Source organism: Nyctereutes procyonoides, unplaced genomic scaffold (genome assembly GCF_905146905.1).
Source record: "Nyctereutes procyonoides isolate TBG_1078 unplaced genomic scaffold, NYPRO_anot_genome, whole genome shotgun sequence".
NCBI lineage: Eukaryota > Metazoa > Chordata > Mammalia > Carnivora > Canidae > Nyctereutes > Nyctereutes procyonoides.
The window spans coordinates 80052499-80167568 of record NW_026575146.1 but is presented as its reverse complement, the minus strand read 5'-3'; the positions used below and the strand labels follow the sequence as shown (position 1 = coordinate 80167568).

At 53.7% G+C, this 115070-nt stretch overlaps 4 protein-coding genes across 10 annotated transcripts; 3 read left to right on the top strand and 1 right to left on the bottom strand.

Moving 5' to 3' along the window:
* Nucleotides 1–13673: 13673 nt before the first annotated feature.
* ACP7 (acid phosphatase 7, tartrate resistant (putative)) lies at nucleotides 13674–31048 on the top strand. Of its 2 annotated transcripts, none has more exons than XM_055310304.1 (13): nucleotides 13674–13764; nucleotides 14498–14779; nucleotides 21171–21371; nucleotides 21683–21865; nucleotides 22765–22888; nucleotides 23126–23188; nucleotides 23278–23392; nucleotides 23490–23597; nucleotides 23695–23752; nucleotides 23844–23911; nucleotides 24019–24090; nucleotides 27005–27142; nucleotides 28653–31048. In XM_055310304.1, the coding sequence occupies exons 2-13, from the start codon at nucleotides 14668–14670 to the stop codon at nucleotides 28716–28718; spliced, it is 1308 nt and encodes a 435-aa protein (XP_055166279.1). In that variant the 5' UTR covers nucleotides 13674–13764; nucleotides 14498–14667; the 3' UTR covers nucleotides 28719–31048. The 2 variants fall into 2 exon arrangements, with proteins under 2 accessions (XP_055166279.1, XP_055166280.1); XM_055310305.1 differs by lacking the exon at nucleotides 13674–13764 and adding an exon at nucleotides 13811–13831.
* A 7674-nt stretch (nucleotides 31049–38722) lies between these two features.
* Nucleotides 38723–81829, top strand: PAK4 (p21 (RAC1) activated kinase 4). 6 transcript variants are annotated; one of them, XM_055309775.1, is made up of 11 exons: nucleotides 38727–38869; nucleotides 44767–45058; nucleotides 71195–71268; nucleotides 72538–72796; nucleotides 75529–75987; nucleotides 76183–76620; nucleotides 77899–78032; nucleotides 78255–78381; nucleotides 79397–79522; nucleotides 80260–80394; nucleotides 80830–81829. In XM_055309775.1, exons 4-11 carry the CDS (start codon nucleotides 72593–72595, stop codon nucleotides 80983–80985), a joined length of 1779 nt encoding a protein of 592 aa, XP_055165750.1. In that variant the 5' UTR covers nucleotides 38727–38869; nucleotides 44767–45058; nucleotides 71195–71268; nucleotides 72538–72592; the 3' UTR covers nucleotides 80986–81829. The 6 variants fall into 6 exon arrangements, with proteins under 6 accessions (XP_055165749.1, XP_055165750.1, XP_055165753.1 ...); XM_055309774.1 differs by lacking the exon at nucleotides 44767–45058 and having other exon boundaries at nucleotides 38723–38869; XM_055309778.1 differs by lacking the exons at nucleotides 38727–38869; nucleotides 44767–45058 and adding an exon at nucleotides 61357–61432.
* A 15293-nt stretch (nucleotides 81830–97122) lies between these two features.
* On the top strand, nucleotides 97123–100546 carry NCCRP1 (NCCRP1, F-box associated domain containing). Its single transcript, XM_055310463.1, has 6 exons — nucleotides 97123–97455; nucleotides 98109–98171; nucleotides 98257–98308; nucleotides 98920–99015; nucleotides 99593–99731; nucleotides 99866–100546. Exons 1-6 carry the CDS (start codon nucleotides 97149–97151, stop codon nucleotides 100004–100006), a joined length of 798 nt encoding a protein of 265 aa, XP_055166438.1. The 5' UTR covers nucleotides 97123–97148; the 3' UTR covers nucleotides 100007–100546.
* An 82-nt stretch (nucleotides 100547–100628) lies between these two features.
* SYCN (syncollin) lies at nucleotides 100629–102949 on the bottom strand. The gene is made up of 2 exons (XM_055312077.1): nucleotides 102336–102949; nucleotides 100629–101542 (listed from the first exon to the last, which is right to left on the bottom strand). The coding sequence occupies exons 1-2, from the start codon at nucleotides 102728–102730 to the stop codon at nucleotides 101533–101535; spliced, it is 405 nt and encodes a 134-aa protein (XP_055168052.1). The 5' UTR covers nucleotides 102731–102949; the 3' UTR covers nucleotides 100629–101532.
* Between the last annotated feature and the right edge of the window lie 12121 nt (nucleotides 102950–115070).

The window sequence follows — 115070 nt, the reverse complement described above, 5'->3', positions numbered from 1 at the left end:
TGTCTCTCATGAATAAATAAATACATACAATCTTAATAAAATAATAAAATAAAATAAAATAAAATAAAATAAAATAAAATAAAGGAAGAATGGGGATCCAAGACACAAGGGCCCCTCACAGGAGAGAAGTGAGGGGAACCCTAAGGAAGATAGAAGCCCCAGCATGGCAGCTGGGTATCAAGGTTAGAGGTCAACCAGCAGGTCCAAGCAGGACCATGTGACTCAAGGGACACTCATGTTGAGGACTGTCATCCTCAACATGCCAGCTGCCACTATACTGTTTTGTTTTATTTTGCTTTTTAACCTGAGGAGTAAATGGCTGGTAGACATGAGCCACATTCTTGTCTGTATTTGACTTGTCTTGGCCATGACCCAGGCCTTGCTCTCCCTCCAGTGGCTGCTGGATCCCCCCAAGGGGCTCATTTCTCCCCCAGTAAATGTGCTGCTTGGCTCTCACTCATGAGAGCTGTGGAAGGCTGGGGGTTTTCTCAAAAGTGGAAAATGCAGGGCTGACCACATTCCTGCTGGCTGTGCGGGACGCATCCCACATGCCAGCCCTGACAGTTAAGTTCATTTATGGTTAGCCTTGTGCTTTCTAGCATTCATTCAGGCCCTCCTCCACAGAACTCTCCAGAAGGGGTTTGTGTAGAATCTCAAGGAAGCTGACACCAGATTGTGACCTGGATATGGTCCAGCTCATCCTCTTCCAAGGACTTCCACTCAAGAGTGGCTGGTCTGCTCTTTCTTTCCACAGGTGGATGGCTCTTTCTCTTCACCCTTTTTTCACCCCTGCAAAAAGTTTTCTTGTATCTACTTGGGCCAGAGCTACACACTGGCTGCAGGGGGAAGCTCAGGCATGAGCCCTGGCACCAGAGGGATGGATGCCAGACGGGCCCCTCAAAGGCCCCTGGGCTCCTGAGTTTCCTAGTCAAGTTGCCTTCTCATCATTTTTTTTAAAAACTCAACCATAATAGTGGATAAATAGATATTATTAAATACTAGGATCCCAGTTACCATGAGAAAGGTGTTTGTGCTATGACAAGAAAAACCCAGAGTTTGTAGTCTAGCTGATAATACTGTACTGACGTAAATTTCTTAGTTTTTCTTTTTTCGTACCACGGTTTTATAAGATGCTAACATTAGAGGAAACTGGGCAAGAGGCATACTGGAGCACTTTGTACTACTCTTGCAACTTTTCTGTCAATCTAAAATGATTCTAAAATAAAAAGTCTAAAAAGAAATGTCACAAGGTACCTGGTTGGCTCAGGCCCACAGAGCATGAGACTCTTGATCTTGGGGTTGTGAGTTCAAGCCCCACGTTGGTGCTAGAGCTTACTTTAAGAAAAATAAATGGGGGGATCCCTGGGTGGTGCAGCGGTTTAGCGCCTGCCTTTGGCCCAGGGCGCGATCCTGGAGACCCAGGATCGAATCCCACATCGGGCTCCCGGTGCATGGAGCCTGTTTCTCCCTCTGCCTGTGTCTCTGCCTCTCTCTCTCTCTGTGACTATCATAAATAAATAAATAAATAAATAAATAAATAAATAAATAGATAGATAGATAGATAGAAAAAGAAACGGATAAATAAATTTAAAAAGTAAAAAGAAATGTCAACCATCATGATGTTGGAGGAATCTTGCATAGGTGATAAACTATAATAAAGAAAAGAAAAGGAAAAATTAACACAGAGGCCATGGTAATGTTTACAGGGGACTTGGGTGCTAAGGCAATGAAAATTATCTGGTTCCTTACCCAGGTAATGGGTTTGCAGGCTTTTTTCTTTCTTTCTTTCTTTTTTTAAAGATTTTATTTATTTATTTGACAGAGAGAGAGCACAAGCAGGAGGAGTGGCAGGTGGAGGGAGAGGGAGAAGCAGGCTCCCTGCTGAGCAAGGAGCCTGATGCAGAGCTCGATCCCAGGTCCCCGGGGGTCACGACCCAAGCCCAAGGCAGACGCTCAACCGACTGAGCCACCCAGGCACTCCAAGATTTTATTTATTTGAGAGATCGAGAGAGAGAATGGGAGCACAAGTAGGGGTGTAGGGGCAGCAGGAGAGGGAAAAGCAGACTCCCTGTGACTCAATCCGAGGAACCCAGGATCACGATCTGAGCTGAAGGCAGACGTTAGCCAGCTGAGCTTTCCAGGAACCCTGAGTTTACAGGCTTTTAAACTGTTATTCTTGGGGATCCCTGGGTGGCTCAGCGGTTTAGCACCTGCCTTTGGCCCAGGGCACGATCCTGGAGTCCCGGGATCGAGTCCCGCATCGGGCTCCCGGCACGGAGCCTGCTTCTCCCTCTGCCTGTGTCTCTGCCTCTCTCTCTCTCTCTATGTCTATCATGAATGAATGAATGAATGAATGAATGAATAAATAAATCTTAAAAAAACCCTGTTATTCTTTAAGCTGTGCATAAGGGTTTTATACTCTGTGCTATGTTGTATGAAACAAAATACAACGTTTAGGGAGCGTCCCACACAGTGCTGAGGAGTAATCTACTACCACCAATGACTCTCCCAGCCCGAGTGAACACACATCATAGGTGTTCAGTTCTGTGTTCTCAGGGAAAATGCCCCCCTCCCAAAACAAGACCAACCCCCTACAGGCTATTCTACTCAATAAGCATGTGTTTCACCATTTTGTTAGTTCCCTCTCACTGCACAACCACCTTTCTCGTGGTAACCATGCTCCGACATGTCATACTATCTATTTTTAAGATGTCGTGGATCCCAAATGCAAGCTAACCATGTTCAGCGGTGTTTTGTCATCGTTCTCGGATTTCAACCTCAACTTCTAAATCACTGTTCAGCAATCGACTCTGATGTTTCAGGAAAAACAGGACGTCTGTGTGCTGGCTTGCCCAGAGGCAGGAACTTTATGCTTGGCTTTCCTCATCTGTGAAGTGGGTATAATAAAATCCCTATCTCTCAGCCTTCTTAGGATGCGTAAAGCACGTCGAATGACGGCCTAGCACTCACTAAGTATGGAAATGTTATTTTTTTTTTTTTTAAAAGACATATAAAGAATTTTTTAAAAAGCAATTTTAGGGGCACCTGGGTGGCTCAGCCGGTTAGGTGTCAGTCAGCCTCAGCTCAGGTCATGATCCCAGGGTCTTGGGATAGAGCCCCGCATTGAGCTCCCTGCTTCTCCCTCTCCACCTCTTGTACCCTCTGGTGCACGTTCTCTCTCTCTCTCTCTCTCATAAATAAATAAATAAATAAATAAATAAATAAATAAATAAATAAATAAAATATATTTACAAAAAGGTAATTTTATATGACATCTTTTTAAAACTCTTACATATTGATTTTAAAGTCAATCCTCTCCTACCCCTCCTTACATGACTCCAGTGGAAAATGTAGCCAAACAATGGTACAATAAATAGTTGGGCAGATAAATGTGATGAGAGTTCACATTTGTTGAGGGTTTACTCTGTCCCAGGCCCCAACTCTGGATCTAATGGAACCATCCCTCCTACCCCGTGATTGGACAGTGTTGGGTGATGCTGATGAACTCGAGGCCTGAAATCCAGTGTGTGATGGCTGATGTCTCCGGGCACAGGGATGAAATGAAGATGATGGAGCCTGATGGTGAAGGCCGCAGGGACAGGAGGCCCTGGAAATGAATCTCAGCTCTTCTGCTTACTAATGGGGTGATCTCAGGTAAGTGAGTTCACTTCTCTGGGCCTCAGTTTCCATTCTAGAATGTGAAGATAATAAGGAGGGGTGTGGACTCGACACGATCACGCTCATGACACCTGACACATAGTGAGCACCGAACTGGCTCAGGCCATGATTATAAGGATGAAGCCTCAGGTAGGCGGGAGACTGAGTGTTCAGGAGGGTTGCCCTGGGCCTGTCACAGGAAGCTTCCATCTCCAAGAGGGCGAGTCACCCTTCCTTCCTACCATAATTTGAGGCAGAGTGGCATCTCCCAGGAGGTGAGCTGTGCCCTGATCACACCCCTCACCTCCGCTGGCTCATAGGTCCCCTGACACATGACATCATAGGCAGAATGAAATAATGGAGCACAGAGGTTGGGATGAAAGGAAATTGTCTCTGCTTATCTCTTCCTCCCAATTTCAAATTCTTGGACCTAGCACTTTTGGATTCCTCTTTTTTTTTTTTAAGATTTTATTTATTTATTCATGAGAGACGCAGAGACATAGGCAGAGGGAGAAGCAGCCTCCACACAAGGATCCTAATGTGGGACTTGATCTCAGGACCCTGGGATCACACCCTGAACCAAAGGCAGATGCTCAACCACTGAGCCACCCAGGTGTCCCTTTTGGGTTCCTCTTGAAGCAGTCAGGTCCCAGGGGATGGGCAACGGTCATGGTTACCCACCGTGAGGAAGTAAAGAGTGGGCTCGTGCTCCCAATAGTGATTGGGATTCATGTATGCAATCGTTTATCAAATCTTTATTGTACACCTACCATGTGCCAGACAGACCAAGTCCTTGCCTTCTTGAAGCTGATGGTCTCGTGGGAAAGTTAGACAATAGACGTAACACAGAGGTAAATATTCTAGTCTGATGCAAGGTGATGAGTGCTGTGTGAAAACACTGGGCAGGGTGTACCCTGGGCAGGGTCGGCAAACTGCCACCTGCAGATCAGATCTAGCCCGTCACTTTTTGCACAGTTCCCAAGCTAGGAATGCTTTTTACTTCTTTTAATGGTTGCAAAAAGGAAATCGACAGATTTTTTGTGGCCCATAAAATTTGCATGAGATTCACGTCAGTGTCCATAAATAAAGTTTTATTAGAACACTGGCACGCTCATCGGGTTGCATATTGTTGATGGCTGTTTTTGTGTTATAGCCACAGAGCTGAGTTGCTGTGCCAGAGACCATGTGGTCTGCAAAGCCTAAACTATTTACTACCTTGCTCTTTACAGAAACAGTTCGCGGATCCCCGGCTTCGGGGCTTGGGAATGGTACGTGAAGGTGGATTGTTATTTTATGTTAGAAAGTCAAGGGGAGGGACGCCTGGGTGGCTCAGAGGTTGAGGGTCTGCATTTGGCTCAGGGCGTGATCCTGGTGTCCCAGGATCACGTCCCACATCGGGCTCCCTGCATGGATCCTGCTTCTCCCTCTGCCTGTGTCTCAGCCTCTCTCTGTGTGTCTCTCATGAATAAATAAATAAAATCTTAAAAAAAAAAAAAAGGAAAGAAAGTCAAGGAGAGCCTCACTGACAGAGGGACATTTGGTCAAAGCCTGAAGGAAAGAGGGAGGGAGGTACGCCGGCATCAAGGAAGAGTGTTTCGGGGAGAGGGAACAGCCAGTGCAAAGACCCTGAGGTAAGCGTGTGTCTGGTGTGTTCAAGGAACAACGCAGAAGCCCCTGTGTCTGGAATAGAGTGAGCAAGGGGGTGATGGTGAGAGAGGAGGACAGAATGGTGACGAGGCAGATCGTGTGGGGTGGCCCACAGGAGGGCTCCGGCAGGGGAGGGATGTTAACAAGCTCCCCCTGGTTGCACGTGGGGAAGACTGTGGGGTCAGGTTGGGCGCAGGGAGACCAGGGAGGGGGCTGCTGAGACAGTCCGGGAAGGGAACAATGGACAGATGCTGGGGAAGGGAGAGAAGTGGGCAGATGAATTCGAGGGTGGAGGTGACAGTATTTCTCAATAGATAATACCCTAATCGGGGAAAGTCTCTCCTAACAGTGTCCACATCCTAGGCCTTCCAATCAGACACAGCAGGGTTTTACTTCTAACTTGATGTACCCGCTGTGTGGTCTTAGGTAAGTGGCTCGATCTCACTAAGCCTCAGTTTCTCCATCTGTTAATGGGGTTAATAATCGGGGTGCAGTATCAATGAGATCATTCACCTAAAGCATTCGTAATAGTGGGACACCTGGGTGACTCAGTGGTTGAGCATCTGCCTATAGCTCAGGTCGTGATCCCAGGGTCCTGGGATCGAGTCCCACATTGGGCTCCCCGCGGGGAGCCTGCTTCTCCCTCTGCCTGTGTCTCTGCCTCTCTCTGTGTGTATCTCATGAATAAATAAATAAAATCTTAAAAAAAATAATAAAGCATTCATAACGATGCCTGGCCCATGAGGAGGGCTCTGTGCAAGGCAGCTAAGATAATGAGGAGCATTCCCCAGGAGGGACCTCCAGATCTGTCTGCCCAGGTCACTGTCCCTGAGCTCTGTCCTATCTTCTCAGGAGGAATCTGCCCAGTTACTGCTGACCTCTGCTGGATCCCATACTCCTGCCCTGCTCTCACCTCGCCAAGTCAATGACCCAAAGGCCACACAGTGAGACGCTAAGCCCTGCTGAGCCTCGGTTTCCTTAGCAGTAAAATGGGCCTCCTAAAGTCTGCATTACAGATGGTGAGGGCCATGAAACAAAGCATTCCATATACATGGTGCCTGGCCCACACCAAGTGCTCAGGAAACAATCGCTGCTCTGTTTCTCCAACCACCATCACCCACAACAGCTGCAGGGATCTCTTCAAATATTTCCCCCAACACTTTATTATGAAAAATTTCAAACACACAGGAGAATGGCAAGAAGCTTACACCAGTTTCCACCGCCCAGACTCTACCATTAACATTTTACTGTTCTTGCTTCATCACACATCTATGGCTTCTTCTGTCCAGCTATCAGCCCATCTTATTTTCTTAGGATGAATTTCTAAATCCAAAAATATTCTGTTAAGATCTTTGAGGACTCAGTTGGCACCAAGCACCGTTTTCATCATCGTTCTTAGTTCATTATTTGCACTCACTCAGTTCTCACAGCAAACCCTCCTAAAACATGTCAGGTATGCGGTAGAGTGTGTTATCCCCATTTTACAGATGACGAATTTGAGGTATGGAGAGGCAAATGCTACTAAATGCTGGGACTGGGTTTGAACCCAGACTATCTGGCTCCAGAGCCCTGACTTTTATTCATTCGTGACGTCTTGCTTCTCCTCAGTATGGGTGAAATATGCTACCCACTGGAATATCATGCAGCCAGTATAAAAGAATGTTTAGGAGAGTCCAGTAAAAATCATATAGGACTATGGCATAGTCATGATTCAACCCAGATCCAGTAGCGAAGAAAAAAATGCTCCAAGGAGGGGCATCCACTGTCACCAGTGGTAGCTTAGGGGTAAATGGACACTGAGTGATTAAATAAAATCGTTTGTTACTCATTGTTACTACTATTAATTGAGCTCTTTCTTTGCACCCCACCCTGTATTAAAGGCTTTACATGCTGTATCTTTCCGAGCACTTGTGAGGCAGGCACTGCTATACCCATTTTAGAGATTAGGAGCTGAGACTCTGAAGGGCAGGACTTGCCAAGGTTACTCGGTCAATAAGCGGCAGAACCAGGGTTCAAATCCAGGTTTACCAGTTCCCAGAGCTGGGAAACCTTTCTGGATCTCTCTAATTTCTTAGTTTTCAGTAATAAGATGATTTACTTCCATAATGGAAAAGTACTCTTCTAAAAGAAGTCTCCTTAAAAAAGTTAACTCATAAAAAAAAATAAAATAAAAATAAAAAAAGTTAACTCATTTATCCTTATTTTATTAGCCACCTGTACTATTTTAATAAAAATTTTTAAGATTTATTTATTTATTCATGAGAGACACAGACTGAGAGAGAGAGGCAGAGACATAAGCAGAGGGAGAAGCAGGCTCCTCAATGGGAGCCTGATGTGGGACTCGATCCCGGATCCCGGGATCACGACCTGAGCCAAAGGCAGGCGCCCAACTGCTGAGCCACCCAGGTGTCCCCTGTTTTAATAAAACTAAAAGCCCTACCTCACCCCACACACAAAAATCAGTTCCTGATAGGCCACCAACCTGAATGGAATGCAAGATGATAACATTTTTGGAAAACAGCATAAGAGAATATTACATGTCTTGGAGCTATGGAAATAGCTAGTTTCTTAAATAAGACATAAAAATAGCTATTCATAGGAAAAGATCAAGGAATTGAGCTGCACCAAAGTGAAGACCTTCTGTTTATTAAAATATGCCATTAAGGGAATGAAAAGGCAAGCTATATAGTAGGAGATCTTCAAAATACAACCAACTAACCAATGGCTTGTGTCCTGAGTATATAAAGAACAAATCCATTTAAAAATGGACAACCAGGGCACCAGAGCGGCTCAGTTGGTTAATCGACCAACTCTTGATTTCGGCTCAGATCATGATCTCAGGGTTGTAAGATCGAGCCCTGTATTGGGCTCCACGCTCGAGTGGGGAGAGGGAGACTGCTTGAGATTCTCTCTCTCCCTCTGCCCCTCTCCCTGTTTGCATGCACCTGTGAGCTCCCTCCCTCTCAAAAAAAAAAAAAAAAAAGACCATTTGAAAAAAAAAAGGACAATCCAATAGATAATTGGGCAAGATGGGGTGCCTGGGTGGCTCAGTCAGTTGAGTGTCAGATTTATGATCTCTGCTCAAGTCATGATCCCAGGGTTGTGAGATCGAGCCCCACATAGGGTTCTGTGCTCAGTGGGGAGTCTGCTTGAGATTCTCTCTCTTTCTGCCCCTCCTCCTGTTCACACACACGCACCCACGTGCACTCTCTCTCTCTAAAATAAATCTTTAAAAAAAGAAAAAAGAAAATTGGGCAAGACACTTGAACAAGCACATCATCATAAAGGATATTCAAAAGGCCAATATGCAAACAAGAAGATGTTCAATGCAAATGCAAATTAAAATGCAAATGCAAATCAAAACTACAATGAGCTACCACTAAACGTCCACCAGAATAGCTCAAAACAAAATGCCTGACAACGCCAAGTGTTGATGAGGATGCAGAATAATGGAAATTCTCCAACATAGAGGGAGAAGAAGACATTACAACCACTTTGGAAAACTCTTTGGTCGTAGCTACCAAAAATAAACATATATGTCCTATGATCCAGCCATTCTATTCCTGGGTTCTTATCCAAGGGAAATGTGTAATAAGTTGACCCTTGAACAATTCAGGGTTTAGGGCACTGACCGACCCCCCCCCACCCCATGCAGTCAAAACTCTGAGTATAACTTTTGACTCTCCCAAAAGGTAACTATGAATAGTCTACTCTTGACTAAAAGTCCTAGAAATAACAAATAGTCAATTCACACATATTTTGTATGTAAGATGAACTAGATTCTGTATTCCTATGATAAAGCAAGCGAGAGAAACAAAATGTGATTAAGCAAATCACCAGGAAGAGAAAATAGAGTTACAATGCTGTACTGTAAAAAGTCTACATATAAGTGGACCCGTGCAGTTCAAACCTGTGTTGTTCAAGGGTCAACTGTATATGTCCCTTGAACATATATATGTTGTGAACATACTAGAACAAAATGTGCACTATATGTAGCACATATGTATATAGCAATACTATTTGCCAGAGCAAAACATGGAAACAACTTAATTTCCATCCATAGTCGGTATATAAACATATAAAGGTATTGTGGTGTCTTCACACAATGGAATACGACTCTACAGTGAGAAGGCATGGATTGCGCTCATACACCCAACCTGGGTGAGTTTCACAATCATAATGTTGAGTGAAAGAAGCCAACACAAGAGTTCTTTTTTTTTTCCAACACAAGAGTTCTTACTGTATAATATTATTCACATCATGGGGAAAATAGGCACAATGAAACTGTCTACAAGAAGGCATACTTAGGCAGTATAAATTAGGTAAAAGTCACTATGGTGGGTACCTTCACGTGGAGAGAGAAAGTAGTCCCTGGGCAGGGGTGGGAAGGAGCTCATGGAAAGCTGGTAGGATTTGTTTCTTCATCTGGATGGTGGTTACACAGGTATGTTCCCTTTGTCATAATTCATTAAGTGGACTATTTATGTTTCAGATATTTTCTGTACGTATGTCATATTTCACAATAAAGAAGGTTCAAATAATTTAAAAATGATTTGGAAAAGTGACTTCATCACACCCTTATCTTACAACCGAGCGGCTCAGGTGTCTAAGGCATAATAATAATTGGATGGGATGCTCACGGCACTTGTTTTGCACTAGACACTGTTTTAAGTTGCTGATATCTGTTACCTTATTTAATCTTTTTTAAAAATATTTTATTCATTTATTCCTGATAGACACACACACATATGCACACACAGAGAGCCAGAGACACAGGCAGAGGGAGAAGCAGGCTCCATGCCGGGAGCCCGATGCGGGACTCGATCCCGGGACTCCAGGATCACACCCTGGGCCAAAGGCAGGCGCTAAACCGCTGAGTCACCCAGGGATCCTCCTATTTAATCTTTTTTTTTTATAAGATTTTTATTTATTTATTAGAGAAAGTGTGTGTGAGAGAGAGCATGAGGAGGCAGGAGGGGTAGAGGGAGAGGGAGAAGCAGACTCCCCACTGAGCACAGAGCCTGACTCAGGACTTGATCCCAGGACCCTGGGATCATGACCTGAGCTGAAGGCAGACACTTAACCGACTGAGCCACCCAGGCCCTCTACTTTATTCCATCTTCACAACGACACTATGAGATTGTTACTGTTATTACTGACATTTAACAGAAGGGGAAACTGAGGAACTGTGGTGTTCAGTAACTGCTTAAGTTAGTCAATGCTCGAGCTAGATCTAATCTCAGGCCATCGGGCCCCAGAGCAGATGCTCTGTTCACTACCATAAGGTTCTCCACCCTGAGGAGAAGAAATAAGAGGAGTGGAAGGATATTTCTCAAAACACAAAGCTGTCTGGAAAGAGGAACTGGAAATAGTTCACCGGAGGTCCTGAGAGTAGGAGAGGGCTGAGGTCTGAGCAGGAGTCGGGGAGGGGCCGCACGAGGGCTGTGAGTCCTCGTCCACCACATCAAGGACCAACAGGTGCAAATGCAGTGAGACTTTTCATGGGAGCTGAGGGGTGGGATTCAGGGGCACATGCATCTGGATGAGAAAGCCAACGACGTCCTTGCTTTTCTTGCCCTTTTCTTTGCCCTCGGCAGTCCTCAGAATGTGGTCGGTCTGAGAATCCCCAAGACCTTTTTTAGGGTGTTAATGAGGTCAAACTATTTGCGTTATCATACTAAGACGTGTTTGTCTTTTTCACTCTCCAAAGGTGGCCTGACCCGTGGTGACGTCATTGATAGGCTGGCTAATGGAATGTACGCACGTAGATTCGTGTGTTTTAAAAACTTCTCACTTTAATTTTCTTTCCTTTTAAGATTTTGTTTATTCATTCATGAAAAACAGAGACAGAGACATAGGCAGAGAGAGACGCAGGCTCCCTGCGGAGAGTCCAATGTGGGATTTGATCCTGGGACCCCAGGATCCCGCCCTGAGCCAAAGGCAGATGCAACCACTGAGCCACCCAGGCGTCCCTCATTTTAATTTTCTCACATGATAAATATCAATAGATAGAACCCATTACATAAAACCTCTTTGGGATCGTCCAATATTTTTAAGAGGGTACCATTTAAGAACGGGCTGCTGGGACGGAAATGTACCATGTCCTTCTGTCCTATTTGCAGACTTGCAGCTCTGCCACAGGAAGAAATCAGGGGCCCCCGGGGGGCTCAGTCAGTTAGGCATCTGACTCTTGATTTCAGCTCAGGTCATGATCTCAGGTTCATGAGATCGAGTGTTGCTTCAGATTCCACCCGTGGAGCCTGCTTAAGATTTTCTTTCCCCCTCTCTGCCCCTCCTCTGCCCTCCCCTCCCCATACCTCCCACAGGAGCGCAGCCTCCCTCTCTCTCACAAAAAGAAAGAAATCCAAGATGTTTTCACATCCCACTGCAGTCACTTCAGCCCTCTCAAGCATCTTCTTTACACCCACTGAAGCTTCTGAGTTACCATCTTTTTTTTTCAACCTGAGCTAGATTTCAAAGTTTCATGCATTGAGAAAGAAGCACATATCTTACCGCATCACATACTAGTTTTAAAAATATTTTTTGGGGGGCGCCTGTCAGAGGAGCGTGTGATCCTTGATCTCAGAGTCATGAGTTCGAGCCCCATGTTGGGTGTAGAAAGTACGTTTGAAAAAAAAAAGATTTTATTTATTTATTCACGAGAGACAGAGAGAGGCACGGAGACATAAGTAGAGGGAGAAGCAGGCGGGGAGCCCGAGCGGGACTCAATCCCAGGACCCCGAGATCACGCCCTGAGCCAAAGGCAGACCCTCAACCACTGAGCCACCCAGGCGCCCCGGGTGTAGAGAGTACTTAAAAAAATAAACTTAAAAAATTTCTATATCCATAATTCAGTGGCATTGGTTTCTTTCATGCCGCTGTGAGTTTATTTCATGCCTGTAAAAACATGATTCTGAGAAGGGCTTCAGCAGCGCTCCCTAAGTGTCTCTGGCACAGAAAAAGGTTAAGAGCCTCAGCTCTGGAAGAAAAACAAAACTGAGGGCGAGCTACAATGGGTAGGAGTGGGAGTGGGTTCTTGAGGGTATTTGAGTACGGCTGAAGGAGCTGCTTATTATTACATTTTAAGCTGTCACAGAGACTCTAGAGGGTGGGGAAAAATCCAAACAGCAGGCCCATCCTGAACCCTTCCCAGGCTCAGAGTCAGGCTCGGAAATCTGCGTACTCAACCAGCCGAACTGCTATACTTTGAATTACTAAAAGCCAAGTGGTCAGGTCATTTTATCTGCCGACAGGAAGGGAGAATAATGAAAAGCCTGCACACATCCCCCCCCCAACTTTTCCTGCTGCTGGGGGAGCCCCTGAACATATTTTGTGGCAAGCCACTCTCAGCCTTCAAACAGCTCACCAAGGTGTACAGGAAAATTCTCACTGGCTCCCACCTAGACCCCAGGGCAATTTCTGGAGTTCATGCATTAATAATAATTAAAAAAAGAGGGATCCCTGGGTGGCGCAGCGGTTTGGCGCCTGCCTTTGGCCCAGGGCGCGATCTGGAGACTCCGGATCGAATCCCACGTCGGGCTCCCGGTGCATGGAGCCTGCTTCTCCCTCTGCCTATGTCTCTGCCTCTCTCTCTCTCTCTGTGTGTGTGTGACTATCATAAAATAAATAAAAATTAAAAAAAAAAAAAAGAAAAGAAAAAAAAAAAAGCTGATTCTCATCCAGCCCTTACTCTGGGCCAGGCCGCATTCTCAGCATGAAATTTCATGCCTCATCTGGTTTAATCCTCGCAACAGCCCATAGGGTATGTACTCTTACTACCTTCGTTTTACAGGTGAGGAAGGCCAGGCTCAGCGAGGTTAAGTACCTCGCCTAGGGCGCCCAGCTCAGAAGCAGCAGAAACCAGCCTTTTCGTGGATTTTGATGTCGCCTGTTTAGTGTGCCCCCGAGGGGACTGGGGGTTCTCTGGGGAGAAGCCGAGGGCCAAGCTTGGGGAAGGAGGCAGGAGGAAGGAATTTCGAGGACGGTGAGCGGGCGGGAAGGGATAGGGGAATCCCCTGGGTAGCAGGCCCCACTGCCGACACACCTGGGGACCTCGGGATCTGGCAGGGCAGGGGGTGGGGACCAGTGTCCGTGCCCTGGGGACTCCCGCAGTCGCGGGGTGGGGCGGCTGGGGGACGAGCGCAGCCTTACCTGTCCCGGCGCTCCTCCGGTGGTCAGCCTGGAGGTGGCGGCTGCGGCATACCAAGCCTTTCTGGGTCCCCCTTCCCACGCCCCACCCCGGGGGGGTGGGCGGGTGGGCGTGGGGCGCCCAGGACCGGCCGGACCTGTGCGACCCGGGGCCCCGGTTGTCTGGGAGCCTGTCACTTGGGGAAGGCCGGCTCTTCCGGGGCTGGGACAGCTGTGGGCGGCTGGATGCCTCGGTGCCTGCGAACTCATAAATACCGCCGCCGCCCTGGTGGCGGGAGACGCGCGTGCGGGCGGCCGGCGGGCGCCCCGAGGGTGAGCCGGGCCCGGGAGGGAGTCCCCCTGCCGCTGACGGGCCTGACCCGGGCTGGGCCCCCAGCAGGTCCTGCGGGAGCTGGGGAGCAAACTGGAGCCGGCCAGAAGGGCTGGGGAGAAGGGGACTGGGTAGCAGGTGCAGGGCTGGGGGGCTGGGGGGTTGGGGGGGGAGGTTGGGGTCACCAAGGCAGGATGGGATGCCAGGCAGGCGGCAGAGGGCAAGCTCCCGCTCCAGGTAGGATGGAATTCCGGAGGCACCTGGGGATGGAGTGGAGGATTGAGGTCACTAAGACCAAACACCAAGCCTGGAGGCCAAAATGCAGGGTGTTGAGGTCTGAGAGCCCAGGGCGCCGCTAGGGATGGAGCGACAGGTCCGAGGAGCTGGGGTTGCTGAGAGGAGGCTGGAATGCTGGGGAGGGGGTTGCCAAGGGCAACTTTCTACGCTGAGCCCCCACCCCTCCCCCAAACCTCTCACTGATCAGGGGTGAGCTGCGGTTAGGACCCCTGGGTTCCAGTCCGGCTCCATCACACCCTAGCCGTGCACTGAATCACTGTTGCTCATTTGCCTCCTGGGTGATCCGTGATCCGGTGATCCGGCGGTGGTGATCACGGTGGCCGCCACGCGGAGGAATGCTGGGAGGCTCCCAGGAGTTAATGTATGCAAAGTGCTTAGCACACAGCGAGTCTCAGAACACTTGGGGCTTGGTGGTGATCGGATTTTTTTTCTCTCTAGCATCCGGATAACCATCCCCTTGAAGACCTCACCATCCTGCCTGCCTCCCCCGACATTGCCTGATCTCCCACCCTGCGTCTTCCCAGCCCCTTGGTGCTGTTCCTGACGGAATCTGATCTACTGCGGACCCCTCCCCTTCTCCGTCTGCCCTCCCCCACTGTCCCCTCACCATGCGCCCCCTCTGTCCCTGCCGGTCCTGCTGCTGTCTGCTCCTGTTTCTCTCCCTGGGAGTCCAGGGGGCCCCAGAGGCGGCCCCTGAGCAAGTCCACCTGTCCTACCCAGGTAAGTTCTGTGGCCACTTCTGGGAGTTTCCCAGGGAGGCCCAGGGGGTTTGGGGGCTCAAGTATCCCCTTGTGGATTGCTGTGGGAGCCTGGGCTGGGCTGGTCTTCCTGGACTTCGGTTGTGTGCCTCTGTTGAGCGGGGGTCCCCAGCAGCGGTGCAGCTGGCTGTGTGGGAAATGATTCCGGCGTCCAGCCTCTCATAAGCGTCCTCCAATGGGACAACTGGTGTGGTCGTTGTGTCACTGCTCCTTGTGTCCCCCCAAAGCTGCCTCCTGGTCCTTGATCTAGTGAATCACAGGGCCCTGTGGTGGTCAGGCCTTGGACTCTGGACCCTCTGGACCCAAACCCCCTCTGGGGGTTTCAATCCCCGCTTTGCAACTCACCTGCTGTGTGACCGTAGGCGAGTGACTTAACCTCTCTGGCCTCAGCTTCCTCATCGGGACAGTGGGAAAATATTAGTGTGACCTCATAGTGGGGAGTAAATGAGATATAACCCGTGAAGTGGCAAAATGGGGTGTAGCCATGGTTCTCACACGTTTTTGTCACAGGGCCCCTTCGCGTGGCTAAAAACGATTGCGAACCTTCAAGAGCGTTAGTTTATGTGAGTTATACCTATAATATTTGCCGTGTTAGAACCCGAAACTGAGGCACTTAAACATTTTTAAGTCGTTTAAAATGAACAGTAATAAAGCCATTCTGTGTTAAGGTAAATGGCATTTTTTCATGAAAAATAACGACTGTACCAAAGGGAACAAATTTAATGAGAAGCGTGGCATTGGTTTACATCTTTTTAAGTCTCTTTAATGTCTGGCTTAATAGGAGACACCCGGGTCCCCCCCACATCTGCTTCTGCTGCTGTTGCTTTGGATGATGCATATGAAGGAAATGTGGTCTCACAAGACTTGGGGTTGAAACACAGAGGAGAATTTTAAAAGGAATTGCAAATAATTGTGCCTATTCCTTTTCGATACCGCACCGAAGCTGAAGGCACAGCCCTTTCTTTCTGTCTGGCTTTTGAATAATTTCAGCTTGCTATTTTCAAATAATGTTAGATTTATGGAAGAGGTGCAAAGTTAGTGCAGGGTTTCCGTATGCTCCTCACTCAGCTTCCCCTAATGCCAACGTCTTATGTGCCCATGGTCAAAGCTAACAAAGGAACCTTGGCGTTATATCACTAACTGAACTCTGGCCTTTGTTCGGGTTTCACCAATTTTTCCACTAATGTCTTTATCTAATCCAGGATCTGATCCACCACCCCACACTGCATCTTGCTGCTGTGTCTCTAGTCTCTTTCGCTCCTCAGTCTTTCCTGGTTTTTTGGGTTTTGGGTTTTGGGGTTTTTTTTGTGCGTGTGTGTGTGTCCTTGACACTCGTGAGGAAGATCGTTTCTTTTAAAGATTTAATTTATTTGAGAGAGAGAGAAAGAAAAACTAGGGAGGGACATCGGGAGAAGCAAGCTCCCTACAGCTCAGGGAGCCTCACTTAAGACTCGATCCCAGGACCCTGGGATCATGACCTGAGCTGAAATCAAGAGTCGGACGCTCAACCAACCGAGCCACCCAGGTGCCCCAGGAAGATCGTTTCGTAAAGCTTAGCTGCCCTGTAGAATCTGAAACCACTCAAATGAACTGGCTTTGACGCTCATTGACCAACTGACCTTGGACAAGGCACTTTGCCTGGAGGCCTCTGTAAAATGGAAGGACAGAAACCCATCTCGTGGTGCTGCTGTGAAAACCAGTGAGATGACAGCTGTCCCCTGTCTGGCCGTCACAGTAACAATAGCAAATAAGCTCTTACTAAATGCCTCAGAGGGATAACTCACTTAGCCTCACACTGGATCTTAAGCTGCCGGTCCTAGAGTTACTCCCATTTTACAGAAGAGTAAACTGAGGTTGATAGAGATAGAAGAGTCTGACACCTGGGTCACACAGTCTGGGATTTGGACCCCTGCTGGCCGGCTCAGCAACCCAGGATATTTGTCTTAAAACTTCAACTTTTACTAATTTTAGATTTCACAGAAAATTTACAAAAATATTACAGAGTTCCCATATCTCCCTTACCCGGTTTCTGCTACTCTTACATAATTTTGGTATGTGTTTGTTTATTTTAAATTATTATTATTATTTTTAGAGAGACATAATGTGTATGTGCGTGCAGGGGAGGGGAGGAGCAGAGGGAGAGAGAGAGAGAGAGAGAGAGAGAGAGAGAGAGAATCTTAAGCAGGCTCCATGCCCAGCCTAGAGCTGACGTGGGGCTTGATCTCACAACCCTGAGATGATGATCTGAGCCAAAATCAAGAGTTGGATGCTCGGCAGCCCTAGTGGCTCAGTGGTTTAGCTCCGCCTTCAGCCCAGGGTGTGATCCTGGAGACCCAGGATCGAGTCCCGGGTCAGGCTCCTTGCATGGAGCCTGCTTCTCCCTCTGCCTGTGTCTCTGCCCCTCTCTGTGTGTGTCTCTCATGAATAAAAAAAAAAAAAAGAGTTGGATGCTTAACTAGCTGAGCCACCCAGGTGCCACAATATGTTTATTAAAACCAGGAAGTTGGGTGCCTGAGTGGGTCAGTCAGTTAAGTTTATGCCTTTGGCTCAGGTCAGGATCTCAGTGTCTTTGGATTGAGCCTTGAGTCCAGCTCCCTGCTCAGTGGGGAGTCTGCATCTCACCCTGCCCCTCCCCCAACTCATTTTCTCTCTCTCTCTCTCTCTCTCAAATAAATAAATAAAATCTTAAAAAAAACACAGGAAGTCATTAACATTGGTATAATATACTATTAACTAAACTCTAGAATCCGCTGGAATGTCAGCAGTTTTTCCGCTTGCTTATTTCATTATTTAGCATTTGGCTGCCCTTCTTAGTCACCTCCAACCTGCCAGTTGCTGTCTTTCCTTACCTCTCATGATCTGACATTTTTTCAGTACTGAGCAGTTATTTTGTAGGGTAGCCCTCATTTGGGGTCTGTCGGGTATTTTCTCCTGATTGGAATGAAGTTACGTGCTTTGCTGGCAAGACTATCAGAGCTGCGGATGTTGTGTCCTGCCTGGTGCCTGGTATCCGAGCGCACGATGCTGACGCAGCTTATTGCTGTTACTGGTGGTGTTGACCTTCACTGCGTGGTTACAGTGGGGCCTGCTGGGTTTCTCCACCATAGGATTTTTCTTCTTCCTTTTGCGGTTAATAAATACCTTGGGGGGAGGGCTGCTGGGGTGGCTCAGTCAGTTAAGCATCCAACTCTTGGTTTCAGCTCAGGCCATGATCTCGGGGTCATGAGATTGAGCCCTGCGTGAGGCTCCAAGTTTAGTGTGGAGCCTGCTTAAGATTCTCTCTCCCTCTCCCTCTGCCCCTCCCACTCATGCCTCTCTCTCTCTCTCAAATAAATAAATAAATCATAAAAAATAAATATAAATAAATAAATAAATAAATTGAGGGAGGCTCCTTAAGACCATGCAAATTATGTTTCTCTTAAAACTTTAACCCATTGATTTTAGCATCCGTCTAAAGATCCATCCAAGGTGGATCTTGCCTGAAATAATTATTAGCGTGGTGTTTGCCTAATTATGATTTTGTGACTTTCTAATTCCTCCTCTCCATCTAATGGAAATTTTACTCTAAGGAAAGCTATCGCTTCCCGCCTCCATCCATCCATCCATCCATCCATCCATTTATTTATTTATGTATTTCAGAATAGACTTACAAATATCTATTTTGATATAGGTTAAATCATTATCATTATTTATTTTGTGGTTCAAGTTGTCCCAGATTTGGTCTTTTGGAATTCCTTCGGATCGGCTTCCGAGTTCTTTCCACAAACCCCCATCATTTCTTGAGCACTCCCCCACTTTCTGGCACCACATGTCACTCCAGGCTTATTTCGCATATTTCCTTCCCCAATCGTTGGAATCAACTGCTTCTCCGAGGAGCCCGGGTTTCTTTCGTCACAGAACAGGTATCTAGAAACTAAGATCTGAGCACTAGGTGTGCTCGTGGCTACTGAGGTATCACAGCTTCCAGGCCCTTCACAAACAAACCTAGGCAACGTGTGTGTGTATTACACAGACACATCTCAATTTCCATTTCTATCTGTACATATATAATCGCACTTACCGTGAGATCATACTGACACCTGTGATTCTAGTCCGACATCACGGGCTTATTCTAGCCCTCTTCTTTCCTTATTTATTTATTTATTTATCTCTTATTAGCCTTCTTTCTCCAGCATTTTGAAACTTATCTCCCACTTTTACAGTATACTTAGGTATTTGTTCAACGCGAGTAGAGGCATAAAGCAGTCTCAGAATTGTTTGCCTGGGTCCCTGTGAGAACACTTACTAGGTGACAAGTATGTGCAGTCCTTTTCCTCTGTAGTTTTTTTTAAAGTTTTTTTTAATTTTTTTAATTTTTTTTATTACCGAGGTATAAGTTAACATCCAATGTTACGTTAGTTTCAGGTGTACAACAGAGCGACTCGACAATTCTATTCAGTACTGGATCTGTCACCATGCAACGTTAGCATGGTATGCTTGACTATATTCCGTAGGCTGTCCTTTTTTCCATCTCTATGACTTATTATATGACTGGAAATTTGTACCTTTTTTGCTATAGTTTTATAGTGTCCAGTCGAGACCTAGTCCGTGGTTAACCCCTCTTCAGTGTGGTTGTTCTATTTACTTTTTAAATATAGTGACATTGGGACACGTGGGTGGCTCAGTGGTTGAGAGTCTGCCTTTGGCTCAGGTCATGATCCCGGGGTCCTGCGATCGATTCTCGCATCAGGCTCCCCATGGGGAGTCTGCTTCTCCCTCTGCCTGTGTCTCTGCCTCTCTCTCTGTGTCTCTCATGAATAAATAAATAAAATCTTAAAAGTAAATAAATATAGTGACCGCCATTGGTTAGAGTTTACATTCCACACTGGCTTCTCCCTTCATCCCAGGTGGTTGTAATCGTTAGTGTGATTTTAGGGGTGCATGAAGGAAATATGAAATGTGACTATAATTCTAAGAATCAGAATTACACACAAAAAAGATCATGTTTTCCCTTCTGGTCTTTTTCTGCTCCGTTCCTGTCTCCCTTTTCTACCCGTTCTCATCCACCCCATGTAAGTAACCCATGTCTTTCCTTTCTCCTGACTCCTTCCTGTATTTCTTTCATGCAGATGAGTAGGTACCTGGGTGCTCTTCCATGAAGAACATATGACCATAGACAAGTCTTGTGTGTTTTGCTTTTTTAATTTCACTGGACGTCCCAGATGTCATTCCACAGCACTTCCTAGAATGTGTCCTCTTTCTTTGGATAGCTCCCCTGTGCTCCACTGTCTGGATGTTACGTAGTCTATTGGGGTCCCTCTCTTGTGGATGGGCATTTTGATTGTTTCTGATATGCTGTGATTACAAACAGCAATGAACAATCCTGTGCCCACGCATTCTCCTGTTGCCGGAATAAGAACACGTGCTCTTGACATCAGACCATACCGTGTGGCAGGTTTAAAACCTTGAGTTGGGGGCGCCTGGGTGCCTTGGTTGGTTGAGCATCTGCCTTCAGCTCGTGTCATGATCTCAGGGTCCTGGGATGGAGCCCACATCGGGGCTCCCTGCTCAGTGGGGAACCTGCCCCTTCCTCCCACTTATGCTCTCCTGCTCTTTCTCTCTCAAATAAATAAAGTCTTATAAAAACAAACCTTGATTTGGTTGCTGGCATTTAAGAATTTTGAGCTATCACTGAAAAGTTTGGATCTATCTATCTATCTCTATCTATGTGTCTATGTTCCTGGAATATAAAAACCCATGTAATAGTGACTTCCTATAGAAGTAGACAGATTTAGGGGCACTGAGCCTGCTTCCTGCAAGACCGCTATCACGGGATTGGTGATGGTGGCCCCTTTAAGATAGGGAGGGGTGGACAGTTTGCTGCACACCCCAGAGCTCTCTGCTGCCTTACTCTTTCCAGCTGGCCTTTGTTCCTGTTTATATTACCTAGTAGGGTTCTCAACATCTGGGTTTATAACCCCTAAGTGGTATCATGTCTGTAAAATGTTTGGCACACCGGCTGCACGAGTAAATCAAGATATTAAGAATCATATCCACTCACCCATGGAATCCTAACCACACCGTTCCAAGTGCTTCTCTTGTATTTATTCCCCTAAGCCTCATCAAAACCCTTAGATACTATCATTATTCCACTTTACAGAGTTGGAAACTGAGGCTCAGAGAGGCGAAGTGACTTGTACAGGGAAGCTCAGCTTGCAGATGGCAAAGCTGAGGTCTAATGCGGGGAGCTCCGGAACCCGTGTCCCTAACCACTAACTTGTCCCTGAGCTGTTGGAGAGAGTCTGTGTCTGTATGTCCTTCCCTGCTCTGGCTCAGGCCTCACTGCCCGCCCTGGCTCTGTTCCTTTCTTGCAGGTGAGCCTGGCTCCATGACTGTCACCTGGACCACGTGGGTCCCCACGCGCTCCGAAGTGCAGTTCGGACTGCAGTTGACAGGCCCCCTGCCGCTCCGGGCTCAGGGCACCTTCAGCCCCTTCGTGGATGGGGGCGTCCTGCGGAGGAAGTTCTACATCCATCGAGTCACGCTGCGGGGGCTGCTGCCCGGGGTCCAGTACGGTGAGAGGGACCCCAGACCCAGGTGTTGAGGGGATGCAGGAAGAGGAGTGGGGTGTCAGCGGGAAGCCACCGCGGGCAGGGGGCTCAGGCCGGGCTGGGAACGGCTCTGCTCATCTGGAGCCTCTTGCATGAGACTCCGGGATGGAAATGGGAGGTGCTGGGGTCTGGGGTGTGGTGGACCGAAGAGCATGGGTCAGAACCCCTCAATCCTCACTTCCTCTCCCCACCAAGTGAAGATGGATTGTGGGGGCTGTGCAGAGGAGGCAGCCTGGGGGGCGCCTAGCTGACTGTGACCTCTCCCTTGCCCTCAGTTTACCGCTGTGGCAGTTCTCAGGGCTGGAGCCGTCGGTTCCGCTTTAGAGCCCTGAAGAACGGTCCCCACTGGAGCCCCCGTCTGGCTGTGTTTGGGGACCTGGGGGCCGACAACCCGAAGGCCTTACCCCGGCTGCGCAGGGACACCCAGCAGGGCATGTACGATGCTGTTCTCCATGTGGGTGAGGCATCGGCATGGGTGCACCCGGAGGTGGGGAGTGGGGCTTGGGGGGGAGGAGGCGATCCCGGGGCTCTCTAGGGCACTGTGCTGGGGTAAGTGTGGTTCTAAAGGGGACAGGTGACGAGGCCAGCCCTGGACGTGGTGTCTGTGGTTAACCAGACTGCCCAGGTTCAAATCCCAGCTCCAGCACGTAGAGCCGTGTGCCTTGGTTTTGTCCTCTGTGTTATTATGATGAGAGCTAAGGCTGTTCCAGAAATCACGGGACTGTCGTGATGACTACATAGGTGACATTGGCTGGCATGCTGTAAGTGCCACGTGCTCCTTGTCATTATCATTGCTGCTGTGGCTTCAGGGGAAAAGGACACACATGGGAGATGGAGATTGGGGCTGATTGGGTTCACAGCCACAGACTCTGGAAGCGACTCCCAGGGCCTGATTCCTGGATCTTTACTAACCAGCCATGTGATCTTGCATGAGCACTTAACCCTTCTGGGCCTCAGTTTCTCCATCTGAAGTGGAGCGATAATACCATCCACCTCACAGGGTGTTTTGAAGATTCAGGTGATCAAGTATGTAAAGCATTTGGAACTGTGCCTGGTACAAAACCAGTACCAGATCGTGTCAGCGCTGTCCTGGGAGGGGACAAGAGGGCGGGCAGAGATGGGGGCCAGTGTGATAGGAGCACAGGAGACCAGCGAGGTCTTGTAGGGTGCGGGGGAGGGAGGGTCTCAGGGGCCAGAGGTTCAGGAAACAGCTCCAAGTGCACATGTGGGTGGGTGTGAGGTAGGTATCAGAGAACCAGGATGGCTTGGGGCCAGGAGGTTGCACAGCTGAGCAACCAGGGCGAAGGGAGGGCCAGGTCTGGGTCCTCACTCTCTCCTCGGTCCCCCTGCCCCCCAGGAGACTTTGCCTATAACATGGATCAGGACAACGCTCGTGTTGGGGACAAGTTCATGCGGCTCATCGAACCTGTGGCCGCCAGCCTGCCATACATGACGTGCCCTGGGAATCACGAAGAACGCTAGTGAGGGCCCGGGGCTTCGGGGTGGGTGAGGGTCTGATGGATGCAAACAGACATGCCTCCCTTACTTAGCATCTTACCTTAGTATCTCACGCTGCAGCAGCGCCTTAGTGGTAACAAGAGGAGAGGAGAGGAGATGAGGGCTGGGCTGGGCGCCAGACCTGAACTGACAGTGGGGAGATAGGGGTGGGCTCTGGGACCCCAGACCCTCTCCCCACCCTTTTACTTCCTTTTATCCAGCAATTTCTCTAACTACAAGGCCCGCTTCACCATGCCAGGGAACACTGAAGGCCTGTGGTACAGGTAATCTGGGGGACTGGGGTTGGGGGGACTGGAGGGTGGGAGATGCCGAGGAGACCCCACCTCTGAATCATGCCTTTTGACTCCTCCAGCTGGGATCTGGGCCCTGCGCACATCATCTCCTTCTCCACCGAGGTATACTTCTTCCTCCACTACGGCCGCCACCTGGTAGAGAGACAGTTCCACTGGCTGGAGAGCGACCTCCAGGTAACCTGGGGGGAGGTCCCCCATCATCCCTTGACCAGCCTCCACCCTCTCCCCCCTCCCCCCACCCCTGCCCCTCACTCTGGGCCCTTCTCTCTAGAAAGCCAATAAGAACCGGGCAGCGCGGCCGTGGATCATTACCATGGGCCACCGGCCCATGTACTGTTCCAATGCTGACCTGGATGACTGTACGTGGCATGAAAGCAAGGTGAGGACCCCTCCCTGGGTCGGGGTGCTGAAAGCCAGGCGGGGGGCCGGCCTGCACCACCATTCACACCATTCACCTCCTTGCTCACCCTGTCCAGGTTCGCAAAGGCCTCCGTGGCAAGTTCTACGGCTTGGAGGATCTTTTCTACAAATACGGTGAGTGACCCGGGGGACTCCTGGCCCCAGGCCCCAGCCCCTTCCATCTCTCCAGGACCAAACGCCTTGACCCCAACTTGTTCTGTCTCAGGGGTCGACCTGCAGCTGTGGGCTCATGAGCACTCATACGAACGGCTGTGGCCCATTTACAACTACCAGGTGAGGCTCAGGAGGTCCGAGGGCCCCTCAGCTGGTGTAGGTGGATCCCTGGATCCCCCAAGTGTGGCCTGGTGTGACATGTGCCTCCCCCTTCTTCCCTTCTCCAGGTATTTAACGGCAGCCGAGAGACGCCCTACACCAACCCTCGAGGCCCTGTCCACATCATCACCGGGTCTGCTGTGAGCAGCATGGGGAAGGGTGCCTTTGGCTTCTTGCCTCTTCATTTTTACTGCCTCTAATACCAGCCCACGTGCCATGTGTTCCTATAGCTGCTGTCACCACCTCTCAACCTTAGAGCTTAGGTAGCCCTAGTAGCAGGGCCATTGTACAGATGTGGAAACAGAGGCTCAGGCAGTCAAATACTTGTTCAGTCCCAGGCTCACCAAGTGGCAGGGGTTAGGGGCGTGCCCAGGTGTACAGGATGGATCCAAAGACAGAGAGCTTCTTATTATCACTGCAACCTGAACTCCAGACCCGAGTCACCTTCCACCAAACTTCTCACTGACGACCGCTTTCTGTTCCCGGATCCCACACTCAGTTTAGTTCTTGTGTCTTCCGAGTCTTTCCTTGTCTTTCATCCTTCACATTTGGAAGACTCCTGGCCAGTTGTTTTGCAGAATGCCCCTTGGTCTGGGCTTGTCTGTCCTTTTGCTGAGATTCGGGTTATGCATTTTGCACAAGACAGTCACAGAAGTGATGTTGTGTTCTCCTCGGTGCATTGGGTGGGGGGTTCCTCCCATCCATGTGTCTCATTCCTGGAGGTGTTTCCCTGAATCGCCTGGTTAAGGAGGTGTCTGCTGGGTTCCTCCGCTGTAAAGTTGTATTTCCCTTTCGAATTAGTAAGTATCTTCAGGGAGATACTTTCCGGCCATGCAAATCTCCCGTCTCTCCTCAAACTTTCACCTACTGATTTTGGAATCCCCCAATGGGTCTTGCCAGCAACAATGATTACTGTGGTGTTCTAATGGGGAGTTGCTATTTCCCTCATTCCTCCTAGATTTATTCATTAGAATCCTCTCATGAGGAAGAGTCCCTTCCGTCCCATTTCTGTAGTTTGTTAGTGATTTATACCAGTGTGGACTCATGGGTGATTATTTTATCCTGGGGGTGATTATCTGATACTATTTATGCCACTGCTCACCTTGCCCCCGTTTGGGCCACTGGAACCTCCTGAGGTCAGGTCCTGTGTTTCTTTGTGTGGCCCTGTCATTTCGTGAGCACTTCCTTATTTTTTGGCCCAAGAGGGTGCTCCAACATCATCTTGTGTTTTCCCACCCTTCCCCTCTCCACCTTGGAGTCACTTGTTTCTGCAGGGAGAGAGAGCTTATTTTTTAATATGGTTCTTAAAGACTAGTAGGATCAAAGTAAGAAGCACTTGTGATAAAAATTCAAACAGTACAGAGGGGCAGGAGGTGAACCCCAGGCATTCACACCCCCTTCTTCATCCCTACTCTGGTGCTCTGTCTCTTGGATGGCATTTTAGAATGTTCTCTGCATGCACAATTGAGTAATTGTCTTGATAGAGATGTGTTACTATATTACCCACTTTTTAAAAACAACTTGGATCATGCTTCATGCCCTAGGGGTTCTCAACTTTGGTGCACATCATATGGGGAAGTTTTAAAACTGCAGCATCTGGGCCCCATTCCAGAACAAACACCGGAATCTCTGAGAACGGGGCCCTGGCATTGGCCCAGTGCAAAGCCACCACCTGGAGCAGGAAATAGAATGTTATCAGCACCAGATGGCTCCTCATACCCCTAGGTGATCGCTATTCTGAACGTTAATCAGCATAGATTAGTTTTTTCTTCAATTTTAAATTTTGAAATTATTTCAGACTTACAGAAAAGTTGCAAAAATACAAATAGTCTCAATATACCCTTTACCAATATTTCCCAAACGGGAACATCTAACCACATCTGTTTTTTTGTTTTTGTTTTTGTTTTCTTTTGAGAGAGAGAGGGCATGAGCAGGTGCTTGTGAGCAGGGAGGGGAGGGTCAGCGGGAGAGAGAATCCCAGGCAGGCTCCACGTCCAGCACGGAGTCGGACACAGGGCTCAATCCCATGACCCTGAAATCAAGACCTGCGCTGAAATCAGGAGTCTTAGGGCACCTAGTGGCTCAGTCAGTTAAGCATCTACCATCGGCTCAGGTCATGATCCTGGGGCCGGGGGATCAAGTCCCACATCCAGCTCCCCGCTCAGTGGGGAGCCTACTTCTCCATCTCCCTCTGCCGCTCCCCCTGCTTGTGCTCCCTCTCTATCAAATAAATAAATACAATTTAAAAGAAAAGTCATATGCTCAACCAACTGAGCCACCAGGCACCCCAACCACATCTGTTTTAATCTCTATTTGGTCTTATTTTATTTGTCGTAGCGATTATTATATTATTAATATTTTATAATGTTATATATAATTAATGATTATTAATATACTCTTTGTCCTGGAGAGATCATTTGGGACTATGCCAATACCTGGCTATTCCTCAAACTTTCACCATTAGTTTTACCATCGATTGATGATTCTTGCTTCCATTCATTATTATAATGATGGCTGCAGAATGGTGATTTCCTAAGGTCCCTCATGCTCTCTGCTCATGTCGCCTGGCATTCTGCTACACGGATGAACACCCGTCCTCCCCCAGGCACCGGTGACTTATAAAAAGCTTCCTTGGAGGGTCTACTGTGCCCCCACTGTTGAGACCTCTAGGTTTTGTCTCTGCTTCAAATTGTGTTTTCTCTTTTATTATGCATCTCGGCCACCTTTCCGTAACACCCTGCTTTGTGATGGCTATGCTAGAATTTAACTGACCGCCACTGATGGGCATTTGGGCACCTGCCAGCTCAGGGCTTTTACAGAAAATGCTGCAGTGGGCAGTGTTTTACAGCCGTGCACTTTTCTAAAAGTCAAAGACCCGGGGGTGCAAGAAGCCTGGCTGGGTGAAAACCCTCAGTCCTGAGCATTAGTGAGGTCAAGTCTTAGCAGACTTTGTCTTCCTTGGGGGCATCAGGGTCCCGGCCTGGGAGGTTGTTTCTGCTCCTTGCGGGGCCTTCACCCACCCCAGCCCTGGGTCTAAAGGCTTCTGTCTGGCAGGGCTGTGAGGAGCGGCTCACCCCCTTCTCCCTCTTCCCGCGGCCCTGGAGCGCCGTGCGGGTGAAAGAGTACGGGTACACGCGGCTACACATCCTCAACGGGACCCACGTCCACATCCAGCAGGTGTCGGATGACCAGGTCAGTGAGCCGTGGCCCAGTCACCTGCCTGAGTAACCAGGCCCAGCATGTTCTGGAGTCGGGTGGTTAAAAACATGGATTCCAGAGCTCGCAATCCTGGGTTCAAATCCTGCCTCCACTTCTTGCCAGCTGGCTGACCTCGAGCCACTTATTTCAACTATCTGAGCCACGGCTCTCCCATCTGTTAAAGGGGATGACAATATTTATATGAAGTGCTTAGAACAATCTCCAAAGTATGGTAAATTCCATAGGTGTCTATGAACCTGAAGCAGTGGGTGGTGGGAGCAGGTGAGAGGGAAACCAATATGTTGTGTGTGTAGCAGAAGCAGCTTTCAATGGACCCAAATCTTCATGGTTTACCTTTCATTATTTTTGCCATCGTGATTTTATTTTATTTTTGAAAGATTTATTTATTGGGATGCCTGAGTGGCTCAGCGGTTGAGCATCTGTCTTTGGCTCAGGGCATGATCCTGGGGTCCCGGGATTGAGTCCCGCATCGGGCTCCCCGCAGGGAGCCTGCTTCTCCCTCTGCCTGTGTCTCAGCCTCTCTGTGCCTCTCATGAGTAAAATAAGTAAAATCTTTAACAAAAAAGTTTTAAAAATTAAATTAAAATAAAGATTTATTTATTTATTTGAGAAGGGTGGGTGGAAGGACAGAGGGAGACAGAGAATCTCAAGCAGACTCTGAGCTGAACATGGAGCCCGATGCAGGGCTCGATCTTACACCCCTGAGATCACGACCTGAGCAGAAACCAAGAGTCGGACGCTTAACCGTCTGTGCCACCAGCACCCCTGCCATTGTAATTTTCAAATAGTAATAATTATGATTTCTTGAGCACCTGTTGTATATCAGATGCTGGCCTAGACGCTTTACATCTAGTAGCATTTTAATCACCACAGCAATCCCTTGGGATAGTTTTTCTTTCCATTTTGCAGGTGAGAGAACTGAGGCTCAGAGAGGGGAAGTAATTTTCCAAGGGTCACACAGCTGGAGGGTGGCAGAGCTGGGCTCTATCTCCAAAGACCACATTCTCTTTATTATAAATAACTACCCTTTATTGAACGGTGCACGTACCGGGGGTAGGCTTTAGGCTTACGTGTCGATCACATTCCGTTCTCCCCTGTGTATAGAATAAGGAAGTGAGGCTCAGGGTTGGGTAACATTCTTAGGGCCATGTAGAGAGCTGTTGCACTGGGATGTAAGTGAGGCTTGTCTGACTGTGGGGTTTGTGCTCATAACAGACTACACCTTACCCAGTCCTTGCCCAGGATCCCCTTTTAAAAAGCCCTCTACAAATAATCTCATTTAATTCCCACAACATCTATGAGGTAGGTACTGTTACTGTCATCTCCACTTTTCAGATGAGGGAAACTGAGGCTCAGAGAGGCCTAGCAATTCTTCCAAGGTCACACAGCCCATTCAAGGCAGGGCTGGGTGTGAATCCAGGTCCTTGGCCCCGGAGTCTGGACTTTGAGCTCTCACTACCTCCTTTGTTTTTGTCCCTTGCAGGATGGGAAGATTGTGGACGATGTCTGGGTGGTGAGACCCCTGCTTGGCCGGATGATGTACCTCTAGGTACAGGGGCAGCTCTCATCAGGAACCCCGGGCCTCGCTGCTTTGGCTGGACACTGCCCAGGCCCAGGTGGAGAGTCAGGGAAGGCCTTGACTCCCAGCCCTCCTGAGGGCCCATGTGGGGTGGCTGCAGCCCGGAGGCAGCCGGGGCGGCTCTCCCCTCCTGGAGAGGTGGGGGTACCCCCTGGCTGTGATGGGAGGGCAGGTATGCAGGCACAGAGCAAAGCAGGGCAGGTGTGGGGCGGCACAGCCCTGCTCTCCTGCATAGCACTGGCAGGGCGGGGCGCCCACGGGGCCTCGGGAATAAAGAGGCTTAGAGCTGTGCCTCCGTGGACTCTGCACTTCTGGGGGTGGCCCCCGGGCCGTCTCCTCTCCTGCCTGCAGGGGCGAAGGGCATCTCCTGCCCTAAGTCAGCAAGTGGGCACGGCTGTCATGACCCCAGTCTCCGGCAGGTGGCGTCGGGGGCCTTTCTCCTCCTAGACCCGCAGTCCGTGCTCCTGCCGCCCAAGGAGTGCTCACAGTGTCGCCCTGTGCCTCAGTTTCCCAGCCCAGCACCAATTTATCCTGGAGGGGAGAAATGTTAACACTCCTGCCTCCAAGCTGGGGGTGCCTGCCAGGCTTAGGATCTCACAGACCTGCTGTTTCCCTCTCCCTTTCCCTTCCTTTTCTCCCCCCTCTCTTGACCCCCTCCCTTGCATGGGTTCAACCACTATTTATTGGGCATCTACCACGTGCCAGGCCCTGGTCTCAGTCCTGGGAGACAGCTATGAACAAGCCAGAGATCTCTGCCTTCGCAGAGCTGATATTCTAACCAGGGGGTCAGATCGCCAGCACAATAAAAAAGAAAAATATATAAAGCAGGGTAAATATTGGTAAGCACTCTGAAAAAGCAAGGAAGGAAGGGGCATGAGGGGGGACGGTTGCAGTTTTTGCAAGGATAACCAGGGAGGCCTCACTGGGAGGATGATGTTTGATCTGAAGGAGTCTGAGGGAGAAGCGATAGGGGCAGAGTGTGTTCCAGGCAGGGAGCAGCTGGTGCAAAGGCCCTGAGACAGAAACACGCCCGCCCTGCCAGGGTGATAGTGTGGAGGCCTGTGAAGCCCGGGCCAAGTGAGTGCGGGAGATGGGGACAGGGAGGTGAGTGGGAAAGATCATGTGGGGCCTTACAGGGCCCAGGGGGACTTTGTCCTTTATCCACAGAAGGGCTCCGAGCTGGCACATCTGAGTGCAGGAGTCCTAGGCCGAGCTGGACGCGGGCCCCAGGGCTGAGGGCTTCCCCGGGCAGCGGGTGGGCTCCCAGTTCTGCAAGCCGACCTCACATTATTGCTGCATGAGCTGCACAGGCTCAGCTTCCTCACATGGACAACCCCCGCCACCCCTCACTGTGCCCAAGACACGCCAGCTTCCTGCGGTTTCTTGAATTGCACAGAGCTCTTTCTCACCCTGGGCATGCCCTCTCCCTGGCTCATCCTGGGCTGGCATCTTCTCAGCCCGAGGCCTCAGCCTCCCCTGACAGCCCCAGCGAAGAGAGCTGCGATCACCTGCTTTACTTCATTTCTGGCTCTCAGCTGCCTGGAATCCTCTTACTGATTTAGGCTTGTTCTGGGTCAGTCTGGCCCCCTGGGGCCTAGAGTCTGTGGGGGTGGAGACCAGGGCCATCTTGTTCATTTGTGGGTCTATCACCTCCCCCACCCACCCCTCCCAGATCCTCTTCTCAGGCTGAGTGGTGCCCACCCGGGGCCAGCAGTGTCTGGGGAGCAGGGGGTGTCTGTCTCCCCCACTGGCTGTCAGTCCCCAGAGAGTGGGGCCCAGAGCTCACCCCAGCACAGCCCAGCGCAAGAGAGGTGCTTCATAAACATTAATGGTGCCACATGCCAGGCTCTGGCCGGACACTGCCAGGGACACGCCGGGGACAGTGATGAATCGGCCCCAGCCAGGCCCTGTAGGAGTTCATGGGCGAGCAGAGAAACGCGGTTACCCAACTCGGGTGACACGCAATGAGGGAACGCCACGGAGGGATGCGCCCAGCCTGCGAGGTCGCCAGCTGCAGAGTCACGCATTGCACGCTGCAGCCAAAGCCTGAGCTGGCGCCCGTGTGGGCCTGGCCGCGTCCATCCCAGGCCAGAGGGGTTGGTGGGGGGAGGAGGCTGTGACCATGAGAGCAAAGGCCTGACACTGGGGCTAGACAGAAACTGGGTTTGGATCTCGGCTCTGCGACTTCCCGTGGGATGTGGAGTCACCAGCCCGCTCTGAATGTCAGTTTCATCATCTGTCACAAAAGAATGATCGTACTTTATGGGATCACCTTGGCATTAAATGAGCCCGAAAGCCTTGATGTTGTCCATGACTCTTCTTTTTCTCATGTCCCGCATTTAATTAGCCAGCCAATTCTGTTGACTTGGTCCTTAAAGTGCATCTAGAGGGACACCTGGGTGGCTCAGCAGTTGAATGTCTGCCTTTGGCTCAGGGTGTGATCCCAGGGGTCCTGGGATCGAGTTCTGCATCAGGGTCCCCAAAGGGGGTCTGCTTCTCCCTCTGCCTATGTCTCTGCCTCTCTCTCTCTCTGTCTCTCATGAATAAATACATAAATAAAAGCTTAAAAAAAATAAGTAAAGTCCATCTAGAATCTGTCCCCTTCTCCCACCCTGGTCCTATCCACCTGTCCCTTGCCTCCTACCTGGTCTCCCCTCTTCTCCCATCCCTAGCCCCCATAGTCTGCTCTCCACTTGCAGCCGAAGGGACCCGTAGGTACCTGTGTCAGGTCATGTCCTTCCTCTGCCTGAGCCCTCCTGTGGCTGCATCTCACTTGGGATAAAAGCCAGAGTCTTCCCTGTGGCCCAAGCCACACGATCTGCCCCCATCACCTCTCTGTCCTCACCTCCCACTACTTGTCCCTGCCCACTCTGCTCCAGCCATGCTGGCCTCAACTGTATCAGATGACCCTCCTCTGTCTGCACTGGCTGTTCCCTCTGCCTGGGACACTGCCCCTGGGCACCCCCATGGCTCTCTCCCTCCCTTCCTTCAAGTCTGTGGTGAGGCCTCTCCCCTGACCACCTTGCTTAAATTAAAATAGCATCCCACCGCCTACCTCCCATCACCTTTCCATTCCAATCACTTCCACATTGTGGCCTACTATGGAGATATATCTTTATTTTTTAAAGATTTTATTTATGTATTTGAGAGAGGGCACAAGCAGGGGGAGGGAGAAGCAGGCTCCCCGCCCAGCAGGGAGCCCCACACGGGGCTCAGTCTCAGGACCCTGGGATTACGACCCCAGCTGAAGGGCAAACACTTAACCAACTGAACCACCCAGGTGCCCCTGGAGATAATATCTTTAATGATTTATTCTTTAGCTCCTCCACCAGAAAGTGAGCTCTTGGGGCGCGGGGGTTTCTGAGATTTCTCCCAGTTCTGTTTATCCCTGTGATTCTAGTACCCAAAACATAGTAGTTGCTCAATAAAAACTGGTTGAGTGAATGAGGAGAGGCAGGAGAAACCCAGATAAAATGTTTAAAGCAGCACTGGCATCGAAGGAGCAGGTGATCAATAGCAGGAATGACGGTAATTTGGGTGAATCAGATAAAGGCCCAGCCCTTGGGGCTCCCACTGCTGGGCATGCAGGAGACAGGCATGTCTCGGTGATTGCAACACCCATGATGTGTGACAAGCACAGGAAGTGACAGGTTGCAGGAGTGAAGACCCAGCAGCATCTGGGAGGCAAAGCCGAGCAAGGTGTTTTGTTTTGTTTTTAAGATTTTATTTATTTATTTATTTATTCATGAGAGACACAGAAAGAGAGAGACAGACACAGAGACACAGGCAAGCCCCATGCAGGGAGCCAGATGTGGGACTCGATCCCAGGACTCCAGGATCACACCCTGGGCTGAAGGCAGGAGCCAAACCGCTGAGCCACCCAGAGATTCCCACCCCCCCAACCTGAGCAAGGCTTTTGGAGGCTACACAAGATGCCTGCCTAGCAGGCTGGGAGTGACTGCTCCCGGGAGGGGCAACAGGGTCCCAGGGACAGTCTGTGAGGTGCCTTGGGGTCTATGGAGAGACAAGAGGGGAGGAGCTGTGGGTCTCAGGATTTATTCATTAACAAATATTTATTTACTGAAGTCTTTCATTGCTCACATTGGCCAGAAATAGGTTTTTTGTTGTTGATTACAGTTAAGAACCAGGGAAGAACAATGCACCCACCGTGATCCAGTTGGAGATACTGTGGTGGCTGAGATGATATTTTGGCCCTTGTGAGGCTTACATTCTACTGGGGGAAGTAGAGAAGAAACTGTGAAGACAAAAATACTATTGCCTGAGAATTCTTGATGGTGATCAGCACTGTGGAGAAAATACAGCGAGGATTAGAGCATGGGAAGGCAAAGGGTGATGTCAGTATGGTGCCCAGGAAAGGCCTCTCTGAGGAGGTGACGTTGAAGCCAAAGGACAGGGAGCTGGTCAAAGCAAAGACCTATATGAAGGATCCAGGTAGAGAGATCAGCAGGTGCAAAGGCCCTGAGGCAGGACCAAGGGTGTGTGTGTTTGAGAAACAGCCATGAGGCCAGGGTGACTGGTGTGGAGTGAGTAGAGTTGCCAGATAAAATACAGGATGCCCTAAATTTGAATTTCAGAAATAGACATAAATGTTTAGTCTATATATTTAGTCCCAAATATTGTGTGGGGACACCCTTATACTAAAAAAAAATGACTTGAGGTTTATCTGAAATCCAAAACTAGCTGGGCATCCTGTAATTTTATTGGCTAAATTTTCATTGTAACCATAGGAATGAGCAAGAAAGGATGTGGAGGAGAAGAGGCCATAGAAAGGACAAAAAGTTCCTCTAGGCATCCCCGCACACATGCCTGAGGAGACAGGACATTCTTTGCATTCTTTGGGGACCTCTGTTACTTGGTGTCCCTACTCCCTGGGCGAAGGTCCTTCCTCTCAGCCCTCTACCCCATCCTCCGTCCAGATCTTTGCTGCTGCTTTCCAGAAAAAAAAAAAAAAAAAAAAGATAACATCGTTATTTTATTTCAGGGGAGAAAGTAACACATTCATTATTAAAAAAAAAAATCAGGGGCACCTGGCTGACTCAGTTGGTGGAGCATGCAACCCTTGATCTCAGGGTCATGGGTGGCCCCATGCTGGGTGTAGAGATTACTTAAAAATAAATTCTCTTTAAAAAAAAAGAAATTCAGGGGTGCCTGTGGGGGGGCAGTCACTTAAGTGTCTGGGTCTTGGTTTCACCTCAGGTCATGATCTCAGAGTTGTGAGATCGAGCCAAACACGGGCTCTGCGCTGAGCGTGGAGCCTGCTTAAGATTCTCTCTCCCTCTCCTGCCCTTCCCTCTGATCAAGCTCACTCTTTCTCTAAAATAAATAAATAAATAAATAAATAAATAAATAAATAAATAAGTCTTTTTTAGAATGAGGTAGTAGTTGTAAAGTGCTTAGCACAGGACCTGCTACAGAGAAAATCTTCAGTAAATGTTTGCAGTTGTCATTATCAACATGCTTGGCACACAGATGGCATTCAATGAATATATTTATTGAATGAATCTGAGCAGTCTTTTTTTTCTTTTCTTAAAAAAGATTTTTTTTTATTTGAGAGAGAGCAGGGGGAGGGGCAGAGGCAAAGGAGAGAGAATCTCAAGCAGACTCCCCGCTGAGCGATGAGCCCAATGCAGGGCTTGATCTCAAGATCTTGAGATCATGACTTGAGCTGCAACCGAGAGTCAAATGCTCAACTGGCCGAGCCACCCAGGCGCCCTGAATTTGAGCAGTCTTCAAGAGCATCAGCTTTGAAGTCAGACCTCCCGGTTAAAATTCCGGTAAAGCTGCTTACACGTGGGGGGACTTTGTTCCACTTCCCACTTCCTCCCATGCCTCAGTTTCCTCTTCTGTGAAATAGGGATCCCATCTTACAAAGAAGTGGAAAGGATTAGATAAGTTCACGTAGCCAAAGTGTTTAGAGAGACTCTGGTAGAGCAAGCAGTGAAAAAAAATCGGAAGCAATCTAAATATGCAACAATAGGGAAATCGTGAAGTATGGTATGATACATCAATAATTAAAAAAAATTATTTTTCAAAAATCTTACTAGAATACCACTAACGATGAATACAGTTGATCCTTGAACAGCGTGGGGGTTCAGGGTGCCCATGCCCGCACAGTCAAAAACCCAAGTAATAACTTGACTCCCCCTAAACTTAACTACTAATAGCCTTGTGTGACCAGAAGTCTAACCAATAACATAGTCAATTAATGCATATTTTGTATGTTATATGTATCATATGCTATATTCTTACAATAAAGTAAGCTGGAGAAAAGAAAATGTTATTAAGAAAACCATGGAGAAGAGAAAATACATTTATAGTGCTGTACTGAATTTACTGAAAAAATCTCCTTATTAGGAAACTGATGCAGGTCAAACCTGTGTTGTTCAAGGGTCACCTATACATTCACATGCACACCTTTGTCTCTCTTTTTTTCCTTCAGGAACAATTCTTAGGGACGCCTGGGTGGCTCAGTCAGTTAAGTGGTTAAACGTCAAACTTTAGTTCAGGTCATGATCTCAGGGTCCTGGGATCAAGCCCTGCATCAGGCTCTGAGCTCAGTGGGGAGTCTGCTTCTCCTTTCTCTGCACCATCCCTGCTCCTGCTTTCTCTCTCTCTCAAATAAATAAATAAAAATCTTAAAAAAAATTCCTAGAAGTGGAATCAATGGATATTACCAAAAATCTGCCCCAGATTGTAGATCGTAGTCCTATATATGGGGTATGAGAGTGGCTATTATCCTGTATTCTCATCAGCACTGATTATAATATTAAAAAATGTTTTTCTGGTGCACCTACATGGAGCAGTTAAGCCTCCAATTCTTGGTTTTGGTTCAGGTTGTGATCTCAGGGTCATGAGATCAAGCCCTGCACTGGGCTCAGGGAGACATTCTCTCTCTCCCTCTGCTCCTCCCACTCATGCTCTCTCTCTTTCTTTCCCAAATAAGTAAGTAAATCTTTAAAAATATTTTTTCCAGAGAGACCAAAAAAAATAAAAAGCATCTGTTTAATATCTCTTTCATTAATTTCTTATTTGCCAGTTTCATTTTTTCTTATCCACTGTCTGTACTTGAAATTTCTGTTCATGTCCTTTGCCTGTTTTTCTGTTGTATGTTCACTTTTCTTATTGATTTATAAATGCTCTTTACAGGGATCCCTGGGTGGCGCAGCGGTTTAGCGCCTGCCTTTGGCCCAGGGTGCGATCCTGGAGACCCGGGATGGAATCCCACATCGGGCTCCCGGTGCATGGAGCCTGCTTCTCCCTCTGCCTGTGTCTCTGCCTCTCTCTCTCTCTCTCTCTCAATCTCTGTGTGTGTGTGACTATCCTAAATAAATAAAAATTAAAAAAATAAAAAATATAAATGCTCTTTACATATGAAGGACACAAAGTATTGCCTGCCACCTCTATACTGCTGCTTATCTTTTCCCTTGATGTACTGAAATTCATTATTTTTATGAGACCAAATCCTCCTCATCTGTTTCCATCTATTGGGAGTCGCCACCTCACCACCTCTTCCAGGAGGCTCTTTTGGAGCTGATTTTCTCTCTCAGAGCCCTGAAGTAGGAGGGCCTAATTACCCATCCTTAGGAAACCCCTGGAGCAGATCTTGCTGGGCTTGTTCAGGTCTGATCTCCGACAGAGATTCCCCAATTAAGTTCCAAGGGGGCTTCCCCAAACGTGGCTTCTAGAGCCTAATGCCATGCAATTTGAGGCAAAGGCTGCACCTGGCCTTCCTCCCCCATCACTGGGGCCGGGATAAAGTGTTGCCATCTCAGCTACAAGACTTGATTTTTTAAAAAACGGACACTCTGTGCAGCATACAGATTTCAAAAGAGCACAAAAACAAGAACATTTAATGCTGGCGAGGATACTTCAAAGCGCATGTTCCCTCTGAACGCTGGTGGGAGTGTGAGTTGGATCCTTGCAGCGCAATTTGGCAATGCGTGTTCGGGCCGCGGGGAGGCAGCAGAGGGAGGTTAGCAAGAGCCTTGCCCCGGAGTCAAAACTGGGGATGAGCCCTGGCTCTGCCCCACTAGCTTGTGCGACTTTGAGCAAATAAAGTTACTTTTCTAAGCTTCAGCTTCCTCTGCCGAGCCGGAATAACCATAGCCCCTGTTGTTAAGATTACACGGCTTAGCTCCATGCATGGGAACTGTTACTATTATTAAATCGTAAAGTTGTACATTTCCTTTGACCCAGGGGTTCCATTTGTGGTAATCTATTCAAAGGAAATAATTAGAGATGTGCATAAATATTTAACTGCTAGAACTCGGGCGGGGGGAGTATCATTTATGATAGCAAAATATTTATCACAGCTTAGATGTTCAACAAGAAAGGGTGGTTAAACAAATTAGAGTTCATTGATAGGATGGCATCTATGCAGCCATTAAAACTAATGTTCTTGAAGAAAATGATGTGGAAAGATACTGGTGATATTTCTAATCTTGTTTTTGGAAACACAAAATCCCTTATAAATGTGTGTCTCTGATTCTGTTAAAAACAAAAAGGGTAGGTACATGTACAGAAAAAAATGACTCATCCTGCCATCATTCATTCATTGCCTCCCCCAGACATTAATTAAATGGCTACTATGGGCTAGACACTGCGCTGGGGCGGGGCAGTGGGGGGGGATGCACTTAGCCTTTAAGAGTATCTCGGAGGGGGTGGAATTAGGCCTCACCCAAGCATCCATTCAACAAATGTTTACTGAGCATCTACAGGCCCATGGTGCACTGGGCACTGGGCATGCACAGTAAACAAATCAGACAAAAATCCATGCTCTCGTGGAGCTGACATTTCAGTAGAGGAAACAACCCAAATAACTACAATTAGCTAATTATCTAGTTTGTTAGAAGGCGATTGGAGCAGGAAAATAAGAAAAAGCAGGTGAGGGGAAGGGCTTAGCATGCGAGAGGGATGTTTGCTGCTTTAGTTAGGGTAGGAAGGAATCACCCTGATAAGGAGATATTTGAGTAAAACCCTGAGAGAAGTAAGGGAGGGAGCCCTGAGGATACCTGGGGAAAGAGTCTCTTCCGGACAGGAGGAGCAGCCCATGCAAAGACCCCGAGGAAGGGGAATGCCCGGTATCTTTTCTGAAAGAGCAACGTAGCTGGGGCCCAGTGAGTGAAAGCATAGGATAGGATGTCTGGGTTTAGCTTATGGATTTTGTTGTTGTTGTTGTTTGTTTTCTCGTATTTTCCTTTTTTTTTTTTTTTTGGATGAATTATTTTTTTAAAAGCTTACAGAAAAGATTAAGATCAAACAGTGTCTTGGTTCCAGTTCAAGTTCCTGGACGCGGATCGTCGTTCAAAACTCATTATCTACTTCCTGTAATCCTGAGGCAGCTAGTTCACCCTTGTGAGCCTGTTTCTGTCCCTGTAAGGCGGGTATTAATACTAGGACAGGGCTGGGACGCCTGGGTGGCCCAGGGCTTGAGCATCTGCTTTGGCTCAGGTCGTGATCCCTCTCCGGCTCCCTGCAGGGAGCCTTCTTCTCCCTTTGCCTATGCGTCCCCCTCTGTGTGTGTGTCTCTTATGAAGAAATAAAGTCTTAAAAAAAAAATAATACAACAGGGGTTTGGTGAGCATTTAGTGAGACAATGCAAGGGGCTTTTGGCCGGGTGTCTGGAACAGAAGTGCTTAGTAACTGTTTCTGGCCATTAGTACCCATTACTGCCTTCCACCCGCTTACTCGGTTTTTTGGTGTAAGGTGCGACTGCTGCACGCGGATGGTCATTTCCCCTTTAAGAACCTGATTGGGCGGGGAGCCAGCTTCCCCGCACCCTTTCCAAATTTTCCAATCTCCGCTCGGCATTTTCTGCCCGAAGGGCTCCGATTGGACAATCTGCACCAATCAGAGGCTGGAGCGGGCTCTGCCGGCGGCCCAGCTCCGCCCCTGGACGGGCCCTGCCCCCTGCCCGGTCAGCCCCGTTGCTATGGGGACTGGTGGGCGGCGAGGGGGGAAAGCCCCGGATGTTCGTTGGGGATTTAACATGGCGGCGGCAGTGGCCGCGGTGGCGGCGGCGCAAGAGAGCTGAGGGCGGTGTGAGGGTTCGGGATTCCGAGTCGAGCTGCTAGGCCGCGAGCAACTGCAGCGCCGAGCCGGTAGGATCAGCGGTCTGGCCTGGAGATTGGGGTGGGCCGGGCCATGGCGGTGGGGGAGCGTTTACGCAAGTAGGGGGCGGGGCCGCGGGGGTCAAAGTTCACTCGGAGAGGGAAGGGTCGCGTCGGAGAGGTCGGGGGTCAGCGCCGCCGGGGAGGGTGGTGTAGAAGAGGTCAGAGGTCAGACTGGCGAAGGGGGCGTGGCGAAGGGGACCACGAAGTTCGAAATTTGAAGTGGGGCCCTTTGGAGGGGGTCGGGGCGAGGGTCACAAAATGGGGGTCAAAACGAGTCATTTGAAGGGGGGGGCGCCCTTACCAGAGTCGGAGATCACAGCCCCCGGGGCGGCGGGTTGCGGGTTTGCGGCAGCAACCGGCCGAGCAGATGCCCGAGACTGAGGTTGGGGGGCCACCTTTTTAAGGGCTCAAATGTGGGGCGTGGCCAGAGGGGGCAAAGGTCAGAGTGTGACAGATGATGGACCTGAGGGTCAACAGTTAAAACCCCAGTGGGATCCATTGCTGGGGAGGACGGGAGGGATGTCCCAGAGCCATCAAAGTGCTTCCTGGCCGGGTAAAGGGGAGCCCGCCCCCACAAATAACGAAAAGAAGAGCAAGCCCTCGTGAATTACTATGTGCCCGGTCACTGGGACGCTTTACCGTACTTAACCCTCTCCGCAGCCTTATAGGGTTGGCGCTGTTGTTAAGAGCCCACGCGATCTGCCCAGGATCATCTAATGAAGAAGTTGCGGGCCCGGGATTCAGACCGGAGTTCTGGGGTCGAGTCGTCGTACCGGGTTCTACTGCTGGGCTCTACTGCTTCTCGGCCAATCGTAACTTTGGCTAATATTTAATGAGGCCTAACGCCGTGCTCGCGGCTCTTGATTCCTTATACCACAAGCTTGTGAGGTGGGTCCTGGATAGACCCACTTTACAGACAGGAAAACTGAGGCTCGGGTACCTTCTGCTGAGTAACAGGAGGCGGGTTCCAAGCTGGGTCTGACGGATTCCAGAGCTCCTGCCCCTGGGTTGTTACACTGTAGATTGTTAAAGGACGTTCCTGTCCTGGAAGTAGGGGGCTGGGCAGGGCTGAGCCACTCCCCGGACTGGAATGGATTGTCTCTGGGCTCCTTGGGAGGGTGTGATCTGGGAAGAAAAGTTCTCATGGACCTACGGGGGTGGGGGTGTTTGTGGGTGGCCCTGAGTCCAAGGGAGTCTGATGGGCTTCTGGCTGGGGAGGATGTCCCTGAAGGGAACCCAGTACAAGGCCGAGTGTTCTCTGTACTTAAAACCCCAAGCTCTCATGGTGGTCCCAGATGGCTCCCACGCCATTTCCTTCTGCTCTCCGGGTCCCTTGTCAAGGTCCAACCCCACTGGCCTCTTTGCTTTCTTCAACTCTATAGGCACATGCCACCCTCCAAGTCTTTGACGTTCCTCTTCCCTCTGCCCAGAATCCTTTCCCCGCCCGCCCCCCACTCGCAGTCACCCACTTGCAGCCCTACCAGCACCACTTGGCCCTCACTGTCCCTCACACACCCTTTATCTCACTCTCTTGTTTTCTCCCCAGGGCTTTGCTCTGTTCTTACCTTGTTTGTCAGGGCACCATGTGTTGTCCGCCTCCCCCCCTCCCTCCCCAAAGAACGTGGGGCCCACGCAGCAGGAATTTCTCCTTGCTGTTCCTTCCCTGAATCCCCGCCTGAAGCAGCCTGGCCAGCAGAGGATGCTTGGTGGCTGGCTGGTGGTTGGATGTCGGACACTGTGCTGGGTGCTGAGACGGCAGCAGCGGGCGAGACACAGAACCCCGGGCCTCCGAGGGCTCTCGGTGTCCCTTGGTGGGAGCAGACTGGAACCAGACCCCCAGCCAGTGATAGGGGGCTACATCTGGACGCCCAGGGTGCCTGGTCCCCAGGGGTCGGGGGGCAGTGGAGCAGGGGCTGCTGAGCAGCTGCCCTGTATCTGGAGCGTAAGTACCGAGGACTGGTTCAGGGAGCAGCTGCTAGAGCGGGACGCCTGCTGCACACACAGCTCCGTCACTCAGGCTTTGTGGCCGTGGGCAACCTGCTTAACTTTCTGGGCCTCAGTTTCTTCCTCTGGAAAATGGAAATGATAACGGCCACGTCACAGGATGGCCACGAGGGCACAGAGTGTGAAGCGCGTGGCCCCGGGCCTGGCACCTGCTACGCGCCATGTTGGCATTAGTCCTGCTGCTGCCACCACCTGGGGAGGACCTCAGAAATGAGGGAGGGCCCCACCCCACCTGCCTCCTGGCTCTCTCAAGCAGCTGCCCTGCACCCCCTCCAGCTCTAGCAGGGTCACCGGGTGGGCACACTGCCAGGCAGTCCTGCGAGGCTGGCCCAACCTCATGCCCTCGTGGTTCCAGCTTGCTCAGCATCCCAGGCTTGGCTGCACAGATAAGGACAGCTAGGGTTTTGGCATCGGAGACCCGAATTCAGGTCCCTGCCCTGTCACCAGCCATGGGACCTGAGGCAGGTGATTTCTTATTTGCCGGTTTTGTTCCTCATGATACATTTTAGATCGGGGAGGGGAAAAGTAAAGCTTTCAACATAACAGAGCATCCACGCCTCCAGCATCGGGCCTGGGACCAAACTCACAGCCTGGATGTCCCCCTCCCTCCCCGGCCTCCCCACCTGCATTATCCCTGCACTGGATTTGGTGTCTAGCGTCTCTCTGCAGGTCTTCCTACCGTTCCTACCCTTGAATGTGTTCGCAGATGGTAGAGCAACAGCTCTCAACCCTGGCTGCACGCTGCAGTCACCTGGAGAGCTTTCAAAACTGTCGTGGCCCAGGCCAGCCATGGAGACTCCGACTTGGATTCACTTGGTCTGGGGTGGGGCGGGTGTCAGTATGTGGTCCTCATGGCCAACCAGGGTTGACCACCACTGTTCTCCAGTTTTACGGATGATGTAAGTGGCATCCCGGTAAACAGCCTGCCCTTTCTGCTCCACATCAGAGTTTGCATTTCTCTCCGTGAGGATGTGTATAGTTGTAGGATTCCTTGTTCCTGCTGCAAGTGTCTCTTTTCATGATTGTGCCACATAGGAGTTACTTGTTCACCTTTTGGGGGACACTTGGGTGGTTTCCCATTGGGAGAGTGACAATGCTGCATTGAACAGTCTAGAATGCATTTCCTTGTATATACCTGTGGCCAGAGTCTTTTGGGCATGTGGCTCACAGTGGAAATCCTGGACCTTCCAAATTGTTCTCCTAACCAATTGTACCAGTCCGCTTTCCAACAGGGCTCAGGGGTTCCCTTCACTCCACGTCCTGCTTTGTGGCAAGTTTGTGGCCCTGAGATGGTGGGTTTATGGCCCCCCGGGCTGACTGAGAATAGCTGGGGAGATGGTTCACGTGGTGGGCTTAGCTGGGGCCTGACACCCACCAAGCCTCCACATCCAGGCTTTTGCCCTATTTAGGACCTCCAGGACAATGACCACAACTTTGACCCTTCAATGCCTCTCCTTGGGAGGCATCTCTCAGGGCTGCTAGTGGGAAAGGAAGCTGTACTGACTTGAGGGAGGAAGGAGGCAAAGTGTGGAAAGGGATGGGCAGAGGCTTGTTACACTCTTTCTGAGTGTGAGCACTGGTCCCCCTGGCAGCCAACACAGCCCTAGCCCCACCTGCCTGGATTTTAGTATACAAAGGAAGACAGACCCATCCCCAGACAATGACAGCCCAGAGTGTCAGACCTGGGATAGGGAAGCACAAGCAGAAGCATCAAGGCTAGGATACAGGAGGCACAGGGACTGCAGGACTCTAAAAGAGCCTCCTGACCCAGCCCGGGGGATGGAGACATCTGACCGATGAGAAAGAATGAGCCAGGCCTAAGAAAGGAGGTGGAAAGAATAGAGTGGGTAGTGGGTACAGGAAGTGCAAAGGTCCTGAGGTGCAAATGAGCTTGGGATGGTCAAGTACCATCAAGGAGGCCCATGTGGCAGAGTAGGCAGTGAGGTCAGGAAGGTGGGGAAGACGTGGCAGATAGACCAGAGGCTGGCAGGCTGAGGTAAGGAGTGTGGATTTCATTTTGTGTGTAATGGGGAGTTACTGGGAGGCTTTAAACAACATCTAGTTTCCATTTTATAAAGATTACTCATGTTGCCATGCGGGGAGCGGATCGTGGGGTGCAACAGCAGGGAGACCCACGGGGAGGCTGCTGTAATGGTCCAAGCAGCAGATGAGGGTGGATAGGATGAGGGGGGCAGCGATGGAGGAGGGATCTGTGTGCTGCCAAGATTGTGAGGACTTTACCCATATATATTTTTAAAGATTTTCTTATTTTTATTTGAGAGAGAGAAAGAGCAAGAGCATGCACACAGGCATGCACAGGGGTGAGGGGCAGAGGGAGAGAGAATCTTGAGCAAGCTCCACGCCCAGTGTAGAGCCCAATGCAGGGTTCAAGTCTCACAACCCTGATATCCTGACCTGAGCCGAAATCGAGAGTGGTACGCCTAGCCGACTGCACCATGCAGGTGCCTCTACTTTACCCAGATTCACCCATTTGATCTCCACAACAGCCTACAAGGTAGGTATGTTACTATCCCCACTTCAGAGATGAGAAAACTGAGACCCACAGAGGTACGTGGCATGCCGAAGGTTACCCAGCAGGCAGGTGGCAGAGGTAGGACTTGAACTCCAGGCCTGCAGACTCTAGAGTCACTGCTTGTGGTGGCTGCCCTCCAGTGATTTGGAAGTGGTTTGGGTGAGACAAGACCACTTCCTGTCCATTTGGTTCTTACCCAGGCTCCTCTTTGGATGGAAGCTCCTTGGAGGTCTGTCAAACCCGGGTTGTTTCTGGGCCCTGGGTCCCTACCTCCCTCAGGGGCCCCCTCAACTCTTATCCACTGCCTCACCCCTCCTTGTCTTGCTGGCTCACAGTGAACCAGACTTCCTGGCCAGACGCCGGTCGGGGTGTCCCCAGCAGCTGTTTATCCCATCACCCGAGCCAGGCGGCCACAGATGCTGCCAGCAGGAAGCAGCCTCCTTCCAAGTCACGGCCAGGGAAATGGGACCCTTCCCGCCCCCGCCACCCTTCCGGGGCTGGGGCTTGTTTTCTGCCAGGTGCCTGGGCCCACAGGAAGGTGTCGGGGGTGGGGGAGCAAGGAGGGCCAGGAGCTTTCCCAGGTCCCAGGGGATCCGGCTACGGCAGATGCAGCCGAAGCCACCACTCCCTGCAGCCTGTCTCCTGGGGCCCTCGGGCCCTGCCCTGCCTTTCCCCAGGTGCTGCCGCCAACCCCCGGGGGCCAGTGGCCACTTCCCTGCCGAGGCCACACAGTCCGGTTCGCACATGTCCCTGACCCCCTAGCTGGGGCCTCTAGGACAGAGCCGGAGCCTCCATGGGCCTCCCATCCCTCACCTGTTAAGTGGGCCGTTGGGAGGATTGTGGATCATACCGTAAAGAGCTTCCCAAGTCTCCTGGCACACAGTAAGCTTGTGGTAACAATTTAATAATTCAACAATTTTAACAATTTCCGTTTCCCTGTGCCCCGTCCCACCGGCTGCTCCCAGCCCCTGGTGATCGGCGCTCCCGGCGCGGCCCGCCGGCCCTGGCTCTGCCCAGCAGCCCGGCCGGGACACGTTATTAGCCGCAGTTCTCTTCCCCAGCGCTCGCATTTGGAGAAGGCGCGTTGTTGTGCCGTGCACACGCATTGCCCGGTCCCCTAAATAATAGTGGAGAAAGCGCGCCCGGCACAGACAGGTATCCGGTGGCAGGGACATCCCGGTCCCAGCGCGGCAGCCAGTCCCCTTCCCAGAGAGCCATTGTTGATGGCGGCTCCTCTGTCTCAAGATATTTGTCCTTGCACGTGCTCTGCCCCCTTTGTCTCTACCCAGATGGAGCCGACTTCCCAGGTTTGCGTTCTGCCCTCACCCCGGCCCTTTTCGCTCCGCAGGCGTGTGCGAGGGCCTGGAGCGTCTCCTGGTGCTGTCCGTGACTGCGTAGCCTCCCGGACGCGCGCGTGTTCCCGCCGACGGCTCCGGTGGCCGGCCTGGCCCTCCCCGAGCAGGGCTGCACACCCGTGCGGGCACAGCCCGGGGTGCGCCTCTGGGGGAGGGCTCCGGGGCCTGAGATGTGCAGGCCCGCCCCAGAGCGTGCGCCCGCCTACAGCCCAGCCCCAGCGTCTGCCGGCACCGGCTGGCCACCTGCTTGGGGCCTTAGTGGACGCTTTGACCTTTGCCGGTCAGGTAAGGTGCCAGATGGCCCTCGTGGTGGTTCGGATCTTAATGTGAGTGAAGTGGAGCCTCTTTGTGTTTGTTGAAAGCCATCTGGGCTTCCTTTCCCGGGAGCTGTTGTCTCTACGTGGTATTTTTACTTTCCCTGAGAAGGGGAAACTGAGGCACAGGCTGGCAACCCCTCAGCAGAGCAGTGGCAGATCCAGGACTGGAACCCAGGCCTACATGGCTCCGACCTGGAGTTCTTAACTTGTGTGGTAACAGTGGAGGTGGAAGGCACGGGCTTTGCAGCCGGCTGTCCTGCTACTAGCTGGGGGGTGTGATCCCCGACGAGTCACTTAACTGCTCTGTGCTCTGGTGTCCCAGTCTACAAAATGGAGAGGATAATGGTACGTCTTCAAAGGGGGGTTTTGAGCCTGTAAATGCATAATCGTCAGGCAAAATGCATAGTGAGTGCTCAAAGGCTGTTAGCTGCTAGTGGTAACAGTCCTAGCCTTCCTCTGTATCATTACTGTTAACAGGCCTCATCCCGAGCGCTTCCAGTGAGCTAACTCATTGGACCCTCCCAGCACCCCAACATGTAGGCCTTGCTATTATTCCCCTTTCACAGGGGAGGAGATTGAGAACCTGGGAGGCGTGCCTGGGGTCACTGCCCAGTGGGCTCCTAACCACTGTGCTGCACTCCCTCTGCCACCCCCGGAGCTAAGCCTGAGGGATTAGAGGGCTTTCCCTCCCTGCCCCCCCCCCCCCCCCCCGCATTGGGTCTTCCTTCCTAGTTGGCTGCAGCAGAGCTTTGGAGGGGAGCACCCAGACAGGTGGGGGCCCCGGGCAGGGTCCCCAGATAGCTCGTTCCCTCCCAGGCCCTCCCCGCTTCCACCCCTAGGTGCCAGGCCCAGCCCTGGAAACTCCTGATAAAGCAGCATTGTGCTGCTTGGTGGGTGCGGGCTGGCTTCCCCCGGCTGGTTTCAGCCACTCCCAGGCCAGGGGAAGGAAGGGAAGGGGAGGGAGGGGAGGGAGGGGAGGGAGGGGGGGAGGGGAGGGGGGAAGCGCCTGCTATCCTGGGCCTCTTCCCGCCCTCCTCCCTCTCCCCTCCTGCTCTCCCACCCTCTCCCCTCCACGGTCAGGGTGAGCAATGGGGAGAAAGTAGGACATGGCCCAAAGGCAGGGCTCTTCAGCTTACCTCCCTCAGGTGAGGACCCCCCAGGCAGTGCGCCTCCTCTCTCCCAGGGGACCCCTCCTCTGCTGCTCACAGGGGCCTCGGCAGCCCGTCCTCCCTTCCCCCAGACCTTCCACGGCAGCCTGGCCCTGATTACTGGGCTCTGAGATGCCGTGTTGTGTATACCTAGTTAGGTACATTTATGATTCTACTACTTTTAAAGCTTTAATAATCGCGAAGCATAATGTGCCTCCGGAAATGTGCCTAACAAGTGCAGATGTCAGCTTAGTGTAATTACGAGATGAACAAACACCTCGCCACACCCGGGGGGAGACCCAGCGCTGCACGCTAGGAACCCGCTGTCGCCCTCTTGGTCACGACCCCAGGAGTGATCACTCCCCTGACCTTGGGGGTCCCCGTGTCCCTGCTTTTGCAGAGTCCCTGCCAGGCGTGCATCCCTGAATTTACAGAATGCCACCTTGCCCGCTTTTGAACGTCACAGAAATGGAATCCTCCCGGCCCGTCTTGTTTGCGGCTGCCTTCTTTATCCCGAGTCTGTGGGGTCCGGCCACGCGGTCGAGCGTGTCAGTAGCGTCCACCCTGGCTGCTGTGCGCTATTCTATTGTGAGGACACACCAGAGCCGAGCTCTCTGCCTCCGGGCCTGCAGGGGTGAATGTCCTCATTGAACACGCCGCCTGGGCCATGCGTGCACGCAGCTCTCCGGGGAGGCTAGTCAGGGCACCTGGCTTGGGTCGGAGGGTAGGGTTGTGCACCAGTGCGCACCACACGTCAGGTGTGTCAGACTTCTTCATTGACCTTGGAACGTTTTATATACTGTCCCGCCGCAGAAGTAACCTGCGCTTGTCCGTCGTGTTATTTCTTCATTCCCGTGTTCCTGTCCATGCCCGCTCTTTCCTGTCCTACCAGTAGGAGCCAGTGCTTATTCCCTAATAAGTGCTCTGCTGGGGCCACGGGAACCAGAGGTGAGCACAGCAGGGGCCCTCAGTGAGCTCCGCCTTGCAGGAGACAGACCTTGGTCCCAGATCCACATGCAGGCAGGTGAAATAAGCTGGACTCCCAGGCCCCCATCTCTCCCTGCCACACACACACACACACACACACACACACACACACACACACACACTGTGACCCTGTCTCATTAGTGGGCACCCCATCCATCTTCTCGACTGGGCCAGGAGTCCGGTGGCATCCTGACTCCGCTCATCCTTTTCCTTCACATCCAGGATGGCAGGAACGCCACTTGGTCTACCTGCAGAGCAGAACCTGGCACCTTTCATTCTTCCTCTGTGGCAGCCGCCACTTGAGCCACCCCCGTCCCCCCCCTTTCCCCATTGCTCCCACCGTCTGTCCTCACATGAAGCCAGAGGGGGTCAGGGTCAGGGTCGGATCATGTCCCTGCCCTGCTGGGGACCCTCCTGTGGCTTCATCTCCCTCTGGGGGGTGGGGAGAGGGCAGTCATGAGATCCTGGCCCCGTTTTCCTGCCAGCTTCCCCTCCTCTCCTGCCACGCTGCTCCTGGAACATTCCAGGCTGGGTCCTGCCTCAGGGCCTTTGGTTCATGCTGCCTGTCTGCAACCTGTCACTCTCTCCTCCTACCTTCCCGGGCCTGATTCTCTTTGTAGCGCTCCTCGTCGCTGCTTACATTACATTACAATTTGTGCATCTTTTGCTTTTTGTCCTCCTTGCCCCTCATAACTTGGCTTCCTGGGTTGGGAGGGGGGTTGTGGCAGGGGACCCTTCCTGTGTCCCTTGCTGTAACCTCAGCTTGATACGTGATGTGTGTGCCATGGTTGCTCAGTAATTGCTGGTGGAGGGGGAAGGAGTGAATGAGCCGTGATAAGCTGTAAGTGGTGCTGCCCGAGAGCAGAGCGTGGCGGGGGATCTACCCTGAGTGCGGAGCGAATGCCACTGGAAGGGTGAGCAGGAATCGACTGAGGGAGGGAACGGCAGGGCAGAGGGCAGGGGTCTCTGAGGAGCTGAAGGGCAGCTAACATCACTGTCGGCTCTGCCTCCGGTCTGGATTTGAGTGCAGACAGCCACTCGGGCCTCTCCACCTCTCCGTTGTTCTTCCCTAGAATTGAGGCCACTCGCGTGTTCTAGGGCATCTCTGAAGTTCGGCTCCTAACATACTTAGGCCAGTGCCTGGTGTATAAATATGAATGTGGTCGTTGGCCTTTTCCTCCTACATATGCTCTTGAGCGCCTGGCCCTTTGTGATTCCCCAGGGACACAGTGGTTGGTGGATAAACAGATCCAGTTGCTACCCATTTGGCATCTGTCTCTTGGACTCAGCCTTCTGGGGCATCCCCGCTCGGAGGCACGGGAAGGCCTGAAATGACCTTGGGTCCGGGGAGTGCTTATTCCTTAGGCTGACTCGTAGGGGAAACTAATTGAAGGTTTGCCCGGTGCCCCAAGGGTAGCACTCCCTGTGTGTGCCCAGGCCTTCCTGGGATCCCATGTCACAGGTGGGGAGGGTAAGGGTGGCACCGGGGGTGATGCCAGCCCATCCTGCAAGCTGGTGCTGAGATACCAGGTCTAGTGGTATCTCCTCTGGGTGCGGATTTGCATCTCCCTGGAGCGGTTTTTCACCTGTTCCCGGAACAGCCGGGGCTCCTCCCTTGGGAAGAGCTCATTTAAGTCACTTGCCTACTTCCCGTTGGGCTGTCTGCAGTCTTATTTGTTACTTCTTTGAGTTAAATCCTAGGTTCTGGATGAGAGCCTTTGTTTCTAAGGTGCTATAACGCTCCCTGCCTGCTGCTCATCTTTGCACTTCCATTGTGGTGTCTTTTGGTAAACGGAAGCGCTTAATTTTAATCTAGTCAAATGCATCACTTTATAGTTCTGCTTCTCACCTTTCTTTGCTCTGGAATATTGTGTGTGTGTGTGTGTGTGTGTGTGTGTGTGTGGTGTGAGGTAGGCATCCAGTTTCCTATTTTTCACCTGGATCCCCAATCACCCAAGTATCGTTTATTAGGAACAGACTGACTTTTCCCCACGGCCACCATTACCCTAAGTCATGTGTCTGTATAAGTGGGTGTGTTGCTGGATGCCCTGTCCTTTTCTCGTGACCTTTTGGCCTATTCCTGCATCACTGCCACCCTGGCCCTGGCCGTATCTCTCTAGTTGATCAGAAGATTTGATCACAGGGAGAGCAAGCGCTCCTACTTGTTCTTCTCAAGAGTGTCTGAGCCATCCTAGGCTTTCTGAATTCTACTTAAATATTAGACAAGCATCTCGTCACACACACAGACCTGACATTGGGTCTCCCAGTGCATGAACGTGGTCTGTCTCTCCATTTATTTGTTTTCTCTAAGGTCTCTCAGGAGAGCACCACACTTTTCCAGCACAGTCCTTGCCCACTCCTTGTTAAATCTATTCTGAGGCACTTTGTGGTGTGGCCTGGGGAGTCTGGGCTTCTTCCCCTGAGAGGCATCTTGCACCCTAGGTTTGGTCTTTGCTGGGTGAGGCTCACTTTAGGGGCAGGAGCCCACCTCACACACACCACCCCTAACCCTGCTTCCTTCCTGGCGTCACTCCTGGTCCCTGGCAGAGGGTGGGCAGGGTGCCCGGAGAGGAGGTTGTAATTTCCCTGAATGATTTCAAGGGCTAATTAAAGGTTTTTCTTGACTAATCAGCTTACGGTTTAATTATCGGGGAACAGGCTCAGGGCTGCGGGAAGCAACTCTGGTGGGGTCTCCTCACAGCATGGCAGGAAGGAACTAGGGCCCAACCCTACCCCGTGGAGGTGGCAGGACCTGGGGATCCCCCAGCACTCTGCAGTGGGGCAGCAGGTGTGGCTGAGGTCAGTGCAGGGGGGCCCTTCTCTGCTTAAATTCCTTCCATGTCCCCCACTGGCTGGGGAGAGGGCCCAAACCTGATCCCTCCCCTGGTGGACCAGGCCCTGCCCCCTTCAGCTTGCACTTTAGCCTTGCTGACCTCTGGTAAGTGCTCTCCTGTCATGTATTCTTTGTGCCTTGACCTAAAGGTCACCTCCTCTGGGAAGTGGTCTCAGGTCTCACACACACACACACACACACACACGCACACACGCCCACCAGAGCAGGTGATAAGCTCTGTGGGCTCCTTGTTGGCTGTCAGGGCCACTCACCCCACCACTGATAAGTGCTTCGTGAAGGGGACCCCTGGCCCGGGCCTTGTGGTCCAGCACGTGAGCTGGAGGGGACCCAGGAGGAGAAGGCTGGGAGTAGGGATGCAGGGCGGAGGACCTAGAGCTAGCTGCTGCCTCCCCAGGGGAGGCTTTTGCCTGGACCAGACACACGATATGGGCTCCTGGGAGTTTGTGGAAGGGGAGGGGACGGGGAGATGGCTGTGCCAGGCCTGACTTCATTCCTTGCATTCCTCAGCAGGCCCCAGACTCCCTGTGGCCCAAGGTGGGGGAGGACGGGCAGGCAGGGGGCAGGGGGCTTCTTGGGCGCTGCCCCTGCTGCTCCCCTGTATGGTGGAGGGGGCAACCACACAGGGGCCCAAGCCTAGACCATTTGAATCCCAGTCTCTGGCTGTGGGGCCTGAGCATCAATTGGGGGAGGGGGTGTTGTTTTTAAGCTGCCTGTGTGACTTGCTAGGATGAGAGCCACTGGCCTCCAGAAGTGATAGCAAATGTGTTCACTTTTGCAACGTTTGGGGCACTTTTCTAGGCCTCTGACATGGCATGATTGAGCCACGTCACCCCCACAAGTAAGTTGTCAGAAAATAGGACTGTTTTCCCGCATTTTGGCCAAGGCAGCTGAGGCCCAGGGGCTTCCTTGCGGGAGGTGCAGCCTCTGCGCCTTCCTGTCTTCTGGGCCTGGGTCCTCCAGGTTCCTGGTGGGCGGCCTTCTCTGTCTCCCTCCAATCCTCTTTCTCTCCATGTCTCTGCCTTTTGTGTCTCTCCCTTTCCCTGCCCGCAATTTCTGCTTCCCTTCTCCTGGGTCGAAGCTTCCCTGGCTTCCCCCGTTAGCCAGGACCCTGCCAAAGCCATAGAGGGAGATGGTTTCCCACAGGCCCAGGGCAGGATGGGAAGGAGGCCGAGGTCACCTTGCCAGCCTCCCTCACTTCTGTGGGCACCTGGAGTGGGGGTGGGGGGGCACGTGTTCCCCTGACACTCACGGGTACTGGGGCCAGCTTTGCAACCTCAAGGAGGGACTGTCTAGGCAGGTGGACCCTGACGTGACAGATCCTGTGGCCCAGGATCCTCCCGTGGGCCCAGAAGTCTGCTGGCATCATCTGTGGCCGGTTACCATTTTCAGGCTCCTGTGGGGTGACCAAAGGTTTGATTTCAGCAAAGGCTCATGCGAAGATGTGAATATTACAGCGCAGGAGCGTTTACTTTTCAATGGGAACGAGGGGGAAGGAGTCCAGGGCTCCTGTGTGTCCCCACTCACCGGGGCTCACCAGCCACCTCTCCCGCACCCACTCGGGGCAAGGGCTCCCCATTGGGCCCTCGGCTCTGGCTTTCTTCCTTTGTCACCTCGGGCCGGGCCCGGAGCCCCAGATCTCTCGGCGTTTGTTCCCACATCTGGAGCAGGAGGAGACAGATTCCTGCTGCCTCCCTGGGGAGCTGGGAGGAACGAGTGAGTCAGTGGCGTGTGTGACGCTCAGCACAGCGCTGCCATCGTTATGTCATTATGGCCCCTTTGGCTGTGGTCACTGTTAACAGTTATTAGAGGCAGGACATGTGTTTGGATTTAGTAACAAAGATTCACCTGGTGAGCTATCCATAATTTTTCGCTGTTATCATTAGGTCACATTTCCTTTTGCAAAATGTTTAAAACCTTCATATAATGGAAGTGTTCACTCATGCTTGGAAGAATGGCCTCGTGCCTTCCCCACGTCCCTGTCCCTATTCCCGTCACTGTCCCCGGTGTCCCACAATTACCAATGAAGACCAGGCTTTTTCATCTATAACCCAGGCCCCACCTCCCTGATTTTTTCAAAGCAATTCCCATAGATCATATGCTTTAACCATACATTTTTCAGATTTTTCTCCTGTAAGAGATTAAAGAGCTTTAAAAAACAAACCCCACAATACTGTTGTCACAGAAAAAAAAAAAAAAGAGCTGGTGATTCCTTAAGATTTTCACATTTCCCCAATTGTCTTATCATCCTTTTTCAATTTGTTTGTTTGATTTGGAATCTAGACAAGGTCTGTGCTTTGCTTGTGGTTGACAGGTCCCTTGAGCCTTCTGTAGTTTGTAGGATTTCTCGCATCGACGCTTTTGTGTGCTTGCTATTTGCGTTGTGTATCTGCCAAAGACCTTAGTCCTTTGTCCCCGAGAATTTTACCAGTCTGGATCCAGCCGAATCCTGGTGTCATTTGACATGTTCCTCTGTCCCCTTTGTTTCCTGTCAATTGGGACTTAGGTCTGGGGGCTTGATTATATTCAGGTTCTGTTTCTTTCACAGCTGGTGCTATACGTATAAACATCAGGTCAACATTAGTGTCTGGGTCACTTTTTTTTCTTTTTTTTTCTGGGTCACTTTTAAAATAAATTTAGGGGGTTCCTGGCTGGCTCAGTCGGTGGAGCGTGCTGACTCTGGATCTTGGGGTTGTGAGTTCAAGCCCCATGTCGGGTGTGGAGATTACTGAAAAAAGATAAATAAAATGTAAATTAAGATAAAATAAAATAAATTCCATTAAATTAAAAAAAATGAGTAGATGAAATAAAAAATTTCTCTTTTTTTAGGAGCCGTGCATTAGCTTCCGGCTCCCACCAACTGCCTGTCATCAGAATGTTCGGCTTTGGGCTCCTGCTTTGCTCGGATCCTAGGCCCCCAGCCGAGGGCCATCCCTGGCCTCCAGCCCCACCCTTGACTCTGTCACCCTCGGCTGGCCCCGTGGTTATCTTTAGGCACAGAGCCGCCCTCCTGCCCTGGCTCGGCCCTTAGCCAGCGGGCCCACCCCGGGGAGCTTTCCCGTCCTCCACCCGCTCCTCCTCTGGAACACGATGGGGATACACCTCCCTCGGGGGCTGTGGTCAGGACTCAGGCAGACGGAGACCGTTCAGAAAAGGGCGTGACGCCTGGTGCATGCTCTGCGAGCCGCTGTCCCTCTGCATTTAGCGTGGGCCTCTTGGCCCTCAGCTCCACCACTTTTCCCTCCCAGCCACGCTGGCCTCCTTGCACACTGTGGCATGTGTCAGGCCGGCTTTGGTCCTTGGGCGTCTGTGGTGGCCACTCCCTCTGCTCTGAATGCTCTTCCCTGGGTTGCCACGTGGCCACCTCACTGCCCTGTGTTCTAGCTCGGATGCCACACACACACACACACACACACACACCTCCCGGCAGACCTTCCCGACTGCGCTCCTTGCCCTCTCCCTCTCATTGTCTTCTCTGCCCCCCTGGAATGTCAGCTCTGGGAAGGAGGGGACATTTATTTACTGCTGTGTCCCCAGTACCTAAAACTGTGCTGGGCACACACTGCGTGCATAATGCAGGTATTGGGCGCATGAACGAATGAGAGACTGAACATGGTTAAGTGCGTGGACTTGGGCCTGGGTCAGATCTACCTTGGACTCCTGGCTCTGACGCACACTGTGTGACCTGGGGCCAGCACCTCCCTTCTCTGAGCCTTACTTTCCTCCTCTGAGACGTGGGCGTGTTGACAGCACCCTGCTCACTGCCTTGTTTTGCACTAGCAGGGTGCCCGAATATGCCACTTTGTGCTGGCCTTGCCGCCATCTCATGTGTCCAGCAGCCGGCACAGATGAGCCAGCCAGGAGCTGCCCCTGCCATGGGGACACTTTAAACCTTCAATCTTAAGTACTCCTTTCACTCTGTAGGACTGGCTGCTGGTGCCCCAGGGCAGGTCAGGGCAGGGACACTGCGGATGGGTGTGTTCCCAAGGCCAGAAAGGCTCACTGAAGAGTGGGATCCCCGCAGGACACGAGAGTGCCCGGGATGTGGAGAGACCCGGTGTTGTGGCCGCCTCTGGGGGCTCCAGGGCTGGCTGCTCGCAGGCCTCTGTTTCCCTTGCAGGAAACAGGCCAAGAGCTGCACGGGGCCAAGGAGGACCGCTGTTCTGATTACGGTAGCAGTTTACAACTTTGGGGTGTGCATGTGTGCATGTTTGTGTCTGTGTAGAAATAGGGCTTGAGAGAGATTGAGAGAGAGAAAAGGTCCGTGTGCGTAGAGACGAAGCTCCCAGCTGCCAGAGCTGCTGCCCCTGCTGTTCACCGCATGGGAGTGTGGAATAGGACCAAGTGGAGCAGTGCGTAACTCCCGTACAGTGTAATGAATAATTGTAATCAAAAGCATACGCCCTCCAGTCACCTCCCAGATCAAGAAGACTGGCATCACCAGCGCCCCAAAAGCCCCCTGTTCTACGTGCTCTTCCAGCTTTGTCAAAGAAATTCAACCTCCCTTGTCTTCCTTTTCATTGTTGCCTCTATTTTTGTGAATCGGTGGAGATACCAGCTGCCCCCAAGGGGACAGAGTCACCTAGTCACCTGATGCCCCCCAACCCCCGAAGGCACTCTGCCCAGCAGAGAGAGAAGACACTCTCGGTGCCCATCTGCAGGTGTGCGCGCCTCCCTGTGGTCCCTTCCACGTCTCCCACGTTGCTCTGCAGCTTTTGAAACCGGGTACAATGGTACCAGACTGCCAGCGCTTGGCTGCTCCTTGCTCTCCACATTTTGCTCCTGGGGTTTCTTCAGGTGGATAAACTCAGTCCTGTGCCCATAGGAAGGTTCCCCGGCGGGGGTCAGAAACACCCCCTGCCAGTAGCCAGATGGAAGCATCAGGAGGGCACTCTGGGAGCTTGAGACCACTGCCTCCAGTGACAGTGGGCATCTTCTGTCCATGGAGGGTACTACTGGCTTCCCTGGGCACCAACTGGGGTTCAGTTATGGGCCCTTGACGTGTACGGGGTCTTCCCTGAGCACCTAAGGGATAAGGGGGCCTCTGGGATCATCCTGGGTCTGCCTGTCCCTGCACATGGGAATGGATTGGGGGCCAGGGGCCAGATGATGTCTTCTCTGGTTGCCCCCTGTACCCCTTTGCTTCCCCTGTTAGCCAGGCTCATCCAGCCTTTTCCAGAGAGTCCTCTGGGGTGAACGGTACTAGCAAAGGCTGTGGATGCGGAGGCCCGTGTCTGCTCCCCAGGCTCTGTCACCTACTAGCTGGGGGACCTTGGGCTTCTGTCAGCCTCAGTTTCCTTGTGTGTAAAATGGGATTGTATTGGTTATTTCATCCACGTAAAGCACTCAAAAAGAGAGTGGCCCGTAGAAACCAAGTAATGAGCGCTAGCTGTCGGTATTACTGTCACTGTTGCCATTCACTCATTCATTTTGTAGGTGCTCACTGTGTTCCTCTTCTCTGTGCTGGCTGAGGCCCAGGAAGGACTGGTGACTGGTCAGCCCATGGTGTTCCCTCATTGAACTTGTGGTCTAGTGATGGAGATAGACACAGTACCAATCGGTGACAGTCCAGAGTGACCTCGAGGGGGAGCACAGACCAGTGTCACGGCTGTGGTGGAGGAAGCCCAGAAGACTGGGCCTACGAAATCAGGGAAGCTTTCCTGGAAAAGGAGACAGCTGAGCTGAGGACTGAAAGAGAGCAAGAGTTAGCGTGCGGGAGGGTGTTCAGGGAAAACAAATAGCATGTTCAGAGGCTCAAAGGTGGGAAAGGGTCTGGCATTTTTCATCATTTATTAATATTTTAAATTAAACTTTGTATTTCAAGAAAATTGTAGATTCACTGGCAGTTGTCAGAAATAACAGAGAAAGCCCCTGCTCACCCAGCGGTAACATCTTGCAAAACTCTGGTTGGTAGGAGACCACAACTAGGATAGCGACATTGATACAGTCAAGATACAGAACATTCCATCACAAGGATCCTTCCTGATGCCTTTTTATAGCCATATGCCCTCCCTGGCACGTCCCCAACTTCCAGCAACCACTCGTCTATCCATTCCCCGTTTTTATAACCCTACATTTCAAGAATGTAACGTATTATGGAACAGTTTTCACAACCATAATGTAAAGAACTGTAACAACAAGGAGAATTTAAAATATAAAAGCAGGGGATCCCTGGGTGGCTCAGTGGTTTGGTGCCTGCCTTTGGCCCAGGGCGTGATCCTGGAGACCCAGGATCGAATCCCACGTCGGGCTCCCGGTGCATGGAGCCTGCTTCTCCCTCTGCCTGTGTCTCTGCCTCTCTCTCCCTCTCTCTGTGTATCTCATGAATAAATAAATAAAATCTTTTTAAAAATAAAATATAAAAGCAAAAAAGTTGAACACTTCAGAAAGAATGTTATGTAAGTGGAATCATACCATAGGTAATGTTGTGGTTGGCTCTTTTTCACTCAGCTTCCTTCTCTGGAGAGTCATCCAGGTCGTTCCCCATATCAATAGCTCATTCCTTTTTCTTGCTGAGTAGTATTCCATGGTTTGGACTTAACACAGTTTAACCATTCACCAGTTGAGGGACACCTGGGCTGTTTCCATGTGGGGGGCTATGACAAATAAAGTTGCCATAAACAATTAGGTACAGGTTTTTGTGTGAACATAACTTATTTCTCTGAGATGAATACCCAGAAGTGCAATTGCTGGGCAGTATGGGCAGCTGCATGTGTAAAGAAATTGCCAAACCGTTTCAGCTATACCATTTTACATTCCCCCAAGCAGCGTGCAAATGAACCAGTTTCTCTGCATCTTCACCAGCATTTAGTGTTGCTATTTTTTTTTTTTTAATTTTGAGCTGTTCTACTAGGCAGGTAATGATAACTCATTGTGGCTTTAATTTGCCTGTCTCTCATGGCCGAAGGGGCCCATCTGCCATCTGTGCATCATCTCTGGTGAAATGTCTCCTCATGCCTTCTGCTCATTTTCTACCTGTTTTTTTTTGGGGGGGGGTATTGTTGAATTTTGAAGATTCCTTCTCTCTCCTCGATACTAGTCCTTTGTCAGATAGGTTTGCAAATATTGTCTCCTAATCCATAGCTGTTTTGTTTTTCTTCCTCCTCTCGTGGACTTTTGCAGAGCAAAAGTTTTTAATTTTGATGAGATCTACTTTATTAATTTTTCCTTTTATGGCTCTTTTGGTATCAAGTCTAACAACTCTGTGCGAGGCCTTAGATCCTGAGGGTTGGTTTGGCTAATTGGCATCTGAAGGTTTTTTAGTTTTACATATGAGTCTGTGATCCAATATTAAGTTCACGTTGGTGCAAAGCATGCGGTTTAAGATCAAAGTCCAGTTTTGGGGCATGTGGCTATCCAGCAGTTCCAGCACCTGTTTGTGGAAAATGCTCTTTTTTCCATCCAGTTGCTTATACTTTTTCGCCAGAAAATAAGGTACCACCATGAGATACCACTTTGCACCTATGAAGATGGCTATTTCCAAAACAAGGGAAAATCACAGGTATCGATGGAGTCCTCATGCATCGGGGGTGGAAACGTAGCATGGTGCAGCCGCTGTGGAAAGCAGTGTGGTGTTGTTCAAATGGTTATATATAGAACTGCCGAGTCACCTAGCAGTCCTCCTCCTAGGTAAATATCCAAAAGAATTGAAAGCAGAGACTTGGGGAGATACTTGTACCTCCGCGGTGGTGATGGCATCATTCACACTAGCTAAAAGGTGGAAGGAGCCCAAGTGTCTATCAACAGGTGAGTGGATATACGAGATGTGTTAGATACAGACAGCAGGGCATTATTCAGCTATAAAAATGAATGAGCTCTTGAAAAACGCTACAAGTGGATGGACCTTGAAAACGTTACACTTAGTCAAATAAGCCAGACAGAGGAGAAACATTGTAAGCTCCCACTTATGTGAGATACCTGGAATAGGTATATAAACTCAGAGACAGGAGAATAGGGGTTACCAGGGGCTGGGAGGCAGGAGGGAATGGGGAGCCGTCATTCAGTAGCTGCAGGGTTTTTGTTGGGGATGATGAAGTCCTGGGTGTAGACAGCGATGTTCACGACACTGCAAAACTATATTTAGTGCCACTGAATTATGTGCTTTACAAACGGTCAAAATGATAAATATTGTGTATATTTCACCGCAAAGAAGAAAAATCGGTGTTTTAAAACCCAGTGTGTATATTTGTGGGGGTCTGTCCGTGGGCTCTCTCTTCTGCTCACTGACCCGCGTGTTTATCCACACTGTCTGATTGCTGTAGCTGTGTAGGTGGGACTTCACATGGCAGGGGGGAGTGACGCCTCCACTTTCTTCTGTTCCCGAACAGAGCTATTCTAGGGTCTGGGGCCTGTCATTTTGGGAGATCCTCTCAGGCTCCCCCTTGTGGAAGGTGGCACTGTGGTTTACCCAGTTTCAGGGTCACCCCGGCACCTGCCTTGTCCTCAGCCCCCATATCTGACTCACCAACAAGTGTTACTTTTTCTTGGCAGACATAGCTGCGGTCTGTCCCCCTCTCTCAGTGGCCCGCCCTCCTGGCTGCCTTCATCAGCTGCCGGGAGCAGTGCTGCATCTTGTCACTTGTCCCCACACCCACTCAAGCCACCTCGATCTCATCCTCTGCAGACAGGGCAGCCAGCGTTCTAGCTCCCAAGTGCAGGCCTGTCCCTAACACCTCGGCTCCCCTGGCTCGCCCCGGCCTGGCTCCTGCCCCTCCCTGGCCCGGCTCCACCACACTCTCATCCCTGCAGCCAGCCCTTCTCTGCCGGAATTTCACATTTCATTTGTGCGATTGTGACTAGAGTCCCCACGAGGCAGGGACCATGCTACACCCCAGCCTCAGCTCTGGTGGCACATGGTGGACGTGCATTGGATTTCTGTTGACAGGATCTCTGAGGGAGGAGGAGGAGGTTGCGTGCCCTTGGCACCCATGACCGGTGGCAGGGAAGGTGAGGAAATGAGCCCAGAGAGGCGGGAAGAGCCTGGGGGTCCCTGGGGAGGAGGTAGCTTTAGCTCTGTGGGCCCTGATAGGGTTGCAGCAGGAGAGGGGCGTAAATTGGATTTTACAAAGGTCTCCCTGGCCCCCGTGGGAAAATAAGCAAAGGCTTTCTGGCCACACTTAGCAGGCAAGGAATTCTGATGGCTTTTATAACGATGAAAGGATGTGCATCCTAAGAAAATGCAAATGAAAAGAAGGCTCAGAGGAGCCAGGCTCCACCTGTCTGACTCCCCAGGAGCTTGACAACAGCCTGGGCCCGGAGGCTCTGGGGACTGGGGGGATGGGGAGATGGGGCGGGGGTGGGGGGTGGGGAGCGGGCAGCTTGGCAGTCATGATCCTGGCCCCGCAAGCCCACTTCTGGGCATGTGGCCCACAGCCGTGCTGGCACACCTGTGAAGTGACATCTGCACACGGGTATCACTGGCGCACCATTTGTAAGAGCAAGAGGCTGGCAAGCACCTATCTGGCCCCGTGGGGACTGGCTCCAGGCATAGCCACCCTTCCACGCCTCTGCTGAAGCAGCACGGCAGCGCTTTGCAGAGATCTAGGCTTGGAAAATCACTAAGACGCAGATATTTTTTTCTTTGCCTTTAACATCACAATTTTACATTGTTAGCACACACCCCGAAAAGTGCATAAGGCGTGAATGTGTAGCATAACCAGTTACTAGAAAGAGAAAACCCACATAGCCGCCCCCCAGATGAAGAAGCAGGTGGTGCCGCCCCCCCCCAGGAGCCCCCCTCAGGCCCTCACTGCCTTGTGCCTTCTCTTTGGCTTCTGCCCCCCTGGGCGCAGCCCTAAACAGCACGTTTCATCTTGTCTAGCTTTGAGCTTTTCCTAAACAAAGTCATAAGATAGTGCTTCGTCATTTTTGGCGGTCACTCACATGTAGGTGTGGGTCATTTATTCTCACTGTCGAGTACTGTTCCGTGGAGCCAGGAGATCCCAGGTCATCATCCGTCTCCCGCGGACCAGCACTTGGGTTGTTTGCAGTCTCCCTAGCTGGCTCAGACTGTGCTGCGCACACTTCCCCACGCGTGTCCCTGAGGCCAGCAGGCTGGGTTTTGCTACTCTGCTCGGGTACATACCCGGGAGAGCACTTTGTAGGAAGAGCATTTGCTAGGTCCCCAGAGTGTGTCTTCCCCTGGACTGTTTGCTGCCAGGCTCCTCTGGCGCCAAGAGTGCGGGGGAGCCAAGGAATGTTTTGGGGAAAAGCAGGGTCAGAATAGTGTGCGTGCTGTGCTGCCATTTATGTTTTTTTACAAAAGGTGTGCAAGCATGTGTGTGCATACGCGCCCACGCACATGCCTGTGTCAGCTCTCTCGGAAAGGAAAAAAAGGAAACTCTAGCAGAGGTTGCTTCCAGGGCTGAGCTGGGGCCGCCAGGAGGGCGCTGGCCTGTCACTGTTTACCCTGTGGTGCCATTGGCTTTGGAACCATGTGTTCAGATCATCAAGAGACAGACAGAAAAGGAAGGGGAGAATTGAAGCCCAGATGTGGCCGAGTGTCAATAGTTGAGAATCCGAGTGATGAACTTTGCATGGGTTTATTGGTTTAGTTTCCATTTGGGGGTAGTTTACAAAGTTTTATAACAGTCTGTTCCCGGTGTGAGATGATCCTGGAGGATCCTCTCTCTGCTCCTGAGGCCTGTGCCCAGGAGCACCCCTTGTTTCCACTGCGACTTCTGGGGGAAGGGTGCTCCCTCCCTCCATTCCCTTTCCTCCCCCACCCCTCCCCTTGGGACCTGGTTTCCCCGGGCTGACCAAAACTGCCCAATCCTGACTGCCTCCCCAGTGGGAGCCCAAACCTGCCTGTCTGGTTTGGGAAGGTCTGGGGGCCCACCCACTTGGCTTCTCTCTGGGTGGCTGCCTGACAGGTGCTCCACCCCAGGGAGGAGGGAGTGGCCTGGGTTCCAGGACTTCTGGGGTCCCCCAGGCCCAGTCTAGGCCAGACTGGGAGCCCCCGGCTTGGTGGGCAGGTGGTAGACAGGAAGAGGGGAGATGGGATTTCCAGGACCTTGGAGCTGGTGCGGTCCTCCAGGTCCCAGTGATAAAGTCCTCAGGGAACTGGCTACAGTGGGAGTAGTCCCAGTAGAGGTGCCAGAGCGGGGGAGTGGGAAGGACACAGGCGTCTCTGTCCACCTGCCTGCCTGGGCCACTAGCTCACTGTTCTCACGGGCTCACTGTCGACTGGGCACCTGTCCTAGGTCACCTGCAAGAACCTAGTCCCTGCCACTCACAGGACACCCCCGCCCCCAGCCCGTTGGGGAGCAGTCCTACTCAAATATCAGCCCCTCGGAGCTGGGAGTTTTGTCAAGTTGGTTAACTGCTGAATTGTCAGGACCTCCAACAGGCCTGCCTGGTAGGTGCTGGGAGCTCAGGAAATGTGTGAACGAATGGGGGAGACAGACATGTCAGAGATGGGGTGGCCTGGAGGGGTCAGCCCTGGGATGGAGTCTACAGGAGGTAACCAGACCCAGCCTGGTGTCAGGGAGGGCTTCCTGGAGGAGAGGGTGCCTGGGGCAGGGCCCGAAGGGTGAATAGTGTTAACCCAGGCAGCCTATCCCCCCGGCCCCCCAAGTCCCCTGACATGTCACACTGGGAGCTCTGACCTGGGCTAGTGAGGGCTTTGCTGGGGAAGTAAGATCTGGAGGGGGAGAGAGGTATGAGGCAGAGGTGGGGCAGGGTGCACACACCCCTTCTGGTTTCCCCCTGTCTGAGCATCTTTTTCCTCTGTCTGGAATGGAGGTTCTGAGCAAGCTAGCCTCATGCTCTGAGCAGCTGGTCAAGAGCACAGATGCCTTCCTGGGAAGCCTGGTGCCCGCCCGCCCCTCCCCCCTCACTGGGTGCCTTGAGCAAGCCTCTCAACCTCTCTGGGCCTCAGTTTCCTCCACTGTGAAATAAGCCTGAGAGCCAGAATTCTTGCTGGAATCACGGGGTGGGGGGCAGATACAGCAAACCCGGAATGTCCAGCCACCCTTCCACATCAGAGAGCCCCCCCACCCCATCCCTGTCCCTCTTTCCAGCCCCCCAGCCCAGGCTTTCATTTCAAACCTGCCAGCCACTCTCAGGTCCTCAGCCCCATGCTGAGGAGCCACCGCTTCGCTGGCTCCTGGTGCCAAGCCTGGCACGGGGGTGTGCTAGTGAGGGGCTGACCCTGCCGAAGCAGGGGCTGGGGCTTGGGTCCCCCTGCTCCTGGGTCCCTGCCTGGCCCTTCCCTCTGCCAGGGCAGTTGTGGCCCTGTGGCCCAGGCTTTCCAGGCTCGGCCCCTCCTTCCCTCTTTTCCTCCCTCCCAACCTCCGCCCTCCGCCCTCCATGGACTGGAGCCACAGCCGAACACAACTCCTGCCAGGGCAGGGCCTCAGCACCACCCACTGCCAGGGAGGCCGGGGTGCAGAGCCAGCCAGCTCTCCTCCGTGGCGCCTGCATCGAGGGCTCCGGGGAGCCCCTCGATCCCCATCCTCTGCTCTGCCGGCTGGAAGCCTGTCAGTCTGCTGCCCTATCCCACGGAGGGTGGCCCAGGACAAGGAAGGAGGATGGTGCAGGTGAGCCGAGCCTGGCCTCAGGCAGGTGGGGAGAAAGGGGGAGGACTGCACGGGGCGTGGGAGGGCAGCCCTCCCACCTGGACAGCAAGCCGCCCGAGCCAGTGGAAGCACGTGCTCGAGGGACCACACCTTTCTTGGGGCCAGAAGCGAGGTCGCCGTGTTTCCGTGTGCTTAGAGGCAGGTGTCTCCCTGCTGGGGCTAGCCACGTGTCTCCGCACAGGTCCCTGAGCGCCTCTGCCTCCATGGGAGCTCATTCCTGGGATCTGGTTTGCCAGGGGGTGGTTCTGAGGGCTGTGCCTCACCAGCCACCCTGGATGAGCCTGGAGCTGGCTGTGGTGTGCCTGTGTCTGTGGTGGGGTCTCATTTCCTAACTGTGTGTGGATCTAGGGTTGTGTGGCCCTTGTGGTCTGTGTCTTGGGGAGTGTACTTGGGTGTGTGGGGCGTCCCTTCTAGGTAAGTCTGGCAGCTAGGGAGCATCTGGGGTTGTGCCTGTGTTTCGAGGCGATGGGTGGTCTGTACTATGTATATTGTCAATGTGTGTTGTGGGTCTCTTTCGGGAGTCCCTGCACCTCTAGGGGCGGGGGAGGCGTCCACACGGCTTCTTGGGGGACCCAGCTGTGGACTGTGCGATTGTTCTGGCCTTTCCATCCTGAGTTCCTCCGAGCCAGGCCCCTCCTGATGACTGCTTCCCCCACATTCTCCCACGGATGCCACAAAGCTCAGGCATGCTCCACTGGGGCCTGTATCCCAAAGGCAGGAACTAAGGCTCAGGGTGGGATGTCCTTTCCTTGCCAAGGCTCCTGTGTGGCTGCTGTTACCGGGTGCCGTGGGGCAGCTTCATATGTTTCAGTATCTAGGGCTCATGTGTGCATGTGCTGTGTGTGTGTGTGTGTGTGTGTGTGTGTGTGTGTGTGTAGCAGGGAGTTGCATGGCAGGGCAGGGCTGGAGGGAGGGGTGGGGTGTCCTGGGAGGGCTCTGGAGCCTCTTTCCTGCCTGTTCCCCCCTCCCTCCTTCCTGTCCTGCCTCGGGGGGAAGAATGAATGAAGTCTAATCTGATTTTCCTAGTCCCTGGGGGCTCGCCCACACTCTCAGGTTTGTTGTGGCATCCATCCCCACCCTGGGTACCTCTAGGGGTACGAAGGAAGCCAACAGTATCCTTTTGTCTGGGCCTTGTGGGGCCTGGCCTGGTGGGAGGGGGCACCTGAGTGTGGGCCTGCCCCAGGAGCCGCCTGACCTCCCTGGGGGCTCGAAGCCCTTGGCTGGGCCCAGGAAATACCTTCTCTTCATTCAGCCCCACTCCCTGAACTGTGCCCCTTCCGGGTTGGGCAGGGCTGGAGGCATAGGGTGGCTGAGAGGGCCCCCGGCACCACCCTCTCGGGAGGCTCCCAGTGCAGCGGGGGAAGCAGACCTGTCCTCAGACAGTGCAGCCCGTTCTGCTCCCAGATCCGGGCCCTGGAGAAAGTAAGGCGGTGAGACAGTAAGGCTGGCGCCCCTGCTCTGGCCAGGAGAGGACTATGCCCCGCATCCCTTTCGTTTACTCTTTCCTTCCCCTGTGCATTCAGCAGCAGCAGCACTGGCAGTGGTAATGCCAGCGGGGTAACCTGTAGCGAGGACCCACTTGGTGGCAGGCAGGGTCCTAAATGCTTTTCATCTGCCATCTCATTCGATCGTCCAGACAGTCCTGGGAGATAGGGGCTATCGTCACCCTCAGTTGTTGACTCACTTGCTCAGGGCCACACAGCTTAGGAGTGGTGGGCCTGGTAACTTAGCCTGGGGAGCCTGCTCCTAACCACCACCTGCCTCCCGAGTCCTTGCTCTCGCACGGTCTGTGCAAAGGCCCAGTGGTGGGGAGATGGCGCTGCATCTGGCTGGGACATGGAGAGAGTAGGGCTGCTGCTCGTGCCCCAGACTGCCAATGCCAGCTGCTTCCCAAGGCCAGGGTGGCCCCTGGATCTGTGTCACCCTATGGGATTCTAACCGTTATGGGGACCAGTGAATTTCTGGTGGCATCTCTCACTGTGTGACTTGCTTCTTGCCTGTAGCCAAAATGGGCTGCCACTTCCTCACATCTCCAGCCGAGGTCGTGTGGCCAGGGTGGGCCTCCCCGTGGTGGGGTGGGCCCAGGGATAGGATCACAGTGGGGCACCTTTTGTGGCACTTGGAACATATGCCAGCTTATTAACAAAAAGCCAGGTTTGGTCTCTAAAGACTCAGACCAGTTCCTGCTCGGGCACGAAGGTCAGATTTGCAGGCTGTGTGGGACAGGCACTGGGGACTCCTGGCCACCCTCTGCCTGTTCCTCCTCGGGGTCTAGACCCATCACTTGGCAATGGCATCATTCATTTGTTCCATGAATATTTGCTGAGTGCCTGCTGCTCTAGATGCCAAGGACACAGCAAGGATGAGACGAAGGCCTTTGCTCTCAGGGAGCCCCTGTTGGGGGCCGGGAGGGAGGAGGGGACCAAAGGTCTGCATGTGCATCATGTCAGATGGTAGTAAATGCCACGGGGAAGTAAAAGCAGGAGTGCAGATGTTGTCAGGGATCAAGAAGGACCTCTCTAGTGAGGTTTTATTTGCACAGAGACTCAAATATCAGGAAAGGGCAAACCATGCAGCTCTGTGCAGAGGGAATAGTAGGTGCAAAGGCCCTGAGGCTGGAACAAGGTTGAAGCATCCAAGACTAAATAAATAGGAGGCCAATGTAGTTGCAGTGAAGAAGGGATGAGGTCCCGAGGTTGGCGGAGTCCATCTGGGCAGGGCCTTAGTAGGTCACAGTGGGAAACTTCAAGTGGGAAGCCCTGGGAGAGCTGTTTGTTTATTAACATTGCTCCTGGGTCCTTCCTAACCAAGGCAGCCTTTCTGATCTTGGTTCTGGTCGTAAGCAGTAGAGTTGTCTCTGCCCTTGTTCTTGTCCCACAAGCGTCCAGGGTCCTGCGTCTAGAGCAGAGGCCTTCTCTGTGGGTCAGGGCAGCACCTTGTGGTTGCTGGGCAGCCCTGGGCAGTGACTTCCCCTGTCTGGGCCGCAGTTTTCTGGTTTGGGAAACAGGAAGGAAGAGAACTACCCCCCCTTGCCCACTCACCCAAGTACCTTGGGGAGGGCTCAGCCTGGCCTGATCTGCATGCCTGGCACGGACCAGGGCCCGAGTCAGCACCAAAGCCTGTGCCTGTCCCCCCATCCGCTCAGGTGTGGAGAAGGAGCGGCCCGCTCTAGGTGCTGGGCTCCTGGCTGCGCCGAGCCCCTGCTTAGTGGGAAACAATGGGCACACTCATCACTGTAACGTGTTAGGGGATGCACAGGGCCAGGAGAGGGCAGAGGAACAGGCCAGCGGCTGAGGACGCGGTGATGGGCAAGACCGGACCCAGCCCCCGCCCCCGCGGTGCTCTTGCTGCAGCCAGTGCGAGAGGTGGGGTCAGTCCAAAGCATGTCCTGTCATCTGGACCATTGCATCATGCCCAGAGCCCGCCCACTTCTCCCTCCAGAGCCCCCACGTGGCCCTGCCCACCCCCGGCTTCCGCTGGCTTGTCACGTCCTCCACCTCCCTGGGTTCCACATGGCCACAGGGAGCCTGTGGACGCCTGAGTCAGGCCACGTCCCTTCCCTTGCTCAGAGCCCCTGTGAGGCTCCACCTCACCTGGGGAAAGGACAGAGTTGTCCACGTGGCCCGCAGGTCCCAGCACGATCTGCCCCGGCCACCTCCTGCCCCGCACCAGCTCCATCTCTGACCACATCAAGCACGTTCCCAGCTGGGGACATTTGCCCGGACTCTTCCTCCCTGCATCCACGTGGCTCCCTCCCCCCACGCCCCCCCGGGGTCCCTGCTCAAGGGTCACCTTCCCAGCCAAGCCCTCCCCTACCACCTCATTGAGAATTCCAACCTCCCTGCCCTTCAGCCCTCTCCATCCTTGCTTTGTGTATGTCCTCAGCATTTACCATCTGACTTACTATAGACTTTTCTGACTTAGCTCATTTATCGACTGTCTCCTTTCCCCTAGAAGCGAGCTCTGTCTGCAAGGGCAGGGATGCTCTGGCGCTTCTGACTGCCGCTGTGAGCCCCAGCCCCTGCCTGGCAGAGATCAGCCCTCAGTAGCCATTGACGGTGGCCGGGAGTGTGAGTGTGATGGGGTCCTTTGGGGGTAGAGTAGCTGTTGGCCAAGGACGGGGCTCGGGCACATATCAGACCCAAAGCTTGTGGTGGCATCTGGGGTCAAGGTCTCTGATGATTCCTTGGAGAGACTAGGCTCGGCAGTGGGAGGGTGGGGGGTGGGATAGAGATTGGACTGGGGAGGCTGAGGGTTATACAGATGGGCACACAAGAGCTGAGCAAAGGTGTGGAGGTGGGCAGGTGTGGGGGGTTAAGGGAGGATTCTGTGGGGGCCGGGAACGTAGGCCAGACTCCCCCTCCATTGTCAGAACACAGCCAGGGACAACAGGGTAAACTGAGGTGGGAAGGGGTTTCCCAGAGCTAGTAGGGGGAGTCTTGGCAGGAGGGTGAGTGGGAACAAGTGGTGGCAGCCCTGAGTGCAGGCTGGGGTCAGTGAGCCCTCCTTCATGGTTCCCTTCCTGATTTAGGGTTTCATTTTTGAGACTGTGATCCTAGAACATCCCCTGCTCTTTCCCTGGGCCCCTGGGTTCCCACTAGGTCGGCGGCTCCCCAGACTGCAGGGGAGCAGCTTGATTCAGAGCCTGGGGGGAGGCAAGGAGTTTTACACACGCATGCACACACCCCCCGGGTGGCTTTGTCATACTCACACAAGTGGATCTTGCTTTTCTACCAGAGCTGATTTCCTTGGTGGGTGGGTGGGTGGGTGGGTATCATTTACTTCCCAGGAAAGCTCAGAGGGTAGAACAAGCGAATGTGACTAGAAAACCTGAAGCTTTGACTAGGACACGTTGGAAACTGCCTGTCCCGCATGTCAAATAAGTTAAAAGAGTTTTTTTAAATTGCAGTGAATGTTTCAGAGTTGGAGGCAAAATGTGCCTGTGCTCTTGGGATCAGATGCTGGACTTCAGAGGCATCTGTGGCCTGGCCGGTGTCCCCCCTGCTCCCTCTGTCTGAGGGGCTGCTTCACCCTCTCCCAGGGTTTCCTAAGGACCACCTGGGCGGAATCGGTGTCTGAGCAGGGATGTAGCCTAGCAGGTACAGATGAGTCCGTGCATTCACCAGAGGTTCCTTGAGTGCCTCGGGTGGGCTGGGCCATGTTGCGGACACTGAGGTACAGTGGGAAGCAAGACGGATGCCAGGTGCAAAGGAAAAGGCGTAGAGGGGACAGGACAGGAGCACGGCTATCTGAACACCGAGGCAGGTAGAGGGAATGTGGGAGGGAGCCATGTGCACATCAGTGAGAATGAGCTTCCGGCAGCTGGGGTGGCCTCCAGTGCAAAGGCCCTGAGGTGGGGACATGTCTGGGGTTTGAAGAGCAGCAAGGAGGCCCATGTGGCTGGGGCAGAACGAGCAAGGGGGCAGAGGTGACAGGCAGATCACGGGGATGCGTCTCGGGGCCCAGCAGGCTTCGGGAGGTCAGCTCTGTAGTGGATCCAACTGTCTTCTAGGCCCAGCTCTGCTTGGTAACCTGTGCAAGAGATTTCACCTTTGTAATCCTGTTTCCACATCTGCGAGAAGGAAATGAGAATAGCTGCCCCCACCCCCACCTCCACCCCACACCCTCCCCGGGTCCATGAGCTGAGTGGATCTGCGCAGAGTTGCAGGGTCCCTCTCGGTGGCAGTAGCGATGTCAGTGCCGTGGCTGAGCCTCGGAAAGGCACATTTTGGTGGCGGGGACTGGTGTGTGGCCACCTGTACCCCTGCAGATTGTCCTCCCGATGGCCCAGGGTAAAGGGAGATAGAGGGCCATGGGGTTGGGGGCACGTGCTGCCTCCCACTGCCCTTGGGGGGCTGGGACAGGTCAGGTAGGAGGTAGGGACCTCCAGCCCAAGGAGGGCTCAGGGCAGGACTGGAAGGGCAGGGTGTGGGCGCACCTGACTCAGTTGGATGAACATGTGACTCTTGATCTTGGGGTCATGAATTCGAGCCTCACGTTGGAGTGGAGATTACGAAAAATAAATAAATCAACTTAAAAAAAAAACAAGGGGTACCTGGGTGGTTTCGTCGGTTAAGTGTCTGCCTTCAGCTCAGGTCGTGATCCCAGGGTCCTGGGATCGAGCCCCATGTCATGCTTCTCCCTCTTCCTCTGCCCCCCCCCACCTTGTGCTCTCTCTCTCTCTCTCTCTCGTTCTCACTCTTGCTCTCTCTTAAATTAAATAAATAAATAATTTTGAAAAACAAGGAAGGGCAGGGTATGGGCATGGACGGGGGGCTTGGGAGGGAGGAAGGAAGGCACCCGGAGGTGAAGATGATGGTGACTGTGACAGAAGCAGTGGCGTCCCCGTTAGCCCTCAGGGCAGGCCAGGCAGGTAAGAGCCTGGGCTCTGGTGCCCACCTGCCCGGTTTGAATGCTGGATGCCCTGGACAAGGGGCTTCCTGTCTCCGGGCATCAGGCTCCCCATCTGTGAATTGGGGCTGGTCAGTTGTGCAGGGGAAGAGGGATCGGGGGCAGAGGGCGGCCAGCAGAGCCTGGCACGCCTGGCCCTCTGAGACCACCGCTGCCTTTATTTCTGAGAACCAGCCTGGCATAGGCTCCGGGTTCCCAGGCCGGAGCCTCAGGTCCACTCTGTGCCAAGCTGCGGGCTCGCTGTGCCTCGTTATCCCTTGGCTGTAACGCGGGGCTTGTCGTGGCTGCTTCCTCGTGGGTCACGTGCGTGGGGCGCTTAGAAGAGAGGCCGGCACACAGTAGGTGCTCAGCGAGTGTCGGCTCCCACCGTAAGAATGGTGACCTCGTTTCCTGGCCGCTGCCTTACTGCGTGGGTGCCTGGCATTCTAACTGGGACTCCTCTAAGGACTCCAGGAAGCAGGTACTGGCGTTACCCTCTTTAACAGGGGAAACTGAGGCACAGGGTGGCCGAGCTGCAGGCCCCCGCTGCACAGTGAGCTCCCAGGGTGGGTTGGTTGGCTCCCAAGGGCAGAAGGTGAGGTGGCACAGCCCCAGCAGCCAGACTCCCAGGTTCCGAGCCAGCAGGGGAGCCCCAGCAGCCCCTCTTCGCCCGCCTCTGGCTCCTGGCACAGGCACCGAGCTTTGTGTTGCAGCTCCCCCGCCTTCCCCTCTGTGGCCCCCCTCAGATCAGGAGCTGGGGGCCTTGGCCCGAAGGGGGGTGGCTTGGTGAGGGAGCCGGGAGAGCTGGGAGCTGCCCCAGGTTGGAGCTGGAGCCGGATCATTATAAACACGGTCAGTTCCTCTGTTTGTGCCTCTCTCCATGCGGTGCCCAGAGGGAAGGGGTGGCCCCGGGCAGATATCCGGAGGTGTGTCCCTGGTCCCCTTCCCCTGCAGGGTCACAGGCCTGGAGGACAGGATAAACAGGGGGCTGGCTGCTGCGTGCAGAGGCGCCTTGGGGTGTGTGGGTGAGGGTCCAGGCTGAGCCTGCCCACACCGTTTGGTGCCGAGCTCCTCCCACCTTGGGGTCCGCCCCTCCCTCCCTGGAGTTTAGTGAGGGGTCACGTGGCTAATCCGACTCCCCGGAGTGACGTGGTGCCTGGGGCTGTGGGCTGCTGGGGGAGGAAGGGTAGGCTGAGTGAGAGGCCGAGATGAGGGGTGAGCTGGGCCTGGGGCCAGGTGGGGGCGCATCTGGGAACACAGCGAGGAGGTGGAGGCGTAGCTCTGACTGGGGTGACAGTGAGGAGGATGGGGAAAGCCTGGCTGTGGAGACAAGGCGAGGACCGGTCCTGGAGAGGTGGACAGCTGAGGGCAGAGAGGCCAGGGAGCCAGAACAGGGTGGGTGGGGGCCAGGGGGCGGAGTCTAGGCAGGAGGGATGGGCTGCATGCAGCGAGCTGGACCCGGGGAAGACGCTGAAGGGGCTCCTGGCTTGGTTGGGGGCAGAGGCAAAGGGGCCTGCATCCTGGCCAGGGCTGTCACACCCCATATACCAGCAGCCAGGGGCCCCAGAGCAACAGGGGGGACCAGACCTGCGACGGCAGCCCTGGCCGAACCTGGCTCTGGCCACCTGCTGCCCATGAAGCCCCAACCAGTTGAGACAGGTTGTCTGCTGGATCCCCACCCCCTCCCACTGAGCTCCTGCTGCCAAACCGGTTCTCCTAGATGGCTCCCCACTGATGGTCCTACCTCTGGGCGAGGGGTGGCTGGCTGTTGTAACCTCACTGAGCTGCTCCCACAGGAAAGGAATAGGGAGGGAGGAGGGCAGCATCCCGGACACGCTCGAGAGAGCCCTCAGTAGGTCACGGGACTCACTGAGCTTGGGGCCAACCCTGTGTTGGGCACCGTGCCAGGCTCCGGGGAACCAGCCTGAACCCACAAAGATCCCAGCCCAGTGCATTTCCCCGCATCCTCTGAGTCTTAGCTCGCACAGCCTCTCTTCGGGGAAGCCTCTCCTGACCCCAGCCCTGACCACCCTGTGCTGTTGGAGGCGATCTTGGTCACCACTGTGTCCCTAGCGGCAAGCTCACAGGGCTGGGCACAGAGCAGAGTGACCAATGAATGCATGCGTGAATATGTTCTTCCCATTTTACAGATGAGTAACCCGAGGCCCCGAGAGGAGACATCACCTGCCCGAGGGCACTTCTAGCCCAGCCAGCATCACACCAGGTCTGTGGGACCCCAGGGTTCCTGTGTGGGACAGGGGAGCGGGACCTGGGGCCCCTCCTCCCTCAGACATTGCTAGGAGTGCTCCTGATGATCAGAGCCACAAACGTGGACGGGGCCCTCACTCCGTGCCCTGCTCTGCTCCTGCCAACCCTGTTAATCCTCACGGCAGCAGCACAGAGAGGTTAAGTCACTTGCCCACGGTCACACAGAGTAAGTGGCAGAGCTAGATTTGGGCCCTGGCCGTTTGACGCCCCTTCCCCTCACCACCCTGCGCTCCCTGTGGGACACCATCGCCCCTGCGGCCCCTTCGCTTTTACAACTGGCTCCCATTGAGCATTTATACGGTGCTTGGTACTTTCCGAAGCATCCACCTAGAGACCACAGACCCTAAAGACGGGGATCGTCTTGTCTGCTAGTAGCTGCGCGGTGGGACTTTCCCACTGTGTGCTCCCAGTGAGGAGCTCCCTTCTCTGAGCCTCAGTCTCTTCATCTATAAAGTGGGAGTGTTCCGGGGGGGCACTTGACGGGATGAGCACTGGGTGTTATACTATATGGTGGCAAATCAAACGCCAATAAAAAAATATACATTAAAAAAAAAAAAAACTGGGAGTGTTGCCATGAGGCTCCCAGAGGCCAGGCATAGGACAGGGGACTGTGTAAGCAGTTGTCGAACAAGTCACCAAAGGACTCAGTCACTGAGCACGGACTGGAGGCCAGGCCCTGTGCTGGGTATGGGGTACGACACGGGCACATGGGGCAGATGAGACCTGGCATGCGGTGCTGATATTCTAGGGCTGGGGGGTGTAGACATCAAACTGGTAAACACAAGAAACGAACAGCAGAACTTCCAGAAGTTAAACATCCTGTGAAGCTTTGTGATGGAAGGCTAGCGGGGCACCTCTTTCACTGGGGATGGTCAGGAAAAGATTCGCTGACAACTCTTAAGACCTACAGGAGGGGAAGGAGGAGGGGGCCATGTGTGGCTACTGGGGAAGAGTGTTCCACGAGATGGGAACAGCCAGTGCAAAGGCCCTGAGGTTTGAAAACCAGTGTCAGTGAAGGGGACGTGAAAGCAGAGAGGTGACAGGGGCAGGTCGTGTGGGGTGGGCTGCAGGGAGGACTCAGCCCCACTTAGATGGTTCACAGGGTCCCTTGGGCTGCAGGTGGGGGATGGGAGACCAAGGAGGAGACGAGGAGGGGCAGGGCCAGGGCAGGGTCAGAGGAGCAGAGAGAAATGGCCGGGTTCTGGTGAGCGGCCCCCTCCCGCAGGCCTGCTGATAGGAGCCCAAGTCTGCGCCCTCGTGGTGCTGAGAGCCTCGGCACCATGTTTGGGAAGAAGAAGAAGCGAGTAGAGATCTCAGCGCCATCCAACTTCGAGCACCGCGTGCACACGGGCTTCGACCAGCACGAGCAGAAGTTCACGGGGCTGCCCCGCCAGTGGCAGAGCCTGATCGAGGAGTCGGCTCGGCGGCCCAAGCCCCTGGTGGACCCCGCCTGCATCACCTCCATCCAGCCCGGGGCCCCCAAGGTATGACCCACCGCTGCCTCTCCTGCCCCACACCGAGCCCACAGGGTGCCCCTGCGCCCTCAACCCCATGCTTGACCCTGGGGCCGACCCCTCCTCACTGCCTGCCAGACACACACACCCCAACCCTCTACCCTGATCTTCACCCCCAGTGCTAACCTCGATCCCTCCACCCGCTGACCCCTCCCCTTGCCTCGCAACCTCCACCTTGACCCCTACGGCATACCCCCCCCCACCAGCCTCCTGTCTTGAGCCTCCTCTCCCTGGGCTCTGTGCCCATCCCCAGTACCAGGAACTTGTCCTCGGGCAAGGGCCAGGCCCCCAGGGTCGGGGGGAGGGTCTGGCTGGGCGGCCCAGGGGAGCTGCTGCCAGGGAGTCTGGGTGAGCTTTGGGGGGAGGGGACACCTGAGCTGAGCCCTGAGGGCTGAGGACGTGTCTGTCCCCGGGCAGATGGAGAGGAGGCGGGGCTTAAAGTGGAGGAAGCAGTCTGTGGAAAGCCCTGGAGGTGTTTTTGTGGGGGGGTGGGGGGTTCCTGCCATCTTGAGCAAAAGGGTGGAGTGGGGATTTGAACCAGGGTCTGTTTCCACAGCCCACGGCCCTTGAGCCCGTTCCCATCTGCGTGCCCATGGCAGGGCGTGGAAGCCAGCCCCGGAGCGCGGACTTCACCCTGAGGGCAGTGGGAACCAGGAAGGGCCGAGGGCACGCGGCCAGGGTTGTTCTGGGGTGGAGACGGGTGTGCCGGCGTGCGGGCCCAGCGCCTGGGGACCGGCCTGCGGCTGAGCCCCCCTCTCCCGGTGGGCGTCGGTGCCAGGGCCAGGGCTGCGGGGGCGGGTAGCTCATGCCGGCCTTTTGAGTACTTTGAACTCTTTGCCGCGGCTTAAAACAGCAGAGACTTCACATCCAAATCTGTATTTCTGGCTTCTGCTGACTGATCGCAGGGGCTGAGGGGGTGGCGGCCACCGCGGACGGGGCACTGGCTCTTCTGGGCCCGCAGGCCCCCCCAGCCCTACTCATTTCCATCCCCTGGCTGGCCTCCCGGCTGCTCCGTGCTGGCTCTGGCCTCCCTAGGGGACCCTAAAATCTGACCCCTGCCCATACCACCGGCGGTGAGCCCTGCTTGGGCCTGTGTCCGCCAGGAGGAGGAGGCACCTTGTCTTGATTCACAGGAGGGTGCGCGTGGGCTAGCGCTGTATGGGGACCCCTCTGGGTATTTGTTCGCTGCCCTAGGCTGGGAATCTCCCCTTGGGTGGGTCCTCCCAGACCCTCCCCCGGCCCCCAGGGACTTCTCGGCCTCTTATTCCAGCACTAGGGTCTGACCAGGTGTCTACCTTGCGTTACCTGGTGCCCGGGCAAGGCTGGGCCTCCATGCTCGCGGCCAGGCCCAGGAAGGTTGGCGGGGTTGGAGGTGCGTTTTGTGGCATCAGTGTTTTGTGCACAGTACAGGGGGCAGTTCTGGCTTGAGGATGTCTGGCAGCCCTGGGCCCACGTCCCCGCAGGCCAGCGAGGGACAGCAGAGGGATAGGGGTGCATATTCTGCTCCCCGCAGCCCCCTCCCAGCCCTCCTCCCTCCCTCACTGGTTCAGCCAGTGTTTCTTGAGCACTCTCTGCATACATACCACTGTTCTAGGTGCTAAGATGTAGCAAGAGCAGAAAAACAGGCAAATACAACAGCTGCCCTCATGAACATCACACACGGGGGGGGGGGGTGCAGGCGATGGTCAGTGTACGCGTGCTTCACGGCAGCTGGTTTCAGGTGCTCCAGAGAAAGAGAAGAAAGGGAGGGGGAATAGGGAGTCTTAGGGGCTGCCCTTTTAGAGTCCAGGTGGTCAACCAAAGCTTCCCCCTGAGAAACTGAGTTTGGGCAAAGGCCTGAAAGAGGAGGACGGGGAAGGAGCTATGGGCATACTTGGGGGAAGGTGTCCTAGGAAGAGCGAACAGCCAGTGCAAAGGTCCTGAGGTGGGCGAGTGCCTGGTATGTGTGAGGAGCCCTGTGTGCCTGGAGTTGAGTCCAGGGGGGCGGGGGAACCCTGGAGCTTTGACTCAGTACTCAAGGGAAGAGGTAGCCATGACCTGGATCAGGGTGGTAGACTCAGCAGCTGGAGCTGGGGTCGATTAGGGACACACGGTACATCCACCGGGCCCCGTGGGAATTCGCATTCGCCACCACTGCTCCTAGGGCACTCCTGCACTGCGGTCCTTTCCAACTCTCCCATACTCCACCTCGGCTTCCAGGGAAACAGAGCATGGGTTTGGGGTTAGCAGCCTGGCGGGCTGCAGAGGAGGAAGTCCAAGCCATGCCCTGGCCCTAGCATCGTGTAATTTGCAGCTCTCCAGGGCTGATTATGGGGTGGCGTGGGCTCTGCGCTCCTTCCTCTCCTGCCCACGGGGCAGAGACCAGCCCCCAGCCTGGAGAATAGAAGAAAAGACGGGATGCTTCGGGGGCGGGGGGCGGGGGCGCTGGCCAGCCCAGGGGCGACAGCCTGACCCGTGGGAGGTTAATCCTTTGGCTTCCTTCCTGCGAGATGGACATCCCGGTGGTGTGGGAGGGGCTGCAGGGGCCTCCCTGGTGCTGCCCCCACCTGCCCAGCCCCATCATCACCCCATGGCATTTCTTCATTCCGTCTCTGTCTTGTCTCTGTGTGTGTTGTGTTGTCCTGTCCTTGTGTGTCGGATACACGTCCTGTGTCCTCCTCTTCCTTGCCCGGCCCCCATCCCACCATTGCCCTGGACCCCAGACCATCGTGCGTGGCAGCAAAGGCGCCAAGGATGGGGCCCTCACGCTGCTGCTCGACGAGTTTGAGAACATGTCGGTGACGCGCTCCAACTCCCTGCGGAGAGACAGCCCACCGCCACCTGCCCGTGCCCGCCAGGAGAACGGGATGCCCGCAGAGCCGGCCAGCACGGCCAGAGGGGCCCCAGAGAAGGCGGGCAGCCAAGGCCGGGCCACCGGTCGCAGCGAGGCGGGTGGCAGCAGTGGCGACAGGCGGCGGGTGGGGCCAGAGAAGAGGCCCAAGTCTTCCAGGGAGGGCTCAGGGGGACCCCAGGAGTCCTCCCGGGACAAACGCCCCCTCTCTGGGCCTGACGTCGGCACCCCTCAACCTGCCGGTCTGGCCGGTGGGGCCAGAGTGGCAGCTGGTCGGCCCTTTAACACGTACCCGAGGGCCGATACGGACCACCCGGCCCGGGGTGCCCAGGTAACCAACCCCCCTGCCCCAGGACCTTCCACTGCCCCTTTTTCCAAGACTCCTCCTGTTCCCTCCCCACCAACTCCAGCCTGTGCCCAGCCCACCGTCCATCTCCATCCTGACCACCGTGTGTCTGTCCCACGCAGGGAGCAGAGCTGGCCCTCCCACCCCTCCACTGACAGCCACCTCTCTCTTCTGTTGCAGGGGGAGCCTCACAACCTGGCCCCCAACGGGCCTTCGGCAGGGGGCCTGGCGGTCCCCCAGTCTTCCTCCTCCCGGCCTCCCACCCGAGCCCGCGGTCCCCCCAGCCCGGGAGTGCTGGGCCCCCATGCCTCTGAGCCCCAGCTGGCCCCTCAGGCCCGCCCCATCGCTGCCCCTGCCGGCCCCCCGGCCCCCGGGCCCCCCGGGCCCCGCTCACCACAGCGGGAACCCCAGCGAGTGTCGCACGAGCAGTTCCGGGCTGCCTTGCAGCTGGTGGTGGACCCCGGTGACCCTCGCTCCTACCTGGACAACTTCATCAAGATCGGCGAGGGCTCCACGGGCATCGTGTGCATTGCCACCGTGCGCAGCTCGGGCCGGCTGGTGGCCGTCAAGAAGATGGACCTGCGCAAGCAGCAGAGGCGTGAGCTGCTCTTCAACGAGGTGGGCCCCAGGCCCCCTCCCGCCCCCATCTCACCCTCCTCGTGTCCTCCCCCAGCTGGTTTTGAGGCCGGTGCTGGTCCAGGCCCTCTCTGGTCCAGGCCGTATCAGGGGGAGGGTGTGAGAAGACCGTTCAGCACTGGGGGTTCCCAGGGCTTGGGTTTGAGCTGCCTCCTCTCCTTACTGTTCACACCTGCCCAGGCCATCACCCCCAGTACCCACCACTGCATCTCTGTCACACTCTTGGCCTCCCCAGAGCCCCTCTGTGACTACTGAGTCCCAAACTGACCCCCAGAATCTCTCCCTCGGCCCTGCCCCTCCCCTGGCTCCCTGTCTCAGAGAGAGCACATTAGCCTCCCTGCAGCCCCATCCTCTCCTGCTCGGCTCTGCCCTGGGTTGCCTCATGGGCACCCCCAGGGTAACCCCACACAGCAGCTAAAGGGCTTTCTTGGACATGCAGGCCTGCCATGCCGCTCCCCCTTTTACTGACCCTGGCAGTTCCCCTGCCCCGCCCCTCCGTGTCCTCAGGATAAAGGCCTGGCCTCTGAGGTCGGGCTTCCATCAGGGTCCTTGGTTCTGTCCAATCTCTGGCTTTGGTTCTTGGGAGCGTCTGCCGGGGAGCTTGTTACAGGGACAGACTCCTGGCTCCTGCCCCGGAGGAATCTGTTGGAAGCTGCCCCTGGACTCTGACACGGGAGTCTGCGCTTGTCAGGCCTGGAGGTGGTCTACACTCTGCCTCTTGCCTTCTGGTCCCTCAGCTGGTCCCCATAACCCATCCCCTGCCCCCCAAATACTACAGGGCTCCAGCTGTGCCGTCAGCGCTCCAAGGGAACCCCTGCGAGTGTCATGTTCCCACCGCCCCCAGGATGCCCTGCCAGGCCTCCTCGCCCCTGAAGTCCATGCCCCCAGCCTTTGATTCTGCCCATAACTGGTACCTGCTTGTCCTGCCGTCTCAACCCCGTGCTTACACGTTCCCTGCCCGCCGCCCTCTCCCCACACCAGCAGGGCCACTCAGAGGCAAGCTCAGGACTGGTCAGGGAGCAGGATCAGAAAATGGGGTGTGGGGGAGCGCACCCTTCAATGTGGGCATCAGGGTCTCCTGGCTAGGGCACGGGGGAGGGCAGTCCAGGAAAACCAGTGAGTGGCAGGGACAAGCGGGACTGGGCCTGTGCAGAGGCTGAGCCCAAGCCCGGGGAAGGACGGGAGACAGGAGGCCTGGTGGCCGGCTGGTGGCTGGGTTTGAGGCAGGGGCTGGCAGCGCTGACGCGGCCCGGTGCCCAGGTGGTGATCATGCGGGACTACCAGCACGAGAACGTGGTGGAGATGTACAACAGCTACCTGGTCGGGGATGAGCTCTGGGTGGTGATGGAGTTCCTGGAGGGCGGCGCCCTCACCGACATCGTCACTCACACCAGGTACCGCTGGGCAGGCGGGCACCCGGCCTGCTGCCTCCCCGGGTCTCCGGGGCTGCAGCGTCCCCCATGTCCCCTCAGACCTCTCCCAGGACAGGATGGAGTCCCCTCAGACCCCTGGGGGTGGGGCCGTGTCTCGGGAGGCAGGAGGGCTGCATCTCCCTCAGGGCCTCTCCCCCCTCCCCTCCCCGGTGGGGCCCGGTTGCTGACCCCCACCCTGCGCAGGATGAATGAGGAGCAGATTGCCGCCGTGTGCCTGGCCGTGCTGCAGGCCTTGTCTGTGCTCCACGCGCAGGGAGTCATCCACCGCGACATCAAGAGTGACTCCATCCTGCTGACCCACGACGGCAGGGTGAGTAGCGGGGTGGCTCGGGCTTCCCCTGCCTCTCCCCTCTACCTCTGACCCCCCCAGTTCAGTGGCTTGAGGAGTCGGTTTGCTCCTCCCCAGTCAGTGGGGGGCTCCGTGCACCTGCTCATGGGCTGCGGGGGGGGGGGGGGGGGCAGGCGGGTGGAGGCTCTGCCTTCTGCACAGGATGTGGGAACTGGAGTCCAACCCAGGGCCCAGAGAGGGTGGAGTGGCCCCCACTCCTGTCTCCTGACTTCCAGGCTGAGAGTCTGTCTCTGAGCTCCCTGGATGAGCCTCCCAGGGCCCAGAACCTACATTTACATTCTAAGGGTGGGCGTGCTTTCCTGTGGGAGGGGGTCCTTGTGGTGATTTGCCTGCCCTCCCCCAGGAAAGTTAAGCCATTCAGCAGAGGGCCAGGTAGGGCTGGGCTCTCTTTCCCTGGGAGTCGCAGTTGGCGTCCATGAACACCTTGAACTGGCCACAGGTGTGTTTGGGGGACATCCGTGAGCCTGAAATTGTGTGCAGGCTGTGTGTGTGTGTTTCCTGGGGGCGAGAAGATCCATACGAATCCTCAGGAATCGGAAAGGGGCCCATGGCCCTGAAACAGGTGGAAATGCGTGGGTCTGGCCGTGTGGTGTCGTGGTTGCAGAGTAGGCCACACCCCTCATACCCTCGGGGGCAGGGCTGCGCTCAGGGACGCAGGGGCCCAGGGCACGGGCTATGGGAGCCAGCTGGGGTCTCAGCCCCCACACCGTGTTTGGTACTGTAGGACTCGGGCATTTCCACCAGAAGCCCCAGGGCAGACCCTGCCAGGAAGGCAGCCTTTTAACCTTGGGGAAGTGACACACCTGGTGGCCCCCTGCTGGGGGGCTGTGGACCTACCCAGTGGTCTGGCTCTAGCCTCTAGGCCGCAGAGTGCAGCCCCAGCACGTCCAAGGCCAGGGAGTTCACTAGGTGAACACCTCTACTCCCCCTCCCACCTCCAGCACCCCTGACCCCCACTGCCTGTGCCCTGCTGCAGGTGAAGCTGTCGGACTTTGGGTTCTGCGCCCAGGTGAGCAAGGAGGTACCACGGAGGAAGTCACTGGTCGGCACGCCCTACTGGATGGCCCCAGAGCTCATCTCTCGCCTTCCCTATGGGCCAGAGGTAAGCTGGAGCAGGCCGGGCTTGGTTTACCCTGTGACAGTCTGGAACAGCAGGAGCCTGGGGGTGGAGTGGGGCTCAGGGTGGGGAATGGGTCGCTGGGGATGGTTTTGTGCAAGAGGTAGGGCATGCATGCATCATCACCGATGAGCCAGGCCCAGTGCCCTGACGAAACCAGCTCAAAATGTGGAAGCTCTGGGTCCCAAGAGCTGTAAAGTCAGGGGCAGGTGACAGGCTTCAGGCCCAGCCATCCTGCGCCTTGTCCTTCCCCAGCCCTGACTTACCCCGTGTAGTCTTCACTCGGGCAGACGCTCCCCTTGTCGGGGCGGAGATGGCCGGGCAGCTCTGGGACGTGTCCCCCTGCCTAGGAGTGCCACGGTTTTCCCGGATACTTCGGTTAAAGCCTTAGAGTGGACTCTGGTGGGCTCAGCTCAGGTCACGTGCCTGTTCATGAACCAGTTGCTCTGTCCCAGCGATGCTGGTGAGGCGGCTGGTCACAGAGCCCCGGATGATCCACAGACCGAGGGAAGGAGGGGCACTGTGTGGGCAGAACCCTTCAGAGGGCTCCCTGGGGGAGGGGTGTGCGGGTCTGGCAAGCTGGGTGTCAGAGAGGGTGTTTGGGGCCCGAGGGCTCCAGGAGCAGGGAGGCAGAGGCAGAGCCAGGGGCCAGCCCTGCGTGGCTTCCCCCAGCCCTGGCCTGGCCCCACGCAGCTCAGCCCTACGTCCCTTCCCCACCACAGGTGGACATCTGGTCTCTGGGGGTGATGGTGATCGAGATGGTGGACGGGGAGCCCCCCTACTTCAATGAGCCCCCCCTCAAAGCCATGAAGATGATTCGGGACAACCTGCCACCCCGACTGAAAAACCTGCACAAGGTGCGCCCCACCTGGCAGGCGGGTGGTGTGGGGGAGGTGACACTTCATCTGTGTTGGGCTCCCCACTCCCCGTCCCCACGGGTCCCCTGAGCCCTCACCACTGCCCCACCGTGGTTGTACTTCGGTTGGCTGGTTGAGCACACCCAGCACGGCCAGAGCCCTGAGAGGAGCCCTCCTGACAGACAAATCACCTGGGGACGTGGGGCACCCTCCAGGGCCCCGCTGCTGTCACCTCCTCCAAACCTTGAAATGAGCCCCTGGGGTCTTTGGATTTGGGGCCAAGCTCTAGACCCTGGGCCCTCCTGGCCCCCTGCCCAGGTGGTGGATGTTGTCAGCCCATTTGACAGAAGAGGAAACTGAGGCCCAATGGCAAGTGAGCAGTGGAGCCGGCATTCAGACACCCCTCCCCCAACTTTCGCCCCCACCTTCCGGCAGGTGTCACCATCCCTGAAGGGCTTCCTGGACCGCCTGCTGGTGCGTGACCCGGCCCAGCGGGCCACAGCGGCTGAACTGCTGAAGCACCCGTTCCTGGCCAAAGCGGGCCCACCCGCCAGCATCGTGCCCCTCATGCGCCAGAACCGCACCAGATGAGGCCCAGTGCCCTGTCCCTGAACCAAAGAGCCCCTCGGGTGACCCCTGCCCTGCCACAGGCCAGTAGGGGGCCGGCCCCCACTCCTCCCAGCCTGGGAGACGCTCCACGTGGCACCACCCTCCTGGCCAGGGGTGGGGGAGTGTGCAGGACCCTACTACTGAACTCCAGCTTTGATTTTGTGACTTTAAAACAAAACAAAACAAAACAAAACACAGGGACTCGTGGGAGCAAGCGAGGGTCCCCGGACTCCCCACCCTCCGGGACAGTCCCTCCCTGCGTCTTCCTGTCTTCCAGGAAGGACAGGCGGCCCCCCCATCACTGGAAATCATCTGCAGTGGGGGCTGCTGTGGGTGGAGAGAACACTACGAAAGGGGGGTGCGTGTGTGCATGCGTGTGTGAGTGTGTGCACGTACGCCCATGCAGAAGGTCCAGCTGCTCTGTCCTCCAGCCTGCAAGTGGGTGTCTGAGGCCTTGCCTGACATACGGCACAGCCCCCGGCCCCCCTGAGCCATTGCGGGGGTCGATCATGAATGTCTGAAGAGTGGCCTTTCCCCATGTCCTGCACCCCCTTTCTGTGGCTGGCTGGGGAGACGGGAACCAGGGCCTCTCGCCCATCCCCAGCCTCTGCAGATGACTACTGCACCTGGACAGCCTCCTCTTTTTTAGAAGTCTATTTATATTGTCATTTTATAACACTCTGGCCCCTGTCCCGACCTGGGGACAGACGGGGCAGCCCCAGGGACAGAACCACCGCTTGAAGAATCAGGTTCCTGTCCCTTTGGCACAGCCCCACCCCCACCCACCCCCTCAAGTTAGTTTTACAATTAAATCGTTTTCTTGTTTCGGGGTTGTGTGCGTGGTGCGTAGGGGCCTCTCCCTGTCCAGGCCATCTCGGTGTGGAATTGGGGAGAAGGGCCCGAGGATTGAGGGAGGGAGGCCTGGCCAGCCCCCAGATCCCAGCCCATGTAGGGCAAGAGCCATGTCTGGTCGGGGGGTGGGGGGGAGCCCCAGGTCAAAGCAGCCAGTAATGCCCGCAACATGGGACCCCGATTCGCCCGCCCCCTGGTCTGCAGAGAGCCGGTTTACCAGAGTCCGTGTGCCACGATGCCCAGTTTGCCACATCTGAGATTTGCTGGAAGCTTCTTTTAGAGGTTGTCTTGAGCATGTTCAGGAATGATGCTTGATGAACTGATGGTAGGAAATTGGTCAGTGGGCAGGTGGGCTTTTGAGGAATCGGCTAAGGTGGATGGATCTGGAACAGCGAGCTTTAGGGACACCCACTGGCCTTCCCTCCAGATCCTGAGCCTGGGTCTCCGAGGGGAGAAGGGAATTGGCTGACACCCAGGGGACCACGCCGCCCTTGTGTTCTGGGCACTGACCGCCCCAGGCTGGTGCTGAGCTTGGACTGTGTGGGTCTCCCCCAGAACCTGAACAGTGGCGGGTGTGGGGGCAGCAGCGGCCTCCTGGGGACAGCGGCAGAGTGAGCAGCGATCCCCACTGCCTCGGGCACCTGGGACCTCAGCCTGGTTCTCCGGCTGGAAACCTGTAGAGACTCAGGCTTGGGCCACACCTCCCGCTCCCCACTGTCACATGACCCAGCCCAGACGGGGAGCCGGGTGTGCGACCAGGGCTGGCCAAGACCGGGCACAGTCTGGCTGGGGACTCAGGCTTAAACATACCCAGGGAAGCAGCTGCTGCCATGGATGAACGTGTTGGATGCCTGGGAGGAGTTGTTACATCTCTGGGAAGAACGATGCCAAGATGGGGATAAGGAGGAACAGAAAACAAGAAAAGACCAAAGTCACACCCCCCACACACAGACACACCAAAGAAAAGCTTTGGGCTTGAATGTTTTTACAAATGAGTTCTACCAGCCTTTGAAGGATCAAGTAAATCCCACCTTGTACAAATTGTTCCAGAAAACAGAGAAGGGAGAGCAGGCGGACTCCCTCCGGGAGGCTGGTGCGCCCGTGATGCTACAACCCGCCAGGGACAGCGCTCGGGGCCACCCCGCTCTCCGCCTGGGGCCCCGGGGCCGCTCCGGGGCCGCTCCGGGACGCGCCGCCGCGGGCGAGGGGCCCCGCTGCGACGGGAGGGACAGCCTGGGGGGATGCGCCTCCGTTGGGCCCCGTGGCCACTCTGCTGTGATTGTCACCTTCCGTCCCCATCAGTGCAAAGGATGGTCTCGGGTGGCCTTGAGAGCGCTGGCGGAGGCCGCATCTGCAAGGGGTTCCCACGGCTGCAGCGAAGCCCCTCCAGGTGTTCCAAACGGGGGATTTAATACAGGGGCCTGGTCAGTGTCGGGAAGGCTGGGCAGCCAGCGGGGCCGGCGGCCCGGGCCCGGGGCTAGAGGCTCAAAAGGGGGCACCGCCACCAAGGCCCCCGAAGCCTTCGGGCTGCCGGCGCTCTCCCGCTCCTGCGTCCCCTCCGGGCAGGCCCCCGCTGATCCCCGCTGGCGACGGGCTCCGCGAGGGCAGGAGGCGACATCCGCCCGGGCCTGGCTTCGTCCCCACGTGCCCACCTGCCCACCTGACGTGGCGCCACGCAGGTAGTGCTGCCTGGGCTGCAGCAGGGGGCGCTGTGCTCGAGCCCGCGACGGCCCAGGAGGGGAAGCCGGGGAGGTATTCGCCTGACCCCGGATGAGGGAGGGAAACCGGTCAGACCAGCGGTGCTCCAAGTGCGGCTCCCGGACCAGCAGCAGCCCGGGGAACTTGCTCGAAATGCAAATTGCCCCGCCACGCCCCGGGCTGAATCAGTGGTCCCAAAGGAGCGGGAAAGGCGGCGACTCCCCTTTAAGGACACGACCCAGAGGTCGCGCGCCATTGCCTCATTGGTCACAGCCCCCTCACGTGGCTGCACCTGGCAGCAAGGGAGGTTGGGAAACGTAGTCTTTCTTCTGGGCGGCTGGGCATCTGCCTAAAAATTCTGTTACTGTAGAATCGCGATTTTCTAACCTTCACTAGACCCACCGGGCTTCTCCAGAGAACCGAGAGGCAGCCCCAGGTGTATCCAGCATGAGCTTAAACATGATAAGGATGGCCCCGCAAGACAATGAGGGGAAAATAGATTGTTTCATAATAGTGGGGAAATTGGTTAATCTGGGGGGGAAAAAAGAAAAGAAAACAGAATCCCTACTTAACACCACAACAAAAGAACCCCACTAACCATGTGTGGCTTTTGAATTTTAAGTTAATGAAATAAAATGAAACATTTCAGCCCCTTAGTTGCACTAGTCACATTTCACGTCCTCCACTGTCACTTTTAACCAGCGACTGCTAACTAGATGGTACAGATATGAGACCTTTCCATTACCTGAGTCCTCCCGGAAAAGGTTTCTCTGATGGATTATACATCCTCTGAAAGACAAACTATAAAGTTGAGAGAGGAAAATGTTTGATGACCAGCAGCAGAGAAGGACTTCTTAAAACTCCAATAGAACAAATCATTAAAAAAAAAAAAAAGGACTTTGCTAAAATTTAAAACTTTTGTTAAAGGAAAGACATCATGGGCAAATGTAATAGGCTTCAGAAAGGGAAAAAAATATCTGCAGAGTCTAACACGGATCAGATTTTTTTTTTTTATGAGAAAAAGAGCAACCCAAATAGAAAAATGGGCAACAGGTATAAACAGGCAACTTATAGAAGGAAAAAACCCAAAAGACCAACCAGGGTGTGTGCCCAAGGGCTCAAACTCATTGGAAATCGGAGGAAGGCAAATTTCAACAAGCTGTCATTCTAACATGAGTCTGGTAAAAATTTGAGTCTGGCTTAGTCAAATAAAGCATTGCACGTAGGTATCTGGCAATAATTCCGCTCCTGGGTGACTTCCCAAAGAAATCATGGGACTGTGTGGGAGCGTGCACAAGGATGTTCACTGCAACAGTGTTTATGGGGTAGGAGCTGGGGGTGGCCTGGGTGTCCTTTCTAGGGCAGCAGATGGGAAACACAGGGATCGCGCACACCAAGGACTTTGGTGCGGTCATCAGGAGCCAGGGACCGAGTGTGCCCATGGGGCAGGGGAGCCAAACCTGTGATGGTAAAAGCAAAATCAAGACCTATGCTACCAGCCCACGTGTGTCGATTACAAATTATGGACATAAAACAAAAACACTCATTTTACAAGATAAAAAAAGAGACTCACTTACATAATAGAATGGCTCCCAATGGGGAGGAAGGGAGACAGAGAGAGAGAGAGAATAAAGAGAAAGAATCAATGAACCTGAGAGGGGTCTCAGGAGGAATAAAGACATTGAAGGTCTGTCCTACAAACAGAGGGCAACCCTCTTTGCTGTGGATTGGGGCCTGGTCACAGGTATTGAAACGAAAATCATCCAGGTGATCCTAATGTGCAGCCGGGATTGAGAGCAGAAGCGCGGCTGTGGGGCCTCCCAGCACTGTCCGCCGCAGCATCACTGCTGGACTCAAGCCTCACACCCGCCTCCTGCCATCTCCCCAGAGTTTATGAGGGGCACAGGGGAGCATCTCATGCCTTCCCCCTTCTTGCAGATGTGGAGACAGGTCCACAGAGAGGAAGGACCCACCCAGGGCCTGGGAGGGCCAGGCCTGAAGTCTTGGATCCCTCGTTGGTTTCCGTGGAAGGCCTTGAGCTGGGCAGCGAGGCTGCAGCATTGAGCAAGACAGACACGGTCCAAGGAGACTCAGACCCTGATGCCCCAGGGCCAGCTGGGTAACACTGGGAAGCAGGAAAGCGGTGGCACACATGCCCCTCTGAAGAGCAGTCACTTCTCGGGTCACTGTAGCCTTGTAGAGTTTGGCCTCATGGTGCCAAATGTTCTGATTTTTCTTAAGAAATTCCCATTTTGGGGAACCTGGGTGGCTCCATGGTTGAGTGTCTGCCTTTGGCTCAGGTCCTGATCCCGGGGTCTTGGGATCAAGTCCCACATCGGGCTCCCTGTGGGGACCCTGCTTCTGTCTCTGCCTGTCTCTGCCTCTCACTCTGTGTCTCTCATGAATAAATAAATGAATGAGATCTTTGGAGAAAAAAAAAAGAGATCCCCATCTTCACTCAAAAGCTCTTGAATCTTAAAGATAGGCGACCAACTCGGTGCACTAAACTAGCATGTGCACCCAGCAAAATCAAGGTAATAGTTCACATTCGTCAAAACAGTAAGACAGGGATCCCTGGGTGGCTCAGCGGTTCAGCGCCTGCCTTCGGCCCAGGGCGTGATCCTGGAGTCCCAGGATCGAGTCCCACAGCGGGCTCCCTACATGGAGCCTGCTTCTCCCTCTGCCTGTGTCTCTGCCTCTCTCTCTCTGTGTCTCTCATGAATAAATAAATAAATAAATAAATAATCTTTAAAAAACAAACAAACAGTAAGACAGTGGGGACACCTGGGTGGCTTAGTCGGTTGAGCATCTGATTCTTGATTTCGGCTCAGGTCCTGATCCCAGGGTGGTGAGATCAAGCCCTGTGTGGGGATCTGCACTCAGCAGGGAGTCTGCTGGAGAGTCTCCTTCTGCCCCTCCTCCCCTCTTTCACTCTCTCTCTCTCTCTCAAATAAATAAATCTTTTTTTAAAAAAAAAAAAAGGCAAGACAGTGTCCAGGGCCTCACTGAGCACCTAATTTACCTCATTTAACCCTCTAGTGCATTGAACGGTGCCCCCACTACCTCCAAAAGTTAGGTCCACATGGAACCTATAAATTCAACCTTATGAGGGGAAAGGCCCCCCTGCCTCATGGACGCGATGAAGCTCTTGGAGATGAGATCGCCGTGGATTATCTGGCTGGGCCCTACAGCCAGGGACAGCGTCCTTAGAAGAGAAAAGCAGGAGGTTTGCGATGCCCAGAGGAGTCAGACACGGGAGGGCTGTGGTGGGAACTGAACAGCGCTGGCAGCTCCCAGACGCCAAGAAAATCCTCCTCTTGAAGCTTGAGATGGGCTCACCCCTTGATTTCGGACCTTGACTTCCAGGACCCGGAGACAACACCTTTGGGCCTGTAAGCCCCCAGGTTCATGGCAATTCATTAGGGCAGTTCTAGGAAACAAATGCAACCCTCCTGGGGCCCCTCCTCTGAGCGCGGACCTTCCCCGTCCCATTTTGCAGCTGGGAAGACTAAGGAACAAAGACGTGAAGTTACCAACCAGGGGTCACACAGCCAAAAGGTGGAAGAGGTGGGATTTGAACCCAAGAACAATGGGGCTGAGAGCCTCTGCCCATCCTCACTGCACCCGAGGGACCGTGTGGGCCGTGGCTCGGGGAGCTGGGGATAGCTCACACGGCCTTTCCAGAAGACCAGAGGCATCTGCAGAAGGTTGGGGCCACTGGGTGAAACAAAAGGAAACTTTCTCCCTTTCTTCCCCTTCTCTTCCCTGTTCCTTTATCTCTGACTTTCTCTGTCTCTCTCTCTCTCTCTCTTATTCTATCGCTAATCATACTCAGTGTTTGAGCAGGTAACCCAAACCCATGGTGCAAAATGCAAAATATTCCAAAGATGAGTAAATTGCAAGATCAACCTCCCTCCCCTCCTCCCCCATTCCCAGCCTCTGGGTCCCTCTCCCCAGAGGCGGCCACTGTACAAGTTCCTTGGATCTCCTTCCAGAAATGTATATACGGACCAGGAAAGACCCACCTGCATATGCAAGTCGTGTCCCACTTTGCACGAATGTTAGCACAACATCCACATCCTTCGACATCTTGCCTTCTCCCTCTTCACACTGTCTTGGTGGTTCCTCCTTGGTACCTTGCTTCCCCCATCTGCCCTCTGTTATCTCTAACCTTCTAGATCCTTCCTTGCCTCTGGTCAACCTTATCCCAGGCTCTTTCTCTTTCTTTGTCTCTTTCTTTCTCTTCATCTCTGTCGCTATGTGTCTTTGCTTTCCTTCCCACTACGCTCCTCTCCTTCTCTTCCTCTTTCCCTCTGCCTCCTCCCATATCTCTCCTTCTACCCTAGCTCGTCCCCGCCTCTCTGTCACCCCCTGTAGGATAAAGCTGGCTCACCACATCCTTCCCGGGGGACATTTGTGGTTTATATTTGGGGAAGGCAGCTCCCACCCAGATAAGCTGGGTGGCAGCTGCCTTCCCTCCTGATGTGGCTGAGCTTCCCCACCCCCCACAGTCCTGGTGGAAAACCTACCATCTATTTCTCAAAGACCCCAGTGCCTCCCCTCTGGGATCCCCACCATTCTCTCTCTACCAGTAGGATTGGGTCCTGGGGGTGATACTAGTTTTGCAGCGGAAGTGGTGGGAGCTAGACTTGGGCAGGTTGAACGTGGTTCTTTCACCGGACAGAGCCTCGTCCTCCTGCCTGAGGCCGGACTTCTTGTCTTCTCTGCTCAGCAAACAAAACAGTCAGTCTGTGTCAGCCCTGAGCTGAGGACAAACAACAAAAAAAAGACCAAACCCCAAATCTGCCCAAGGCCCTGCCCTGGTGAGGCTGACATAGTCATGGGGTGACACAGTTCATGACCAAGTGAACAGATCCACGTACTCATAGGTATTTATAAATCATACTAAGTTCAAGAAAGAAAGAACGGGGTGGGTGTGACAATAGAGAATAGCAGGGGGAGGGGAATTGACCTTGGCTGGGGAGGGCCCAGGTTGCTGTTTATGGGGCAATGATCACAAGGAATAAAGCCAGAAGGGTTGTGTGTTGTGAAGAGGTGTCATCTGAATGGAGATGAAGGCAGCCAAGGAAGCGTGGAGTGGAAGGCCTGGTAGGCAGAACGCACCGCATATGCAAAGGCCCTGAGGTAGAAAGGAAGTTGGAGGATCAAGGGCCAGCAAAAACATGGGACACCATGAGTGAGGGGAGAGCGTGGGCCACCGCGGGTAGCACTGTGGGGAGGAGTTAGCCCCAGATTATAGAAGGGAACTAAGGCTTGAAGAAGGAAAGCTCGTCACCCAAGGACACACACGGTAAGGGTGGGGACTGCTGAGCTCAGGCAGCCTTACCCTCTTAACCACCAGTGGTTCTTAGCGCGGGATCCCAGACCAGCGTCATGTCTCGGCCCACCCCAGAACTACTGAATCAGAAGGGTGGGAGTGGGGTCTGGAGCCCAGCAGTCTGCGATAAACAAGCCTTCTAGAAGATTCTGACACATGGTCAAATTTGAGAACCACTGAGCCATGCTCTCCTGCCTCCCCCAGTGTTGTTCCTGTCCTCTGAGGGATCCCTGTCCGCCGTGGGTTGAATGGCAGTCCCCCAAAAAGACATGTCCACCTCCAGGTCCCCAGAACCTGTGGACATTACCTTACCTGGAAAAGAGGATTTTTTTTTTTAAGATTTTAAAAATTTATTTATTAGAGACAGAGAGAGAGACACACACACACAGGCAGAAGGAGAAGCAGGCTCCATGGAGGGAGCCCGATGTGGGACTCCAGGGTCTCCAGGATCATGCCCTGAGCTGAGGGCGGCGCTAAACTGCTGAGCCACCCGGGCTGCCCAAGGATTTTCATAGATATAATTAGGTTAGGGACCTTGGGGTGAAAAGATCATCAGGTGGACCCTAAGTTCAATGACAAACGTCTTTACAGGGGGACATTTGGGAGGAGGAGGAGGCAGCGTGACCACAGGGGCAGAGATGGGAGGGATGTGGCCACAGCCACGGAACACGGGCAGCGCCCAGGGGCCGGGAGAGGCGAGGAAGGCTCCCCCCTGGAGCCTCTGGAGCGAGGGACGCCCCGCCGACCCCTTGATTTCGGACTTCCGGCCCCGGAACCACAAGAGGATACGTTTCTGTGATTGTAAAGGCGCCAGGTCCGCGCTGACGGGCTGTGACAGCCCCGGGAAGCTACACGCGGCCCAGCGGGCCGGACAGACCAACAGACCCCCGCGTGACCTCCTGTCCGGGCCAAGAGGACCCCAGCGCCCCCTTCCTCCTGCCCGCGCCCTGAGGGCTCCGAGTCTCCCCGGGGAACCTGGAGCTGCCCCGTGTACAGGGAGGGAGCAGGGTGTGTCCAGAAGGATCGGGAGCAACCGGTGACCTGGAGGCAGGTCCGCTAACTAGAATCCGGCCTAACGCCTGGGGTCTGCGGAAGGGGGTGAGGAGAGCAGAGCCGTGGCCAGGTGGCTGGTGAGAGGGATCACCCCGGGAGTCAGACGCTCGTATGGGGAGCCTGGACCCCAACCTGAGCCGCCCTCCCTGGGGATGCAGACTCTGGTGGCCACGCGGTCAGGGTTCAAATCTCAGTTCTCCCACTTCCGGACGGTGTGACCTTGGACAAGTCACTTTGCCTCTTTGTGCCCCAGTCCCCTCACAGTAAAACGGGTTTAGTTTTCATTCTCTTTAAAGATTTTTTTTTATTTTTTTAAAAAGATTTTATTTATTTATTCATGAGAGACACAGAGAGAGGCAGAGACACAGGCAGAGGGGGAAGCAGGCTCCACACAGGGAGCCCGATGTGGGACTCGATCCCGGGCCTCCAGGATCACGCCCTGGGCTGAAGGCAGGGGCTAAACGGCTGAGCCACCCGAGCTGCCCTATAGATTTTATTTATTTATTCATGACAAAGAGGCTCCCTGCAGGGAGCCCGATGCTGGACTCGATCCCAGGACCCCAGGATCACACCCTGAGCCCAAGGCAGATGCTCAACCACTGAGCCACCCAGGCGTGCCGTAAAGAGGGTTCAATGGAAACAACACCTACCGTAGTGGGTGCACTTGATTAGTGCACACGGGGCACAGGCGCCCAGCTGGCTCAGTCAGGACAGCGGCCCACTCCTGATCTCGGGGTTGTGAGTTCGATTTGAGCCTCACGTTGGCAGTAGAGGTTACGTAAAAACAAATCCTAGGGGATCCCTGGGTGGCTCGGCGGTTTAGCGCTGCCTTCAGCTCAGGGCGTGATCCTGGAGACCCGGGATCGAGTCCCACATCGGGCTCCCTGAACGGAGCCTGCTTCTCCCTCTGCCTGAATCTGCCTTTCTCTGTCTCTGCCTCTCATGAATAAATAAATAAAATCTAAAAAAAAAAATAAAAACAAAATCCTAAAAAAAAAAAAAAAAAAGGACCTGGAGTGCATAGAGCAGAGCTTGGCCCAGAACAAGAGCACCCCAGCCGCTATTATTATTGTTACTGTTACAGCACATTCATTTCTTCACTGGGCGACACGGCGATGCCTCCCAGGTCTGTGTCTCGGCCTTGACTCCTCTCTGAACTCCCACCACGTACATCCAGTCACCACGTGGCACCCTCCGTCCCTTTGGTCATCCTGCACCTGACACCCGCCCCCCCCCCGCCATGGAACGCGCCTTCCCTCTCGCACTATGGGGCCACCGTCCGCACTGTCCGGGGCCAATCAAGAGGAGATCCTGAATGTGTCCTCTGCCACCCACTCCCTGACCCTGGCCCTGTGTGCCCTCCTCTCCCTCCTCACTGGTCCCAGGCCCCCCACCCCCACCCCAGCCAGAGATCAGTTTCCTCCTTTCTCCCCAGCTTCCCTGAGGCTCCACTTAGGATGTACCGCACCCACGTCCCTGCAAGATAAACCCACAGGCTGCCCCGTTGTCTCACTGATCTCATCTCCCCTACAATCCCTCTGCTTGCTCCAGCCTCCCCGCCGTTCCCCAAACACGCTAAGCTCAGTCCCACCCAGGGCCTTTGCACTTGCTGTTCCTGCTGCCTGGATCTGCTCAAGTCTTTCCCCTGCTTCAGGTCGCCACTCAAACATCGCCTCCCCCGAGAAGCCTTCCCTGACTACCCTAGTTAAAACAGGCCCCGGGCTCCCTTACCCCATCTTCACGGCCTGCGTTTCACCTCCAAAACCCCGGATGCTGTTTGTCAATTAGCAGGTCATCCCTTGACTTGTCGGAGTCCATCCCTCCCGGACACAAAGCCAGAAGCCCCGTGGGGATGCGAATCTGTTCTTTCACCATCACACCCCCAGGGCACAGGGCTTGGGGATATAAGTAATAGTATTACTTAAGAAATATTATTTCTTGGACGCTCGGGTGGCTCAGAGGTTTAACGCCAGCCTTCGGCCTGGGGCCTGATCCTGGGGCCCTGGGATCGAGTCCCGCATCGGGCTCCCTGCATGGAGCCTGCTTCTCCTCCCTCTGCCTGTGTCTCTGCCTCTCTCTGTGTGTCTCTCATGAATAAATAAATAACATCTTTTTTAAAAAAAGAAATATTATTACTTCTTATTACTTAAGTATTTGTTTAATGGATAAGAGGTAGAAGGGCTAGGATAGAAGGGTAGAAGCTAGGATCCCCGCTTCCTTTCTCGCTCTCTTTTTTCTGCACGTGAGTAGCAGCCTGTGAGGCCGGCTGTGGGACATCTTGCTCTTTTCACTTAATAGGCTTGTAGGTATTTTCTTATTAGTGTGGACACAGAGTTGCTGTGTTCTTTTTGTTCTGCTTATCGAGGTATAACTTACATACGAGAAAACACACCCATTTTAGGAATGCCTGGGTGGCACAGTGGTTGAGCGTCTGCCTTGGGCTCAGGTCATGATCCCAGGGTCCTGGCTTCGAGCCCGGCATCGGGTTCCCTGCTCAGCAGAGTCTGCTTCTCCCTCTGCCTCTGCTGCTCCCCCGGTTCATGCTCTCTCGCTCTCTCGCTCTCTCTCTCAAATAAATAAAATCTGAAAGAAAGAAAAAGAAAGGAAGAACTTCCTCATCCCCCCAGAAAGTCCACCCCAGGCCTCTTTGCAGTTGTCACTACCCCCGCCCCCAACTCCAGGCCAGGGAACCCCTGACCTCCTTTCTTGGATTCTAGACAATCGCTGTCTTTTCCAGCATTTTCCCTACACGGAAGCACACAGCGTGTGCACTTTTTTGCTTGGCTTTTGTCACCGCATGGCAGTGTTTGGCTTCATGCATGCGCTTGCAGGCTTGCATACTTCATTCTTTTTTCTAAAAGATTTTATTTATTTATTCATGAGAGACACACAGAGAGAGGCAGAGACACAGGCAGAGGGAGAAGGAGGCTCCATGCAGGGAGCTCCATGCAGGACTCCATCCTGGAACCCCAGGATCACAACCTGGGCCAAAGACAGACGCTCAACCGCTGAGCACCCAGGCGCCCCACTTCATTCCCTTTTCTTACCGAGAGGAGTCCACGGCGCGGCCGCCCACGGCTTCATCACCCTGCCCACGGGCGCTCGGGGGTCTCGGGTTGGCGCTGCCATGAGGAAGTAGTGCCGCCTCTGCGTGCACACGTGCTCTCGTTTCTCATGGTTAAATCCTGGGAGGGGTGGGATGGCTGCGTCGCAGGGTGGTTTTTGTTTGGTTTGGGGTTTTTTTGTAGCGCTCTCTACACTCAACGTGGGGCTTGATCTCTCCGCCCCAAAAATCAAGAGTCACGTGTTCCTCCGACTGAGCCAGCCAGGTGCCCCAGGTACCTGGTTTTATAACAGATTGTCAAATTGGGGGCACCTGGGTGGCTCAGCGGTTGAGCATCTCACTTCGGCTCAGGTTGTGATCCCTGGGTCCTAGGATCGAGTCCCACACATCGGGCTCCCCGCAGGGAGCCTGCTTCTCCCTCTGCCTGTGTCTCTGCCTCTCTCTGTGTGTCTCTCATGAATAAATAAAATAAAATCTGGGATCCCTGGGTGGCACAGCGGTTTGGCGCCTTCCTTTGGCCCAGGGCGCGATCCTGGAGACCCGGGATCGAATCCCACGTCGGGCTCCCGGTGCATGGAGCCTGCTTCTCCCTCTGCCTATGTCTCTGCCTCTCTCTCTCTCTCTCTCTGTGAGTATCATAAATAAATTAAAAAAAATTTTTTTAAATAAAATAAATAAATAAATAAATAAATAAATAAAATCTCTTTAAAAAATTGTCAAATTGTTTTCTAAAGTGGTCCCACGATTGCTCAAGCTCTTGAATGTTTGGTGACACATGAGAGGTAGCTTTGCAGGGGGGGAGGGGCTAGGTTGGTCACCCTGGTCTCAGCCTGTTTAGAAAACAGGTCCCCACACTAGGATCTTTACCACCAGAAGGTGGACAGAGGGGATGTGTGAGACCTGCTTGGCTTTGCAGGGCCCCGGGGTGGGGGTGGGGGTGCTCTAGATTCCTCAGATCTAAGTTTCTCATAGCACAGCCTGGAGAGGAGAGATGCTTCTTCAATTTCTTCAATTTTCGATTCTGGAGCCAGAGGGACTGAGGCCGACTCCTGGCAGTGGGACCTGGGAAGACACATTTGAGTGAGCTCCCTGGGTGAGTGTGACAGGCTGTAAAGCTTGAGACCACTGAGTCTGGGGTAGGGGGTGGGCTGGGTGAGAGGGTAAGTTATTCCAGGTAGAGAGAACCTTGGGAGGAAAATCCCTGAGATGGGAGAGAACAGGGGCCAGAGATCCAGGGCCAGAGATCCAGGCCTCAAATGGCAGCCAAAGAGCTGAGATTATTCTCCTGAGGACACTGGGGAGCCATGGTGGGTTTAACTGGGACAGTGACTGCTTGGGTTTGGGCTCTTAGAAGACCCTTGTGACTGCATCCATGAGGGTGTGTGTGTGTATGTGTGTGTATGTGTGTGTGATTAGAAAAGGGTGAGGAGGGGATCCCTGGGTGGCTCGGCAGTTTAGCGCCTGCCTTTGGCTCAGGGCGCGATCCTGGAGTCCTGGGATGGAGTCCCGCATCGGGCTCCCTGCATGGAGCCTGCTGCTCCCTCTGCCTGTGTCTCTGCCTCTCTCTCTCTCTGTCTCTCAGGAACAAATAAGTAAAATCTTAAAAAGAAAAGAAAGAAAAGAAAAGGGTGAGGACCCCAGGAGAGGGATGATGTGAATGAAATGTGGAAACTGGAGCAGGGCAGACAGAGGAGGGGTGCGGACCCCATTTCTACACACTCCTTGCCTCTCTTCCTTTGAGGTTTCTGGCTCCAGGCCACACCATGCCCTGGATTCTGACCTGGGGACAACCGACTCCCCTCGCCAGACCCTCCTGCTCTGGCTCTGCCCCTTCCTCCTCCTCCTTCGCCTCCTCATGCTGCTCCTGCTACGTGAAGACAAGTGGGCTGGCGGCCAGGGGTGGGGGTGTGTCTGTGCTTGCCGTGGCGGAGGGGGGAGTGTCTCCAGTCATGCTGCCGTGAGCTCTGAGGAGTGTCTGGAAATCTCCTGGGGCCTTCCTGGTGCATCGGGGGCACCCCCACCCATGGATCCTCCCTGACCCCCTGACCCCTCACCTCCAGGGCCCTGGCTAATTCTCACCTTTCCCAAGAGAAGTCACTGTACCTCTTGCCTCAGTTTCCTGATCTGTGAATGAAGGAACTATTACTAGTTCCCCCTCCCGGGGTTGTTGTGAGGTTCTGGACAGACACTCGGGATCCCTGGGTGGCTCAGTGATTGAGCGCCTGCCTTTGGCTCAGGGCGTGATCCCAGATTCCTGGGTTCGAGTCCGGCATCGGGCTCCCTGCGTGGAGCCTGCTTCTCCCTCTGCCTGTGTCTCTGCCTCTCTCTCTGTGTCTCCCAGGAATAAATAAATAAAATCTTAAAAAAAAAAAAAAGATAAAGACACTCAATAAATGTGACCATTGTCTCTTGTGTGCTTCTGTGGGGGCCAGTGTTTCTCCCTGGGGGGTGCGGACATTTGAATCTCTGTGCCTGGGTGTCTCGCCTGAGACTCTGGTGTACCCCACTGTCAGCGTCGGAGCTGTGCAACCTTGGGTGAGTCACCAGACCTCTCTGGGCCTGTTTCCTCATCTGCAAAATGGCTAAAGCAATAGAATCAATTTCCTAGGGAGGATATGGAGATTGGGCTGATTACTCCACCTCAGGAACGCAGAGCCGGGCCTGGCACACACGCAGGCCTCAATTACGGAGCAGCATCAGGCGGGCGTGAGCTCAGCCCTGAGTGGCTGCGCATGTGCCTGTGGCGTCCCGCAGGAATCTGGGCCAGGAAGCCCCAGAAGCATAGGAGGTTATGTAGGACAGCCCGGAAGCAGGCCGGGGAGGGGGGCCTCTCTTTCCTCATCTGTGAAATGGGAAGAGCAACCGCACCCCGGCACCCCGCAGGGCATGGGGCGCAGCGGGTGGCCGCAGCTCCACGCAGCTTTGCTACTACCTTTCCTTTGTCCACAAAGCGTAGGTAAGAGTGGGCCCCCCGCCCCGCCCTTCTCTGTTGCTGGAGGAGGGTCTGAACTGGGAAGCACCTGGAACAGCCCCCGGTGCCCAGAGCACACTCACTTGGAGGCTGCACACTCACTGGAGCTCCGCGCCTGTGCCTGCGCCTGCCTGGGCCAGGTGTGGGCTGTGGCCCCGGGCAGGATGTGGCCATGGGCATCTGGCCCTACAGGTTCCTCATCACCCCACTTCCTCCGCACCCCGACCTCTTGCCCCCACCGTCGCCCCATCCCTCACTCCCAAATCCCCAGGACCTCTGTGTGTGTGTGTGTGTGGGGTGTTGGCAGCCACGCCTCCTGCTCCGGCCCTGGGGAAGGGGTGCAGACACCCCCCAAAACCCAGGGTGGGGGTGGGGTGGGGAGGGTTTACTGCTCCCCTCTCTGCTGCTGTCCCAGGGCCTCCTTGGGGCCCCCCATCTCTGTGCCTTCACTCCTGGGCCTCTGAGTGTCTCTCTGCCTCCACTCGGTTTCCAGAGCAGGAAATGTCAGGGTCCCCAGGGTGTGTCCCAGAGGAGGGCAGGCAGAGGCAGGGCCTCCCCCCACCTCCCACCCCCTGGATGAGAGTGGAGGTGAGGGCAAGAGGCGGTCTTCCTTAATTAACCTCTTAATCCTGCCACAGTGGGTCTTTTTTTTTAAATTTTATTTATTTATTCATGAGAGACCCAGAGAGAGAGAGAGAGAGAGAGGCAGAGACACAGGCAGAGGGAGAAGCAGGCTCCATGCAGGGAGCTGAGGTGGGACTCGATCCGGGTCTCCAGGATCAGGCCCTGGACTGAAGCGACACTAAACTGCTGAGCCCCCGGGCTGCCCCACGCTGGGTCTTAATGGGGGGGGGGGCTCATGTGAGGGTCCGGAGCGCTGGCATTAGCTCCTTAGTCACATACTCCCCCCCATGCCTGGGCCCTCAGCTCGCCCCGGAGAAACTGAGGCAGGAGGCTTGGGAAACCGGAGGGGCGGGGGGCCCGGACTCCTGGGTCCTGGAGGAGACACCCCCCCACCAGCCTCCTGGTCTGAGGGCGCAGGGAGCTGGGAGCTGGAGTCCCGGGTGCGCCCCGGGCCAGAGCCCTCCCCGACCACGCCCGCGCCCCGCCCCCGCCTCCAGTTAACCCCGAGCCCGCGGAGGAGCCGCGACAGTCGCCGGAGCGCGCGGATGGAGGAGGAGCGCGACCCACTCGCGTCCGGCGGCGGGATGGAGGCCGAGGAGCCCGCGGCCCCCGGGGAGCCGCCGTCGCCGCCCCCGCCGCCGTCGCCGCCGTCCCCCGCGGCCCCCGAGCCCCCCGGGACCCCCGGGACCCCCGAGCCCGAGCGGCCGTCGGAGGCCTACGCCCGGCAGGTGCTGCTGGAGGAGTGGCGGCCGCGGGGCGGGAGCCTGGAGCTGCCCCCGCGCCTCACCTGGCAGCTGCTCTTCCTGCGGCGGCCGCTCTACCGCAACCTGCTGCGCTCGCCCAACCCCGAAGGTGCGGGAGGGCGCGGGGGTGCGGGGAAGGCGCGGGAAGGTGTCGGAGCGCGCGGGAAGGTGCGGGAGGGCGCGGGGCGTCACCCTGACACCGCCCCCCCCCCCCCCCCCCCGCCGCCGCCCGGGTCTCCGACCTCTGCCGCCTGCGGTTCACTTGGACCGTCAGTCTCCTCATCTTTCCGTCTGCTCCCTCCCGTCTGTGCCCTGGTCTCTTTCTCTGTGTCTCTACATCCTTCCCTGTCTCTTCTGTCATCCTGCGTCTCTCTTGTGCCACCCCACATCGTCCTCTCTCTATGTCACATGTCCCTGTCTGTCTCTCCCTGTGTCTCTGTCTTACCCTGTGTCTCTCCCTCTCTCCCTGCCTCCCTCCGCCTGAACTTCTGGCTCTTTCTCTAGGCACCTCTTCTTTCCCTCTGTTTCTGTCTCACCAGGATGCCCTCCTCCTCCTTCCCTCCTTCTTCACCACACCATCGCTTTCCCCCCAGGACATTCTCAGGGCTCTCCCAGGACCCTGACTCACACATCCCTGCCAGGCAGGTCTGGCCTGGAACCGATTCCTGCCCTTCCAGCACAGCCCTGGTTGGGGGGGGGGGGGTCAGGCTGAGGCTGGAGGGCTGGACGCATGCGGAGGCTCCACTCACCTGTGCATTCCAGGCATCAACATTTATGAGCCAGCACCCCCTACTGGTCCCACCCAGCAGCCCCTGGAGACTCTGGGTAAGAGCTTGGCGGCTGGGCCCGTGGGGCGGGAGTGGTCCTGCGGGATGGGCATGTTCTAACCCTTCGCTCCTCCACCTGCCAGGCAACTTCCGCGGGTGGTACATTGGAACTGAGAAGCTCCAGCAGAACCTCAGGTGAGTGGCCAGGGCCCCCGGGGTGGCCTGCGTTTGTTTCCCAGGCTCCAGCCTCTCACCGCAGGGCCTAGAGGAACTGCCTGTGTGCCCCTCTGGGCCTCAGTTTCCTGCTCTGCACACAGGGTTTGTCATAAAAGAGAATGCTCGTAAAACACAGCACAGGGTCTGGCTGGGTCCAGCTTGCGTATGGCAGGTGCTCAATAAATAGCAGCTATGACCGTCACTCTACCTCTTTTCCTGGGAAGGGGAGTCGCCCAGGCCACCACCTACCTCCACTAAACCGAGCCCGCTGGGTGGGATGGGGTAACTTGGGGGCTCAGGGTCACACAGCCTGGCCTGGGAGCCCAGCTCTGCTACTTCCTTGCTGCTTGAGCTTGGGCAAGTGACGTCCCTTCCTGAGCATCTGTTTCTCTTCTGCATCGTGGGGTTCAGCAAGTCTGGCCCTCAGAGGGAAACGGAAGAAGCTGAGGCTATAAAACGTGGGGAGACAGTGCTCAGAGCCCGTACACGGGCGCCCCATGAGGTCTCCACAGGGGCATGGTGATCGAGGTTTCCAGCTCGCAAGGATCCCAGCAGGTCCCAGACCTCAGCTCCCCGTGCCCTCTCTCCAGCTGGACCGTGAAGCAGCAGTGTGTGGACCTTCTGGCCGAGGGCCTGTGGGAGGAGCTCCTTGATGACGAACAGCCAGACATCACGGTCATGGACTGGTAGGCGCGCCCCAGACGGGTGACACCCAGGGCTCCCCAGAGCCCCAGCCTCACCTGTCCTCCCCTGGGTGAGCCTGTCACCAGGACCCTCATGCCATCCCAGGATCCAACCCTGCCTACCGTCCTAGCCCCTTCCCTCTGAGACTTCCGGAGATGGGCCAGGCTGCACACCGTTCCTTCTTCCTTAGATGCTTGTCACCCTCTGTCCTCGACGCGAATTCCTCCTTAGGCTTTAGGATTCAGCTACCCATGGCTCCACCAGGAAGCCTTCCCTGACCACCCCCAAGCTGAGTCAGATGCATTATGCTCCAGTGCCCTGCACTCCCCCCATCCCAGCCCTTAGCATTCCTGGATGGTCACTGTCTGGTGACCGGTCTGCCTCCCGCACCAGACTCTGTCTCCCACGAGGACACTGTGCGGGGCTGTCCCCGGTCGGTGCTGTGTTGCCAGTACGACCCAGCCAGGAGGACTCACAGTGGGAGCCAGCAAGTGTGTGTTGTGTGGCGTCCAGGGCCAGGGGTTGAGGTTGGGACACTGGAGCTGCAGTGGCAGCTGAAGACCCGGGCCCCACCGCCAGGTACGAGGACAGCCGGCTGGACACGTGTGTCTATGAGCTGCACGTCTGGCTGCTGGCAGCGGACCGCCGCACGGTCATCGCGCAGCACCACGTGGCCCCCCGGACCTCTGGGAGAGGCCCCCCCGGCCGCTGGCTCCAGGTGAGGCTCTGTCCTGGCTGCTGACCCGGGCCATGTTTTTGTGTCCCAAGACCTCAGAGAGGTTGGAGGTAGGAGAGAGGCTTCACAGGTCCCTGATAGGACTTCTCCCTAACCCTGGGCGCCGCCCTGTGCAGGTGTCCCACGTCTTCCGCCAGTATGGCCCCGGGGTGCGCTTCGTCCACTTCCTGCACAAGACCAAGAACCGGAGGGAGCCCGGTGGGCTGCGGCGGACAAGGGTGACCGACTCCTCCGTGTCTGTGCAGTTCAGGGAGTGACCGGCTGACTCCCCGCCTGTTCTGTCCCCTTGTCTCACTTATCCACTGCCTTGACACTTTCCTGATCCCTTAGCACTTCCCTGATCCCTTAGCACCTCCCTGCCCCTTTGCACCTCCCCGACCCCTTAGTATCTCCTTGTTCCCTCATCCTTTCTGACCTTTCAGCATCTCTTTCACCTCCCTGACCTTTAGAAGTCCCTAGCCCTTAGCACATCCTTGACCCTTGAGCTCTGTCCTGTTGTCTTAGCGCTTGCTTCCCCCCTCCCCCCACCATGCACCGCACCACCTGTTCCCTGAACGCCTCCATGACTTCCCAGCTCCTCTTTGGTCGCTGACCACCTCCTAGGCCCCTGACTCCTGCCTGGCCCTTGACTTCCCACTTGGCGTCTTCATGGACCCTGGAATGTCTCGGACTCTTTGGCATTTCTTCTGCACTGTCTGAGCTCCATGCGGGCTGAAGGCAGAGGAGTTAGTGCTCAACAGAGAGTGGGTGCTCCAGAAGTCTTTGCTGATGGATGAATAAATTCACGTCCACAAGGATGCTGAGTATTTCCCTGGTCTTTGCTTCTCAGAATGACACCAAGTTCATAGCCCACTCGTACCTCCTGGAATTTTTATCCTCCAGGACCTCACAACCCCTGTGCCTTTTGCACCTCCCTCGACCTCTGATCTTTTCACCTATCCCAGTTTACAGCTTCTTGGCATCTCCACTTACCTCTCCTCTCATATCTTGGTATCTTGTCCTCTCAGATGCTCCTCACGTGCCCCTTCCCTCTCCAACCCCAAATTTTCACCCTCCCTAGAGCTGACCCCCAACCTCTCCCCTCCATAAGACCTTCATTTCTCCTCCCTCGTTCCTCCGGAGTCCCCAGAGCCATGAAGGTATCCATCAATGTCCATCAGATTGTAGATTTGAGCTAAAAAATTTCTTTCATGTGTTGATGAAAGAGGAATTGAAAGTCTTTAACAACCCCTAGTCCCAGGCTCTGGCCAGATCAAGCAAGAGACCCTGGTCTTAGCTTGGGGTAGGGTCCTTGAAGGCCTCTCACTGTTGCATGCATGAATCCCGAGGGAGTCTGGAGGTCCCTGGCAAGCCAGAACAGCTGGGGGCATTCGGGGAAAGGCAAAAAATGCAGGAAGCATTTTAATGTTTAACAATCAGCCGATGGTATCTATACATGTCACACGTGCCCTATGGATGTGTGTCTTCGCGTGCACCTAAACCATGGCAGGACCTATGAGAAGGTCCCCACCTACAGCATTATCCCAGGTATGAGCTGATGCAGGCCTGACCACCCTGCTCTCTCCCCCATCCCACCCCTGTCCGGTGTGGACCTGGGTCCCAAGCACGAGTAGATGGCAGGCAGGGATACATTCACAAGGGCTATATTGTGGGAAAGGCAGGGTGGGGAGCAGGCAGGAAGTTCTTTCCTCCTGGGACTTGGGGTCTTCAGCAGACCCCAGGACAAGGTCAGGTGAGGGGCTCTGCACTCTCTGGGGGTTGGAGATGAAGTGTCTCTAACACATCAGTAACATCTGCAACAAAATAAAAAATTATCACCAGGGGGGCACCTGGGGCTCAGAGGTGGGGTGGGGTGTTTCTAAAAGCCTGAGATGGGGCAGGGGGCTGGGGCTGGGCTCCGAGTTCAGGAGCTGGGCATCCCAGGGGCTCTTGGAGCTCTTGTGGGGGAGAGGGACAGACGGCATGGTCTTGGAGAGCGCTAGGGCCAGATCTAGTCCCAGGGTCTGTGAGCTTCCAGAGGCGAGTCCGCAGTGGGCTCAGGGGCCCCCAGAGTTGGATTGGGGGTGGCGAGGAGGGGGCCCCAGAACCTTAACAGGGGCTTTGGGAATGGTTTCCGGGCTGAGTCTGATCTAGAGGGTCTAGGTGGGTGGGGAGCATGAGAGTAGATAGGGTGTTCCTAGAACCGGGTCTGGGGTTGTTGGGGTGGGTCGGGTTCGAATCTGGGAGTCCTAAAGTTGCATCTGAGAACTCCAGGATCTCATGATCTGGGGGTGGGACCACTGGCTTTGGTTGGCTGGGGGTTCTGGAGTGAGAGGATAGATAGCTCCCCATCTGCAAGCTAGGCCTAGGACGCAGGGTCAGTGGGTGGGCAGGTGCAGGATTCAGGAAGGCGGGAGGCAGGTGCTCCCAGAATGGAGGCTAGGGGGGGTGACCAGCTTCTGAGTCTGGGAATCCCCGAGTGGGGTCCGAGAGAGATGGATGGGCCTGGGCTTGGGTGGGGGGTGCGGGGAGGGGAAGGGGGATCCAGGGACTCCCAGCGGGGGTGGGGGCCGAGGGGCCGCGGGCGGAGGCGGGGCCGGGGGGCACCTGCAGTAGAGGGACGCGATGGTGTTGGACCAGTCGCCGAAGATGCCCTTGCGGAACTCCTCGAGGCGCGGGTAGGCGCCGGTGGAGAACTTGTGCGTCTTGCCCGCCTTGCCGCGTAGGGACCACACGGTGATCTCGCAGCGCGGGGCCACCACGAGCGACGAGGCGACGTTGGCCCAGTTGGAGGGCAGGAAGGGCAGGTCGGTGTCGGGCTCCAGCGACAGCTCGGCGCCGCCGCAGCAGTTCTCGTAGTAGGGGTCGCTCTTGTCGTAGAGCTTGGCGCACGTGCGCGTCCCGTCCGGCCTCTTGAGGTCCGCGGGCGCGGGGCAGGCCGCCCGGACGCCGGGGACGGCCGCCAGGGCCAGGGCCAGCAGCACGGGGCACAGCGGCGACATGGCACACTGCGGGGCCGCGTCCCCAAGCGCTTTTATGCGCCCGACCCGTGGGAAGGGAGAAGCTGCGAGATAAGGACGCCCTCCCCCACCCCGGCCCCACCCCCACCTCGGAGCGGGGAGACCTTCCTGACCTAGGTCACCCGATGAACACAACCTGGACCCACTTGTGGACGACTCGGCAGCTTAAGATTTCCCGTGGCAAACAACATCATTAACTAACTAACTAACTAACTAATAATAACTAATAAATAAATAAATAAATGAATAAATAAATAAATAAAAAACTACACACACACCTCAATTAACAGGACTGGAGGACGAGTCTCTTGTAATCCAGAGGGCAGCATAGGGTTAATAGGTACACGCAGGAAGAGCCCTTAAAAACCTTTGAGGATTGGAACAACCCACTTTCCAAATAAGGAGAAGCCAATGCAGGTGGGAGGGGGGGGTGCTGGGTCTCCAGGCTGGGCAAGTCCCCTTCTCAGGAGGGACTTTGGACCTTGGGAAAGGAGAAGCTGGAGATAAGGAGAGAGGCCCTGGAAGGGAAGGGAGAGGAGGGGAGGAGATAAAGAGAGATCTCACTCCCTGGGGGAGCAGGGGAGCTTCCCAACCAGGGTTGGAAACCCAGAATCTGTGAAATAGACATACTTACGATGAAATAGCACAACACTTAAAAACCATTGCAAGGCAGTGGGGGGAAATTGGGGGGAAGAATTGCAACACTTAAGACAGCATAGAGCTATTAGCTATAATATATAAAGAGTGCTTACAAATTGGCAAGAAGATATCAAACAACCCCCCCCACACACACACACACAGCCCCCAAGAAAACAAGCCTTGTAAGTGGGGGGTGAGGGAAGAAAGAAGAGGCTGTGGTGCCCTACTCCCACTTTCCAGGAGCTAGGGGATTTTCTTTCTTTCTATTTTTAAGATTTTATTTATTCATGAGAGACACAGAGAGAGAGAGGCAGAGACATAGGCAGAGGGAGAAGCAGGTGCCTCACAGGGAGCCTGATGTGGGGCTCGATCCCGGAACCCTGGGATCGTGCCCTGGGCCAAAGGCAGAGACTCAACTGCTGAGCGTCCCCTGAGGAGTCCCTCCAGGGGATTTTCTTAACAAAGATTGGAAATCTTAAATTTATAAAATAAACAGAGGACCCATAGAACTGTATAAAATGTCAATCTTTTGTACAGCAACAAACACAGACTAAACAAAAACCTAATCTGGGGAAAAATAGACGATGCTTGTAACATTCAATAAGCAGTTACCAGTCAGCAAGCGGAAATGACACAAGCCAAAGGAAAAATCGAGGAGCAGCCCAGGCAGGGTAGAGAAGCCACCCTGGGACGGGGATCTGGGCATCCGGGAGCCTGGCCAAGGCCCGTTGGAGACTCTGGAGTTCCTGGCCTCCTGCCAGTTGAGAACAGGGTCAAGAATTGGTGAATGGATCCAACAGTGGTTCAAGTCTGTGGCTCCGGGGCAGCCCCAGTGGCCCAGCGGTTTGGCGCCCACCTTTGGCCCAGGGCGTGATCCTGGAGACCCGGGATGGAGTCCCGCATCGGGCTCCCTGGATGGAGCCTGCTTGTCTCTCTCTCTCTCTCTCATGAATAAATAAATAAAATCTTTAAAAAAAAAAGTCTGTGGCTCTGTGGGTAAAGCCGATTCCAGGCCTCCGCTTCCCCATCTGTAAAATGGGTGATATTTCTTCCTATAGTATAGGGTTGTTATGAAGATTACAAGGGGGGGATCCCTGGGTGGCTCAGCGGTTTAACACCTGCCTTTGGCCCAGGGCGCGATCCTGGAGCCCCAGGATCAAGTCCCACATCGGGCTCCCTGGTTGGAGCCTGCCTCTCCCACTTCCTGTGTCTCTGCCTCTCTCTCTCTCTCTCTCTCTCTCTCTCTCTCTCCCTCTCATAAATAAATAAAATCTTAAAAAAAAAGAATTACTTAAAAAAAAAGATTACAAGGGATAATAGAAAGTACGGGGGGGGGGGGAAGGACGGGGGAGGGGGAGAGGGTGGTAAAGGAAGGCATGGCCTCCTTGAGCTGTCTACACCTGATTCCATCTCGGGATGCTGGTATAAGGGGCAAATGAGTTAATCCACATGACAGCACTCATCGTAGGGCCCTTGCCCGGGGCCGTGTGAGCATTTGCCATCACTGTTGTTGTGACAGCCCTTAGCATGGTGCCTGGCACACAATAAAAGAGCTCAATAAACATAAAGCAGCACAACACAAGATCGGCAACAATCTGCTGTTACCTCAACCACTCAGCGAACCCTGTCACCTCCGCCTCCCCCAGATGCTGCCTCCCACCTTGGTAATGCAGTAGTGAAGGGCCAAAGGCTGGAAACACTTGGAAGTAGGTTCAAATTCTGACTCTGTCACCTTGTTGAGTGACCTTGGGTAAGTGAACTCACTTCTCTGAGCTTCAGGCTCCTCCTGCCTTTAATGGGAATAACAGAAAATCACAATAGAAAGTTATTATATAAGGAAATCTATAACTGGGGCGCCTGGGTGACTCAGTTGGTTAAGTGTGTGACTTCGGCTCAGGTCATGATATCGGGGGTCCTGGGATCAAGCCCCTGCATTGGGCTCCCTACTCAGCAGGGAGTCTGCTTGAAGATCTCTCTCTCCTCTCCCTCTGCCCCTCCCCCCACTCTCTCTCTCAAATAAAATCTTTTTAAAAAGAGATCTATAAGTGACATAACAAACTATTATTCATAAACATTAGAAACAATCTACATCATTGTTATTTATAAAATTAAATACTTAATATTTAATAGTGAATGAAAACAGTATCGATATAAATACAAAAATCACCAAGTACAGTGCCTGGCTCATGGAAGATCCTCGTGAACATGAGCTGTTAGGACTGTTCTATGATTCTGAGACCCTGGATCCTGGCCTGGCCCTGTCCCAGACCAGACCTGGATCCTTCTCTCTCCTTTCCTCTGTTGAGCCCATGAAATCTAATCTCCAGCCGCTAACTTCCCAGCCGGCCTCCTTGACCTCAGGCACACAGAGTCCCCACCTTCCCAGCTCTGCGTGCCCTGGACGCAGGGATGGAGACAGGTGAGTGTAGTGCGGCTGAAAAGCGCCATGCGTCAGACACTGTGGAAACACGGGACATCTAGGAGACCTTGGTAGGGAGAAGACCCGGGGACAGGAGCACAGGACCCCGGGGGGCCACAGCACACAGCCACCATCAGAGAGAACCTACAGGGACGCAGGGTGAGCGCACAGCATCCCCAATCCAGGGACACATACATGGGCAGGGGGGTAGGGACACCCTGTGACATGGTCACCCACTCATGGTCACAGAGTCTCACTCGTGAGTCCTCGAGAACAGCATGTACTGAGTGTAGACACATGCTTGGTACACAGTCCAAAAGAAACACGGTCCCAGACAGTGCGCCCCCCACCCCCAACGGAAACACACTCACAGTCACCAACAGGCCCCCAGCCCTCCTACCTACACCCCATGAAATCTCAAAAGCACAAAACCCCAAACACAAATCTGTCACGCTAGAGTGAGCACCCACAAGGCATCTTCGTCCAGAAGCAATTTCCTTACTGTTGATTAACACAAAGTGGGCAAATAGTAGAAAAATAAACATCTCCTTTTTTTTTTTTGCATTTTTTTTCTTCAAAAAATGGAAGAATGTCCTGCCCTTGAGGAACCCATGAGCCCTTGAGAAAGTCAGACGGTAAATCAATAACTCGAACACAATGTGAAAAGAGTTAAAACGGGCATTGCCAAGGCCTCTGGGAATACAGTGGGAAGAATAGCAGGGTTTTTTTTTAATATCCGCTGATATATTTTGATTTGTATAATAAAGCAAAAGTGTTCTTTTCAGATTGCACAAGCTTAATTCCACATTTTTTTTTCACAAGACCATAAAAAAGGAGATCGGTCTGCACATGAAATTGCCACTAGCAGAAAAAGAAAGTATTCGTCTCAATCAGGGTAGTACTCGCAGATAAACAACACTCTAGGTGGCACATGGTTTAAATGAAAATACTGTCACATAAATACAGGAAAATAGCTCAGTACTTAAGTTCACACTGGATCATGGGAACTCACTACACTTCCGCATGGACGCGGCCTGAATGCGATTCTTTCTATATAATCCTGAAGGGAGAACATGCCCCCCCACCAAAGCAGCCACAACTGTGTGGTTTGCAAATAGTGATCCTAGAAGTGTGGTCTCTGGATCAATGGCATTGACATCCTCAGGGACTTGTAAGAAATGCAAATTCTCAGCCTCACCCAAGTTGTGTGAATCAGACTCTAGGAGTGGGGCCCAACTATCTGAGTTTTTTTTTTTTTTTTAAGATTGTATTTATTTATCCATGAGAGAGGCAGAGACACAGGCAGAGGGAGAAGCAGGCTCCGTGCCGGGATCCCGACGTGGGACTCGATCCTGGGTCTCCAGGATCACGCCCTGGGCTGAAGGTGGCGCTAAACCAATGAGCCACCCCGGCTGCTCCTATCTGAGTTTTAAATGCCCTCCTGGGGATTCAATGCCTGCTGGAGTTTGAGAACCACTGGGTCAAGGCTTTGGCCTTCTGAGGTTTCCTCTCTGATTGTTTATTGCATCTAGAATTTTCTGTATTGGCACCTCAATTTGCTCAGCTCCCATAAAATGTGTTTCATGTCATTTCCCTGATTTTATTTTATTTTTTAAAAAGATTTTATTTATTTATTCATGAGAGACATACAGAGAGAGAGACATGGGCAGAAGGAGAAGCAGGCTCCATGCAGGGAGCCTGATATGGGACTGGGACTCGATCTCAGGACCTGGGGATCAGGCCCTGAGCCAAAAGCAGGCGGTGAGCCACCCAGGTGCCCCCATTTTCCTGATTAAAAAAAATTCTATTAGCAATAGAAAAAGGGACATGTCTTGGGGGGGCAGGTGGAGCCTCGATTGTCAGTGTCTGGAACCCAAATGCCCCAAATGAGCTTGACTCTTCTCTGACACAAAGCGCCAGTCATCATCTGACCTTGGGATGCGGCTGAAGACCGGTATCTCAGATACACCTGCCCCAGGTGAGGTGCCTCGTTTCCAGGACCTCCCCGGGTCCCGTGGGCCCCTATGGGTCTGGGCCACAGCTACTGCCCCCTCACTCCCCGCAAATCAGGGGCGGGGAGGGCCTTGTTAAGATACAGATGCAGGTGCAACAGGTCTGGGGGAAGGATCTGGTTCTGCATTTCCTGCGAGCTCCCCGGAGGGGGTGGCAGGAATCCGGAGGGTGGGCAAGGCCAAGGAGACGCCGGGGAGCGGCTGAGATTCAAAGAAAAAAACCCCAGTGAGATTTCAGAGGGAAGCCTGTGGGGGAAGCGAAGTCTGAAGCTCCCGGGACTGGAACAGCCGGGCGGTGGGGAGGCGGGAGCCCTCGCGAGGTGGCGCCAGAGCGCGGAGATTCCTGGCGCAGGCTGGACGCGCTGGAGCCCAAGTTCAAATCCCGACTGTGCCGCTGAGGTGCCAGGGCGCTTGGGCACGTTGAACAACCTCTTTAAGCTTCAGCGTCCCCGCCTGTGAAGTGGGGATGATACACAAAAATTAATTACGGCTACGCTTCCCTTTTTATTGCTTCTGTTGTCATTGGTACATTCTACACCCCCACATCAGGTTGTTTTTTGTTTTTTTTTTGTTTTTTTTTTTTGGTTTGTTTGTTGTTGTTGTTTTTAAGATTTTTAAAGATTGGGCATCCCAGGTGGCCCAGTGGTTTGGCGCCACCTTCCGCCCCGGGGTGTGATCCTGGAAACTCCGGATAGAGTCCCGCGTCGGGCTCCCTGCATGGAGCCTGCTTCTCCCTCTGCCTGTGTCTGTGCCTCTCTCTCGCTCTCTCTTTCTGCTGTCATGAATAAATAAATAAAAGCTTTAATTTTTTTTAAATAGATTTTTAAAGGTTTATTCATGAGAGACACAGAGAGAGGCAGAGACATAGGCAGAGGGAGAAGCAGGCTCCCTGTGGGGAACCCAAAGCGAGACCCAATCTCAGATCCTGGGATCATGGGATCACCACCTGAGCCAAAGGCAGATGCTCAACCACTGAGCCACCCAGCTGCCCCTTCCTTTGATCAGTTTTAAGATATAATTGCAACCATTTTATTAGTCTTTTCGAATTACCGACAATAACCAATGTTTCCCTGTGCAGATTCCTCCCTATTGCATATTTGGGATTTTTTTCTTTTAATTTGCTCTTACTTTGTTAATAATAATAAATAGTGTTAGTTTTTATTGTGCATTTTGGATTCTTTTCTTTCTTTCATTCTACTTTCTTTGAATTTTTTTTTTTGTGTGCCAGTCTTGTCCTAGCATTTGAGGGAGATGTTTTAGCTTGCTTATTTTCAGCCTTTTTTCTTTTCCCACGTTTGTACTTAAGGCTTTCCACTTCCTTTGTAGGAGTGTTTTTTGGCTTACATAAGATAATGAGTGTAGCATGCTGAGATTGTGTCAGGCACTTGGAAAGTGCTCGGTTTGTTAACTGTAAGTGTTGGTGTTGGTTTTGATTATTATTATTAATCAGAGGCCTTATAGACAGAGAAAGATTCAGGGGAAGAAGCCTGAATCAATTATGCATTGGTTCTCTATTGCTGCCATACCCAATGATTATAAACTTAGTAGTTTATAAACACAGGTGTTATCTGACAAGTCTGGAGGTCAGGAATCCAAGATTGGTGTCACTGTGCTAAAATCAAGGTGTCCGTGTGGCTGCCTTCCTTCTGGAGGCTGTAGAGGACAATCCTTCTCCTTGTATTTTTTTTTTTTTTATGATAAGCACACAGTGAGAGAGAGAGAGAGAGAGGCAGAGACACAGGCAGAGGGAGAAGCAGGCTCCATGCACCGGGAGCCCGACGTAGGATTCGATCCCGGGTCTCCAGGATCGCGCCCTGGGCCAAAGGCAGGCGCTAAACCGCTGTGCCACCCAGGGATCCCCTCCTTGTATTTTTCTAGTTTCTAGAGTCTATTTGCATTCTTTGACTCCTGGCCCCTTCCTTCTTCAAAGCCATCAACATAGCATCCTCAAATCTTCCTCTGATTCGGATTCCTTCTTCTTGCCCCCTCTCTCACTTTGAAGGATCTTTGTGATTACATCAGACTCACTCCAATAACCCAGGATAATTTCTTTATTTTAAGGTCCGTTGGTTAACAGCTTTTTTTTTTTTTGAGATAGGGAGAGAGAGAACACATGCAGAGCAGGAGTAGAGGACAGAGGGAGAGAGAGAATCTTAAGCAGGCTCCATGCCTATAGCAGAGCCCGACATGGGTCTTGATCCATGACCCTGAGATCATGACCTGAGCTGAAATCAAGAGTTAAACACTTAACCAACTGAGCCACCCAGGCACCTTGATTAGCAGCTTTAGTTCCATCTGCAGCCTTAACCCCTCTTGCCATGTAATAACATAACATTCATGGGGACTGAAGATCAGGACATGGACATCTTTGGGGGACAATTATTCTACCTAGCACAGATTAGCCTTGAGGTTTATTATAAATGAGGAGTATTTTCTCCTGTATGAAGAAAGGCACCCACCCAAGTTGTCTGAGATTCCATTGTCAGATCGTCAGGGCCCGACCTTCTATATCGTTGCTCCATCATCAATACATGGCTTTCTCTTCATGGTCCAAGATGATTGCTTGAGCTCCATCCTTCACATCCACATCCCAGACAACAGGCAGAGAATGGCAGGTAGGGAGGAAGAAAGAAGGAATGCCTCCCCCAGAAGTACCACATAATACTACTGTCTATATCCTGCTGTCAGAACTTACCTGCAAGTGGGCACATAATGACACAAGAAGCTGAGTCCCAACTCAGGTTAGTCATTTGTCTGATGACAAATCACATTTCCTGTTACCAAAGAAAGAACAGTTATGGAGACATCGTCACAAAGCTTGGGTAAGAGGAAGCTCAAGGGATGGCAGAGTCAGATAGGATACAGATCTCCAGGAGAAGAAAAAATCGAGTCCAAACTATCCACAACCTGGATATGGCAGAGAGAAGGCTGGCTGCAGTAAACTGATCAATGGTATCCAAAGATATTCAGGTACTAATCCTGGAAGCTGTGAATGTGACCTTATTTGGCAGAAGGGACCTAGCAGATGTGATCGCCTTAAGGATCTTCAGGTAGGGAAGATTGTCCTGGATTATCTTGGTGGACCCTAACTGGAAACACATGTCCTTGTATGAGGGAGGCCAAGGGAGACTTGACTATGGAGGAGATGTGATGACCGAAGCACAGATTGGGGCAATGTGCTTTGAAAATGAAGTAGGAGCCACAAGCCCAGGAATGAAGACAGCCACCAGAAGTTTAAAGAAGCAAGGAAATGAATTCTTCCCTGGATCCTCCCTGAGGAATCAGCCCTATAGACAACCTGATTTTAGTCTTTGAAATCTCATTTTCACCTTCTGGCCTCAAGAACTATAGGAGAGTACATCATGTTGTGGCAAGCCACTAAGTTTGTGGTAATTAGTTACACCAGCCATAGGAAATGAATATAGTGACCTTGCCCTAAACTTCTCATGTTCCCTAGGAAATGTAACTGGAGCAGGAGATCCCCTGAGAAATTGGGCGCTGGCTAAGGTCTTCCAGGGAATCAAAGTGATTATAGATCCAGCACTTCCACTTCTGGGTATTTACCTGAAGCAAACAAAACACTAATTCAAAAAGAGATCTGCATCCCCTTGTTCATGGCAGCACTATTTACAATAGCCAAGACATGGAAGCTCCCTAAGTGTCCATCAATGGATGAATGAATAAGGAAATGTGGTATCTATACACAATGGAATGTTATTTGCCCATAAAAAAGGGAAATCTTGCCGTTTGCCTTGAGAGCATCATGCTAAGTGAACTAAGAACAAGACAAATAGTGTATGATCTCGCTTATGTGTAGAGTATAAAAATAACAAACAAACAAAACCAAATTCATAGAAATAGAGAACAGAATGGTGATTGCCACGGGCAGGAGTAGAATGTGAGCAAAATGGGTGACAAGGATCAAAAGGAACTAACTTCTAGTTATAGAATAAATGTCATGGGGAGCCCTGGGTGGCGCAGTGGTTTAGCGTCTGCCTTTGGCCCAGGGCGTGATCCTGGAGACCCGGGATCAAATCCCACGTCGGGCTCCCGGTGCATGGAGCCTGCTTCTCCCTCTGCCTGTGTCTCTGCCTCTCTGTCTCACTGTGTGCCTATCATAAATAAATAAAATTTAAAAAAATGTCATGGGATTATGATTATAGCATAATGACTGCAATAATCTGTATTACATATTTGAAAATTTCCAAAATAGGGATGCCTGGGTAGCTCAGGGGTTGAGTGTCTGCCTTTAGCTCAGGGCATGATCCCAGGGTCTGGGGAATCGAGTCTCACATCAGGCTCCCCACAGGGAGCCTGCTTCTCCCTCTGCCTATGTCTCTGCCTCTCTGTGTCTCTCATGAATAAATAAATGAAATATTTTTTTAAAAAATGAAAATTGTTAAAATAGTAGATCTTAAAAATTCTCATCACAAGAAAAAAAATTTGTAGCCATGTATGGTGATGGATGCTAACTAGACCTATTTGGTGATCATTTCACAATACACACCAATATTGAATAATTATGTTGTATACTTGAAACTAATATAATGTTATATGCCAGTTATATGTCTTTTTTTAAGTGACTATGGGAAGCAGGGGGAAAGGACTTCCAGAAGGCAAGGAATGGATTAGATTAACTAGCGTCATTACACCCAAAAGTTCTACTAGTTAAAAATAATGACAGTAGCAATAATAAAAGTGGCACCAATAATACCCCCCACATTTTGAGCCCTTACTATGTGCTAGATTCTCTGTCAAAGGCCTTTTTAAAAAATTTTTTTTAATTTATTCATGAGAGACACAGAGTAAGAGAGGCAGAGACACAGGCAGAAGGAGAAGCAGGCTCCATGCAGGGAGCCCGATGTGAGACTCGATCCTGGGTCCCCAGGATCACACCCCGGGCTGAAGGCGGCACTAAACCGCTGAGCCACCCGGGCTGCCCTGTCAAAGGCCTTATACACTTGTCCTCATTTACACTTTTTAGCCTCCCAGTGGATTGGTGACAATGAACCTGTCAGTTAAGATAGGCTGTGTTTTACTGCAGTAACAAGTAGCCCTCAAGCCCTCAAGGGGCTGACATCTGCAAAGGTTTATTTCTTTCTCACAATTTCTTTCTCAAACATGTGTGCCCATCACAAGTCAGTTTGGGGCTCACTTGTCATTGTCCTTACTCAAACAATACCTGGATCATTGCCAATCTCTGGTCATAGGAAAAAGCAGATGAAGCATACCCTGACCCAGAAATGATAAGCCATATGACTGACATTGGTGGGAAGGAGGGAGGGTAATTGTCTTCACTAAATAGACAAAAAACATTGCCCTTACAAAGATTACATTCCACGTGGGGAGACAGGCCATAAGCAAAATAAAATAAATGACTGAATGCCACATGGTGTACATACTATGGAGTAAAGTGAATCAAGCAGAGAACATGGAACGGGTAGGAACAATTTTGAATGAGTGGCCAGGAAAGCCTTAGGAAGAAGCATTCGAGCAAAAACTTGAGGAGGGGAAGAAGGCAACTATGGTGATGCTGGGAAGAGAGTGTTCCAGGTAGAAGGAACTACCAGAGCAAAAGAATGTTTGAGAAATGGTGAGGAGTTTGGCCAGAATGGGGAGAGGTAGGAAGAGAGGGGAAGAGATGGGGTCAGAGATGTCATGGGGCCAGGTCATGTGGGGCCTTACATAAGGACTTTGTCTTTTACTCTGAGTGAGATGGAGCCAGGAGAGAGCGGGGCAGGGTCCTGACCTGACTCAGGTGTTCTCAGGGTCCCTCTGGATGTGTATGGGGAACAGACTAGGGGTTTGGGAGCAGGATTGGGGAGCCCAGGGATGAGGCTGCTGCCATGGTCCAAGTAGGAGAGGGTGGACAAGACCAGGGTAGGAGCAGTTGAGGGAGTAAGAAATAGTAAGATTCAGCATATACTTAAAATTAGAGTCAACTGGATTTACTAACTAGATGTGGTAAATGACAGAAAAGAAAAGAGCCATGGGGGCACCTGTGTGGTTCAATAGTTGAACATCTGCCTTTGGCTTAGGTCGTGACCCCGGGGTTCTGGGATCAAGTCCCGCAGTTGGGCTTCCCGCCGGAAGGCTGCTTCTCCCTCTGCCTATGTTTCTGCCTTTCTCTCTGTGTCTCTCATGAAAAAAATATAAAATCTTAAAAAAAAAAGGAGCCAAGGATGAGTCCAGTGCCTTTCACCTGGGGGTCTGGAAAGACGAGTTGCCATTTAACAGACTAAAAAAGATGATAGAAATAACAGGTTTACAGTGAGAAGAGCAGGAGTTACATTTTGGTGTGATAAGTTTGAGAAGTCCACGAACATCCAAATAAAGTTGTTCAGTAGCCACTTTGATGTACAAGCCTGGAGTTCAGGGGTGAGGTCTGAAGATCAAATTTTGGGAGTTGTATCAGTCAGTTTTGTGTAATAAGCAACCACAAAAACCTCAAAAACACAAAACCACTCACCTAGCCCAGCATCTGCAGACCAGCTGGAAGTGGCTCTGCTGATCTCTGGGGTTGGCAGATTCAGGGCAGGTTCAGCTAGGTGGTTCTGTTTCTAGCTGTGGGTCTGGCTGGCTCAGGCCTGAGGCTAGGCTGAGGGATAGCAGCAAGCCAGGGGAGCTCTTCTCATTGCCATTGCCAAATCTCAGGAGGGCAAGTAGAAACCCACGAGGCTTCTTAAGGCTTATCCTGAGAGCTGACACATCACCACTTCTAGATATACATTATTAGCTTAACAATTCACATGGCTGGGTCCAAAGTCAGGAGGCAGAGAAGTAAACTCTGCCTTCAGTGAGGCTGTGTCAAGGGTATGGATGCAGGGAGGTGGAAGACTGTGCACCAATAATTCTTTTTTTTAAGATTTATTTATTTATTCATTCAGAGAGAGTGAAGAGAGAGGCAGAGACACAGGCAGAGGGAGAAGTAGGCTCCACGCAGGAAGCCCGATGTGGGACTCGATCCTGGGTCTCCAGGATCACACCCCGGGCTGCAAGCGGCACTAAACCACTGCACCACCAGGGCTGCCCTGCACCAATAATTCAATGTGCCCCAGGAGCCATGACTGTAGAGGCGAGTTAGGCCCTAAAGACATGAAGATAGATATATGCGTCATGGGTAGATGAGAGATAAAGGCCAGGGTGATCTTGGTATATTCCAATGTTTATAAGTGGGAGAGGAGGAGAAAAATCATCAACAAAGACTGAGAAGGAGCCACCAGAGAGGTAGGAAGACAACCAGACAAGTGGG

Bases quoted from the DNA above. Each gene is read 5' to 3' on its own strand.
- ACP7 (XM_055310304.1), top strand. From the start codon at position 14,668: ATGCGCCCCCTCTGTCCCTGCCGGTCCTGCTGCTGTCTGCTCCTGTTT. The intron at 22,889-23,125 runs GTGAGGGCCCGG...CCTTTTATCCAG, and splicing joins GGGAATCACGAAGAACGCTA to CAATTTCTCTAACTACAAGG. The intron at 23,189-23,277 runs GTAATCTGGGGG...TGACTCCTCCAG, and splicing joins ACTGAAGGCCTGTGGTACAG to CTGGGATCTGGGCCCTGCGC.
- SYCN (XM_055312077.1), bottom strand. From the start codon at position 102,730: ATGTCGCCGCTGTGCCCCGTGCTGCTGGCCCTGGCCCTGGCGGCCGTC.
- PAK4 (XM_055309774.1), top strand. From the start codon at position 72,593: ATGTTTGGGAAGAAGAAGAAGCGAGTAGAGATCTCAGCGCCATCCAAC. The intron at 72,797-75,528 runs GTATGACCCACC...CCTGGACCCCAG, and splicing joins TCCAGCCCGGGGCCCCCAAG to ACCATCGTGCGTGGCAGCAA. The intron at 78,382-79,396 runs GTGAGTAGCGGG...GCCCTGCTGCAG, and splicing joins TGCTGACCCACGACGGCAGG to GTGAAGCTGTCGGACTTTGG.
- NCCRP1 (XM_055310463.1), top strand. From the start codon at position 97,149: ATGGAGGAGGAGCGCGACCCACTCGCGTCCGGCGGCGGGATGGAGGCC. The intron at 97,456-98,108 runs GTGCGGGAGGGC...TGTGCATTCCAG, and splicing joins GCGCTCGCCCAACCCCGAAG to GCATCAACATTTATGAGCCA. The intron at 99,016-99,592 runs GTAGGCGCGCCC...CCCCACCGCCAG, and splicing joins GACATCACGGTCATGGACTG to GTACGAGGACAGCCGGCTGG.